Raw genomic sequence first — 142,832 nt, 5'->3', positions numbered from 1 at the left:
CATCTTATTTGGATTTCCAGCCTCCATGGCTGTGACAAAATAAATCCCTTGGCTTCGTCTCTCCAGTCTGTGTGTTTTGTCATGGCAGCCCAAGCAGACTCCGACACAGCCGTCCAGGCCACTCTGCGACTGCTTTGCTATGCCCTCAGCAGCTCTGAGCATTTCTCTGCTTCCTGACACCAGGCATCACGTGACATTTAATTCTCTCTTGGCCATGGTAGGCCGACCAGTGGATCGTCTTTGAAAAGGTAAAGCTCCAAGGCCGAGAATGCGTTGACAGTATTTAGTCCGTATAGCACTGCCTTCCATGAGTAGCAAGATGAAAGTTTTTGAAAAGACACTTTTGTATTCTTGCCCATTGAAAGAGGCATTGAAAAGACTCATAATTGAAATTCATAGAAATGGGGATTTGTTTCTTGGGTGAGCATGGCTTGCTTCTCTCTGTCTCTGCACAGTGGAGATAAGTGGGAATGGTCCGGCGTTGCCATGGGTGGGTTTAGAATGGATAGGAGAGGGATCCCTGGATGTCTGCAGTGAGGCACATGCTGGTAGACAAGGGAACAAGGATGCTCACGTGTTCTCTGATCTCAAAGGGTCTGTCACAGGAGTAGCTTCTCACCAATAAGGAGGGTGGAAGACATTACTTAGAATGTGCAATGGCTTTTATTTATTTATTTATTTTGTGGTGTTGGCAAGTAAATCAGAGGACTGGTTTATTGACTCAACTGTTGGTTAGATTTGTGTTTTAATTAATTTTTACATGGATACATAAAATGGAGTTCTTTACAAATGTGTAGGTGCCATCCTAGGGAAGGCTATGCTGACGATCTCTTTATTATTCCAGGTTAATATATATGTGTGCCACCGAAGGAATATAATGGTTAGATTTAAACGGAGAAAATCAAAATGACTCAGAAAGGATAAATCTGACTTAACAAGGTCATCGGGGGAAAATAATTAAGTGGAATAAATGAGGTCTAACAGGAAAAAAAGGCAGCAGGGAAGTTGGAAGTCTTGAGAAACACACTAAGTGGTCCAAGGCCATCACATCTGTGTTCGCTGACCTTCCATAACACACGTAAACAATGACAGCGGAAGCCTACAGTTGAAGAGCTTGGACACACTGGTGTCGGGCCTGAAGCTGTCTGTCTAGACACTGCTGAGAAGACAGCAAAGAAGGTGACTGGGAGAGCTGAAAAGCATCACCCAAGGGATCCTCCTGCAGGCTGCTTGCTCTCCAACTTGCTTCATGTGTGCCATGGTCTTGATCGTCAAGTAAGGCTTAGATTTAGAGATGTCTGGAGTGGTTGACTTGAGTGTGGGGAATGACAACATGATGGAATGAGAGTGTCCCTCATAGGCTCATCTATTTGGATACATGGTCCCCAGTTGGTGAAGCTGTTTAGGAAGGTTTAAAAGGCATGACCTTGTTGGATCTCACGAGGGGCTGACTTTGAAGTTTATGCTATTCCTTCTCTCTGTCTCTGTCTCTGTGTTTGTCTCCGTCTCTTTCTCCATCTGTCTCTCTGTCTGTCTGTCTCTGTCTCTGTCTCTGTCTCTGTCTCTCTCTCTCTCTGTCTCTCTCTCCACCCCTCCCAACCCCGTGGATCAAAATGTAAGTGCCCTACCTGTCTGCTGTCTTGCCCCCTGACATAGGACTCTAACCCTCTGAAACTATAGGTTCTAGATAACTCATACTTCTGTAAGGTGCCTTGGTCATGGGGTCTTATTACAGGAATAGAAAAGGAACTAGGATAACAAGTAAGACTGAGCATGGGAGAAACCCAACCTGATATCATTGGAGAGTGATATCATGCAATGAGCTGGAGAAAGAAAAAGAAAGGGTTAAGCAAATGTACACGCCCCCTTTCCTCCTGGGCACACCTACAACAGCTCCATCTCCTTTGGGCTTTCACCAAGGATTCAGTGCTGGGACCTCACCAGGGAGTCTCCAAGGGTTTCAGCACTGGGTTAGAACTGCTGATGCTGATGGCTTCATAAATGAGCATCTGCAGTGATCTCTGTATCTCCAGCATATGCCACTGTTGGTCTATCAATCATCCTGTCAGGTAAACAAATCCAACAAATCCCCTTTCATAGAATACATATGTATTTTTATTCATCTGATTTTCTAAAGAACCCTGTCTAATGCAACATGAGATCCCCCAAGGCCCTCCAAGCTTAGCTTTGTGCTTAACTCACAAGCTCCACATGCCTTTTGCTCTTTTCGAATGCATTTGTTTGTGATCGAGGTTTCTCAGACCCTTCGAGAATCCATGAGAAAAGTGCTTTGTGTAGTGATTAACAGCTAGGGGAGTTTTCTAGTTATCTAGCTACAAGACTTTGGAACTTTCAAGCTACGTGCACTGAGTTAAACTATGACCTAGCTATTATCTAGGTCTCAGTGGGACAAACAACATACCCTTGTGGTAAGTGGGGCTCAGGGATAATGTACACTGTATCTGCATGATCCCAGGTCTGGATCTCACTGAATCAAGGTCCTGATCACTGATCCCTTTTGGGAATGGGGAAGACTGATGTGCCTATGGTTTTGGATTAAGTAGTTATAAGGAAACCAGCCCTCCTTTCTTGGAGTCAGACAGATTGCAGGAGTTAATGAATAATAGAAGGCCATAACCTGCCTACAGAAATGTGAACAGATGCATATGACATAATCTGAGTCTTTGAGAACAGGATAGAAATATCTGGGGAACACTGGATGTCCTGAGAAATGGCTGGGGATATAGTCCCTCTGTGACTATTTAATTTGATGGAACACACATCCAAGGATCACTATGGGAAGGCTAAGTAAGAGCCCATTCAAAATGGTGTAGCTGACTCTGGTCTGAAGGCAAGTCCCTTTGCTGATGACCTGGACAATCTCCACAGTCTTTTTATAAAGTCCTTACATAGATGATGGTTGTCCATCATTTTCCCAGCCACTATGGATTCCCTTCTATCGAATGTGATAAAACTATTTTTGCCACCAACCTTTCTGAATTTTGAGTCTTGCATCTGAGGATTAGTCAAGGCACCAGAGAGAATCATTTTGAAAGAGTTACTGTGCCAGGAATTAACTCTTTAGAGTCCAGATCCTGGGGAAGTATAGATGCCCAAGGGAGATTAAGGGCCGGTGAGAGGAAGGAAGGCTTATGTCATGGTAAATATAAATATCTACCAACCAGTATGGGAATATGCCAATGACTCCCCAAGCAGAGTACCTGGGCGCGGGTGCATACTGGTCCTCCCTGTGTAGGGAGGTGGTTCCGAAGCTTTGATCAGAAATTTGTGTTTGCTGATGCTGAAGGTCCTCAGCCCCAAATGGTGTTTGTTCTATCAATAAAGATGCCAGTGGCCATTGGCTGGGTGGAAAGAAAGAGGCAGCATTTCAGGGTCCCACAGGCTAGGAAAGAAGAAGAGAATCAAGATACTTGGGAGAAAGACATGAACAGACAGAGCTACAGAGGAGATCTTCCAAAATGTAAGCAGAAAGGGAAAGCAGCCTGAAAGTGTCTTGGGCAGCAAGACCAATGGGCTTCACAGAAGATAACTGGGCAACTAAGTTGAGGGCAGATTTAGAGGTGTTGAGCTAGGAGTGAAGTTAAGGGCACGCTAACCATGGAAGGCTAGAAGAGCCCAGCCACGGAGCCAATAAACCAGTTTTTAAAAAGAGCTAATGTGGGGGTGGGAAGAAAAAAAGAGCTAATGTGTGCGTGTCTTTTATCCGTGGGATCTGAGATAGCTCCTGGGCGGGTGTGTGTATGCCATCAGCTGGGAACACAAAGTGGCGTAGACAAAACTGCACGCTACCTCCCTGCACACACCATACCTGCAGTCTGCACAAGTGGCCTCCCCTTGTCACTCCTGACACTATTTAGAAAGTATGCTGTAGCTCTGGAACCCCAGAACTTTAGCTGGGATGAGGACAGAAGAGTAACAGGCTTTAACTGAGATATCTCCATTTCTCATGCTGAGACAGCTTAGCCCACATGCATCCTGCATGAACAGAGGAGCTAAGAGAAGAGAACCCATGCAGTCTGCCCTTCTACACACAGCCATATATGAGGCAAATCTACAGACCCTGCCTCCTGTTTTAAGGCCAAGATCTGCCTTTGCCAAAACTACAAGTTAACTAATTTTAACTACAGCCCTCCTGCTTCTGGGCCAGTCCGAATGTGAGCTGACTTATAGTGGGCAAAATGAGACTATTTTCATAACCACTGCCCCCCATTCACAGTTTCCATAAACTCTTGCTCATTTGCCTGACAGGACTTATAGTCTTCTCATAGTCTTTAATTTTAATGAGGTCTGTAGGACCCAGAAACAGGGCCATGGATGACAAAGTCTGTGACTGCTCCTGAGGCAAGAGCTGGGATGCTTTGGCACACATCTGCTTGTAACCAAACCAGAAACACAAAAACCAAGAGACCACACAAAGGAACCATCTTCACTCCAGAAAGATGAAGCTGGGTTCTCCCAAAGAGCTGCTAAGTTATGATGATATGCATTCAGTTGGCTGGTCCATGGTGCTCAAATGCTTGGCTAATCATAACTCTGAATGATGCTGAGAAAGAAGGGAGTGTGGGAGGGAGACAGAGGCAGGAGAGAGGGAGATGAGGCTGTGGGGGGATAGATAGATAGATAGATAGATAGATAGATAGATAGATAGATAGATAGATAGATAGATAGATAGAAAGAAAGATAGATAGATAGATAGATAGATAGATAGATAGATAGATAGATAGATAGATAGATAGATGATAGAATGCCTAAGGGAGCAAGAGAAATATGGAGCCATTCCACATTTTGAATGCTTATGTCTCAAAGATCATGCAAGTCACTGCTTATAAATTATACCTCAAAAATTCTGAAGAGTAGGACATCTCTTGTAAACATGATCCAAACAGGAAGATTGGCAGATGTTGGGCTGACCTCACTGGTATGAAGATGACCTCAAGTTCAAATCCTTTCCAGGCAAGTTATTCAAATGGAATTCAGTATTATATCCTGTTGGCCCTTAAAATTCAGTCTTGCAGAATTTGAGATCAGACTTCCACCGAGGAAGCATTCTTTCTTGGCTGAGCAAAACCTTTTTATTCACTGGTGGTGTGACTATCTGGCTGAGTCCCTAACCAGTGCCCAAGGCCATCAGCTGCACTCACTTTTCAGAGGTATCTGGAGGAGATAACACAAGTCTGGGGTCAAGAGCTGGGGAGATGGTTCAGTCACTAAGGTACTTATAATGTAACCGTGGGGATCTAAGTTTGATTCCCAGGGCTCACATAAAAAAATACCATCGTGCTGTAGATCCTGCTTTGGGGAAGCAAAAGCAGAAGCCTGGGACTTTGGCTAGTTAGCCTAACTAACCAGTGAGCCCTGGGTTCCAGGGAGAGTCCCAGTCTCAAACAAACAAGTGAGTAGCATCCTAGATGATACCAAAGGTTAGCCACTGGCCCTCATATTTAATCACATAGGTATACCCCTACATTCATGAATGAACACACACATATATTAACACATGGTATCTTAGTTACCTTTCTATTGTTGTGATGAAACATCATGACCAAGGTAAGTTCTAGAGGGAAGGGTTTATTTGGGGTTTACAGTTCCAGGGGAGTCAGAGTCTATCCCTATAATGGCAGGGAGCATGTCAGTAGGCAAACATCTTCCCACAAGGCAACACTTTGCCTTCTAATTCTTCCCAAACAGCCACCACCTGGGAATCAATTATTCAAATGCCAGAGACTTATTGGTGCCATCTCATTCCAACAAAGAGTCTGTGAGCTCCTCCTGACCTTGGGTAACCAACCTGACATTTCCTACATAGCATCTAAGTGCTCCAACCCACATTGTTCCCACACATTTAAAAAAGGAAAGAAAAAAAAAAGCCACCACTGGATGGTAATCAAATTAACCAACATAATGAGAGAAATTTATAATTAAGTGAGCTAATGTGTGTAAGGAAAGAAAGTGCTTAGCACACAGCCATAACCAATTGTGAGACTTTCAGTACCTTTTCTTTTTTTCAAAGATAATTTATTTTGTAAATCAGTCTGGTGAAAAGAGTTCTCAAGCTGTGGTGTAGAGCATGACTGCAAGTGCCCACTTCCTGTACCCGGAGGCCAGAGAGAACAGCAGGAGTCCTGCTCTGTCACTTTCCGTGTTATTCCCTTGAGACGAGGTCTCTCACTGACCGCCGAGTTAGGCTAGCAGCATCCTCTGCAGTTCCATAATTCTGAACAAATGAGAAGAAGCCCAGTGCTGGGATAATTGTGTACAGCCCTGCCCAGAATTTTGGGTGTTTGGGACTCCAAACTGAGATCCACACGCTTAGACAGCAAGCTCTGTTATCCACTGCGCCATCCCCAACCTACAAAGTGAATTTCCATATAGATGTATGTTTCTTCTTTTAGGGCTAGAAAGGCAAACTCATGCTAATTTCAGCAAAAGGAGAGGTTTCATTGGTCAGCATAACTGAAAAGTCTAGGATCTACTATTTAAATAGCCCTGCACCCTCTACCATTTCTGACAACCCTAAGTCAAATGTCCTGGAAATTGTTTGTATCACTGAGGAGGGAATCTGGCTTTGTGTCAAAGGCTCATGTCTTTGACCAGGAGACAGGAGAGCCACAGGGACCACATAGACATAGAGGAATGGCAATATCCCTCAAAGAAAGATGCAGAGTTTTCTCAGCTCTGTCTTCTGTGTGACTGACAGGTGGCTTCTGACACTGCAGACTGTGGCCTTTATGCATCCAACATGGAATCCCATGTTGGATTGTGAGCCTGCAGATGGATGTCCAGGGGGAATTCACTCCCGAGAGTTCGTTGAATTCATTGGGGCATAAAGGATTTGCCAGGCCTTGTCTTACTGTGATGCACTGTGATTCATTTATCTGTGGCTCTGACAATCACATGATCCTGTCCACCATTTTTATATCTGTTCTCAGCAAGGGACCAACTCTGAAGGTAAGGAGGCCATTCGTGACGATAGTCCATGACTTAGTCTTGTTACTTTGCCATTGGAGTCTCTTTCTTACCAGTTGTTAAGAGGTTGGGGTTCCCTCAGCACACCTCTCAGGCACACTGAAGACGGTTTCGAGGGCTCGCAGGCATGGAGGGATGATTTGTTAATCTATTTCATTTTTTCACACGGGCTGTTGAGTCACTTGAAACACTTTAATTGCTTCCTGTTATGAGACCAGTGGAAAAGGATGAATGAATTCAACCATTCATTTGGAAACTTAAATGCTAGCTGGCTAGAGGAAAGAAAAAGAAGAAGGAAAAAAACAAGCCTTGTTTTTCACAAACAGCAGCCAGAAAGTGTCCCCGGCTTCCACTCTTGCCATCACCATCACCACCACCTCCACCACCAACATCATCGTTATGTTTGGGGACATTTTTTTATTTTGGAAATTACTTGTATAACATGGGCGATGCAGACTCCAACACTTCCTCCTTTCTTTCCTAATGTTTTGCTTAGGCTCTGAATTTTAGCACTGGACGGAGTAGAGAGAGTCCCCACAGAAAGTTCCTGATGAATCTAGTTCAACTGGCACAAGGCAGTCCCCTAGGATGGCTGAGTACAGAGTTGGAAGCAAGGAGGAACTTGGAGTCCAGAAGTTTCTGCATATCTTTTTTTTAACCCTCTGGTCTTTCTACTCCATGATTTGATTTAATAACTTGATTCCAGCCTGGGTTTGAGACCCAAAAGAACACAATTTTTCTTACCCTAGGAGGAACTGGCCTTTATAGAGATATTGTTCAATAAAGGATTTTCCTTTCCCCACTCTGGGCACCAGATCCCAGACTACGGTTTACAATCGAATCAACTCAGAACGTCTGCCAGAAATGCTTTTGGCTGGAAATAATGGAAAATATGACAAGAAGTTTCTGAGACACTTGGTCAGTTGTCACTGAAAAAACAAAGTCTGGAGCCAGTAGGTGGGCCCTGTTGTACCAGCAGGACTCACAGTGGCAGTGAGGAGACTTTTAGCTTCTCTCATGTGACCCTGTAACTGCGGGGTGACTATCTTTTACACTTCCCTATGTGGCACCCTATTTCTGGGAGGATAAAGGAAGGGAAATATCCTATTTCCCAGATGTTTTGATGTCTCATGGCCAGAAATTGATCACAGGGCATCAATACAAATAATTAGTCTGGCAGAGCAAGCCTTCTTTTGCTCTCAGAACAAAATGGAGTTTCCTTTGCTAAGAATGAAGGAGGAAGGATGTTAGGTAAGCAGCGAGCACTGTCTGCCACACTGGTGCTGGTGTTTACCTTTAGGTCTTTAATGTATTCTGGAAGTTCTCTAATTTGAGAACACATAAAGACAGCAAGATTAGTTGGGATGGAGAAGTTTATCCTGCAGAATTAAAGTGCTCATAATTACCCAAGAACAGAAAGGTCCCAAACTCCAGCCTGTGCCTCCAGTGACAGTGAAGTCAGATTGTGCATGTTCCTGATTGAGAGGCATTGAGAAAAGTCTTAGCAAGGTGCAGCTCCAGGGAATGCTTCTGCCTGGACCCTCCCTTGTCATCCATCCTGCTTTTTCAGCCATTTACAGACTTCCCCTTGTTCTTAGTCATATACAAAACACACTGGCATACTGTATTCTCTCTGTCCACCCCAGTCATCCACCTAACCATTCACCTACCCCATCCCCATTTTTATTCATTCAATTTAAGAATTCAATCAACAGTCTTGCAATATTTTTTTAAAAAAGACTTATTTATTTATTTATTATAAGTATACTGTAGCTATCTTCAGACACACCAGAAGAAGGTATCAGATCTCATTACAGATGGTTGTGAGCCACCATGTGGTTGCTGGGATTTGAACTCAGGACCTCTGGAAGAACAGTCATTGTTCTTAACCACTGAGCCATCTCTCCAGCCCCCAACAAGGATACTTTTTTTGTCTTTGCTAGATTAGTACTAAGGCTATTGCATAGGTCCGTGTAAATATCCTCAGGGTACTTGCAAAAGGACATTTTTCTTTCCCCCATTCAGGATATGTGGCAAGTTTCTCTGCTCCAAACAAGCTGCAGTCCTCAGCTTGAGTGGAAGCATTCTGTATCTGCTGTGGTTTGGGCATGAACACAATGCTTTTTGACTGAGGGATACTGGGAAATTCTCTTTAGAGCCAGCTCTAACTTTATAGAAGAGTGAGATGTTCAGAGATGGACTATGACTCACTTTCCTTTGACCAGCTCTGAAGCACAGAGTTTTGCTGCTGAATCCCATGAGGGTAGGTGGTGTCTCTATTTTCTTGCAAAGAGAAAACAAGAACAAGAAAAAAAATATTAAAACAGCATTGCATTCCTCTCCTAGTCCAGACACAGAAGTCTGCACTGAGGTGATGACTTAGCTCAACCCATTCTAGGACAAGACCACAGACCACATGGTGGTGTAAGCAGTACATGCTCGTTTCTCAAAATTCTAAAAACCCGAGCCCAAGATCAAGGTGTCACCACAGGCCCTTCCGGCTCACAGGTGCCATTTTCTGAGTAATTGAGTGACAGACACAAGACATTCTGATCCATCGTCTTCTTTTCCCAAGGACACATATTCCGTCATGGTATTGAGGAGGGCGGGTAACTTCCTATGGCTTTCATTACCATATCCCTTCATTTGGAGCTTAGGAGCTGAGGAAACGGCCATGAGTGAGTGAAGAGCAAAGAGGAAGAAGAGGGCGACTAGCCAGAGAAGAGGTGGCTTGGTTAACCTTGTTCTACAACAGTCACCCCAAGCTCAGCGGCTTCTAAATAGTCATTCTTTCCCCTTTCTTCAAGATTCTAGCAGGGACTTCCTTGATCTTATCTAACTTTGGTCTTGTAGGTATAGGCTGGAGGCTTTGGCCTCAGAAAACAGAAGCCATGGCCCTCTCCCATGGGCCCTCTCAGCCTCTGAGGCCTCTCCTGGGGTCTGGTCTGCCCAACAGGAAATAAGACTCCTCTACTGACTCAAAGTTCTCCAAGGGTTTCAGGCCATCTGATACCCAAGTTCAGAAACCCAGAAGCAGCGACCCATTTCCTTACAATCCTCTTGATTAGAGGCTAAACTCAGACCAGGAGGAAGGCAATGGAAAAACAGAAGTCATGGGATCTAGCGCCACCCAGGAAAGACAAGGGTGCAGGGGACAAAACTGCCTCTTTCCAGCTTCCATTATGGCTAGCACCAAACCTCCAGCAGAAAGAACCACTGGAGAAGCAACTCTGCCTTCAGGCGTGTCCAACTTCTGTGGTTCTCCACAGAGACTTCAGGACAATGCTCGTTTCCTCCCCATACCTCCACATTCATTTTAAACAGTCCTCTCCTAGGACTGAAGACAAAGCCCTCTGGGAGCATTTGAAGTAAATTCAGGGGAATGTTCTCGATCTGCTATGGCCAAGGAGGACTTCCAGGCCACCTGTAGCAGAGCCTTATTTAAACAAAATGTGTTGATTATTTTTAGCATAACTTAAGCCCCGGGAGACTAATGAGGTGTTAACAGTGCGTGTTAATTATGTGATTTCTGTTGTCTTCATTAAAGCTAAAATTCTCAATTCTGTTTGCCACCTGAAATCCCAGGAGAGCCCCGTCACTTTTCTGACCCGGCACACTTTAGTTCCCTGTGGTTCATGCAATCACAGAGACAGAGTTCCATTCCCCTGAGGAGAATCAGTTGAGTGGCTCACACATTCGGGAGACCTTGGGTTTCCCCTTTCTCAGCCCTTTCCATTTTTAATCTCCGTTACTAGTCGTTAGATCTGACAGAGAGATCACTGCGCAGGAAGCTGGCGACACGAGCTCATGCTGGATCATTCAGGACTGACTGTCCTTCACGGAAAACTGCCAGAGAGGTTGAAAACCAGGAGGCAGCTGAAATCAACCTCCACTGCTTTCCCTAAGCATTTTAACGAACCAGAGAAGTGTGCTGCAGACACACATGGCTCTGATTATTTTAAACTTCTGCAATCTGTGCTATAGCCCTGTCCCAAGTGACAAGACGTCCCATCCAGAATATCTTTCCCTTCAAGAGATAATCACCTGTCGTAGCACTCATTTGAAGGTGCAGTGAACAGCCTGCTCCTGGCTCTGTCTGCATTGCCAGTGCCTGAAACTTGGCTTGGTGCTGGTGTTAGAGGTCTTTACTGCCTGTCCAAGAGGTAATGGGGTTGTTAATGATGACCTCATCGGGGCATATGAAGTCGTAATGAAAATAGCAGGTGAGCATGATTGGCAAACAGAACATTATGAACCTCCTTAGTAATTAGAGTCATCTAAAAGTGGAATGGGCTGTCACAGGAGGTGGTGGGTTTTCTGTCAGAGAAAATGGACACAGAAGTGGGGGATCCTTTTCAGGTGAGGTTTGAGGCAATCTTTTGCATGTGCATGTGCTCCTTCCAGCCGTCATCTGGGTCTTCTGAGTGTTCTAAGTCCATAGAAACCAGCAGTCTCGACTTCGGTGATTTATAAAATAGAGTGTGGTATAGCAGAAAATTTGGCAGAACTGGGTTCAAATCCCTGCTCTGGCACTTGCCAGCCATCCCCCAAACCCTGAGCAGCTGACATCAACTCTCTGAGCCCCTACAAATGAGCACTGGAATATATTGCTTCCGGAGTTGGTGTAAGAGTTGGAAATAATGACTTTAAAATACGAGGCCCACGGTAAGCACTCAATAAATCACTGCTTTAGTGGCCCTTAGGAGTCTAATTCTTTTCCTTTTTCATTCTCTCTCAATGATACAATCAGGATTTGTAAAACTAGGGGGGAAATGGGGGGAATTGTAAGATACAGCTGCAGTATGTTTGTTAGCACTGGGCCAGACAAACAAAGCAGGCCAAACAAGCCTACCTGTGTTGTCAGGTAAAGCCTCACACTCTGGCAGAGTCTTCCAGCGCCCCCCATCCAGGAAAGGATCTTCATATTGAGGAGTAGCTGCCAAGTGATGGACATGTGCATCTGCGATCCCCTCCACTGCTATCCCAGTTTGAGAAGTGGATCTGGCCATCTCCATCTTACAGAGGAAAAAGGTGTCAAAAGAGAAGTCCCAGACCTACCCAAGGACATCTGGATGTCTCCTGGATCAAACCTGCTAGATCTTCTATCAACTCATCCTTGAAATTTTGTGCCATCCACTACTCATGGTGTGGTGTGGTGTCAATCCGGCCACCCAGAGATGCTCCCACCTTACTGGTTAAGCAATGGAGAGCCTATGGAGTAGAGCTTCAGCTTACAGACTCTAAAGGACTTGTGAGTGGCCATTAACTTATTTGTGTGTGTGTGTGTGTGTGTGTGTGTGTGTGTGTGTGTGTGTGTGTGTATACAGATGCACTTACCCATGTGTGTTCATGTGGAGGCCATGTTGATGTTGGATGTCTTCCTTGACCACTTCTCCACACTGTATTTTGAGACAGAGATTCTCACTAACCCTGGATCTCATCTGCAAAGCTGGGCAGGCTAAGCACAGTGCCCTAGCGTCTGCCGTCTCCAGCCCCCAACACTGGCGTTACAGGTGTATGCTTCTATGCCCAGCTTCTTATATGACTGACAGGATCCAGTGACCCATCTTACCAGCCCAACTAACTTATTCTTTACCCATTTACCATGACCTTTATAGAAGGGCTATGTGGTCTTACTAAACCTTCATGTCAGCTTTTGTATATATGGCTAAAGATTTGAATATATACAAAATTGGATTAAAAAAAATAAAGTTGCCCTCGCCTCGTGTTTCAGGTCCCTACTGCTTCCCAGAGTCGCTCTCTCTCTATCTATAGCCTGCCTGAGGTTTGGGGGTTTGTCTTCTTAGATAAACTTCTGAGATAAAGTTCATGCAACATGTAATTCCCCATTCTAAAGTGTGCAACTCAGGGCCTCTGGTGCTTGCATAACACTGCCCCACCCCCCTCTCTCCAGTATCAAAACATTTTTATCACCCTGGAAATGAAACCACGGAAGCCAGAATTACCCGTTTGAGTAATGACTCCCTGTTTCTTCCTCCTCCCCACTTCTGTTCGCCCTGCCTGCTCTCCCTGTGGATCTGCCTATTATGGGCTCATTGAATGGGATGGGGAACTACAACAAGTGGCCCTTAAGATCTAAATGCTTTCATTCCACTATTTCCTGAGAGTGAAGGCTTCTTGGTTAACTTGCTATTGTTGTCGGTGGAGGTGGTGGTGGTTGTGTGTGTGTGTGTGTGTGTGTGTGTGTGTGTGTGTGTGTTGCTGATGATGGGTTTTGTTTTATTTTAGTTTGTTTAAAATTCACTCTCACTGAGCATGTTGGTCAGCATTGGGGAGTCAGAGGCAAGTGGCTCTCTTCAAGGAAAGCTTGCTTTACACAGTGAGGTTCAAGCCAGACCAAACCCTGTATCAAAAGAAAAGAAAAAAAGACTTACAACACAAACCACCAAGCAAACCACCAAGATACAATCTTACCGTGTGGTCCAGGCAGACTTTGAATTCACAATTTGTTTGTATTGCCTCAGCCTGGGACTCAAAATAGGCAAATACCACACCTAGTTCTTAACATGTTTTTTGAGGGTCATTCAAATTGGAGCATTCATCAAGACCTCACTCATTTTTATTAATGTATTCTAATTAACATGTAGTAATTATGCATTTTATGCAGTACGGTGTGACATTTCAAGACATGGCTACAATGTATAACAATCAGAGGAGGGCAATTAGCATAGGTATCACCTCAGACACATGTCATCGTTTTGTGTTGAGAACATTCAAAATTCTTTGTCTTAGCTCTTCTGCAATATTTAATTGACTGTTGTCAAGTGTATCCGTCCTCTTGTGCAATCCAACATTATTCCTGTATCCAGCTGGGCCCACCTGTTGCCATCCCTGCCTCCCTCTTACCCTTCCCAGACTCTGGTAAACACTGCTCTAGCCTCTGTGTCTCTGAGATAAACACTGGCTTCTACATGTAAGTGAGAACATGCAGTATTTGTCTTTTAGGGTCAAACTCTTTTCATGCGACACTTCATTCCTTTATAGGGGCGATTGATATTCTTCTAGGCATTGGTACCACAATCTGTTTACTCCTCCATCCACTGGTGGACATTTTCACCCTGGTGCTGGTAATGATAATGCTCGCCCGTATAAGCACTTGTGTCCAATTTTCTGTGTGACAGCATGTTTGTGATTCTCATGATTATAGATCTGTGAGTGGAATTTCTAGGTTATGTGCTAATTTATGTTTGAATACTGAGAAATCAAAATTAGGTATGTTTTTGTAGGGCGAGGATCCAAACCCAGGCCTCTCAAATACTAAGAGAACGCTCCACGCCAAGCTACACCACCAGGCTTCACGTACGCGTTTCTCACGGTGCACACAATTCCTCCACCTTACCCATCTGTAAGCTGCACACACACTGTGGTGAGCTTTGCCTTATTCGCCTGGCAATGGGGTGTAGAGTCCTTTGCAGTGGTGTGCAGTAAATGTTTAACTTTTTTAATGCTTTTGTGAGGTGCAAATTCCTCAGGGATAACTCACAGTGTGGCTGGCCTCAAGCCATGCAAGACCACCGATGGCAACACTAGAAAGAGACACTAGCAAAATATCCTCATGAATGGATCCAAGCTGGCTGTGGTGAACTGCTGGATCTTTCCATGTCTGAGCAGAAGGAACGGCCTCATTCATTTTTATGAGGGCATAGCACACCACTTTAGGACATTCTATAATTCTTTAACCTGTCCCTGATGGTGCACACTTAGCTGGCTTCCACTCTCTCCCTTCCACAGACTAGGCTTTAATGGATAATCTCATGTGTGTATCATTTCGCTCATGTGCAAATATAGCGGTAGACCAGACTTTCGTGACAACCTAAGAATCACCACGGGAAGACTTCTTCTTAAAAGCCAATTCATTCCTTCCTTGGACTATCCTGGCTCACAGAACGAATGCTGCACAGAGAAGCTACTCTTCCCGTCCCACTTTCCTTACGGGTAAAGCTGATGTAAGTTAACTAGCCACTTGCCAACATCATAGGAATGCCATCACACTTTGAAACGAAGTAGAAAAGTGTGCTTTTCTTCTGGAAGATGGGAATTAGTGTCAATATAAAGTGCCATCAATCACATGGGGTGAACTAGAGAGCTTTCCTAGTACAGCAGTGGGTAGAACCAGTTAATTAAGAACTAGGATAATGTGTTTTAGCCCAGTTCTTACGCAGATTTAAAAATTCTAAACAATGTTTCTTGATCTTGTACTTGAGAATGGTCTAGGAAAGTCTTTAAACCTTAATTCCCTAGCCCACAGTCACAATTTATCCAACCAGGAAACCTACAAGCTAGCCAGGCATCTGGGTGTTTCAGAGAACCTGCAGAGAGTTTGGGCAAGGTGGAGAAGAGATTCTAAGGAAGCCTCAGACTTGGTTACACATCCGTTGGGGCTATCTGGGGCAGGAGAACCAACAGAATGTGTGGCTATAAACCAAAGAGTTCGATTTTAGGAGTTAGATACAGTCAAACCCAAATTTTGCAGAGCAGGGCCGCCGCAGGCTGCATCCAGGTCTGGTGAGAATCAGTGCTGCAGTTCAAATAAAAAAGCCACCTGCCTGGGCTAGGGAGAGATGGCTCAGTGGGTTAGAGCACTTGCCAGACACATGTGAGGACCAGAGTTCAGATCCCTGGCACCCACATAAAAAGCCAGACCTGGGGAGGGGAGGAAAGCAAACGGGATTGCTGGGACTGTGAGCTTTGGGTTCAGTGAGAAACTGTCACGAAGAATAAGGCAGAGAAGGCAAATGTTGCCTTTCCAGGCTCGCTCTCTCTCTCTCTCTCTCTCTCTCTCTCTCTCTCTCTCTCTCTCTCTCTCTCCTCTCCTCTCCTCTCCTCTCCTCTCCTCTCCTCTCCTCTCCTCTCCTCCCTCCCTCCTGCCCTCTCTCCCTTTTTCTCTCCTTCCACCAAAGCAGCTATTACTCTGGTTTCACCAGCAATTAGCCAAGTTGCCTATTCTAGAACTTCATACAAGGGAAAGGGGAGCTAAGCACTCTTAACTGCAGAGCCAGTCCCCTATTAATAATAATTAATGAATAATAGCCCTATTAATGCCCTTTTAATAGCTTTAGGATGTGAGATAACAGGTTTTATTTCTTGTCTCATAACAGCCATTTTGATTTCTCTCCCTTCTTTTGATTAGCTTTGCTTAACTTTTAACAGCCTTTCTAAATAAGCTACTGTGGGTTTTAAACAATATATCTACCACGTTTTCCTGCTTCCTGGCTTATGGATTTATGTTTTGGATTGCCTCTCTTCCTTTACATCCATGTGATGTTTGCTTCTATGTATTTATTTGTTTTCATACTTTTTAAATATAGGTATAAGCACTAAAGCGGTGTATCTTCCTCTAAGAACCATTTTGGTTTCTTTGTGTTTCATGTGTTTCTTTTATCAGCTTTCATTCACAAATATTTTCTCCTCTTCCTGTGGCTCCTTCTGTTAGAAATACAGTGCTTGACTTCCCTGTATTTGGAGGATTTTCTAGACAGTGCATGGATTTCTGTCTTAGCCTCTGTGCAGGCAGGTGACACCTCTTAGGCTTTAGTGAGCCTGTTTTGGCCTCGTGTATGATCTGGTGTGATGGGTGCACCATAGCTTTGAGAACCGTGTATCTTGCAGTTTATTGGGAACTTACCAACTGAGCTGCGTGGACTGATGGCACATTTGATTCATCTATGTTTGGGTTGTTTTGCTTAAGAACAACTAAAAGGCGTATTTTCTTCCAATGTTCAATTCTTTGGATTTTGTTCTGCCTTTAGTTGTATAGGTTTTTTTTAAAATATATTCTCAGCTTCATCCCTGCATACTTAAAGTTTTGAGTGTTATGATGTCTTTGTATCATTGCACTACATTTGGTTGTGGTTATAGCAGTGTCTTGGCATTTATTTGACTGATATTATTTTGTTAATACACACAGCCATTTTGCACAGTAAAACTTTACTGCCAACCCACCTGCATCTTTATAGTTGATATTTCTCTCTAAGAAGCAGAAAAGTGTTGGGTCTTGCTTTGTTCTCCAAGCTGAGAATGGATCACCCGACCATGGCCAGTTAGAAGGGTTTCTGGGAAGCAAGTCTCTGCTTTCCAGTTTGAGAGAAGGGGGCAGCAAGAAGATGCATAAAAATATCTGCTGGGGGGTTGGGGATTTAGCTCAGTGGTAGAGCTAGCAAGCACAAGGCCCTGGGTTCGGTCTCCACCTCCGAAAAAAAAAAAAAAAGAAAAGGAAAAAAAAATAGCTGCTGGGTCTAAGAAATGTTTATTAAATAAATACGAAACTTTACGTTGAAGACTGTTTCTCTTTTCCCAAGTAGGGTGTTCCATGCAATTATTTTGGTGAAATAAGCATGGAATTAGAATTAGATATGCCCATACTTTCCCAGAGTGCACTGCCCTGTTGTTTACAATTGGCCAATCACAAAGAGATTAGCGCTCCCTCACAGGCCTGCTGGGGCCACAGAACCAAGGGAAGCTCAGAATCCTGTGAGGGATGTAACTTGGAGAGATTTTGATTTGGTGTTTCTGGTGGAACCATCTGTATCCATTGTCCTTCTGGTCAGAAAAGGCCTTTCACTTCTGTTCATCTATGTGTGAATGTTTCTCCTCACACCGGCACAGTTGGAGAGGTACGGGACACGCTCACAGCAGACAGGGCCACTTGGCCACTTGGAAAAGGCCTTCTGGGAAAGCAAGTCTTGGCAGGATACAAGCCACTCTTCACCCAGAAGCAGCGCCATTAAGATGAATGCCAGGTATTGCTTAGGCAGCGCCTGGCAGACGAAGGGTGCCTACCAAGTGTTAGTTGTTACTGTTTCACTTCTATTCAGGAGAGCCGAGCTTGTTTCCCTCCTGCCCATCTCGTCCTGGAGGAGCCTCTTTCCCCTCAATTATCCAAATGTGGCTAGACCAAACGACAAATTCCAGGACTGATGCTCCGAGTCTCATTCAGCTTCTACTCCACAATGGGGGTTCTGGGCAAACGCCAGGCAGGCAAGAATCACTTGATGTTTTCTCTGAGTGTGTCTAAAGTGCTTTGGTTGGGTAAATTGTCACTTGGGACAACCTGGCCTTGGAGGGATGTGATCTGCGCTCCCTGGCTTTTGAGGCTACTGAAAAACCACTTGTTGATGAAACTTAGCTCCTAGAGTTTTCCTGAGCAGAATGAAGAGGATGCCATTCACAGCTGGTGTTAAAGTACAAAGGTCCTGAGAAGCACTTCAGAGGCTTCTGATTCTGTGCCTAACAACTCAGCCAGTCCTATTGCACATTAACAGCCTGAAGGGTAAAATGGTTCAGGGTCACCAGGGAGAAGCTCCCTGCTGTTAGAGATAACTAACAAATTTACAGCACTTGTCTTTGTCTTTTGTCTCAGCTCTGCATGAGGATGGCGGTAATAAAAAGCCATGATTAAGAGGCCAGGCTTAGGAAACTGATCTTGGATTAGGTTTGGGGGACTTGAACCCAGAGCTCTGGGCATGCTAGGTATGCACGCTCCTTCTGTTCCACCTCCCCACCCTTGAGAAAATTGCTTTTGAGAGCTATATAACCCAGATTAGCCCACGGTTGCAGTCCATCTGCCTCAGACTCCCGAGTAGAAGGGAGCACAGTTGTGTATGTCACTAGGCCTATATTATGAATTGATATCCTGACTTGGCCATCCTAGTTTTGCATCTTGGTCTTATAGGTTTTCCTTTTCTGAACCTTATGTCCTTATCTATAGAGTAAATGGATCAATATCTACGCTACATAATTATTGCTACCATTCACCGTGATGCCCATGATACTTTGTTATACTATGAGAAAGTTCACAGAGAGCAGAACTTTAGGTGTGAGGCCTCACCAGGCCCTGGGTCACTGTACTTTCCCTGCATCTCCCATTGCATGGGGCTTGTCCTCACACAGGCTCTCCTTTGGTGGACACAGTGACCATGGCATCTCTCCAGTTTCAGGAAAGAGAAGATCTCTCTCTTCTAAGAGTCCCAGTGAAAGCCAGGTGTGGTGGCACACACCTTAACACCAGCATTCTGAAGGCAAAGGCAACTGGATCTCTGTGAGTTCAAGGCCAGCCTAGTCAACAAAAACCTGGGGGGAGCCCCAACCAATTATCTTGGAGTCTCATTTTCCCAGAATGCATCATGACTAGACCATGACAAATGGTGCCCAAGCCACCAGGTACTAGCTTTGCACCTACGAGTAAAGTTGGCTTCAAAGAAGAGAATGAGATCACAACACCCAAGGAAGGGGACTGAATGTTACAGGGATGGAGTGGGGGGGGGCAATTTTCTCCTAGAGGGCATAAAAAATGCAAGTGAATTGGGGCACAACACTAATCCTAGAATCCCAGAATGAAGGAATGCTTTCCTGAGTCTTGAAAGAAATAAAACCAGGCTCATGGAAGATAGCACCCTTTAAAATAGTATGTAGGGGCTTGTGTAAGAATTACTTCAAGGACTGGATGAAAATAAGGACTTAACAAAATGAAAAGCCACGAAGAGAAGCCAGGGTCTGGTAGGGTAGCTATGGGTGGTGGGTGGTTATGGCTGGCTGTAGGTGATAGGTTGCTGGCAGCTTTGGGTGGTGGGTAGCATCTGGCACTCCGTAAGCTCATTTGTTGAGCACAGCTATACCCAAGTGCAGATGAAGAGTTCAGGACTGAGTGGGTGTTCTCAGAGCTGTCTGCGCTCAAAAGCAGATGCAGGACAAGTGGGCCAGAGCCCTTGAGTCCCGAGAAGCCTGCTTCTCCTCTTTAGGACTAGCTGCCTCTGGACAAAGCTCTTTCCTGTGGGTCTTTCAGCCAAGCAGTGATCTGTAAACCCAGTTGTCTGGCAGAACCATCAGTATTTAAACAGTGTTTCTAGAAGCTTCCACCTGAAGGAAGCTTCATTAGGTTCATTGAGCTCCAGGTGGAGTGCAGAGAACAGTTTACTGAATAAAATCCCCACCTACCAGGCCTAGCGACTGGAGGTGTCAGGGGGCATCCTGTCCCTCTGTCTCGAGCTGTACCATTGATGCTCTGTTTTCTTCCTAAGAGTGTAAACTACATGGGACAGAAACTTAGGCAGCTTTGAATCTCTGATGTGTGGACTGATGCCTGGTAGGGAGCAGATACCCAACAACCATTTGTCAAAGGAATTCAGGGGGTCAGACAGGCAGCAGCAAGCTGACTTTTCCCATGGCTGGGGTGGGGGTGCTTCTCTGGGAAAGAGAACCTTCTGTTTCTGGAAAGAGCTTCTGTGACTGGCAGGAGTTCATGACAACAAAAGAAATAAGGACCCTGGGGTTGAAGGTTCACGGCACCACCAGTCTATGTAGATTTCAATTGGTCTTCCTGGGCTGACCTCAGTTGGCAGACTACTTGCCTAACATGCATGTGTTTGCCCCAGTGACACAGAAACATGGTGTTACATGCCTGTAATCCCAGCATTTGGGAGCTGATGACGGGAAGACTAAAGGTCATCCTCGGTTACCGATCAAATTGAGGCTAGCCTGGGTTAGCCTGGACCTTGTTTCAAGAACAAACAACCTCCTTTGTCATTTTAATACAACAGTGACAACGGTCATAACGTTACTGCTGTGGTCATTATCTGACTCACTAATGCCGTTATGAAAGCCAGACACTGGGTTTACTCTTTTGATTCTCATGGGGATGGAAGTTATTCATACCCTGTGCCTATATCACAGATGCTGAGAGGGAGGTAAAGGGAGGGCTTTCAGGAGCACATGGCAGAAAATGGCAAGACTGTGAAGATATACTACCATGCCTGCACCACACCACAGTCCTGGAGAGAGTGTCACGCTCAGCTGCCAAGTGCCCATGTCTGTCTTAAACACATACCAACATTCAGCAAAAGAAGTCAATAGCAGAGGGAGTCAGGGGAACAGAAAAAGCCCTTCAATAAAGAGACCATTGTGCCTCTTCAAACAAGATTATTTTCTTTCTCATTTCTGCTCCCCTGCTGTGTTCTGAAGGTCACTGACTGCGTCTGCACAAGCCGGGGAAGTCACGAAAGGCATACTTGGCAAGGGGAACTAGCAGTGGGAAAGGATCCTGGAGGTGGGGACAATAAGAAGAAGCGGGGGAGGGGGGAAAGGAGGAAGAGGAGAAGGGAAGGAAGAGGAGGAGGAAGAACGAGGAGGAGGAAGGAATAAGAGGAGGAAAAGGAGACAGAGAAGGAAGAGAAATATGAGGAGGGGCAGGGAAAGGAGAAAAGGAGAAGGAGGAAAAGGAAGAGGAGAAGGAGGAGGAAGAGGAGGAAGAGGAGGAAAAAGCAGACAAGGAGGAAGAGGAGGAGGAGGAAGAGGAGGAGGAAGAAGAAGAGGAGGAAGAAGAAGAGGAGGAGAAGGTGGAAGAGGAGGAGAAGGAGGAAGGAGGAGGAGGGGGGAGGAGGGGGAGGAGGCGGCAGCGGCAATTTTACCACATGGGACAGCCAGGCTGATTTTTCTTCTCCTGGCCAGCCCAATGACCTTCTTCCCTTTTGCTGACCACTCCCCGGGGCTGGCCTCTCTGCTGCTCACAAGCAGCTGGCCAGTTCTGGGGAGGCAGCTCAGAGGCTCTTTCTCAGGCCTCTAGCTGGGTCTGTCCTGTACTTCACCAGAGGAAAAACGTTCTTGGGAGAGCTTGTCAGGTGCGTGCCAAGCTAAGGCTCGTTTCATTCTTTTACAAGTGTGCTTTTTAAGTTTTAGAAACTGGGTTGGGCATCCGGCACTTGTTGGAAAAGGTTCAATCATGTTCGTGGGAGAGAAACCCAATTAGTGACAGGCCTGGCTTTTCTAGAGTGGGGAGTAGAATCATGAGGGGTGGGACAAAGCTTTCTGCATTGGGCCTGCAGTGGCTGGTCCAAGAGGTCTTTCATGCTATAAATGTCATGTATGGAAGGCTGTCATTGGACGCTGTGTGGCTTGGGTGTGGGGGGCTATGGAGGACGCACAGGTACTCTGAAGAGTCTGCTTTGTAAAGCCGTTTGTCCAAGGGTCCTGTCTGGCTTACAGCAGAGGCGCCTTGTAAGGAGCAGCTGGTGATGAAAACGCCTGAGGAAAGGAGACATCTGAACAAGGGGTCTAAGTTTCCTGGGGGTGAGGAAAGATGCTCATTTTTTTTGTTTTCTAAGAGAATTGTCTTTTTAAAACGTTCATTCCTAGAAAAGCCCTAAAACACACTCCAGTTGGAGTTTGCCCTAGGCCTTACAGGAAGAATTCCTGGAGCGCAGCATGAGCACAAGACATTCCTGAAGGGCAGGCAGGGTCAGGGTCCCTGTCCAGTGAGAGCCTGGGGCTGGGACGCATAGGCTGCTCCTGTACTCCACTCTCTCCCCAAAGCTTTAACTTCAGTGCCACACTAGGCCACATCACAAGTGAAGGGGTCTGTAGATTTTACTTTCTCAATGTCCCCTAAGACCTAAGGCTTGTTCTTCTCAAGCCTTTTCTGGCTATCTCCTCCTTCCTTGGTCTCTACAGAATCTCTCAGTTGATGATCCTTACCGCTCTGTCACCAGCTTCTCTCTGACGCAAGCTGCTACCTTTTGCTGAAAACTTGCTCTGCGTGAGAGCTCTAGATGAAAACTGTGCAGTGTGGTTCTGAAGTTGGGCCTGAGAGACACCACTCACTTCCAAATCCTGCCCTTAGCTCTTCAGTGACTATGTAACCTTTCGAGAGACTCTCACTCCTGTGCCTCTGCTTTCTACCCACTAGTGTCCAGATCTCAACATAGGGTGCTTACCAGGATTCAAATCTTGGGGCTGGGGAGATGGCTTAGTCAGTACAGTGTTTGCTGTGCAAGCGTGGGACTGAGTTTGATCTCTAGAATCCAGGTAAAAGCCACACACAGTTATGGAGACTGGAGGGCTTGCTGGCCTATCAATCTAGCTGAATGGGTGATACACACACACACACACACACACACACACACACACACACACAAATGAACCCACATATAGATAGATGTACACACACAAACATACACACCTGCATATGCATAAAATTTGCATATGCCAAAGACATTTTAGCAGTGCATGACCCAAAAATTCAACAGGTGTTGGCAATTCAGTGTTCTCTTTGAAGCCTGGTGGCATGATCCCCAGAGCTAGGTATGCCTGCGCCTACTTGCAAATGAGAACTGGGCTCAGAGAGGAAGCAGGCCCTTCCATAGCTTGCAGCTTAGCACAAATGCTACTGAGCCTGGAAACAGCAATGGCAGATAACCTCAGAGCGTAAGTGGTAGTCAAGTTTTAGATTCATGGGGTGAGTTCCTGAATCCATTCTTATAATCACCATACTAAATTGTCTTTCTCTAACAGCTTTGGAAAGAACTCACACTCCATTCATTTTAAATGACACCTATTCAGGGGTTGTAGAAGGGCTCTGAAAGCACAGATGACCTTCAGCTAGCCCCTTGGAGGCATCATTAATCCCTAAGGGCAGCTTTAAAATGTGAAAGTATCCCATCTATAAATATCTGCCTTGACCCTCATCATGGCCCTCGATAGCAGAACTGGTCTTATTTTACAGGGAAGGAGCCAAGGCTATGGACTGCAGCCCCGTGAAGTCATAGTAGAGTCACCCTCCATGTCCTTGGGTTATGTACCACAGACAACCTCAGACAGAAACTACAAAACTCAAACAAACAGAAACCCCACCCGACATCTGCCCAGAACACACACACACAGACCTTTATTCTTGCAATGACTATTTACGAAGCATTTACCCGGGTAGCTGCAGTCAGCCATCCAGGCAAGTTTTAAAGAATACGGGACCATCTGAGCTGTTTCTGTGCACACATCTTGCTGTCTTATGTAAGGGACTTGGGCATCCATGGGTTTTGGAACCCGTGAGGCATCCTGGAATCAATCACCCACATATCAAATGAGTCAGCTGTGTCGCAACTGAGGTTGGATTCTGTACCTTTCCCTTGCCTTTGATTGGGCACCAGGGTATTTAAACTTCTAAAAAAAAAAAAAAAGCAAAATTCAGTTAAGCTCTTCTGATTAGAATCTCTTGGTTGGTAGCTGGCTATGCATCTTGGTTTTAAAAACTAGAATCCAGGCTGAAAAGATGGCCTTGTGGGTAAAGCAAAAATGAAGGTGTGTGTGTGTGTAGGGGGCATGGATCTCCAGAAACCATTCAAAAAGCTGGATGGGCATGGTGGTCCACCTGTAATCTCAGTACCCCAGAGGAAGAAATAGGAAACTACATCTGGCTAGTTAGACTAGTAGCTAGACATTAACATGCCTCAGGCTTAGTGAGGGATTCTGTCTCAATACATAAGGTGGAGAGCAATTGAGGAAGATGTTCGATGTTAACCTTGGGCTCCTACACAGACTCTCTCTCTCTCTCTCTCTCTCTCTCTCTCTCTCTCTCACACACACACACACACACACACACACACACACACACACACACACACACATACACACACTGATGCGCACTCCACACTAAGCCTATCTCCTGGCCCCTCCCAATGCCAGACCTGAGCTTCCAGATGTCCCCATCACTGCACAATCCTAGCCCACTTCCTCTTGGGCCTGGTACCCACAAGCACCCACACATTCTTCTCTTTGGGGCACCTTGGCATTTGGCAATTGTATCTCTCTCCTTCCTGCCACCACACCCTTGCCTTCTCTGCCAACTCCACTGAGTAATAGTTTTCATGGTTTCTGCTTTGGCTCCCTGGAATGCCCCCCTAACTAGTCCTAAGGCTGTCTCTCTGGGTCTGTCTCTGTCCCTAGATTGTACCCACTGCCTTTCTCCTTGGTTTCTAAACCCAGTCCTTGTCCTTTCTTATGTTAAGTCAGAACTTAAATTTTATGACATTGATATGTAATTTTACACATTTATGGAATGGATATAGTGTTTTAAATCTCTTCACTACCCCCCTTCTTCCCTGTGTCTCCAGCACAAGGCTCAAACGTCAACCTGAGAATTGTGTTGAGACAGCTTGAGTGTTTGTCTTCACTGTTGTCCTCATTCAATAACTGTGCACCCTGTTGCCTGGTGTGGACCTAGGAGCTGGACAGGATCGGAAAATTAACGGGTACAGACTAAGGACAGACAGAAACACAGAGGCTCACATTCAGACACAGGCTGAGGACCAGATAGAAAACTATCGCAGGTACTCAAGGGAGAAACCATGAAGAAAGCTGAGTTGCTACCACCACAAGCTCCAAGTAGGCTGAGTGGTGGGAAACACGGTGCTGACGCTTCAGAAAGAGGACTCAGTCCAGGCAAAATCCAAGTCTCATGTGTGTCTGCCAGAGTTAAGAATCTAAAAGGGCACTGAGATTTCCCCATGGTGTTCTCTTGATCTCTCTCTCTCTCTCTCTCTCTCTCTCTCTCTCTCTCTCTCTCCCTCCCTCCCTCCCTCCCTCCCTCCCTCCCCCTTCCCCACTCTCCTCCCCACAAGGCTCCTCTCTGTGACTTTCCTAATGCAGGGTTTTGGCACTTGTGTAGACACAGGCCCCAACTTGTGTCCGGAGACACTTTTGCCCCACCCCCACCTCCCTACCCCCAACACACACACAAGTGATAGGACCCAGGCAATCCCTTGGGGACTGTGGGTTTGGGTAGTGAGAATGAAGTCTCCGAGATTGGAAATTTCAAACTGCTAAGACTTGCTTTCTTCCCCCGGATATGGGGGCATTCCACAGGTGTGGAACCTCAGCCATGGTGGCCTTCTTGTTCTGCAACCTGCTACTGGTGGCCTGTGGCTCTGTCACCTGGACCATGTCAGATACCGGAGAGTCCGGTGTCGACTTAGCAGACCGGCTTGACCTGGTTGAGAAGATAGGCGACACGCACTCCAAAGACCTGGAGATCTGGATGGAGCTAGGAAAACAACGGGAGGCGGATGCCAGGGAGATGCACGCAGTCTGCAGGGTACAGCCCTCAGCCATGCTGCCTCCCGATCAGCCACAGATCACAGGCTTGGTCCTCTTCCGGCAGCTGGGGCCCAGCTCCAGACTTGAGGCCTCCTTCAATCTGGAGGGCTTCCCAGCCGAGCAGAACACCTCCAACCACGCCATCCACGTGCATGAGTTCGGGGACCTGAGCCAGGGCTGCGAGTCCACCGGACCACACTACAACCCGCTGGGTGTGCCGCACCCACAGCACCCGGGGGACTTCGGCAACTTCGTGGTGCGCGATGGCCGCCTTTGGAAGCATCGAATGGGCCTGGCCACGTCACTGGCCGGACCGCACTCGATCTTGGGCCGCGCTGTGGTGGTCCACGCTGGCGAGGACGACCTGGGTAAAGGTGGCAACCAGGCCAGCGTGCAGAACGGCAACGCAGGTCGCCGGCTCGCCTGCTGCGTGGTAGGCACCAGCAACTCGGAGGCCTGGGAGAGCCAGACAAAGGAGCGCAAGAAGCGGCGGCGGGAGAGCGAGTGCAAGACCACTTAAGCATCACCCAGGGCCGCCTAGCCTAGCTGCTGCGCGCATAGATGCCTCCACACGCGCCTCTAGACGCCTCCAGTCATCCTAGAGGTCTCTGGGTGTCCTAGACTGACGCTTCCCAGACACCTCAATCGCCTCTGTGCGCCCCACACTCTTCCACATACCCCAGACACCTCTGTATGGCTCAGATGCCTTCAAGAACCTCCTCGGCCACGTCCACGAGCCCCAGATGTTCCCACGTGCCCTGGGCACTGTTCTCGGAGACCAGGACACTTTTTGTAACCTAGGAATCCTTTCACACCCTATGCACTTCCACAGACCCAAACTCCTTCGTGCTCTAGGTCCACCTCGAACTACTTTATGCCCCAAGACAATCCCATAAGCCCCTAGCATCCCCTTTGAAACAGTCTTTGAGTTTGCTCCCAGAGAATTCCCCGCTTACCCCCAGAGGTCGAATGTGCGCAGATAACTCTCCTTTTACTCTGAGGACATCCCAGTGGACCTTCTAGAGAACTCCCTTGGGGTGTTCTGAAATATCACCACCCCACTTCCTTCTGCCCCCTTTTGTTTTCTTTCTGTCCCCTAGCACCCGAGACTTCTCTCTTCCCTAGAGACCTCGTTTGTCTTCCCCTTGTTCCTCCTAGGGCTCTGGGACCACCCTGACACACACACACACACACACACACACACACACACACACACACACACACACACACATCCCTAAGATTCCATGTTCCTGATCACCTCCTGCCGGGCCCCTGGTTCTGTTTTCATCTGTTTCCCATATGGTGCCTGCACCCCAAGGAGAGCAGCTCCTCCGAGAGTATTTGACAACCTTTATGCTGCTCATTAAAACCACAGCAATTCAGTCCTGCACTGGCCTTGTGTACTTTTTTGAAATTTTGCAGCTTAGTATTTTTTTTTCCTCCCCCAAAATATCCCTGAGAATATTGCAGGTCTCCTCCTCTAAAGATAGAAGTTTCTATCATGAATCGTTCTGCCTTTTGGAGGACTTAGGATTAGCAAGGACACTTAAATGTGCATGTGTGTGGTTCCTTTACAAAAAGATACCAATGCAACTGGGAGCCAAAGAACTCAAAGATGGTGGAATAAAACCCACCTGACGTGAAGTGCATTCCAGGCTGGAGTCCCTAGCCTGGAAAGGCTGAGGTAAGTGTTGAGGTAGCTGGGCATGCAGCTCCCCGGATGTCCCCAGAACAGTCTCTGCATGTCTTATACCTTTACACACCCAATCTGAGGACCTGTGATAGCGCCTGCCTCCCAGCACAGACTTCCCAAGCTGGTCCTTCCAGGCAGCCTCTGCGTCTCCCTGATCGCACCTGTCAGTCAAACTGAATCACAGCCAGAAATTCGTCCTCTGCGCTGCTGAGTGTACTCTGCCTCCATAGTTCAAGGAGATGTGCTAAGGAGATGCCAATGACATGGGGACCCATGATGGAGAGGAATGGCGTCCATCCACAGCCAGATCTGCCCCTTGGTTGCCATGTGATGGCCAACTCAGAACCACAGGGAAGCCAGGTTTGGGATCAGCAGATGCTTCTCATCACTTACCTTTTGTTCTTCTTGGGTGGGCCCCTGAACATTCTAGCAGACCCAATCCATATTTATTCTGTTCATTCATGGGGTTAGCCACTATCTCTACAGCCCAGAGATAAGAAACACCGGGACAATAACAAGAGGGTATGGTCACTGTAAGAGCAAAGGAATGACTGTATGACCTGAACAAATAGCAAAACCTATGTAAAATATAGTCATCTCCCAGGCTTGTTTTAAGGCCTAAATCCGGTGTTGTTCATGAGAGATACTCAGCAGAACAGGCATATTTGATACAAATCTAGTCTAAGAACAGCTACAGCTATCCCTAACAATGCGTCTAGATACCTTGTAAATTAGTGTCATGCTACTAGAAGGAATTCAACAAAGAAAAGCTTGCCACAGAGAGATGGGATTTCTCTGTGTGTCCCTGGCTGTCCTGGAATGAGCTCTGTAGACCAAAGTGGCATCGAACTCAAAGATCTGCCTGCCTGTGCCTCTTGAGTGCTGCTGGGATTAAAGGTATGAGCCACTACCACCTGGCTTTCAACCGAAGGTTTCTCAGAAGCATTTCTACAGCGAACCAACCAGAGCCTATAGGAGACAACTCTGCCTTTTCAGCTTGGGTGGTGGGGAGAGGCAGAAGGAGAAGTTTGGGAGCTCTAAGGCGGACATCTGGTTCTTGGCACAGAATCTTGTGTGCCACCAAGACCGCCCCCTGGACTCCACTTGATCCCTGGCTTCTATTTTTACTTCCCTCATCTCACAGATCTCCCTTCTGGATCTCTTTCCATTTGCTGTTTTGACTTCCTGGCCTGCTTGCTAATCAGTTTGCCTGTTTGACTCACAGGGTTTGCGTTCATTGCTGGGACTTAAACCCACACTTGTTTTGATTTCTTTCTGTAAAATTAGAATCATTTGATGTAATGGCTGCACCTACCCACAGCTGGTAAGGCAAGAATAATGCTCGATCCCGCGTAGCTTACACACAATGTAGACAATAATTAGGGATGCTATCTTTAGATGTTAGGATAAGCTGTTTCTCAGAATGGCAGGGATGTTTTTAATTTTTTTTTTTCTGAGTGGGGCTTATTAGCGCACATACACAAAAATACTAAAAATCTTAAGAAAATAGAGCAAATCAGTGAGTGCTTTGGCCAACTTAAAAGCCTGCAGGAAATAAACCGAGTTTAGATCTGCTGTTTGAACAAAATGCATAAAATCCTTACATTCTCCACAGTTTTCATTACTGCCATATGAGCAAAGAATTTCAGGGGACACAAGCAAGAGACGAGCTGCTACCGTAGTCTGGAAGTAACACCCAACCCCGGGCTTGGCTTTGGCGAAGGTTGGGGGAAGGGCGACACGGATAATGCAGACTGTTATTCCCCCAGTCAGGAAAGTTAATACTTAAAGAAATTTCATTTTGTGTATGTGAATGATGGCGGTGGATTTCCATGGTACACATGTGGAGGTCAGAGAAGAATTTGTGAAATCCATTACACAGGTTCTGGGCATTGAACTCAAGTTGCAAGGTATGTACAGCAAACACCTTTATCCCCTGATATCCCCTGAGCCATAGAGCCTGCCCCATTTTCCTCCGTCTCCACCTCCTCCTCCTTCTCTCCCTCTATCTCCTACTGTGTGTGTGTGTGTGTGTGTGTGTGTGTCTGTGTGTGTGTGTGTGTGTTGTGTATACACGGGCACATACCTTCATGATTTCATACTTGTTTCAAATAAGTGTGTGCATGCATGTGCACATGAATATGCCTGTACATGTGTGGGACCCAAATTTGTTGGCAGTTGTCTTGTTTGACCCCTCTCCTTTTTACATATAGAAGCAAGGTCTTTTACTAACTTTGGGGTTAATTGTTTTGGCTAGTCTAGATCTCTATCTCCCAAGGCTTGTATTATAGGAAGGCTGCCCCAAGGACCAAGATTTTACCCGGATGCTGGGATCTGGACTCTAATTCTCAGCCTGCATAGCTGGCTCCTTGCTCACTAAACCATCTCCCCAGCCCCCAGCCCTCTCACTTGAGGTAACAATGGCATAAGATCAGTTATGTACGATGCACGATGATGGAGAAACCGGTACACTGTGTGCAAAGGAGTAGAAGTTATCATCATCCTCATCATCGTCGTCGTCATTTTTAGAAACAGTATGATGTACTTAAGGGAATTTAATGTTGTGTGTGTGTAGTGTCTGTGTATGAGTGTGTGGATGTCAGAGGGCAATTGAAGGTGTTACTCCTCAGGCCAGGCAATTACTTTTGTTGTTTTGAGATAGGGTCTCTCATTGGCCTGAACCTTACCAAATAACTAACCTGCTTGTCCAGTGGGTGCCAGGGACCCACCCGTCCATTTTGTCTCCACACACTGGGATTACAAGTGAGTGCCACCGCACCTAGATTTTTGTCCCCCCCCAACCCCTGCCAGATCCCCACTTCCATTCTGGAGTTCAAACCCAACTCCTGTTTAATAGGCAACCCCGTATCAAAGGAGCGCTCCTGCTCCTGTGTGGCATTCCTTCCCCACACAATCCTGGACTCATACAGATTCCCCAAGTGAAACTTTTCAGTGCTGTGCGGGCTTGCCCTACACAGCCAAAAGAAAACATTGTCATTTAGTGAAAGGTGTAAATTGCCCCCATGCTGAGTCACGGCGTTTTGTTTTTGTGTGCTGTATTCTGGAGAGACCAAGCTTTCTTACTTTTCTTGCTCTTCCTTCTAATTAGAGCTTCTCCTGCACTCCTGTTTTCTGCTCTGATCTTACACGGCTCTCTGTTCAGTCACCTCAGTCGCCTAGGGGAAAGAACTGCATTGAAGTGTGATCTCATGGCCACCCTTTGGCTTTTGGACAGCCTACCTGCTACCTCCTGAGGGAGTACTCAGAATCAGGAAGGATGCTTCCAAACACATCTTCCAGAATATTCCAGCAGAGATTTTCAAAGAGGAAGGTGGAAGCCAGGCAGTCACAGGGCTACACAATGATAGCAAAAAAGCCCCTGGATTTGAGTGTGTGTGTGTGTGTGTGTGTGTGTGTGTGTGTGTGTGTGTGTGTGTGTGTGTGTTGGGGGTGGGGTATAGAAAATCAAGGACAAACAAATTGTCATTGTAAAGTGACAGATAGGGAAGAATCATATTAATGAGCAAATGAAATGACCTTGTCAGATAGTGACGCGGGTGCAGGCTCTCTCAGGGCAGGAGTGTAGCAAAAATCCACTGTGTGGAATGCCACACAGGGCCCTTTCTAGAACTTGGCATCGTGATGGATGATGGGAGTGTGTTAGGAAGCCATGCAGGAACATAAACTAATTCAGTTGATACTAGTTAGCTGTAGGGAGGAAGCTCTTTCAGAGACCTTCTGGCTAGTAGGGCTCAGAGGAATGATCAAGAGGGTGACAGAGGATGACAACAGGGCTTGGGAAGGGAGAGAGCAAGGATGAGAAGGGCTGGCTTCTCAAGCACCAATCCATTTCCTCAAACACCCTGTGGACTGTTCATACCAGCAGAGAGAATGCAAAATGCAGACTTCAAACAAGCTCTCTTTAAGGACGATCAACTTAGTCTTCTTTCTCTAGATTGTTCTCTGCATACTGCTGATCAACTAACTACCTAACTAACAAATCAACTAACTAACTAAGGTAGAAAGCTAACAGGACAGACACACCTATGGGGGAAGCAAGGGGAGGAGGAAAGAAAGCTGGGAAACAGGGCAGGCTATATCAGGAAAGAGGGGAGAGGACATGGTCTTCCCTTAACTAATAACAGTTGCTTTCCAGCTCAGACCCGTTGGCAACATAATATTCTACATTACCAAGCAAGATCAGAAAAGATATGTAGGGGTCATGTCTACACAACTGCTCATTCAGCTGCCTAAGACATGATTCTGTTTTATCCAGATCTCTTTTAGTGTCTTATGTCCAGAGAATATACCTTGATGAACCCACACCCATCATAGAAACATTACTTCCTAGCTAGGCATTTAGGCATAGGTGTGTAATGAATTGTGATTAACACAGTATGGCAGAGACCCTTTTGTCCTTCTCCTTTGGCTCTTAAAAGATGTTTATACATATGTGTGGAGAGATACCCTCCTGCCTTCAAATATATGTGATATATGTCTGGAGCTGTTACTGCCAGGAACTCAACTGACCCCAGACAAGCAAAGATGGGAGATGGATTTCAGAATCCCTGGGAAATTCCTGAAGTAGCGCCAAGATGCTCCACTTCAGACATTCTGGTCACACAACAGAATTTATTACCCTGCTGTTTAAGTTTCTCTGCGTGTGAGCTGTGGCTGGGAATACAGGAGAGATGGAGGTAATGTGGCAGAGTTGAGGAGAGAATGCCGCAGCCAACTGTTTAAAAAAGACCAAGGGGAACGACAAGTAGTGACTGGACTCTCTTTAATGTCTGCAGAATAGAAGAATCATGTTGGGTAGACACAGCAGAACTAGGGATGTTGTTGTCATAGTTACATATTTATAACAATGTCAACTTACTGGCTCACCCCATCTAATAACACAGGTGCCTCCTGTGCTGGCTGCATCTATTGAGCTCAAGCTATGGACCCCTATTATCCTGGCTCCCTAGAGCACAAACCCTGAGACTCACTGCAGTTTCTTGCCTTTCTAGACTCTGCTAGAGTTTACTATAAACCCCTGTTACCTGAAAGTGAAGACTGGCCACAAAGAAGTATACCTGTTTCGTCCAAACCAGAGCTTCTGGGGGGTGAGAGTGTTTATTTTCTTTTTACTGAGTCACATCTGGCTGGGTTTCCCTTGGCCATTCCGTTGTCCTCTGTAGTAATACTGACCATGTGCAGCTGAAAGCCAGCTATGGCCCCCATATAGCACAAAAGGCACCTTCAGGACTATTGGTACGTGTAAACTTACAGCCTCAGGGCCTCCTTCCCTAGAGGACTGGCCTTCAGGGGCAGGGGACAGACTGAAATACGAGGGATAAACAGGGCATTGGGGCTCCCACCAGAAGGTGTGTCCTTGTCCCCAAGAGTCCCAGGTTTTAGGATGAATGGGAACACATTTCTCCTCTGAGCTTCTCCTTCTACCTGGAGTTTCTGAGATCAATTCTGGATGCTGGGGGCCTATATGGAAAATTCTGCTGATGGAGAGAATGCTTTCAGATTCTTCGGTGGTGTAAGAAACTGGGATAACAGTAAGCTTTTCCCAAACCCCAGATAACCACACCATCCGATGAAGACAGCCTAGTATTTCTAATATTATCTAAATAACAATAACACAAAAATCAGATTACCACTAAAAGGTCCCCTACTTCTGGCAGCTACTTGTTACCCATCCCTCCTGACCAGTGAAACCTCCAGACCTAGGCTAGAACACTCAGATCTGCACTCAGTCAACAAACAGCCTCTCCTACCTGCAGCCTAACGTTCTCAGCCTGCTCTTGTCCCTCCCACCCGCCACTGTGAAACACTGGGTGCCAAGACTCCCCATTGCTGGGGGACCCTCCGAGACCACTACATGACAAAGTGTAGCCCTAGCCTCATGAACACATTTCATTCAATTACATCTTTCCTTCCAGCCACCTAGCTATTCCCAAGACGGAGACCCAGGGGCGGAGAAAAAAACCCTTGCTTTCCTAGCTTGTCCCATCATCTTGATGGACAACATTAAATGCTAATAGAAAAACATCTTCTCTCTAATAAAACAAATGCTGACAGGAAGAGGGATGTGGGAAGGCAGCCATATGGCAACCACGATTCCTTTGCCCAGCCATGTTCACAGCAGCACGTCTTCAGCAGACAGAGGTGACACCGAGAAGCTCACAGGCCAGCTTTAATAAATCAGACAGGGCTGGCACCATTGGGTGTTCCCAGCTCGTAGCAGGCTCAGAGTGTTTTCTCATTTGCAGACAGGAAGGTGTTTAGCAGAAAGTGCCTTGGATGATTGTTCTGAGGCCGTAGCCTTTCCTCGCTGTCCCCAGTGCCTTCAGTGTGTCACCCTGTCAGTCTCTCTCCCCCTCATGTTTGCACAGTGCTTCTTGTGTCTCCACCCTCTGAGATGCCTCTGTCACCTCCCGTGCTGGTTGCTTTGACCTCTGGCTGCATGGAAGGCAAGTGGTCCTGGAGAGTTACGATGCATTCCTCCTGGGAGAGGCTAGATGGGGACGGCTGTGGCTCACACCTCTGTTCCTCCGTGGGAGCCTCCCTTGGGACCTCCTCCAGGTCTGTAGCTTCCTGTCCATCAGTCAGTTGAGTGATCTCCCTTCCTCCCACCGTGTTTACTTCTTCTGATAGTGGCTGGGGTACTGGAGGATGATGAAAGTCCGAGTGCTGGTTCGCGTTGCTCGGTGGGGCTGGGGAGCTGACAGCAGGCCTCCCAGCATCCTCAGGCACTGTCAGCGCCTCAGCAGCTGCACGGCTTTCATCTCGTTCCTGCGTCTGAATCTCCCCTGAAAACAGGCAAGGAACAGCATTAAACCTGGGGCAGCAGGCTGGTCTCACCTTCCTCGCCTGGTAACTCCCACCTAGCCACCTGCCTTTAAGAACCAATGGCTCATTACTCTTCCCTCTTCCAGGCAGGGGTCTGGAGCCCAGGGTATTCATGGACCCATGTTGAGAAGCCAGACCTGTACCTTCTCCAATGAGGACTAAGTCACCAGTTCCTGGAAACCCATGCCTTAATTACTAATAGGCCTCCTATGGCTATGGACGACTGAATATGAGGACAAAGGTTGTCCTTTGGAAGCTGAGGACCTTTATGGATGAGGAGAGATTCCGGCTGCCCTCAGAGGAGGAGGATAGCTTGGGGAGGTTTAGTGTCATCCTATTCCTCATTCTCCATCAGCACCTTACTGTCTGAGAGGAATCCCCAATGTTTTCCCAGCTTCAGATATAAGGCTATGTGCAAACAGCTTCAAGCTCCCTCCCGAGGCACCAGACTCTTGGCCTTAAACCCCTCTATCAATCAGAAATTCTAGAGATACAAGAAGCAGGAGTCAGGAGACAATGGATGATGGGTCCTGAGAGCTGGCCCCTTATGCCCATTTCTCTACTCATTTGTTCTATGACGACAGCTCATCTGGCCTCAGTCTCTCAGGTAAGTAAAAGGGAGGGCTCTGATGTCCCTCTCTGACCTAGTAAGTAATAGTGGCATTGTGTGACCAGGGAAGAATAAATGGCTCTTAATACCAGGACATGTGCATTTAATACTAGGCTGTGAATTTCCCACAAGGTAGTGTTCTGAGACCTCAGGAACAATCATGATGAACGGTATGGACGATGCGCAGCTGGGTGAGTTTAGCATAAGCAAAGGTCTTGGTGCAAACATTGAAGGCCCCAGGAATACTTCCTGGTACTCCTGACTAGAACCACAATAGAACAACACTACAGTCAGGCCTGCTGTTGGACAAGTACAAGGAGGTTCTCTGGCTGACAGCTTGCTGGTGGGGCTGGACTGTGGAAAATTGGCAGGAGGTGGGACACATGTTCCTGTCATTTTCCCACATGACACCTTGGGAAGAAGCCTTGCTGATTCAGGATTAGTTTTGACACTGTTCACTTTCTTTGCAAGATCCCACTGGTCCACTCCTGATCACCTGCAGCCTCAGTTTCCAAGGTTGTATGTACCCATGGATACAAAGATAAGCTAGTACATGAACACATGCATACATGAATACATACACATATCCTTCCAGCCAACCAAAATACCTGTGATGGGTTTGCAGTCAGCTTGTCTGGCTGAAGAGATAGCCAGGACTTATGAAAACACTTGTGTGTTTCTGGGGCCTTTTCAGAGAGCACTGGTATGTGGGAGAGTGACCGGTATGTAAGGAAAGACCTGGCCAGAATGTAGGCAGCACTGCCCAGCTGGCGGCCCAAATTAAAAACAGAGACAGAGGAAGGCAGTGTAGTGGAAGGGCTGCTGAAATCAGCTGATATCAAACACCAGCTTCTTTGGCTTCCATGAGTAGAATCAATACCAACAACTCTCCAGAAACTGAGGCATTTCAGCTCTAGCTGGGAACTGCTGAAGCATCCTGCTTTCTGCACCAGGTCCTTGGCCTGTCTTCTGTTGGACCACCAGCTCCTATAGTGAAGCCATATATCATCTATATAGGGACTTTTGCTTGGTTCAGCTCCTCTAGAAAGCAAGGCCTGACATAAGACCCCTTAGGTCTCTACATGAACCAGTTTCCTGCAGCTCTAAAGAACTTCAGACCAACTGGAAGAGCTTGAAGGGGCTCGAGACCCCATATGTACAACAATGCCAAGCAACCAGAGCTTCCAGGGACTAAGCCACTACCTAAAGACTATACATGAACTGACCCTGGACTCTGACCTCATAGGTAGCAATGAATATCCTAGTAAGAGCACCAGTGGAAGGGGAAGCCCTGGGTCCTGCTAAGACTGAACCCCCAGTGAACTAGATTGTTGGGGGGAGGGCGGCAAGGGGGGGAGGATGGGGAGGGGAACACCCATAAGGAAGGGGAGGGGAGAGGGGGGAGGGGGGAGGGGGATGTTTGTCCGGAAATCGGGAAAGGGAATAACACTCGAAATGTATATAAGAAATACTCAAGTTAATAAAAAAAAAAGAAAAGAAAAAAGAATATTTTTACAAATCATTTATTGTATTTTACTTTGTATTATATGACCAAGTCTGATACATGATAAAATATAAGTTTCATGTAGCCTAAAATAAAAAAATCAATAAAACTAAAATAAAATTTTATATGCAGTATCCTCCTACCCAATGTGATCTGAGATCCTCTAAAGGAGTAAGAAAATGGTCCTCTATGTTCAAAGTATCTTTATAAAAACATGTAGCTTATAGAGATAATATAATAAAATTTGTAAGCATATCAGATTATAGAGTAAATATAATATGATAATATACAAAAAAAAAAAAGAACTTCAGACCAGCTAGGCCTCACTGCATGGCCCTCCCTGCTAGGAGCTGCTCTACACACACGCCATGGTTTATCTAATCATCCAACTTAGTTCCATGAGGCGAGGAGCCTCAACTGATGTGTCTGACACCAGCTGATATTTAAGACCACTTTAAAAATGGGATTTTACTTTTCTTTTTTGAGTAGAAATATAGGTGGGGAGAACTGGAGGGACCTGCCATTATGGTAACAAACATGGAGATAGGCAACATAGAAAAAGAAAAGGTATTGTGTGTGTGTGGGGGGGGTATTAGTAAGGAATTGAACCTAGGGCCTTGCACGAGCTAGGCAGTCTCTACCACTGAGCTACATCCCTAGCTCTTAGATTTTGACTTACAGCTTAGGGGTGCTAGCCCATAATAAGCTCTCATGTTTGGTCTATTGCTAAGGATTGTGAGGTCTAAGCTTATGTTTATGAGCTTTGGTTGTGTAAACCTTGCTCCTTGATTTCAAACTATTGGCTGAATAAAATTGGCTATAGCCAATTACTGGAGGGATTAGAGGTAAGTGGGTTTGAAGTGACCTGGTTAGAGGAGGAGAGATAAGGGCAGAAGGAGGAAGAACTAGAGAGATAGGAGGAGGGGAGGAAAGGGAGAGGGGAGAAGAGGAGAGGGGGAGGGGGGGAGGAGAGGAAGAAAGGAAGGGAGAGGAAGAGGGAGCACATGGCCAGGAGAAACAGCAAGTATCTGGGGTACACCACTGGGGAGGTAGCCAGGCCAGCAGTTAGATTGGGGTGACCCCCCCCCCAGTAATTGTTAAAGCCAAATAAGATAACTGTGGTCCGAGTCTCATTTATTTATAACCTAGTCAGGGATAAGCTTAAATTGGTTCTACTGCATTCCCTGTTGCTTTGTGCCTGAAGCACAAGGTAAACTGAACAAGTCCACCCGGGACAGAAAAGGAAAAGAAACAGAGATGCGGATGGGGTCCCACCAGCCTCTTGAGTATGCCCAAGCACTAGATGACATTGCTCTAGGCCCCACTTTGTAATTGTTCCTCCACTTTTCCTTCTTAATTTCGATTAATGACTTGGATCTGTCTCCAGCCCCTCTCTTGTGAGGTCTGTAGCATCAGATCAGCTCAGTCTGTCTGTCTCCTCTGTGCCTCCACCAACCATGCCTCTTCCCTCACTGGTTCTGTCGGTGGTTTCTGCAACAGCACAGTTTTCTTGTTTCCAGTCGACTTCTGGGTGCACACGGATTGATGTTTTGTGGCTTGTACGACCAACTTAGCACACACATACACCTATTTTCTTGTAGTTCTGGAGCCCAGAAGTCCTAAGTAGGTCTCTATGGTCAGAACAAGAGCACAGTCCCCAGGTCACTCATGATCCCTTCCTCACTTCTCCCAGGTTTTGGTGGCTTCCTGACTTGTTGCAGGATTCGTCCAGTTCCCATCACCATAGGCATATCAGCCTGACTTGTATAAGGAGGCCACACCCTCCTTTGCTTCCATCTCGTAAGACCATTCTTTTAGGACTGAACTGTATAATCTAGGATCATCTTCTCACCTCAAGACCCACAGATGAATCCCATCTGCAAGTGCTCTCATCATGGGAGACAGGATTCATCGGTTCCATTGGAGAACACCGTTTAGATTTCTAGTACCCATGTCCCTTCTCACTTTCTCTGCTGAGCTGGTGCCTGCTCCCCGTGGGTAACACGCTGCGGGCACAGTGGGTGGTAAACAGACTGGAGCCACTGGAAGGAGTCACTGACAAAGGCAAGTCTTGCCTTCTGTCTGCACACCTCTTCCGTCTAGTTTTCCTGATACAAATTTGATTTTTTTCAAATGTAAAAGGAGCCGTTTCATTTTCCTCAGCCTTTTGGACAACCACAGAAGAACCCCAGGGACAGATTCTTGACCAATTTTTTTCCTTCTCATTTTTTCAAGTCTGTATTTGGTTATGGATACCGTGTGTCACGGTTCCCCACAAGCCACATTCCAGAAAATGACCCTAGCACTTGTCCTTACAATGAAATACACAAACACATATATGATACAAGTAATCATTGAACTGAAAGATAGATAGATAGATGATAGATAGATAGATAGATAGATGATAGATAGATAGATAGATAGATGATAGATAGATAGATGATAGATAGATGGATAGATGGATAGATAGATAGATAGATGATAGATAGATAGATAGATAGATAGATAGATAGATAGATAGATAGATAGATAGATAGATAGATGGGTGGGTGGGTGGGTGGATGGATGGATAGATAGATAGATAGATAGATAGATAGATAGATAGATGGGTGGGTGGGTGGGTGGGTGGATGGATGGATGGATAGATAGATAGATAGATAGATAGATAGATAGATAGATAGATAGATGAATGGATGGGTGGATAGATGGATGGATAGATAGATAGATAGATAGATAGATAGATAGATAGATAGATAGATAGATGGGTGGATGGATAGATAGATAGATAGATAGATAGATAGATAGATAGATAGATAGATAGATAGATACCAAAACCTGTTGTGATTTGCTCAGACAAGAGAGCAGTGTGTGTAGTTACCAGTAGGGTCAGGGGCCTCCCTATAGCTTTGCCATTCTGATCGTGTCTGTGGACTTGCTTAGAGTGGCAGAGTCTCAGGCCCCACCCCTCATTTACTGTCTCAGAGTGTACACCCTCACAAAGTCCCAGGTGATGGGGGTTCCCTGTGACCTTAAAGCACACATCTCACCATGTCTTCCTCCATGTAGAAAACCTTCCAAGGCTGCAGATTCTGGGGAACAGAGCTTAAACTTTTAACCTAGCATTCATGGTTTATGCTTCAACACCCTTTTCTCCCTGTATCCGCCATCCCAGATCCTCTACTTGCATCCCTCCATCCACCTACCTTAGCCAGTCCCTCGTGGTGTTGCACCTCTCCCCCTCTCCCAGGGACCTTTGTTGAATTCCCTTCTCCATTCCAAAGTGAGCTTTGAAGGGCAGCCCAGCCACCACCTCCTCCATGAAGATTAAATCTATCCAAAAGCCCTATTCTTAGTGGAATTCCTATTCCCACAGGGGAAGTCTGAACCTCCTGGAACTTTCTCTCTCTCTCTCTCTCTCTCTCTCTCTCTCTCTCTCTCTCTCTCTCTCTCTCAAATTGTTACTTATAACTAACTACCTTAAACTACCTTAAGTACAAAGTCTTTTTTTAACTTCGACAGTGTTCTATGGCATAGACTCAATAAATATCTTACTAAGTGCTTGAATATATGGACTTATACATGTATTCATGAAAAAGTGAATCTATTAGCATACATCCTAAATACCATGCATCACTTTATGAAAGCAACTTAAATTTATAGTATTCTTTTTAAGGTATATTCAGTAACTACCCTAAAACTTCTCAAAATGGTACTTTCCGAAAGGAGATGGAGATGTCTAATGCCTACAAATATTTAGCTACATCAAGGCAGCTCAGGGAAGCCAATGCATCAGTTCCACACTAACATGGAAATTCTCACAGCGATTATAGAGGAGACTGAGCAACACCGAGTCAGAACGATGTGCTCTCAGCAGAGGGGGGAGCATTATTCCAAAGGAGCGAATCCTGGGGTTTCCTGAGGCTGCACTTCTCACCCGTGTGAGATGAATAAACTCCTTCTGGAAATTACTCTCATGAAATTACTTCTCCCAAGACAGTTAATAGTATATTCTGGCGCCCCTGAAAAATTAATTAACCTTCCTCCGTACAGTTTCACCCCGAAACCATTGGCAGTGTGTTTTTACTGTGGCTCAGGTGAGACCTTTGCCGCCCTCATTTACATCTAAGGGAAGCTGGGATGAATTATGCCAGGGCCCTTTGGTTGCTGCTGCTTTGCCCTGTGCTACTTCCTTCTCTGATATTCCAATTCTGTCTAGATGTGTGAATCTTGTCACCACTATCCCCCCCCCCTTCTCCTCTTCTCCCTTCCCCTCCTTCTCTTCCCATCCTTTGGAGTTACCTGGGAAACATTTTTATTTTAAACTTTTGTTCAGGGGGTGAGGAAGATGATCCCACTGTTACCAACATAGATGAAATGCAACCACAGGAAGGGGATGATGGGTATCTAAGGATGATGGATGCCCTGAGAGATAGCAGACTCCTGAAGGGATGGTGGACACTGCCTGTGGTTCTGTTGTCTGTTCCCATTTACTTTGCATTTCCTGAGAGAGGCTGGATAGCAGGTCTTGGGACTAGAACAACGCAAGCTTGGAAATTGGAATTATGGGTACAGCAATGTTTACCACACCCCCTTTTCCCTTGCGTTTATCTGGAAGACACCAAAACCAGCATAGTTTAGTCAATTATTAATACACACAAAAATTCTTAAACACGTGATATTCCTCATGCCTTCACTAAGACCTCTGGTCCTTTGCTATGGGAACCAACTCTCTTTGAATGCTAAGATTCTGGGGTGTTAACTCGTAAGCCAGCCGTGGGAAGCCTTACGTTTGCTTTAATTACAGGCTCATAACACTGACATTTCCATAAAAGACTTGTGAATTAGCAGAACATTAGAAAATATTACTGCAAATAATAGTAATTATTCTGGGCTGCTGTCACAAACAGAATTAACATCATTAATACTTATTAGTCACAAAACACACATCAATAAGGATGAGGCAAATGCCTCACGACAGAGTAGAAAGAAAAATACTGCTTTTTCTCTAAAAGATGACGAAGGAATAGTGATGAGATTATTAGTCCCTAAATGTGTGTCCCCCTGCTCATGGGCCCAAAGAGGACATTTGTCATGTTTTGTTGGCTGTCTGTCCGGGCTTTGTTTGTCCTCCTGATGTGGCAGCTTTCAGTTGGAATTAATCAGGCCACAACAGTGAGGAAGCCATTGGGACACTGAGAGCTTCTCAGAGAACGCATCCTCATTCCCACCAAGAGCTGGCTCAGGACAGACAAGGACAATGCACATTGATGATGGAACCCTGGAAGCTATCATTTTGAATTACTCATGCTATCCTTGGGAAGACTGAGACAGCCAAAGTCCATTTCCATAGGCCTAGGCTTCCCAGAGGCTCAGAAAACTCAGAGCAGAGAGAGGCTTTGTGCTCTATGAGGACATAGGCTGCCAGCATGCCATGGCCACCAGCCACAATACAAGGCCACACATAGTGCACCGGAGGCCAGTATTTCAAGCGGTACAAGCTATGACTGTAAAGACCCAGTTCTACCTTCTGGCCAGTGTTGATTGACCAGGGTAAGGAGCTGTGTCCAGGGCTTCTTCCATGGGTACCTGTGAATGTTTCTGTTGAAAACCTAGAAATATCTTCTACGTTTACCATTCTGGGACTGTGCTGAGTGATTTGAACAGTTAGAAGAGACGGGGTGAACCCTGCTGGCCCCAGCTCTGGTGGGCAGAACGACTACATCCAGATGAGTCCTGCATCCTCCCGCTGATGCTCCAAGCTCTAAGCTGTGTGAGAGTTGGCTCCTTTCACAGTGTGAGCTAAATGATAGAGCTGATCAGTCCACCTTGCTAAAATGTCATCCAATCATCAGGGAAGGACGGTAGACTAGATCAGTCTAAGGAGCTGAGATTTTCAGTCATGACGGCTAAGTGTAACTTGGAAACTGAGCAGGATAAAGTGGGATGGTGAGGTATTTCCATGGGTTGAGCATACAGCTGAATGATGAAAATGAGAACAGAGCAAGGATGGGTTGGAAGTGGGGAATCCAGGAGAGAAGGACTCAACCAGACCGCATCACAAATGGAATGTCTGAGAAATCCCATAGAAAGACTTTGGTTACAGGCCAGATATGGATGGCCTGACAGGAGTTAATGAGTACACGGTTTCAAGTCTCAGTAATGAAGAAGGTGGAGAAAAAAAGGAAGCAGGAATAGTTGGAGAGCTGCTGCTGCTGCTGCTGCTGTCAAGGTGAAAAACCCCACAGACTGCTGGAGAAGTTCAGGTCCTGAAAATTAGATCGCAGCAGTAGCAGCAGATAGAAAAGTGTGTGTGTGTGTGTGTGTGTGTGTGTGTGTGTGTGTGTGTGTGTGTGTGTGTAAGTGTTTAGATATGGAGTGAGGATGTTGTCATGGAGTCCTCCAACTGTGCAACTATGCAGTAGGATGAGATCCTGCTGGCACTGACATGTGCTCTGTACAGATCACAGATGAGAAAAAGGCAGCAACCTGAAATACTCTTACCATCCCTGGCACTCTCCTTGCTCTCAGTGGGCTGTTCCACAAACTTCAGCAGTGGGGACTTTGACTTCTGTATGGTAGGGAGAGTCTGGTCACTGAGCAATATGGTGTCCTTGCCCCCTAGGAGGAAGAAAAGAAGGTTGGCTTGTTGTGTCACTGGTTTATCTGTAACAGTTTGAATTGTCAACTTGACACATTATAGAATCACCTGGGAAGAGGGACTGACTAGATCAGGGTGAACTCTCAGGTATTATTTAACAACATTGACTGATGGGTTCGGTCCCCAGCTCCAAAAAAAGAAAAAAAAAAAAGAAAAGAAAAAAAAAACAACATTGACTGAGGTGGAAAGACAAGCCCACTGTGGGTGGCACCATTCCCTAGGCAAGTGATTTGGACTGTATAAGGGTAAAGAAAATTAGCTGATCACAAGCATGCACACAGTCTCTCTCTGCCCTTAACTGGGAATGTGACTAGATGCTTCAAGTTCCTGCCATGTTGGGTTCCTCACATCTAGAATTGTAAGTTGAACAGATCCTTTCTCTCTTAAGTTGTTTTAAATGAAACTAAGACACTCCCATACAATGAGCTAGCTATTTGGTGGGGAAATCCCTTCAGCTGTGGGCAGTACAAGTAATGTAGTCAACAGGTCCTTCCCTAGTGTGAGGATGGAGCAGGGCTATATCTGTGCTAATTCTGCTTGACTCATTTCTCCCACTCAAGAACAGCTGCCCACGGGTGCCTCCAGTAAAAGGAAACTTGTCTGGCTGAGAACTGCGAAACTGCGTACGCCAACAGCAGTGGTGGCAGCAGGGAGTTTGGGAGGGACATTAGCCATGGTCTGGCCAGAATCACCTGCTAACTGGATGACAGCAAGAATGTCACTTTCCCTCTCTAAGCCTCAGTTTTCTCACTATGGGTAGTTGTGAAGACAAAATAAACCGGTCAGGAGAAGATCTTGGGTGTTAAGCAAGCATTCTGCAAATGACACCCGCTGACATCATCAGTAAGGACTCCCACACACCTGATACTGTCCTGATTACATCTGGTCATGTCAACTATGCAACTCTGTCACAAGGCAGGTGGGATCAAGTCCTCCTCCTTATCCCAGCTGTATTCCCACTTGGAACGTACACTCAGTATAACCTTGCTGCCTGTCAGTGTGAACTCCCCGAAGAGGGTGGAGAAGGTGTCGAGGGACACCTTCCATTGCAGAGGGCAGAGCAGGCCACACAGATGAGTAGGAGGGAAGAACAGTTTCAAAGACTGGAATGACAAACAGACGCATTGGCACCAAATGCATGGACAAACAGCAATGCCACCTCCAAGATCAGGAGAGCCCACAATTGGTATATTACCAGTTCTTGGCTTGAAAGGCTTTAGGATCTTCTGGGTGGAAACCACTGGGCCCAAAATAAAAGCCCCAGCTCTCATGAGTCCAGCTTGGGCTCCAGTCTGGCTTAGAGTAAAGTTTTCTCAGAGGCTCTACAATTTTGTTTTCCCATTCATCAGAGCCCAGAAGGCCACTAGGGTTAAAACAGATGCCTACACCTCCTTTGGAGAATCAGAAGAAACCAAGCACGTTCCCTCACGGTGTTCCTTGGTTCTTCCTGCTTTTTAGAAAACAGTCCTACTAAGTTGACTAACCTGTGTTAGAGTTCTCCACACAGTAGGCACTTACTTAATGTCTGTATCGCTGACTGAAGTGTCTAATGGGGCCTGGCATCTGCTATGCTTGGTGCTTGCTGCTGTCTTGGGCAATGGCAAGTGGTTCAATAGATGTTGGGTTCTGTCTTCTGAGTGTCAGGCCAGCTGAGGAGAAGCTACCTGGAGCTCACCCTGAGGTTCTGGCAGGCACTTCCACTGTCTTCGATGGAATAAATCTAGAAACGTCAGTGCTACCCTCTGGAAAGTGTTCCCAAAGAGCACTGTGGATTTATGGTTCAAGTGACATGGAAAGGCCCCAGGATAACATACACTTTTAGAGCACAAAGAATCTAGAAATTCCTTCATGGGTTTTTGGTGATTTGCTACAGGGGCCATAATCGGTGACAGGTGCCTCTCGGTAGATTTCTTTCCCTTATCTCCATCGCAGCAGCACAGTATGTCCACAAGTCAGGTCTGACTGTGGCAGGTGGACTGACAGTTTACCAGCCTCCTGGGGAAACTCATCCCCTCTGTATCAAAACCCCAGTGGCCAAAGAATCAGAAGCAGAGGCAGGAGTGGGAACTGGCAGAGGTCGAGGGAGGCTGGGGGTTCCTCTCGTGGGAATTCTTTAGGATAGAACATCCCCTTGACCCCATGAATCCCAGCATCTTCCATTGTAGGAAGTGAGTTTGTGAGTGGCCCCTCACAAGCAAAGAGGCTCCGGCAAAAACTTGAGCAGAGAGCATGTGGGTTTGGCAAACGAACCAGCCTTTGTCTATGCCAGTCACAGTGGGATGAGAAGACAAGCCTCCCCAGACTGTGCCTGGAGATGGTACCCCTCTATCAGCAACACGCCATGATCTGCTCACTCTTGCCACGTTTGAAAAATTCAAAGCCTCTCTGAGAAGGCTCTCGGTTCCACTGCCTCTCTGAGGGTCTGGAGACATCTGCGCCCACTGAACTGAGCTCTAATCGGAGAATCTGGCCATGTAAGTTCTCATCTGGTTTTTACGCTTAAGGGAGAGGGTGCACGGGCTTCTCATTGAGCTGGAGTTTGAGTGGCTGTGAGCTCTGCTGACTCCATCTGGCGCCAAAGCTCTCATTCCTGCCTCTAAAAACAAACCAAGTACTCTCAACCCCCACACTTTTTCCTCAGGCCGATGCCTGGCGAGGAAGAGAGAATGAGAATGAAAATCTCAAAAAGCCAGACTACTGCCTCTAGCCAGACTGCGGATTGTTTCTGTGTCCCTCACCCCATGTGTGTGTCTCTCTCTCTCTCTCTCTCTCTCTCTCTCTCTCTCTCTCTCTCTCTGTGTGTGTGTGTGTGTGTGTGTGTGTGTGTGTGTGTGTGTGTGTAGGGGGATGTCAAAGTGAGGGGGAAGGAGAGAGAGAGAGAGAGAGAGAGAGAGAGAGAGAGAGAGAGAGAGATCGAGACTGTGTCCTAGCTCTTACATGGGAGTTAGAAGACAACCTTGGATGTTGGTCCTCGCCTCCCTCCCACCTGTTTTGAGACTTTGGCATGTGCCAGGCTGTCTGGTTCATGAGCTTCCAGGGGTTCTTCTGACTCCCCATCTCATCTGGCCATAGGAGCACTGTGATTACAGATGTGTGCTAACATGCCTGGCTTTATATGGATTCTGGAGATTCAAACTCAAGTCCTCACGCATGCTTATGCAGCAAACAGTTCACCCAAGAGTAGTCTCCCAGTTCCCAGTGTTGTACAGTGTGGACACACCTAGGACAACACTCCTCAGAGCTACCAATTTAGACTTGAGAATAGCTCAGGGAAGGATCCCAGGAGGTGGGAGTAAAGGGATCAATCCTGGTTAGGGAACATGGCCCACAACTCCTAACAGCTGTCTTTCATATAGAAGACCCCTAGCTTTGCCACTATGAAGGCAAAACAGTTTGGAGCAGTCTAAACTATCAAGATGACCTCTTGCTCCAGCTGGTACCATTTGTCAAATATGTCTACTCTACGGCAAGATCACAAAGTGACCCAAAGCCTAGCAAACACCATTAAGAACTCTGATGAGGCTGGGAAATATAACTCTTTGGTAGCATGCCTGTTTAGCAAGCATGTGTCCCTGGGTTCAATCCATAGCACTGGAGAACAAAGAGTGACTGAATATCTATGAGGCTAACACTTCAGAGGTAGACAAATGAGGATCAGAAGTTCAAGATCATCCTCAGCTAACATAGCAAGTTCGAAGCTAGACTGGGATCCATGAGGCTGCCTCATAAAACAAAATAAAACTCGATGGTGTTGGTCAGAAGTGAAGAGAGGTAAAACGGAGACACAGGAAGCCTCCGGCCTTGTGGACACTTAGACAGCCCAAGGAAGTCTAGGAAGAGGTTTTTCTGCCTTCTGGACCCCTCCTCTCTGGTCTAGCAACCAGAATCCACTTACATCATTTGCCTATGTATCTCAGCTCAGAACTTCAGTCATCCAGCACCCATAGAAGATAGCTTGGGAAACTTAAAACATATGACCTTATGTGTCATCTAAGTCCCTCCCTGTTTCCTGTGCTAAAATGAGCATATTGATTAGATTAGGAAAGACGAAAGTGTTCTTCCACGTGTCCACTGCTGCTACATCTGCGAGAAAAAATGCTGTGATGGATTATTGTAGTGGTTTGCATATGCTTGGCCCAGGAAGTGGCACTATTTGGAGATGCGGCCTTGTTGGGGTGGGTATGGCCTTGTTGGAAAAAGTGTGTCACTATGGGTATGGGCTTTAAGACCCTCATCCTAAATGCCTGGAAGCCAGTCTCCTCCTGCTTGACTTGGGTACAAGATGTTGGGCTCCTCCCATGCCATGCCTGCCTGGATGCTGCCATGCCTTGATGATAATGGACTGAACCTGTAAGCTAGCCCCAATTAAATGTTGTCCTTTATAAGATTTGCCTTGGTAATCCTGTCTGTTCACAGCAGTAAAACCCTCATTAAGACAATTAGCAGTGTCTGTCATGGGTATGAGAACGGGTGTACCTAACACACGCCAAGCATTTGTCATCCCGAATCTTCTTGTTCTTAACTGTTCTTCACAGAGGGGCGTCATGACTGACTCTCCACATTCTCACTAGTACTTCTGTCTTGGGCACCTATTCAACACTAACCCTGGAATGCTTTCTGTTTTCCTCATCACTGCTTGATGGAGACTCATCTTGCTTCTTTAGATAGACTAGAGATTTAAGGGGAACAGGGCCAGGTTGCCTGGCATGGCTGTATTCACAGAGCTGAAGCTCGAGCTAAGTACCAGCCCATGGATAGACCGACTCTTCTGGAGAGGACACTGCTCCCTTTGAGATGCTCGTAAATAAGACAGGTCTCCAAAACTGCTGGGACCCAGAAACTTCTACTGTGATTCAGCTGCTGCTTGGGGAGTCGATGAGAAAGAAGTGACGGGGGAGGCAGAGGAGGTGTGGGGAGGAGAGAACACATTGCTTTTTGCTGTGCCCTGCAATGTGCAGACACATAGAAGCAGGAGTCAGGCAGCCGATGTGATTCACACAGGAAGCAACACCCCACTCCCCATCCTTACGCGCCAGGACTGCTAAGTCCCTGACACAAGGCTACCTCCACACATCCTTCACGTGTGCTCCAAAGTGAGGCTGTATCCAAAGGAAAAAGTCAGTCTCTCTCTGTCGCTGTCTGTCTGTCTGTCTCTGTCTCTCTCTTCCTCTCTCTCTCTCTCTCTCTCTCTCTCTCTCTCTCTCTCTCTCTCTCTCCTGTGCTCCATTTGTACTGTACTCACTAATGCTTGCTTTGCACTAATTGAATCCCCTATTTCGGTAAGTTATTCTATCTAGAATATTCACAGAAAGGTACATAACAAATTTCTACCATTCATATACATGGAGGAAAGAATGTGCCCCCGATATTAGCTACAAGAAACCCCAAATATTTCAAAATAAACATACTCCCAAATCCGACTGAAACATTGTAGCTCAGGCCTTCGGCAGCAAAAAGAAGGGAAAAATAGTCATTATTGTAGAACATCCATTGAAGTCCCACCTGACCAAACAAACACCAGACACAGGAAATTCCCAGCATTGATTCACCCATTCAACGTTCATCTTTTTACATAAATCACACAAATGAAGCAGTGAGAAAATTCACCAAGTCATTTTGAGAAGGGGGGAAAATCAAAGCTTCGGTACATGCACAAAAACAGCAATTTGACTGCACAAATAAATGACAAATTTGTCTGTCTGTGTTGGAATTCAATGCAGTAAAAGAAAGGCCTTCACAGAAGAAGCGGTTTGAACATCATCAAAAGCGGCTGGTGCAAAATGGACCATTCAAATCCCCAGGACAGCACTCGCCACTAATTAGTTCTGTGAGGTCTTTTGACATCCAGTTCAAGGAATCGCTGCGAAAAATTCCAATTTATGAAACACACTTGCAGGCAACCTAAGGCAGCTATTCAGATTTCCACTGAGGAAAACGTGATGTTGTCCACCTCCTCTCCTGTGGCAATTTTCATTTCTCATCCGTACAGGAACGCAGCCCACGGGAGCCGAGCAAAGAGGAGACCGCTTTGCGCTGAAAGGGTAAGACACTAAAAATACCCGGACAATGTTCCTTCCAGGGAACCAGGAGGCGGCAGAAAATGATAAATATAAGTTTCCAAACAGCATAAAGAGGAAGGTGAAGAACTGACGGGGTCTCCCGAGAGGGGTATTTTACTGGGATAAACGGAATAAGTATGGCTCATTAGAGAGAAACACCACAGCTCCTCACACATTGGACAAATGTGGGGAGAAAAATCTCCTCAAGAATTTTTGTTATCAAGGTACATAAAACTGTTGGGAGGGGGGAGGCAGGGGAAGGAGGCTGTGAAGTACATCTGGATTGGAGAAATGGTTGGCGCTTCGTTTTTAGTACTGGTGATTAAACCGAACAAATCTTTGTGTGGTTTTACATTCCACTTTAGGACTGATGATTAAATTGCACAAATCTTTGTAAGATCTTACATTCGTTTTTAGGACCAGTGATTAAATTGAACAAATCTCAGTATATTCTCCCATTCATTTTAGGAGGGAAGGTTATATGGAACAAATCTTTATAAGATGACTAGTGATAAGAAATGGAACAACTCTCGGGCAGTCACAAAGGTTAACACACACACACACACACACACACACACACACACACACACTGACAATTTGAGAACTTAGGCTATCTAAACTTCTATGCCCCACTGATAAGAATTTGAAAATGCATTGTGTATTTCCGACGTTGTCCCATCCACGGACTTGCCATGGAATGGGTTTCTCAATTTGAAACCCTTGTGAGCTGTTCCTCCACAGTCTCCAATTCAAGGGGCCTCCAACAGGCAGAATCTTCTTGGCAAGTTATGTGAGACAGTTCTTTAAAAAGTTGAACAAATTCCCAAATGAGAAGAAAGACACCATTCATGAGTTTCTGCTTACCTGGAAGACTCCACAAACCAGAAACTTCCAGAGTCCTTAGTTTCTTCTCCAGCTCTGCCACTCGATTCCCAAGGATTCTAGAAAAGACAAGAAAAGAATATGAGGAGATGAAGTCACCTGTCAGTGCTTGCGCCGATGTGGTAGATGGTGCGAAGTCAATAGATTTAGGATCTAAAAATAGAGCATGTGGGTCCACATGTGCACATGCTACACACTCTATTGGAAGTTCACGTGGAGATAGAAAATACGATAAAACACACACACACACTCACACACAGACACAGACACAGACACAGACACACACACACACACACACACACACACACACACTCACTCACACACATTATTCAGTTGAGTTCTATTCTACAAGGCAATCCCATGGAGGTTAGACCATCATTCCACCACTGCCCAAAACATCATAAGGAACTTCCTCAAGTTCTCGTTTGAGAATTGCTCATTAAGATGGCAATTGATTCTGAATGCCCTTAGTAGCATCAGACCCGCTTTGAGAGTATGTTTGAGTTTTGGAACCAGTAGGTAAGATAGATGGACACACTTGGAAATGTTTCTTCACAGTTCCACAGCAGGTCTTACCGATGCATGTTCCTGGATATCAAGAACAATGTTTGGCACAGTGTAGGTGGCCAATAAATATGTGTAATTAAGCACATGCTTTTTTTTCATAATCTGCAATCATCTGTGGGAAAGGTAAATAACAAGAATTTCACAAGAGTTTTTGAAACATGACGTTTTCATTAATTGCTGGGGAATTCTGTGCAGCACACCCCGTCACACGGCTTTCCACCTCTCCCAGTTGGGGCTGTGTTACGGGGATGGCAAACTCGGCGATCTGAGTTCAAGTCTCAGGACCCACATGGTGGGAGGCGAGAACTGACTCTGGCAAGTTTTCCTCTGACCTCCATACACCAGACATGATACCCTCTGCCCACCAACGCACACAAGCCAATACATCTTAAAAAGAATTCTTAAAAGAATCCTTAGTTGTTTGAGAATCAGTAGGATAATGAGGCTCTTTTCCAAGCAACCATTCTTACTTGATGCGATATCTAAGTCTGAAATGCACACTGGAAAAGATCAGACGGTATGCTTGGAAGACAGGCTTTGTATACACGCATAGGTAAACATCTGCCCCTGTGCTCCAGACATTAAACATAGCTGAGGAATGATTGACAGTCATCTAAAACCTTACTTTCCAGTGGGCTGGAATTAGAAACCAGTCTTTATTTTTATTTGGGCAATTTTCTTGGCACTGCTGTGCTGAAACGACATGAAAATCTCCTTAATAGCAAATTCTCCATTCCTTTCAGTGGGATAAATTAGAGCAGCAGAATTATTCTCCTACGTCTCTTTCTATTCCAGAGATAGCTGCACACACCCACATACGTTCAGGGCCATGAATATGCATATATAGCCGCACATATATACAGCTCAGTTCATCCTGATTTTACCTGAATCGACCTGCAGTATCTGAAGCTTCCCTTGGAGTTCACAGGGAAACTCTGCCATGGCTCTACATGGGTCCGTTCATCTAGTTACTAGAGCTCATCCTTCCCTCATTTCCTTATGTCTCACAGTCTGCCTGGTGTTCACCGACTACCTCAGCTCTGTTCCATCTGTTGGGTCTGTTTTACTTTCACACCCTTGACCCTTCCATAGACACCATTATTAATCAGCCTCTCCGTGTTTTGCCTTTGTATTCTGATCCCAGCTCCCTTCCTCGCAACTGATGGGTCCGACATACAATCACCATAGTGCTTAACTCACGCTTACTTCTGAATGAGGTTGGATCACATGTCTGCCACTGTCTCTTAGGAACAAAGGCTAAGGCTCCACTCTTCAGTGATGCTGAGGGATGCCCCAAGCTGGATTTACAGGTAGAGCACAGAAGCTTTGCTCATGCTGTTTCTGGAGAACCCAGCCATTTCTCCCAGAAATGGAATGAGTGGAGTTGCTGGGACTCTCCCAACCCACATCCTACTTCCAGGGATCCTGCTTGAGTTTATCAGTGGTAGCTCTGTTCATTGGTCTGATATCAGCACCTGGTGCAGGCTGGAGGTAATGGAAGGATCCAGAAGTTGCAGGTGTGGCAACAGCAGTGATGGAACCATTAATAATAGTGACTATACTGCCATGGACACAAAAGACAACTGATTTTCCCAGAGTTCTCAGTATGAGGCACCGATGTGCTAAACATTTACTCAGTACAGAAGTTAGTCAGCTTACCCTAAACTACATACCAGACCCAGTGATAAGTCACCTGTCTCAGCCTCTGAACTCCATGTTCTTAACATATACCCCACCCCCAGTGCCACTTTAAACCTTTTTACATTCTTTCTCATGTGTACAAGTACTCCTTAAAAATTATGCTAATCGAAATATAGATATAGTCATAGGTGATGTCAGAAATACAACCCTAGTTGCTTTGCATGACTGGAAGGGATCTCCTTGCCTGGTCTCACACAGAGACTTGGGCAGGAGTTATGGGAGCTGGTATAAGAGGCTGTGAGAGACACAGTGGCTGGCAGCTCTCAGGATGGAGAGAGAGAAGGAGGAAGAGAGAGAGACAGAAGGAGGAGGAGGAGGAGGAGGAGGAGGAGGAGGAGGAGGAGGAGAAGAAGAAGAAGAAGAAGAAGAAGAAGAAGAAGAAGAAGAAGAAGAAGAAGAAGAAGAAGAAGAAGAAGAAGAAGAAGAAGAAGAAATCTAACTCAGAATGTTTAAGCCATTCGCACCCAGCTCCTGGGATCCACCTCTGCGCTACAGGTTGGAGGGGAAATTGGAAGGAGAAGCCTTTTTCCTATTCCTAGAAAACAATAGTCTGCTAGTGGCCACACAGCACCATGTGATAGGAAACCTAAGGACAGCTGATATATGTCCAGCATTTGTCACAAGTCAGGTGTTATGCCCCTGAACAACACATCCACCGCCCTGAGTTTTGTTTTGTTCTGGGTTTTTCTTTTCCACATCTGGCTAGGCAGTTCTTGATTTGTAGATGAGGAATTTGAAGCTCACAGAGGGCAATGACTCAGTCAGGGTCACACAGCTGGTAATCAGGCAAAAACTAAGCCTAAGAACACCTAAGTCTAATAAAAGCTGGGAGCAAAATTGACAAGTGACAAGAAAAGCAGAACCAGAGTGGCTGACGGGGCCTCTGATGAGGCTAAGCTGAGAACACTCTGGCTTTTGATCACAGGTTCTGGGGAGCTCTCGAGGTGTTCTAGGCAGCAGAGAGAAGCTTAGGAAGTGGTCCTCGTGTGGAGTTGAGGATAGACAAGAACTGGGCGTAAAGGCAGAAAGACCACTTCATCCAGGAAGATGAAGATGTGACCAACCGTCCCGTGGGGATGCAGGGAAGTCAAAGAAACAGGACCAATGGAGGAAACGAAGAATCTGAGGCTGCATGAAAGACGTGAGGCCACATGGTAACTCCCGGAAGAGATGAGCATCTGAGCATGGTGTCAGGGAGATCTGCTTGTCAACAGAGTGAGGCAAGAAAGGGCAGGGACAAGATAGAGCCTGAAAGCTACTGGGAGGAAAGTGCTGGTGAGAAGTGATCACGGGAAGTGCAGGGAGGTGTGACCTACCCCGGGTGGGGGTGTCCGAGGATGAAGAGAACCCCAGTTCCCAAGTGAGAAGCCAAGACAGACTAGCATGCAGGAAGGGAAATGGGTCTGCAGGGAAGGCAGCCAGCAGCACACAGATGTACGCAGGGCAGCAGCAGGAGGCACGCCAAAGCTTGGGAGAGGAAGCCTTTTGGGTTGGGTAGGATGGGGATTTTTGTTTTGTTTTGTTTTGTTTTGTTTGTTTTGTATTTAAGGTAATTGACCATAGTATCAATTTTGGTATATGTCCTCCCCTGTGTGTCCCTTTGTCTAAGAAAATTCTCCAGATATCCGGCCTCCATACTGACTTTGCATCATGGCTTCTAATGACATTACTAGGCATTCAAACAGAGCCAGAAGGGCCGTGAGCCTCTGCACTCCCTGTCACGCCCCATCTGGAGCCCTTTGACACTCTGCTGTGAAACTCATGGTTCTGTGAGACTTAGACGACTTCCCAGCTCATCCACCGCCAGCTAGGGAAGCATGGAAGGCATGTGACTGAATCAGCCACCACCTCACTGCTGGCAAGGACACATCTCCTGCTTGTGGCCTTAGTTTCTCAGCTAAGGGAGCCGGCTCCCTTTAGTGATCACCAGGTAATGGCTAACGTGTCAGCAAGAGGCACAGCAAATGAATGGCCACTGAACAGCACTCGAACATAAATCCCATGGTACTGGGCAGTTATCACGATGGTTCCCACAGGATCCCCTGCCTGAGGGAGGCCATTGCCAAACAGTAGAAAGCTAGTAGGCAGAGCACGAGCTTCCAGAAGGGAAGGTCTGTCCTGAGGCACTACCTCACCCTAATACACTTGATCTTAGCCAAAAGGCCGAGAAGCGATACCTCACCCTAATAAAATGTCTTTTTCCTCCCTTGGTTATAAGGCTAAATCATGAGGGCTACTGGGCGAGCTAACCAAACTCTCATTCTGTTGTCAGCCCTTCATTTATAGTACAGTTAACTTCTTTATACATCCCCAGGAAGTACGAAACAGACGGCCTTCAAAGCACCAACGATGGGACACACACTTGACACTTGTTGGCGTACCTCCACAATCGATTGCTACAGGGGCGAAAAGCAAGCAAAAGAACAAAAGAACGAAGGGCACCCCTCCCTTTTCTGTGATAATGAGGAGCTGCCTTTCGGTTCTTTAAAATATCCATGTGTATGAATAGGTATGTTTCTATGCACTGTGCCTTTATTTGCCTGACGTGAAGAACCCACGAGCACAAGAAATGGTGACTCCTCTCATGAAGGGGTTGTGGACAGCTGAGATGTGTGGAAACCCACAGTTCTTCAACCATGGCTCGGAGAATATGCAAAGGTATGTGCAAATAAAAATAACAAGATGAATGGACGTGCCAGCCTTCGTACAGGGAGACAGTGGTTTGCGTCTGGGGCCCGGTCCTGTTGCAGTAGCTATGGTAAGGTTCAAAGGAGCCCAGAGACACTGGCCAGGTGTTGCTGAGGAGTAAGAAGCACACTCCTGCCTGCTTCCCGGGATCCTCGGGGACAGCCCCTCCCCCACCAGATTCCCAACCCTGCCTCCTCAGAGTAGCTGCAGTTGGGCATGGCTGTTTCATTTTGCAAACTTCTCCTGTCAATAAATTACCCTGTCATCCAGGGAGATTGCTGGCCTCCCTTTGATGCTTTCGCTCTCTCCCACATACATCTTCATCTCTGGTACGGTCCTCTCCACACTCCATCATTTCCTTCTTCTCTTTTGTTTTTATAACACTTTCAATCATCTTCCAGTGGCCCCTTCCGTGGGTGTCCCTGCCTTTGGCAGCCCCAATTCTCAGGTCCCTCCCCTCTAAGCCTAACATCTGTTCTTGTTCAAATCTTCAGCAGTGTCATTGGGGCTCTGAATGTAAGTCTGGGGAGGTTTCTGTACAAGATAAAAATATGAGCCCCATCCACTCCCACACCACCACCCCCGACACCATCCCCAACGAAAAGTCAGTGGTAGCAGTGTCTGAGCAAATGCCAAATCCTTCTAGGTGGAGATGGCGTGCCACAAAGCTTATCCTGCTATGAGTCAAATGCACGCCTCTGTTAGCAGCTACATTTTCAAGCTCATAGTTTAGTGCTGATCACGGTTAGGGGGTGGTTAGAGTGAGAGCCTGTTGGGAAGGTGAGGCCCCCAGCCTGGCATCTCTGGGATCCAGGGTGGGCACTCTTGCTGTGTTTGACCACATGGAAACTGGGTCACGTTCAGATGTGGCATGAAGACCATCATCAGACACACTGACATGCTTTTGAATTCAGCCCCCCCTAAAGTGTGAGAAGTGAACTTCTTGCTTTTAAAAAAAATCTTCATAAATTACCTAGACTTGGTTATAGGACAGAATACAGACATTGCTTTAATTATTGCTGTTTTTATTCTCAGGACACTTTCAACTCCCTCTGTTGCTTCTGACCACTGTTTCAACCTACGTTAACTTGCTCTGTTTGATACAATGTAACCAACGCTCATACAGGATACTTAGTTACTTTGCCTTTTCTGAAAGCATGCCACCAGGCTCTCTCACACACAGCAGCAGTCTGTAGGACGTTTATGATTGTCTTCCTGTTAGTCAGAGAGGACCCTCATAGTCAAGTTATGGGACGGAGGGACAAAGAAGATCAAAGAAAGAGGCAAGAGCACAAGTACCATCCTGTGGGCGCCAACATGAAACACAGGATGGGCTCTCTAAGAAATCAGGTTTCCTGCTTCATTGCCTCTGATGGACAAACAGGATGCCAAAGCAAGGCAGAAGTGTGGTTCTGGTTTCATGCTTGTTGTCTCCCTTTACCCACACCCCTCCAGATAGCAGGGATCCGACCTTCTTCCCAGAAGGCTTGTAGTTGATTTCTGGAAGCCCATTCATTCTCTTACCACCCAGACTAAGAACCTACTACCCACCTGTTGGTTTGCCTCTGGTGCTGAATGACCATGTTTTTCTCATGGATGGTCTCCAGCAGGGCAGTGGCCAGAGACTTCAGGTCAGCGATGGACTGAGGAGTAGCTGGGAGGCTGCACCCGTGGTCTTCAGAGAGCAGATCCTGAACTAGGGAAGACAAAGTCAACAGCTTAGTTTTGGATTCTGAAACAAGAGACTGCAAACACAGGTTGGTTACTCCTGGATAATGGGAGCCCCAGGCTTTGACATGACACTTGTTTTTTTCTGAGAGCCTTCCTCAACTACCACAAGGGATACAGCAGAAAACTCAGTGTGAGGGTTAAGTGGGGAAGACTTAAAGTTTGACCCTCCCTCCCCCTTTTTATTTTCTTCTTTTTGTCAAACTGGGATAGAACCAAGGTCTCACACATGCTAAGAAAGTATGCTCACGTCCATCCACTTGCGAGCTGTTCAGAGACCAATAACATTTTCACTTGCCAGTGAATGCAGACTTATTTATGCTAACTCACTGAGATTTTGAACTGAAATAAATAAATAAATAAATAAATAAGCCAGCCTTGCAAGCACTATTTATTTCCATTTTGTAAAAAATAAAGCAAGTCTCAGGTGGGTTAAAAACACTCATTCAAGGTCATCTTGCCCTGAAGATGACAATGATTCTGTGATCTTTAGACTCTCTGATTGTTGCAAAAGTAATATAGCACTTTAAAGGGGTAAATCGGTGGAGAGAAAAACACAAGTGACAGCTACCCCGGTACTCCTTCTGACTATGACAAAACACTGTGACTCTTTCGACTATCACTTCCTATGTGACTGTGTGTGTGCAGACTCATTCAATATTCTTCTAAGATGGGGGAAATACTATTTTTTTTCACTTAACTACATTCCAATCCCATTTATATCCTAAGTTATAAAAGTGAACACACATGTCAATGGCCCATCTAGGTCTCTAAAGATTAATTTAGCTAGATATTTATGCCATTTCCAGTCGAAATACAGAATGTATGAAGGCATTCTCTTAGTTAAAAGTTCACGTATGTCTAACTTATTTCTTGCTCGTTCCTGCTAAGGATCTGTTTATGTTTGCTCATATATTTTTATTACCTATCCAGTAGTTCATGGTAATAAGGCTCTCTCATAGGTTTTCTAGATGACTTGGGTCAGGGCATAACTCTGTGTGGCCTGTGAGTGTGGCTGGCTCTTGTGACATATCAGTCAGTTCAGGAGTCCATACTCTAAACTGGTAGCTAGGTATTATATCCAGGGCTAACCATGTTTGTGCATGTGTACATGTTCATGTGTGTGCATGCATGTGTGGGTATATGTAGAGGAAACAGGTTGACATCAGCCCTTTCCATACTCTCTCTTCACTTTTTAGTTTTGGGTGAAGCTCTTGCTTTGCAGCCCTGGTAACCTAGAGCTTGACAGGTAGACCAGTATGGCCTCAAACTCCACTACGACAAATTTTTTCCATGGCTGCTGGGGATGTGAACCCAGGGCCTCATGCTTACATGGCAGACACTTTACTGCTGAACCACATAGCTGGGGTTTTCCACACTTGTATAGAGTGTTATAGCTACCCATGCAAGAACAACTCTAGGATGTTCTCTTCTAGGTAAAGGGGGGAAAGAAAATGCTTGAAAAAGAACCTTGATGGTTAGGTCCACTGAAGATGCTATGCTTTTTAAAGCCGGTTCTGATTAAGACTGGACCGTGATAGCTGCTGGTCCGACAGTCAGCAGCTGAGGCGCAGGCTGGGGCATCCTAAGCTTAAGTGGAAAACTGACTGCAGAATATGAAGTACCAGACTTGAGCTTTCTGCTGTTTATTCCCCCTGGACTGCTCCCGGAAGATCATTATTTTTCATTGGAATCGACAGGAAGGAAGAACAAAGCTACAATCAATAAAAGCTTCTTGGAAACCGGCATGCATTCCCATGATCCATAGGGCAATGACCTTTGCAGTAGGGGCTTCTCCACTCAGCATGCAGAGGCCAGGAGAAATACACTCAAGGAAGGTGAGCACCTAGAGGCTCTCAGGTGGTAATGGGAAAGGAAAAACATCCTCAGGAGGACAGAGATCTGATCACTGGTGAAGCCTAAAGACGGTGATTCTTAAAGTGGGGTTTTCCACTGCAACACCATGGTCTGGCAACCCTGCAGACATGTAAATTCTCGGGTCTTACCTTCAAGACCTGTCAAGCCAGGAGCCTAGGTAGGGGTTTATCTGGGTTGGAAGGACTCGGGCAATCCAGCTACAAGTGGCAGTTAGGAGCCACAGTTTTCTTTCCTGGGGGCTTGGGTGGGCCATAGACTACAGCTCTGTGCTCAGAAGTTGGTCCCATTTGAATATTGAGGCCTACCTTGTTTCGCAGACAAGACCCCAGTCAGAGCACTACTGTTGGATTTGCCTTGGGTCTTGGAATTTTTCCGTCTCTCGAGAGCATTCTGAAGCAGCAATGGAAAGACCAAAAACCTTTGTCAGAAAAGGCAGCGACAGAAAAATTCCTTGTTAAGGATACACCGTGTGTACTCATAAGAACCCTGGCAGACTCCAAATGTAGCCTAAAACACAGGACCCTTGGTCCTTGGAGTTTTAAACGGCTCCACATAGAGGGTTTGTTTCACTTTTAAGTTACTGCAAAGGAGAAAGGCAGTAATTATAGTCCCTTATATTCACAGGTATTTAATTGATGTTCTTAAAATCAAATCTGAGACAAGAACCCAGTCTAACATGTGGAGAGACTTGCTATCAAAATCATTTTAGAATAGACATGAGACGAACACTACATTTGTGTTCATGTATCAGAGGTAGTATCTAGAAAGGTATGATGGTTGGATTGGAAAAAGACCATGGTCAATTGGTGAGGTCTACCTGGGGCACAGGATTGAGTGAGTGAACGTGCTGCTATGGCCATTCTTAGAATGGACTCTTGCATTCACACCAGTACGCCAGGGTTTGAAACATGAACAAGATACATGATGCATGAAAGGTATGGCTGTAAATTTACATACTACAAAGCTCATACTTCCTTGGCTCCTGCTTATCTATACATTGATGTAAATGGACGTGTGGCTCCCACCAAATGGAAGGCCATGATGATCTCTGAGAACAAGAGCTAGCGTCAACAACCAGGACAAAGTGCCAGCTCTCCCTAGCATTCAGTCGGCTGTGAAACTTCACCCTCAGGAAGAGACGTCAATCTGTTTTCAAAGCAGAGAGACCCAGGAGAGTCTTCCAATTATAACACTTAGAACTAACATCTGCAGAAGGAGATAGTACCAAACCGATGCAGCTGGGACTAGACTAAATAACAGAGTAGCAAATTCTACCACTCTGTCCTTTCAGGGCGCCTCCAATATTAGCGCTTGGGTGGTGGTGTCCGTCTTTGTTTCTTCTCCCACAGAAACCATTTCCTTGGGGGATAATTATGAGATAACCAGCATCTGACAACTGCAACATTTCATAGAGGAAGTGAAGAGGACCCCTGAGTTCGCGGGGCTGAGGCTCCAAGGTGGAAGCACACAGGTTTTGGAGGTCTCAGAGTTCCTGGTCCAGACTGCAGACACAGATGCAGATGCCAGGGAAAAATGACGTTGGGAGTTCATTGGTTTGTGGCTGGTTTTCCTGGCTACTCCAATTAGGGGTCTTATTGGGCTCCATTTGGGAGGCCAGGAGAGTGATGGGATGTCTTTGAAACATTAAAGAATCATAATAGGATGGCTCCCAGGTGACTTGGGATGACTTGGTTAGGTTACCTTGTACTTGGCTATGTTGGATTTCAGAAGGCTGACCTCCTCATGCAGTTGTTTCAGTCTCTCCTGGAGATATCTAGAAAAAAATAAAACAAACACATACACCGGAATGGGCATGAGGGCAAAATGAAGCCCACTGACCGGTACAAGTGGAACATGAAGTCCCACTGTCATTGGGATGTAACAACTTCTTCCTCATCCTGGAGGGGGGGAGGGAGCAGGAAAATGTGACCTTTTATTAAATAGATGTGATCAAGGTCAGACGTGCCCAAATCACAGACACCCCACTTTAAAACAGCCCTCTTGGAGATCCCCTAAGGGGCAACAGCATCGTTTTCACATAATTCTCATTAAGACGATTCCACTGGGGAGCAAACCAGGAAGAGACGACGCCAGCCGCAACCTGAGTCAGACACAGCCACACGCTGAAATGTGCCCGGGGGCAAAGATACAGCTAAGGGAATTTCTCAATTTATTTTCTTATTCTTTCCCCTCTCCTTGATGGCAATCACAAACAACTCTCCCTGACTCTTCACCCCTGTGGCCCAATCAGAGAGTGAGCGAGGGAGGCTAGATATGTGGGTATCTCTCCCTTCTTTTCTTACTTTTATAACCAGTACATGCCAGTGCCGATATTTTGGGGCAGGGTTTCAGGGACACCCCCTCCCACACATGCACGCAGTCTGCCTCCCTGGGAGGCTTGGCACTTACCTGTTCTCCATGCACAGAGCATCCACATCGATGATTCGGTTCTCGTGACCACCCAGGATGTGGTTGAGCTCCTGGTTCAGCCTGTCCACTTTGTCCTGGTAGGAAGCCCGTTCTTCCTTAACATCCTGAAGTTCATCCACTGAAGCCTGTAGGTCATGCTCTAATGACTCTATCTGAAATCCAAGGAATGTCACAGAGGTTCTCAAACGTAGGCTTTTGGGCCAAGGATGCAACTTCCACATGATTGGCTGACTAGGAGAGCTTATGGGTACTACTCAAACGCTAGAGCATATTGCATGCTATATACCACATTGTACTGCAGCCTGGGTAAGGGCTGGGGCTAGGAGACACTTTCCAGACACTTATCATGGATGGCATGGGTGAGCCTGGTCTTGAACCTTTGCACATTGTCCTAATTCACAGGCACCAAAACAGCAGGCTTCTCCCAGAGTTTTACAGATGCATGTGGTTCCAAGCCATTCGAACCTGGGCATCCAGTGGCCAGTTAGTAAGAGAAGAGAAAGGAAGTCTCCATTCTCGTAGCTGCTCTCCAGGCAGGAGTCTGTACTCTCTGAAATCCTGCCTAAAATCATCATTCAGCATCTTAGCAGCAACTCATAAATTAAAGGCCATTTTGTCATATTTCCTCCCTGCTGTCTATGTGGTCGAATGGTAGCAAGTCTCTTGGTGTGCTCAGAATAACAATAGTTAGTACCAACACCACCCATCTGGGGGTCAATCAGTCATCATGGACCTAGGAAGAACTGAGCAAGTTGAGCCCTCTCTTAACATCTCCTGGCCTCCTCTTGGACCTGGACACGGTAGCACGTGTGTCCTATCTCCTGCCAGGAAGGGCTGAAGGAGCATGTGTTCCCTGCTTCCTGTTGTGAGACCACACGCAGGCGTCCCCACCCAAAACCGAGCTCAGCTGTCACCTGTTCCTTAGCCCGCTCCAGCTGCTCAACCAAATCTTCCCGCTCATGGGCTGCAAAGTGCCTCACGCCAATTTCTTCATCTCCGAGCCTTTGTTTAGCAATTGTCATCCTCAACAGCTGCGTTTTCCGTTATCGGGAAAAGGCAAAGGAAGAGAGAAAGAATATGAATGAGTGTATCTCCCCCCCCCCAAATCTCAAGGTCCTGTATAGAAATTTCTAGAAGAACTCTTAGAAGAAAGTACAAGACAAGCTGCCTGCCACTATAATTAAGTTTTTTGGTTTTTTTTCCGGAGCTGGGGACCGAACCCAGGGCCTTGCGCTTGCTAGGCAAGCGCTCTACCACTGAGCTAAATCCCCAAACCCATAACTAAGTTTTAAGAAAGAGGAACCTTTGTTATAATTGGTGCATGTTGACACAAATGTGCACACATTCAGTGAAAGGCTGGGGGTACCCAGGCTTGATCCTGGAAGCTGGATATGCTATAGGGCACTGCCTCAGTGAGGAAGAAAATACTGAGTCTCATTTGGACTTAGCAAAGATCCATAATGACCCCGTACTACTGATAAGGATCTGCTAAAGTGGGCACAGCCCACATTAAGCAACTAGGCAACGCTATCAGGAACCTTAAAACTGCTATTCAATGTCCAGTAAGTATTCCCGTCAGTCTGCGAATGACCCCCAATGTGGACCAGCTTCTTAAGGAAGAGATAAGTAGGCTGCACTGGCTAGCACAAGTCTTGTATGCACTGTGATAAAGTATGTACTAAAAACTTATGCCTGGGACAGTAAGTGACCAAATACATGACGTACTCAAATATGTGTGGGGATGACAACACCAGGGAAGGCCACAGCAGGAATTATAGGAGAGATCCCAGGATGAACCCATGGTCTCCAGACGGCCATGCTTACCCACCACGATATATGTATCCTAAAAAGGTTCCTCCTCTTCTTCTGATGGATACAAGTGGATGGGCTCCTATATACACAAAGCCCTGGAGACAGGTTGTTCCTACCATGTGGGACAGTTCACCCACACGCTCTTAGGAGAACAGTAGCCAATAGAGACAAGGGGTATAAACTTCAGTATTTCTGGAGGATTTGAGTCAGGTGAGAGACAGAAACTTCATTTAAGCCAGGGCAGAATTACCTCAGTGAAATTATGATGGCAATGACCTGAAAAGAAATGACAACTGCAGAAAAGCAGAGAGGATGCAAGGACCCTTCGCTGCTCTGTTGAATCCCACGATGCTGACTGAGTGTTCCGGGTCAAGACCTCCCAGAGAATGGAGGATCCTCATATGCAGAACTGACTCTTAATGGAATCTGCTAAGTTCGTCCTCAGGGTTCACAGCGTGTGTATTTGTGGATTTTCCTACTCAGTACAACTTATCTTCACCCCCAAATCCATCTTCAAGGTCTTCCAGTGTCACTGCTAAACATTCACAGTATGGGGAAACTGAGGGCCAGGGGTACAGCTCAGATGAGGTCAACAATGCCACCTTCGGCCTCTCTGCGTCTGCCTCGCACAGGGGCTGATCTGCCCAGGGCCTACTTAGTGTTGAGTGCTCACATTGTTATTATTCTTTGACAGTTTTGATAGTTTTATAGAATCCATACATGTGTGGGGCTTGATGCGGTGCCTCCGTGCGTGTATATACACTGTATGGTGGTCGCAGTATGGTAATTAATACACACTTCACCCTCCACATTGATCATTTATCATGAAAATCTTGGAAATCTAATTGGTCTGCAATGCATGGCGCTGCTAACCATAGTCACCTACTCTGCAGTAAAGCGTGAAGCTTAATCCTCCCCTCCGACTGAAACTCTGTGCAGGATGATGGCTCCTGTCTTCTGACGCCCGCCCCAGTCCCAGACAAACACTGTTCCACTTCCTATTTCTGTCCTAGTTTGCTTTTCTGTTTCTCTGATAAAACTCTGACCAAAAGCACCTTGGGGAGGGAAGGATTTGTTTTGGTTTCCACTCCCAGGTCACAGCCCATCATTGAGGGACATCAGGACAGAAACTCAAACAAGAACTGAAGAAAGCAGAACCCTAGCTGCTGACTGCTCACTCCTGGCCCATGCTGAGCTAGCCATTTTCGCAGTGCAGACCCACGCGCCCAGAGATGGTGTTCTCTCCACCCCTACCACAGTGGGCTGAGCCTTCCTACGTCAGTCAAGACGATCTCTCACAGACATAGCCACTGGCCAATCTGATTGAGGCAATTCTTCAGGTGAGACTCCCTCTTTCCAGGTGATTAAAGGTTGTGTCAAGTGGACAATAAAAATTAGCCAGTGTAACATATCTAGGAAAACTCTGTTTAAGATTCTGGATATAAATCGGATTAAGATGAAGTGATTGTCTTTATGTGCTTTTTGTCTTGTTTTGCTAACATGATGTCTTCTGGATTTCATCCGTTAAGGTAGAGTGATATCCCACTGGGTACATGTGCCATATCTTCCTTACTCTGTCCACTGACGGACACTTAGATCGTCGCTGGACTGGGGCCAGCCTGAATAGCATATCAATGATCATGGGTGTGCAGGTATCTTTTTGATATTCTGATTTCCTTCCTGTGGCTATATACCCAGTAGTGCAACTGCAATAGTTTGGTGCACATATATTTCATTTTATTTATTTACAATTTGATGCACTGCGACATTTCCTCCTGTGACTCTATTAATCTATACCCCCACTGGCAGTGTGGAAAAGGTCTCCTGATGATGTTGGCCTCACACATGCTGCTTGGTTGATATCTAGTGTTCCTGAGTCCAAGAAGGAAATACAGTGTGCCTTGCAGTGAAAATCTGTGAATTCATCCATCTTCCTCTGACTCTAAGCTAAAGAATGAGTGAACCTGTTAGGACACTGCTGATGAATTTACCACCTCTGTTAAATAGGTTTATATTAAAAGATGCGACAGAAGACACAGTCGGGATGAGCCTTGGCACGGCAGCTATAGCAGAGGCGAGCAGGCCTCCTCACCTCCCCAGTGAGCCAGTGAGCTCCCAGTCAGCATCTCAGTGGCCCATGGAACACGAAGACAGCAGAAGTGGTTGATTCAAGCAAACGCTTGCATGTGAAACATCTTTCATGTCACCTGGTCCTTGGCTTGGGACAACAGGACTTTGAAAAGCACATCCCAAAGCCACAGCAAAGCCAAGGAGCAGCATTTGTCAAACCCCAGAGGCTGTGTCACAAGCACACAAGCTTTTGGCAGGAGGCCACAGGAGACTCAGGCTGCGCCTTGAAAACTAGAGCCTTTCCCTGACACATAACATGTGAGATAGACAGCCTGAACTTGATGTAAAGAAACCTCCCTTTCCAGTCGCAACCAGCTTCACTGCACTCTTCATTTAGAGTCATACGATTATGTTTGTTAATGCCAATTAATTATTACACGTGCCTAGTGAGGCACGACTCCATAGGAAAAAAAGAAAGCCATTTTCACACTGGATGCTGGTTAAATGTCAATCAACACGTTAGCTATCATTTGGTGTTTAATGTGCAGATAATATTGCTCCCACGTTACAGGGCTGTCCTGGTTGAAATACTTTTAAATTGAGACTCAAGTTGGATTGTTGGGTCTGAAATTTAAATGCAGTCAGCAGAAGGGGCTTGATGGGGTTGTTGCTGTGGCAACATAGAGCCCAGGAACATCAAGCCTGCCTTCTACAAAGACGGCTTATAGACTCTGGGGTCTCCGGCTTAGGGCTTCCCACTCTCTCTCCTCAAGAATGAGCTTGAACCTCCCTAGGCCTCTGTCCCTTCCTGCTGAGAGCACTGCATGGCAGGGGAGAGTGGAGGCATAGTCAAGAGACTCTAGGTTAGGGGCCACTAGGCAAACAGGATGAGGGATGCAAAGAAGTCATTCTAAAATTTGAGTGAGTTCCCTCACCCCTATGTGAAGAGTGACTGCATTTATGTATTAAATATATATGCATCGTTTTCCTAGCTATCGATGCAAAGTTGTAATGGTTGCAGTCATCAATAATGCTACAGTTCAGAAGCACGCGTGCAACTGTTTGCCCAGGACTGCCTGTGCAATTTAAAGACCATCCAGGTAATCCGAGCTTGCCCCATGCTAATAAAAGCTGTGCCCCTGAAGAACAGAGCATGGTCCGTCTCTATGGCATTAACTCAGTCCAGGAGCAGAGAAAGTGTGTGTTTAGCTAACATCATCTGCTTGCATGATGTTACCATCCTCACCATCACTGCTGTCATTGACATTATGATCGCTGTCATCGCCGCCACCACCACTGCTACTGCATCATCATCATCATCATCATCGTCATCACCTTCATCCATTCCAAAGGTCCTAACAACCCCCCAGGAAAAGATGCCATCTTCAGAGCTGGCTGAAGCTGAGCTCCAGACCCAAGCATCCAAGAGAGCATGAAGGTGTGGCTCCCTACCACGAGAAGCGACAAGCAATGCTCCCCACATTTGCTATTCCCAAACATGGCACTGCAGATAATCTCCCAGTGCCAAGAGGACTTGTGCTCTGTGAACACCCACTGTCAGCGATGGACGCCACCATTTGCTGATTTAGAGAGGAATAAATGTTTATGAATGAATCACAGACATGAGTCCTTGGCTGGTGCATGAGGTCCAGCTGCAGCTTAGATGTCGCTGAGGGACAGGGAACAAAACAGTGTAGCAGGAAGGGTCCAGGTTCTTTTCCAGCTGCCCAGGCTCTACCAGGCTTAGCCTTTGAGTCAGAGAGGTTCAGCCCTTCTTTGAGCTCTCCCCAGGTTGCCCCTGTCATGGCCTTCTATGTTCTCTAACTCATATTGTTTTATTTACTGGGACTATTGTAGCCACAGGGTGCTGGGAGGCAGCCAGGGTAGGAGCCGCTATGCTCTGAGTATTACCTGTACTCAGATTCTGATGCTAATCCTAGCTGTGTGGCTTGCCAAGCCACATGTGACTTGTGAATTTAAAACACAAGAAGATAAACATGATCTTACAGATACAGCAGTGCCCACGCAAAAGGGTTTGTCAGTTAAGTGCACTGATGCAGGTCTTTAATCCCAGCACTCAGGAGGCAGAGGCAGGTGGATCTCTGAGTTCGAGGCCAGCCTGATCTACAATACAGAGTGAGTTCCAGGACATCCAGAGCTATACAGAGAAACCCTGTCTCAAAAAGCAAAATATGATGCCACCACTCTCCCATCTTAGAAACAAATGATGGGACTGTGCACCACTCTTGGATCTCAAGAGACTGTCGTCCACACACACGAGTGTGCCTATTAGCTAATGAGCTCCTACCCGGGCCAAGAAAGAAATGTGCTCAGCTTCCTGACCGCAATAGGCACTTGAAGTTGTTCTCTCCTGCACTGAGTTGAATGCAGAGCCCTTGCTGAGGCTGAGAGGCCCATGTGACCCTCCTTATCTGCCCCAATGCCAATGCTGCTACCCTGAGTTTGTGTTTCCCCTATCCTGCTTGCCCCCTGGTATCCATCCCAGCTCCCAGGCATTTACACTATCTCTGCCCCTAGCACAGTGAGTCATAGAACTGCCCACAGTCACTCCTGTCATCCTATTCAAGGCTCAGATTAAAGACTTCCTTAGACATCTCATCTCAGCTGATGCTATTCCTCCCCAGGCCTCCTGCCTACTAACGCCTGCCTCTCTACACACATCCACTTATGACACCTGATGTCAGCTCTTCAATAGCTCAGTGTCCACAGCCCAGGGTTGGGCACACCATGGGGATCTCAAAATGCTTGTCAGATCAGGGATGTCCCTCTGCCATGCTCCTCATAGCCCAGAGGCAGATCCTGATGTCCCCAAGATCAATCTGGGGCCAGGTCTACCTGCTCTGGTGCTTGTCCAGGGTTCTGAAAATGCTCAACCTGGGGAAGAGTTTCTTTGTGTCCAGCTGGTCATGATGGTGCCCAGTTGGGTGAGGACACAAACCACAAGAGACAAAGTCACTAGCTTAAGTCACAAATCCTAGAAATGACTGAGGTAGGGTTGGTTCTGGCTGTCAAAGGTTTGTCCTCTGTTGTAATACTGTTCTATGCAACCCTTGCTCAGACAAAACGCATGCCCTCTGCAAAGCCTTCTCTGAGCTGGTTTGTGTTGTAACTTCCCAATATAATCCTCAAAAATACCCTATACTTAGGTCTGCCTTGGGACAATTGTTCTATATCCCTTAGGTGTCTGCCTGCCTTCCTCCAGGTCTCTGTGCCCTAGGCATGTGAGTTCAGGACTTCCCCAAGCCCCATAGCAACACCAAGCTAGCCTTATGCTCTAGCCTTGCTGCCTAGCATCACTGACATATCTAGACTGTGCTCTGGCCAATACACTTCCAACTCTCTTGTACAGAGCACAGAGCACAGAACACAGGCATTCTCTCCTCCTGATACGGCACAAGTGCAATGATGAAACTCCACTTCCCAGATCCCAGAAAAGGAACTTATTCATTTGTTCACTGGCTGGCTGGCTCTGCCACAGTTGAAGTCCCATGAGAGTAGGGACTCAATGCTTCCTGTGCTGTCCCCAGAGCATATGTGTGGAATGAACCAAACCCATGGGCTACACAAGACCCTGCCTCAAACCAAAGCAAAGAATCCGCTATGCTTATGGGAAGAACTGTCCACCTGTGGCACCTGACATCAGCTCTACGGTAGCTCTGTCTACAGCCAAGTGTCGGGCTCTCCATGGGGATCTCCAAATGCTTGTCAGATCAGGAATGTCCCCCTGCCATGCTCATGAGGGTGTCCCCTTCTGGAGGTCACTCAAACAGGACTCTGCTGTGAAGCATCTAGAAACAGCCTGTTTGTACGGGGCTTCCCCTGCCCTCACCCAGGGCCAGGATGAACAGCCACAGCTGAACACGTTTTCTTTCTTTTTTTTCTTCTTCTTTCTTTTTCTAAACAAACAACGTATACTTTAATTGGTCACCTGCTTGCTCATTGGCCTGCCTTTATTGGTTGATGGCTTGGACCCCACTGCTTCACAGGATCCATCCAACCACACCCCACAACTGGCAGTCACACAAGGGCTCTGTGGCTTTATGGGGCCAGTGCCAGAACAAACAGAGGCACTCAGGGCTGCCAGTTGGTGAAATTTAAGCTTATTACTAAAGCAGAGCCCACGTTCCTCATAGAAAGCTAACAATGGAAATGTTCTCCTCTCGGCTCGTGCCATGCTGTATTCGGGTCTGCTACCATCCAAGGACTGTGATCTCTAACGTAAAGCAAAATGAAAAGTACGTGAGAGCCTGTTCTGCCGTCACTGTCCCAGAAGTGGAAGGGCCTGGGAGGGGGGTGACTGCTGCGGGTGCATCTTACAGATGCTTCTTTTACAGGTGCATGGCTCCTTTTATAGGAAACCAGCGTAAAAATGATGCTTGCAGCTAGCCACGCCCGGGTGGTGATGAGAGGGCTGGGCTCCGAGGTCTAGGTGTCATGTGACAGACTTCTCACTTGAATCATGGGCTCCTCTGGGGCACATACTAAGGTCCTGGGAAACAGTGAGTCTGTTAGAGGGAAGTCTGTGACTGCTGGTGGCGTGCACTGGCTCCTGACATGTTGGGTTAAAGAAGCAGCTCCATCCAGAGGACTCGCTGTGCAGCGAGGACTGAGCACACACACAGTCATTAAATCTCATCACCCTGCTTTCCCGTCTTCACCCTCCAGACACTGTCTGATGACTTTATGTCTTTTATTCTCTGTCTGTCTCTCCAATCAGTAGTTAAGCTCCCTAGTGGGGAAACTTGTTGTGCTTCTCTAATACAACTTTAGCTGCTAGAGTTCAGGGAGTCGACAGGTATGTGCTGGTAAACACAGAAGGAAGCCTGGCCACCCCTGATTGTCATCTTGCTGATGAGAACATTGAGACCCCAGAAAATGACCACATTTCCTAAGATCACTCACACATTGGCAGGCAGAGCAGGAATACACACTTGGGTCTGGAGATGCCTGAAGAACAGGACCTCCTGAGTTGCCTCCATTGCTGCTCTTAAGCCAGATCTTCTAGAAGGCAGTGCACTAGCTTTATGTCAACTTGACACAAGCTATAGTCATATAAAAGAAAGGAATTTTGAGAAACAGATTCCATAAGATCAGGCTGTCAGCAAGCCTGTAGAAGGTTCTCTTAATGATTGATGGAGAAGAGCCCAGCCCACTGTGAGTTTTATCACCCTTAGGCTGGTGGTCCTGGATTCTATAAGAAAGCAGGCTTTGCAAGCTGTGAGGAGCAAACCAGTAAGCAGCACCCCTCCATGGCCTCTGCACCAACTCCTGCCTCTAAGTTCCTGTCCTGCTTGACTTCCTGTCCTGGCTTTCTTTGATGATGCACTGCGATATGGAAGTGTAAACCAAACAAACTCTTCCTCACCAAATTGCACTGATCACGGCGCTTCATCACAGCAATAATAACCCTAAGACAGGGGTTTGAGGTTTGTTGTGACATCAGTCCTTATGTCACGAAAGCTGGCCAAGTTCCACTGTAAGCGTTCTCTATCAGAGAGGTGGTACCAGCTCCCATCTTAAGCCTCAGGCAGCTTCTTCCAAGTTTACTGGTGAACTTTTAGACACGCAAAGATCCCCTTCTGCTGCCCTTACCCTTCTCTCTACTAGAAAAGAACTCAGGCCAAGACCAGGTGTGCTGAGACTACTCAAAGCAAGCTCAGTACAGATGGGGGTCTCCCCACATAACTGGTTCTTAGTCATCCTCACAGATGACAGCAAGGGTATCCATCACCAGCAAGGATTTCCCAAGGTGGGGTGGTGCCTGGGCCCTTTCTTCCCCAGAATCCTCATTGACCTTTAAACACTAAATTTTAATCCCAATCTGAGGAAGTAGAGTCAGGCAATCCCTGGGGCTTGCTAGCTAGCCAGTCAGTCAGCAAGTTCCAAATTCAGTAAGAGACCCTGTCTCAAAGAAATGAAAGGAAAGTGACTGAGGAAACACATGACATGGATCCCTTGCACAAACAAGTATAAGCATACACATGCATCTGCAAATGCACACACACACACACACACACACACACACACACACACGCCCTGAAATTTTGAGGAAGGGGCATCTTCTGGTGGGTGTGGGTTGTCATGCCTCCAATCTAGTTTGGGTTGGGAGTTGGTACTTATCTGGGTGCATTCTTGGTCCCTTGGCCACCAGTCAGAGGGATGTCAGGTGGTGATAGAATCCAAGCATCCCCCCTAAACACACACGTTACAAGACCCCTGCCCCCTAACTCATGCAAATACCAAGCTGTCAGAGCTGCTGTAGTTGCAGACCCTCTGGAAGCTTTATGGAAGAGCTTTATGAAGCACAGGGGGGCCAAGACTCTAGCTAAACAAATAGAAAAATGAGTCTCTCTGAAAATATCCAAGGCATGTCGTTTCCTGTCACCCACAAGTGCTTAATACCCACAGTCTACCTTTCTAGGGGGTAGGGGAAGGTCACTGTTGAAATGGTGACTTGGAGATAAAGGCTCAGGGGTTCATTCAGCAAGCCCTGCCCTCGGCCCCTACTTGGTCTCTCAGCAGCAAACGCCCACTCGGTAAGTATGCTGATCAGGCCATGAGCAGGGCTGCCATAGACATCCTCTGGCCACTGGAGTGTTCCTCTGTCCTTGGACTATCAGACCTTCCCAAGGGCTCCCTGGTGGAGTTGCTGTTTGTCCCTTATTGGGACATTTTGCTTTTCTGGAACTTTTGTTCCAATTTCTGAGTTCCTCACAGCACATGCTGGTGATGTGAAAGGGGAGTTCTGTACTCTGATCTCTTCTTCCTCTCTTACTTGAACTCTTTTGTCCCACCCTCATTTTGGCTAGGATCCCAAGTTCCTCCACTTCTGACTCCCACGTGCTGGAGTTATGAGTCACCACACCAGCCCCTTGGCCATTCCTTTGATCCCTTTTATCCCTCCACAGCATCATTCATTCCCTCAGTCACAACATTCCATGCCTTTATGGATGGCTCTGTGTAGGGAACTAAATTAAACATGGAAGGCTGAAGCATGGGCCAAGCACTCATCTTCTGAGCACTGCCCCCTGGAGTTACAGGGTCACACAAGTGCCAAGGCAAGGAACACAGCCAAATCCAGTGAGGACACCTGAGAGCAAAGACAACACCTAATGCCTGATCTGGTGACACATGAGATGCCTAGAATGGGAACGAGTGGAAAGGGCAGTGAAGGAGAGGGCCCCATCCTGCCCCGCAGATGCAAAGATCCCATGGCACAGGCAGCATGGGGGACAGGCTGAAACCAGAATGAGAAGACCATATTAGCCAGATGATAGCTGGAAAGTTCTGCAGGGGATAGACCTCGGACACTTGGCACATGATGACAAGAATGTGGCCTGCATGTGGAAGCCACACATGGTATGGTGATTCAAAACAAGGAAAATAAATAACAACTATCAAAAACACAACACACACACACACACACACACACACACACGCGCGCGCGCGCGCGCGCACACACACACACCTGAGTCAAAGGCTTAACCCATTCTTGATCATACAACCACAGCCACCTTTGAACAGGGCCTTCAGTTTCAAGAAATCTAGTGCTGTATGAGATGAACAGTCTTATCGAGGCCTGGAGGTGGGCTGAGGGGAGGGTGATCATAGGCCTGAAAATAATTTGAGGGACCAGGCAACCTCAAACTTTCAGATGCAAAGAACAGGGTAGTGATTCTGGGGCTTGCTGGCTTGTTTGGTTTTGTTGTTTTGTAAGAAGAGCCAGATACTGAGCAGGGACCTGGTCTACCTTTCAGCAGACGACTATTCTGCAGGCCATGAGTGAGTCATTCAAAAACCCTGGATACACGCTGACACACATGCAAATCACAACACTTAGTAATTAATAGAGCAAAGGAGCCCAGGACAGAGCATGCACATGCATCACACACACACACACACACACACACACACACACACACACACACCACAGCCACCTTTGCTTTCCTTGAATTATCAGTTGCCATCATTTCCTGAAATTTCTAATGCTTAAAAAGCAAAAGGCGGCTCAGGGTTAAAGTTCTGCGCAAACAGGAGGACTGGAATTTGGATTCTCCAAATCCACGCAAATGCCAGGCGAGAGTGATGGCTTGCCTTTGAGTCTGACTTCAGAAGGTGGAGACAGGCCATCCCTAGAGCAAGCTAGCTAGTGGGGTTGGACACATCAGCATTCTCAGGGTTTGACTGAGAGACCCTGCCTCAAAGGAAAGGTCAAGAGTGATGGAGGAGGATTCCTGAGAACAACCTCGGGGCATGTGCCCACACTCACATATACATGTACAGAGAGAGAGAGAGAGAGAGAGAGAGAGAGAGAGAGGGAAGGGGAGCGGAGGGGAGGGGAGGGGAGAGGAGAGGAGAGGAGAGGAGAGGAGAGGAGAGGAGAGGAGAGGAGAAAAGAGAAAAGGCAAAAGATCAAGAGGTAACCAACCAACAAAGCAGAAAGGTAGTCATAAAAGTTAAAATCTGGTATAGCTCAGAATAACAAAAGGAAACAGGGCAATAATATAATAATAATAAAAAAAGAAGCATGAGTAAAAAATAATCACATTTCAGACTGTTTCCCTGGGCTTATGGGGTCTCCCAAATCCACCTTGTATTTTTATGAACTTAAAGAAAACAACTGCACATTTTATTAGAAAAAACATGCTCTGTTACTGCTGGAGGAAGGGACTGCTAGAGCTGACCTTTAACCTCTAACCTACTACTTCAGTCACATGGGACCCTGCTGGGCTTCTGTGGTGCTAATGCTCTCCAGGCATTCTTTATTTCACAACCACAAATAACCAAGCTGAGCTGTTCAAACTTACATTATATACCCAGATCGTTTACTTATTTTGTAGTAAGCAGAAAGGAAAAGAATGGTAGTTAGTGTGGGCCTTTAATCTCAGCAGAGGCAAGCAGATCTCTGTGAGGGCAAGGGTAATATAATCTACGGCCAAATTCGTGGATAGCCAGAACTACTTGGTGAAACCCTGTCTCACAAATGAAGGAAGGCTTAGCCTGTTTAAAAGTATTTTTATTTATCTAGTTAATTATTTATGTGACCGAATGCATGTATGTGCTTTATGCCCTGGAACTGCTAGCTAAAATAAACATCTATGTGCGCTCTTAGAGAACAGACGAGGACACTGGGTATTCCCCTCTGTCATACCCCATCTCTTTCATCGATACAGGGTCTCCCCATGAGCCTAGAGCTCTAGTTTTCTTTACTAAGCTGGAAGCCAAATGGAGTTCCTGCCTCTGCCGCCAACTCTGAGCTGGCGCTACAGACATAATTCAGGACACCAGTCTTGGTGAGTGGATGCCAGAATCTAAACTCCCGCTCTCAAGTGTGGGCAACAAGTACCCTCAACGGCTGAGCAACTTCTCCAACCCTGACTTCCACTGCAATAGCAAAATACCTGTGGCCAGGCACTTTATAAAGTAAAGAGCTTTTCTTGACTCACATCTTCAGAAGATTTCTACTGAGGGCCTCTACTGTCTGGTTCTGTCAACATAACACAAGTCAGAGTCAGCAGAGAGGAAGGAGCCTCCGTTGAGGAAATGCCTCTATGAGATCCAGCTGTAAGGCATTTTCTCACTCAGTGATCAACAAGGGAGGGCCTAGCCCATGGTGGGTGGGTCCATCCCTGGGCTGGTGGTCCTGGCTTCTCTAAGAAAGCAGGTTGAGGAAGCAAGCCAGTAAGCAGCAGTCTCCATGATCTCTATATCAGCTCCTGCCTCCAGGTCCCAGCCCTGCCTGAGTTCTTGTCCTGACTTTCCCCAATGACAGGTTGTGATCTGAAATCGTAAGCCAAATAAAACCTTCCCTCCCCAACTTGTTTTTTTGGTCATGATGCTTCATTGCAGCAATGAAGCCCTGACTAAGACAGGGCCTCATGGCTGCAGTACAGGTGGGGAGAGAGGAAGTGAGACAGCAGAATGGGGTCACTGCTCCTGTGATCTGACTCTCGTGAACAACGAGAAGCCCGATTTACTCCAGTAAACAGGTAGGTAGTCCCTTGGTAAGGGCACTCATGACCCAACCTGCTAGAGCTCATTTCCTGTCTTTTTAAAACATGCTTCTTTTTTATTTATTTTTCTCTTGGATATTATATTCCATCCACAGTTTCCCCTTCCTCCTCCCCTCCCAACCTCCTACCCCCTTCTCCTCCAGATCCACTCCTCCTGTTTCCTTTCAGAAAAGAGCAGGCCTCCCAGGGTATAAACAGAACACAACATAACAAGTTACAGTAAGACTAGCCACAACCCTCATATCAAGGCTGGACAAGGCAACCCAGTGGGAGGAAAAGGACTGACTGAGAGACACCCCCCTCCTGCTATTAGGAGTCCCACAAGAGCACTAAGCTACTCAATTGTAACATATACGCAAAGAACCTAGGTCAACCCATTCGGGCTACAAGCCCTACTTAGTGGATTCTGTGAGCTCTTTTCCTGTGGCGTCCCTACTCCTCTGGCTTCTACAATCCTTGCTCCCCATCTCCTGTGCAGATCCCTGAGCCCTGCCTAACGTCTGACAGCGTAGACCCCACTTCTTAAGTGTCCTCGCTCTTTCCAGAGCTGTCACTGGGACTGCGCTGGGCAATCTTGATGGTCATTTTGGCATTTCACAATCGAAACAAATGACTGAGCAAGGCTGTGAGGAATTTTAGGTTTGATTTTGAGAACTGTGAAGACCTACCCTAAACACAGTCAATGGGCGGGAGCCGGGACCCAATAACAGGAGAGAACAGTGCAGTATCAACTTTTCCAGCTTCTGCCTTCTGTTCCTGCCACCCTACCTTTCTCACCATGACACTTCCTCAAATTGCTTTTTGTCAAGAGATTAACATAGTAACCAAATTTTGAGCCACCCTCAAACCCTTTGGGCTTCCCATCTACCAGTCAGCCAAGCCTCTCTGATCTCTTAGAAGTGTTCCTTCTATGCAGTTGTCTCCCAGAATGTCCTAAACATGTTTTAGTTTTGGTTTTATTTGTTGTTTGTTTGTTTGTTTGTTTGTTTGTTTTAAATGAAGATCTTCAGCAACAGGGTCACTAAGGAACAACTCCCTACAGGCGTAAAAACCACCTTCACTTGTCAAGGAATATGATTCTATCCAGAAAACATCTCCCTAAGAAAACACCCCTGAACATGCAGAGACTACATACAGCTTCTCCGAGTCAAAACCTAATGCCCTTTCTGTTGCAAACACTGCCTCTGGGCTGGAAATTAATCTACCTGGGCCAGGCAAAACAGAAAATTATTTGGGGGCAGAGTGGGAGGGGCAGATTTTAACTTCAATACTTTTTCTTCTGTTTTCCCATCGGACTTTCGTTTGTGGCTTCAGCTGGGAGAGAGCGAGTGTGCACACATTTAGTTTGGAGTTTATGAGTTCATATTTTATAATTAACGTTGCCAACAGGGGAGTTTGATTAATGCCGAGCCGTGGATTTTGAGCAATGTTCCATACAAATTGCCAAATTTAGCAATAAAGTAAATTGGTGATGTGAACATCATTAGTAGAATGACTACTTAAAATTCAAATCATCTGAGCCACAAATCCATTATTTGTGTAGAAGGGAGGAAGTATCGCATTTGGTTTTATTTCGCCCTCAACCACATGTTGTCTATCACCACGCTGGATATAACGAAAGTTCTACAATGGGTTGGGACAATATTTCAGAGAAGCCCAGAAATACACACATATGCACGCACGTGCACACACAAAGGGGCCATGATCAAGACAAATGCTAAACGGTGGGGTTTCATTATGACAAATATAAAAAACAGTCTATAGAAAACTCTTTCAGCCGATGCCGCAGTGCATTTCCTAATGTGCTGTGCACACAGACACACTCCCAGTGTGAAGGCATGCAGTGAGCTCTCTCCTGTCAACAGTCACAGTACCTTATTGTCACCCTGGACCTCGCCAAGCCTCTGCCGAAGTTCTTTAATCTCTTCTCCCAGATGTTTATTCCTGTCCTGTGACTCTCTCAGCAGCTGCGCAAGATTAGCCTGGAAATATCAACGTAGCACAACAGCAATCAGTATGGAGGTAGAAACCCATGTAGGCTCTCCTGACATGGATGCTGGCAGCCACCAGCTCAACTGCATCCCACAGAGCCCAGGGCAAGTTAACCTGTGTGAAAGAAACAAGCATACAAGGTGCACAGTGACAGCTTAAGGGGAGGGGAGTGACATGGGAACACACCCCCATTATTTAGGGAGATTCTTTGTTTCCAGAATGGCTTTAAAAAAAAACAGACAGGTTACAAAGGAATCAGCTGTTTTTGACTATTTCAAAATTTTCCTAAGAGCTTGTCACTAAGATGTCTATCCTAGGGGGTTGCTGTGCAAGCATGAGGACATGAGTTCAAATCCCTGACACCCACATAAAAAGCCAGGCATGTCTGCATACACAGATATCACATTGGTGCTGTGGGGGAGGAGACAGGAAAGTCTCTGGGGCTTGCTGGCTGTTAGCCTAGCTCTAAGCTCAGTGAGAGACCCTGCTTCGAGGAAATAAAGTTGAGTGATAGAGCAGGTCACCTGATGTCCATCTCTGCCTTTGCACCCTCACAAGCATACACTTGTGCATATATACTCCCCACACACATACACACAGGTAATAGAATGTCCACTTTCAAATTGGATTGTGTTCAGTTCTCCAGTTGGGGCCAGCAATGTATTTTCTCACTTCAGTCATTTCTTCTGTTCCTTCAAATGTGACTTGCTAAATGAGCCCTTCTTTGTTATTTCAGTGCCCAGAATTTGTGTGTATGCTTGTGTGTACATATGTATATGCGTGTTTGTTTGCACACACAGCAGGCAGAGGTTGCTGTTCAATGTTTTCCTCAATTGCTTTCCACCTTATTGTTTTGAGAGTCTCTCTCACTAAACCTAGAGCACACCAATTCCACTAGGCCAGTGGTTCTCAGCTTGTGGGTCATGACCCCTTTTGGGGGTCACATATCAGATATGCTGCATATCCAATATTTAAATTGCAATTTATAACACTAGCAAGATCACAGTTCACAAGATAATTTTATGGTTGGAGGTCACCACAGTATGAGGAACTGTATTAAAGGGCCACAGCATTAGGAAGACTGAGAACTACTGCTCTAGGCTCTCTCGCCAGTGAGCCCCCAGGATCCATCTCTGCCTCCTCGACAATGCTTGGTCTCAAACTGCCATGCCTGCCTTTTACATGTGTGCTGGTGATCATACTCGGGTTTGTTGCAGCAAACTTGTTACCCAGAGCCATGGGCATCCTAAATGCTCAGAATTTTGAATTTAGAAAGGCAGCCATTTCCAATATTAGGATCCAGTTGTGATCCTTTAGTCTCCAGGGCTGTCTCCCATCTCATTGTTTCCTTTGGGTGGTGGTGGTCCATGTAGTGCCAAAAGAGCCCGGGTTGGTGCTTTCTACTCAAGTCTTCAGAATAGGACACCAACCCACTACCACCACAGGCTTCTCCACTCACAAGCATCGCCTATCTCTTTGGGGTCCAGACTGTGTATGTGTGTGTGTGTGTGTGTGTGTGTGTGTGTGTGTGTATGTGTGTATGTGTGTGTATGTGTGTGTATGTGTGTGTATGTGTGTGTATGTGTGTGTATGTGTGTGTATGTGTGTATGTGTGTGTATGTGTGTATGTGTGTGTATGTGTGTGTATGTGTGTATGTGTGTATGTGTGTGTATGTGTGTATGTGTGTGTATGTGTGTATGTGTGTGTATATGTGTATGTATGTGTGTGTATGTGTGTATGTGTGTGTATGTGTGTGTATGTGTGTATGTGTGTATGTGTGTGTATGTGTGTGTATGTGTGTATGTGTGTGTATGTGTGTATGTGTGTGTATGTGTGTATGTGTGTGTATGTGTGTATGTGTGTGTATGTGTGTATGTGTGTGTATGTGTATGTATGTGTGTGTATGTGTGTATGTCTATATATGTGTGTGTATGTGTGTGTATATGTGTGTGTATGTTTGTGTATATGTGTGTGTATGTGTGTGTGTGTGTGTGTGTGTGTGTGTGTGTTGGGAGGAGGGCTTACCTAGCCAGCCAGCCCCATTCCCATTCCTTTCCCCGGAGCAGCAGAGCTGGCACATTCTGATACATATTCAACTCCTCTTGGGGTTCTCCTGAACTTCTTCTGTCAGCCCTTACACAGCTTCATGCTTCTCTCCACTCAGTCTTCAACTGGCCCTCATCCTCTGTTCTGCAGAAAACTACCCTGATGACAAACCATAACTTGTTCTGACTCCCACTCCACTGGTTATGGTCTTGTCTTTCTTTAGCAAAGACAAGCACTGAGCAAGACAGCCATTCACTCGGAACCTGCGCATGGGCGTGTGTCTCAGAGCCTCAGGGTGAGGATGAAGGAAGGGGAAAGTTAGTCCCTCACAGAAATCACTTGAAGAGGCACACAGGGACACAGGAAGTCCCAGATTCCTTCATGCTGAAGTCGAAACCCAAATGCAGGGTTAAACGGACAACCCACCTCTAGTGGCGCCCTTGCCAAGCCTTCAATGCTACCCTCCAGGGAACGACTGTGTTGGGTTGAAAGAGGCAGCAAAGGAAAGAACAGGAAGGTAAAATTGTCACCCATGCTTGATTTCCCCTCCACCGGGCCTCCTCAGCCCATGGGTTAGGATGCCCTTCTGCCTCTTCCTCCAGGGTACCCAGCATCCACGCTTGCTTCTTTGCTCCTACACGCTGGGCCTGATTCCATCTTGGTGCCCGCACCCTCCGTCAAGTCCTTCAGGCTTTTGCACAGAGGTCACGAGTCCCCATAGGACCCCCCTGGACCACTGATTTAACATGGCCCCCCTCCCTTTGTCCTGTGCCTTTTGTCTGAGGTGCACGCCATCTCCTAACACACCATATAATTTACTTCATGGTTTACTGCTCGCTGTTTATTTCCTGACTCCCTCTCCCTGCTAAACCATAAGTTCCATGAAGGGCGAGGAACTTGGTTCTCTCTCCTCCCCTCTCCCAAAATGCTCCACAGCACAGCTAAAAGACGAAATGAGAAGCCAAGCTGGATGTTCCAGCCTCAGCACTGGGAGTGAAAAGCAGCTTCTAATAACACGGAGCCTCGCCTGGGACAAACCCCACCCCCTTGAGTTCCAGGTTCCCTTTTTCCAGCCCACGGTGCATCCTAAATTTTAAACCCCATAGCTGCATGGCTCAGAGCTTACAGTACATTGATTCCCATTTCTCCAGAATTCTGCTCTCATGAAATACACCGTAGATGGTGAGTGAGGAAGGCCAGACTCCCCTTTGTAGACAGAGAAACAAGGAACCATTGCTGCCAACTGACAGTGGAAAGTTCTCCACGGGGAGTGGAAGTTACTTCCCAGTTTTGCCCCTAGCTGCATGGGGAATTTCTCTATCTGCAGAGGGGAACCAACCCTGCACTTTCCATGTGCTGACCTGAAATGTCCACAGCAAACACAGAACGTTGAAGCCCAAGCTGACATCCAATGGTTCTGCTTAAAGCCCTCCTCCATGACTCCAACTCAAGCACCCAGAAGACAAGAGTTGTGGGACATGAAAGGTTCCTCCTTGGCCACATCCGGCTCTTTATGATTCTGTCCCTGCACTGTTCATTCTTCGTCCCTTTATTTACACAAATCTTCATTGGGCATCTGCTTTGTGCTACGCACCATCTTAGCACCAAAAGAGACAAAACTTTGTGCTTAGCAACAAAAGAGACAAAACTGTGATCTTGAAAACTCACATGTAACTGATCACATGTTACATTATGTGGCACAGAATGAGAGTGGCTCCCTAGGTGGGGTATTAAGCTTCTAGAGAAACAGAAAGCAAGTACAGGAAGCAGAGTGTGCAGAGGAGAACATGTTGAAAAGGAGATTGTGGGCCTTGTGGCCATCCTCGGGGAAGGATCCAGGCAGGGAAGGGGTATTCCTCACCTTGCATCTCAAGTTCTTTGAGGGAAAACAGTTCAAAGACACAAGGCAGGCTGGGTATAGGAACCCAAGGTGAAAGTAAGAGGTGTTCTTGGTTGACATTTTCTGGTTCTTTCCCTTTGCTCCACTGAACCCCAGAAAGTTCCCAGGCCTTAGCTTATGGATCCTCTCAGTGAGTTGGCAACAGATGCAAGGGCAGGCACAAGGTGGAAGGATGGTCTCCAGGGAGAAGCTACTGCCACCTGTACTGCCACCTGTGCTTCCACCTGTGCTTCCACCTGTACTGCCACCTGTACTGTCACCTGTGTTGCCACCTGTGCTGCCACCTGTACTGCTACTTGTACCTTTCCATGAACAAAACTCAAAAGCAAACCAAAGCACAAAACCTGTCACCCTAGAGTTCCCCATTTCAATCACTAATGGCTTGATCCCTTTGGAGCAGGGAAACCCTGACATTCAGGGACCACTGCCACTGAATTAGCAAACCCAGGGTAACTTAATCTCATGCAGCAAAAGAACAGCACTCCAGTCCATCCATGTTCAATGCTTTTGTGTAATGCAGCCATCATGAATTATTAGAAAATAAATTTAAGGAAACCCCAAGTGTTTTAAAACGGTGCCCGAAAGATGGTTCTGAAAGCTCATTCCCAATTTCCTTACCTATCTTGTCATAAGCCAGAAACAATTGGGTTGCATCAAGACTCTGGACCTAGGGCCTTGCTCTGAGAAGTGATGACCCTGGTTATTCTGGACATTTGGGCATAGAAGCCAGGATAAATATCCAAGATCCCAGAAGATGCTAGGCTAGAGGCCTGGGCTGCAACAGGGAGGACATTCAGAGAAGCAGAGCCATGTTATCAAGCCTTATTTAGTCTGCATTCCAACTGCATGAAACTGTAAGACAGTCAGGCACAGCCATCACCCACAACACAGTGGAGATGGTCAGTTGGGATCACAACACCTTTGGGGCTGTGAGTTCATGGTAAATCTACCCCGGCCTTAAACTTGATCTCAGAGAAGCAGTGCGGGGAGGAGCACCCTTCCCTTAAAGCTAGTGACTGTAATTTTCTTTTATACTTGTCAGGTAAAGTTGTCAACACACTCTTTCTCTAATCAAGCCCTCCACCTTCTCAACTCTGAACCAGTAACTGAAAACCAGAAAATGACTATTCTGCTAAAGTACCCAATTGCTTGAGATACACAAAGGCGATGGGGGGAGGGTGGGTTGTACATTTCAAAGAAGACTGGGATAGAGGAGGAAAGTTCACACAGTTCTTCGACCAAAAATAACGCCCATGACTCACACGCTTGCTCTAACAATCCATCAAGCGAGCAGGTGGTGGCTGCTTATAATTTATCAGCGATGCAGAGCGCACTGTTCTGCCTGTTATGGAGAAGGACTCTGTGACCATCAGTTTGGAATAGCACTTCGTGAAGGAAATGTCAGGGAGAATGTGACAAGACCCTCCGGTTTCAGAGGGAAGGGAGACAGGCCCTGGAGAATTCTTCCTTTCCATCCCCAGGGCAGGTGGTGGCCCAGTAGAAAAGCTCCAAAAGGCACACAAAGGAGCCTTTTAAATAGTCAGGTCAAGCTAGGAAAGGTTGACAGGATCTCCTTGATAGCAGGCATGAGTACGGAATGCAGTGTGCACACTATAGACTCCTCACCCTCAAGCCCCTCTGTCTGGGAGTTAGCCTACTGAAGTTGTGACAGGGGACCAATGAGGGGGCTTAGCCACTGTCTGCTGAGCCTGACAACTGAGTTCAATCCCTGGAACCCAGGTGGGGGAAGGAGATAACTAATTCCCCACAACTTGTCCTCTGACCTCCACACATGTGCACACACTCAAATAAATAAACAAAATATAATAAGACATTTTCATTGTGATGGAGGAGGGAAGAGAGATCTGATAGAATAAGATGGGGAAGAGGGGGTAGCCAGAAGGTTTGGTGCTCTTCCAGAGGACCAGAACTTTCAACTGCCTATGACACCAGGACCAGAGGCTCACACAAACCCTCACACACATGTATATTCATGTTGCCCAAGAACACCCTCACACACATGCACATACACAGGTAGGCACGAACATACCCATAATATCTAACCTTAGTGGCAAGTATCGAGAGGTGAGGCTTAGAAGCTATGGGCACTCTCAACTCTGGAGAGTCTTTCCTTTAAGAAGGAAAAGTTCAGGTCCCAGGAGAGGGGGGATGGATAATGTATACTGCGCTGGCTAATTTTTCATGTCAACTTGACACAAGGTGGGTCATCTGGGAAGAAGAAAACTTAATTGAGAAAATGCCTCTGTGGGCAAGCCTGTGATGCCTTTTATTGACTGATGAATGACGTGGTAGGATCTAACTCACTGTAGGCAGTGTCAGCCCTGGGCTGGTAACCTTGGGTGCTATAAGAAGGCAGGCTAAGCCAGCTAGTAAGTAGCATTCCTCTATGGCCTCTGCATCGGTCACTACCTCCAGGTTCCTGCCCTGGCTTCCCTGGATGATGAACTCAGAAGCTGTAAAGTGAAATAACCCCTTCCCCCCAAAGTTGCTTTTGGTCATGATGGGCTTTTTGGTTTGTTTGTTTTTTTTTTTTGTTTTTTGTTTTTTTATCACAACAATAAAAACTCAAAGACAGACGTATGTCTGCTTAGGTACATCTCCACAAGCCAGCTCCTACGGTGAGAAGAGTGTGCCCTGGAAATGTTCTGCACAAGGCAATTGTCTCAACCTCTTGATGGCTCAGATGAATACGCCAGAGAACCAGCACCTCTCAACCAAACCTCTTAGCCACCTTCCGGTAGGAATTCTTACCAGGGAGGCATAGTCTTCCTTAGGTAAGTCCCCTGGAATCTGTTAGATACACATGATCTGAATCATTGAGCCATGGGAAGGTTAGTCTACATCATAATATAAAGTGTTAGGACTTGAGCTGGAGAGATGGCTCAGCCTCAACAGTTAGGCGTGTGTTCTGTCCATCCAGAGGATCCAACTTCAATTCCTGGTACCCATAACCATAACTGCCTGCAACTACAGCTCCAGGAGGAAAAAAATACCTCAGACCCCCACAGGGGCCCACACTCACACACTCACATGCGCATAACACACACACACACACACACACACACACACCACTCACATATACATACACTCAACAAATAATAATTTTGTAAAAATGTATTCCCTCAAACAATATATCCTGAACATATCCTCCCCTCCCTCCAGACCTTCCCTTTCCTCCCCTTCTCCCAGCCTCCCCTCACCTCCCCTCTCCCCCAGATCTACTGCTCTTCTGTTTCCCTTCAGAAACAAATAAATATATATAATACATTTTTAAATGACAGAGCTGAGAGGATAAGTCAGTGGGCAAAGGCTGCGCAAGCGTGGAACTTCAATTCCAGCTCCCATGAAAAAAGCCAGTATGGTAAGGCGTGTTTGTAATCCCAGCGTAGGGGAAGCGGAAGTAGACAAATCCCTGTAGCTCTCTGGCCAGTCAATCAAGATGATGAGAGAGTGCCAGGTCCCAGGAGAGATCCAGTCCCTAACAACAAGAATGGCTCCCAAGGAACACACCCAAGATTGACTAATGAGCCCCACATGCACATGCACATACGAACACACACACACACACACACACACACACACACACACTATATGAGTAAATAAATGATGTATACTAGGAAGCCCTATAACATACCTCTCAATTTGCAGACCCATCAGAATAAGAAGTCAAAAGTAGAACGAAAATAAAATTAGACAGAAAGAAAAGCAAATCCCTGACTTCCTCAGGAAAGAGGATGAACTGCAGAGCACCTTCAGAAAGCACTGCCGAGTCCCATCACACTAGGAAGTTTAAACCCTGGGCCCCATGGATCCATAGCTTCTATAGGGCAAAGTACTACAGAAAGCAAAACTACATTAAAAAAAAAATTCCCACCCCACACTTGATGAGACATCAGTGTTCTTAAGGCCTATGATTGATGGCAAATTTAATTGCAGTTTTCACCATGCTGCCTTGGTCCAGTGGCAACTCCTATGTTCACAGTAATTGAGTAAAACTTGATTAGCGAGGGCCCCTGTCCAGAGAGACTGCCAAAGCTATAGCCCCCATGGGCAGGTTTCTTATTTCCAAACACCAACCACTGAGAGCATGTTCCGTGCATAGTCTGGGGCAGCACAAGAACTCAGCAGCCTCCTCCTGCCTCAGTCTCCCCCGCCCTCACAGAGGAGGAATGTCTTTCCAGGCAAATCTATTGAGTGGCTTTTGGGAAGATGCAGTTCAAACAAAGATTTGCCTGGTTTAGGACATTATGGTTTTGTTTCTGCTTGCTAGTTGTTCCTGAGTGTCTCCCAAGTGTTTTAGACTGGGGGATCAAGATAGCTAGCTGAGGAGACTGCCCACAGCAAAGAGACTAACAGACTTATACTATAAAGAGCTCTCCATGTCTTTATTATTAACCCCAAGCAGGACCCCCAAAAGCTCCTGAAACTTTGTTGAGTCTGTGAGTCAGGGGCACTCCCAGACTGGTTACCAAATTGTTTCAAGGATCTGTATGATCATGATAGGGAAGATGGAGCCACAGTCATGAGGGGGGAGGGCTAGAAACAGCTGGACCTGGGTTGCCGCCTAGCTTCCCTGGTGCGACACTTAAGTCACTCTCTTCAAAGTGTTATAAAAGAACACCTCAAAGCACTTGGAGTCTTTGAAAGAAGTTTTAGGCTCTCCGCATCAAACCAGGAGTAATGTACAAAGTCATTCTGATTTGTGGGCCCTGGGGACTGAAATAAGCTTGACCAAGACGACTTTGCTACTGAAATAAAAGGCCCCCCCTTTCCTGAACAGGGCCACTCTACACTCCATTTTCCCCAGAGTTGCCATCTCACGCATGTCACTGTATAAATAAGCCATTCCTTTTTAGAGGCAAGAAAGCAAAGACTCCCTAGTGAGCCAAGAGAGATGCCTCCCAGGGTACTTGTGCTTGAAATCAAACAACCAAAGACAAAGATATTAAAGATGTGTTTGACTGTCTGTTCAAGAAGGAGTTTTGTGGGAGGAGGGGTATGCTGATGTGACCCACAAGAATTTCATCACCTAAAAAGATTAACCCAAGAGCATCTTGATTCCCTTGTCTCCTTCACGGAAAGTGCTTGTTTAGCAAAAGAAAAATATTTAAAGGGTCGTTTGAGATCTTCCCATGATCTCTCCGCACAGTGCAAAGGGGCGCACTGTGTACAGTTCTGCCTGGAGTAATGGGAAGACGTTTTCATTTCAATATCCCACGAGAAGCTATTAGTGCAATCGCTGTTGTCTGGGTTTTTTTCACAGCTTCTTTAACGGGTGATTTGCCACTGGAAATTGAGTTGTTTGAAAAAGAATTCTGAGGTCCAAAAGGGAGGCATGACAGCTATATTCCTAGAACTTACAAGCGTGAAGTTCAAGTCTGTCTTTTAAGGAGATTAAGAAGGAAGGGGGAGGGGAAAGGCCAGACAAAATTATGGTCAGAGGCTAGTGGGCACGAGAAACAAGGCTAACTTATGTAACGGGCACCCAGATCTTGGCACAATTGGCACCATGCTGGAAGTGCCATTTAGGCCATAAAACTCAGCATGTAGACAGCACAACCTGGCAAAACAAAAACAAAGATCTAATCCATCAAAGTCCATGGTTCTGGAAGTCTCCAAATGCACTAACCTTGTTTTTCTGTTTCTGAAGTCTTATTCCTAATACCTGAAGCTCCTCGAGCCAGGTTCAACTCCTATGATTGAAAATCCACTCTGAAGAAGGTTCAGAGATCTCAAATATCCAGTGTTGTTGCAACCAGCTACTAAAGACTTTCTATGGGCTTAAACTAGTATCAGAGTAGTCTTCTCTGGTGAATACTTCCCAACAGCACAGTATAAAAACCTTACTTCCATTTCTGTTTCTCTACCACTGCTTAGTTCTAAACAGGGCTTTCAAAATGGGCTAAGACTAATGGTGGTGACCATGGTTTGTCCCTGTTCAAGTAGTCTAAAAATCAAAAACAGAACCAAAACCCTGAACCAAACCATCACATCATAAACAGTCTTCTTGAGTCCAGTGTTGCCCTCTGAACCTGCTGTGTGTCCTGGGAACATCCCAAGAAAACTATAAAAGACCCAGCACTCACCCAACACTCACTGACTACCAGGGATGGCTATTCTTGGTTGTCAGCTTGACTACATCTGGAATTAACTAAAACTCAAGTGACTGGGGAGACTGATAAGGGATTTTTCTTAATTAAATCATTTCAAGTGAGAAGACCCACCTTTAATTAGGCTCCTTTGAGGGGAAAAGGTCTACCTTTAATCTGGGCCACACTTTCTGCACTCATTAAACAGCCTTTGTTGGATTAACTGGACCATAACCTGTAAACCACTCTAATAAATTGCTTATATTTGACTAGCCTTGGACATTATAATTTTGCTACTGCTTGGTAGTGGCTCCCAGAATAACCCCCAAGTGTTTTGATTATAAATTATTGACATATAGAATCATTCTATGAGTTCTGTTCCTCTGGAGAACCCTAACTAATACAGCACACTAGAGGCCTTCCTGCAGAAGTTGCTCAAGAACTTCATGAATATGTCTCATTGTTATCTTCATTTTGATGAGGAAGCAATGGAGGCTTAGAAGGGTTACTCAGCTTGCCAGCTAGCCAGGAAGCAGACTATTAGCCAGCCTGGAAGGCATCATCAAAGCTCATGCTTACTAACTTTATGAAAGATGCATCTCAGGTGAAAGCAGGACTTACACACCTAGGCATGGACACTTGTATGCCCTCTTAGAAAGTATACAGCAGTCCAAGGGCTAAGAATGTGTTGTTTTCTATATAAATATGTGAAGAACCCTCAATCCATGTACAGATCCCAATATGCAGCCTGTGGATGCCAAGGACATACAGGTAGGCCAGAGAGGAACTAAGACTCTATTAAATGGTAAGCAAGGTTTTGTGACAAGCCCATGGGCTTCCTCTAGAGTGAGGGCCTGTGGCTTTGGGCATGTTTACAGAGACATCTCTGATTCCCAATAGGGTGAGATAAAGGAGAAGGTATGGTCACAGCATCTCTCTTCCAAGAAATGATCAGGGAAGGTCCTAGTGAGGTCCTTCCAAGTCAGAGATGGCTACTGCAGGCTCAAGGACGACGAGGCAGCAAGAAGCAAAGTGGGCATCTCCTTTTGCAGTGCACACACCTTGGAATCTCCATGCTGCCTCTGTTAACTTGGCAGTCCAGGCTAGTTCAGTGCCATCAGCTGGTGTCAAGTGCATTCATTCTGCAGCAGTGGGGGGGGGGGGGGGGGCTAAACACTTCTCCTTCTGCCTCATATCTGGGATCAGTACACAACATGGGCTCGGAGGCACTGGGTCAGGAGTGTGCCTCACCCACTTCCTGCTCATGTAGGAAACAGTTCAGGAAATGAGCATGACTCCCTCCCATTACAAACACTCGCACTGCCTGGTTTTGGCTCCATGGGAAGGGAAGGTTCTAAGGGAAGTCACCTTGGAATCAGTGTGAAAAGAAAAAAAAAGTAGCTGAATGCTCTTCACCATTCTGAACAGCCTGACATAAAGTGACTTTAACACTACCAGTCAAAACCATTAACCTGCCCATTAACTAACATGAAACAAAATTTTAAAATATTTTAAAGGAGAAAAGGCCTCTTTTTCCTGATATCAAGACTATTCCCCCAGTACTCTGGCAGAACATACTTTCATGTGCCCCCCAAACACACACAGTTTTCTCTCCTTGCACAATCACTGTCTACCATCCTATACCTAATGACATCATTTCCTGGCCTAGTCACAGTATCCCCATTAGACTTATTTATACCAAGATACCTTGGGAAGTGAGGGGGCTGACACCAGGACAAGAGGTAAGATCAAGGGGTGGTGACGTTGACAGTACAAGTTCACAAGGTAAAGGGCTTTTCTCTGCCTTTTTTTTTATATACCCCAGGTCTTTCCTGTCAAAATAAGCACTGGACACATGTAAGGTGCCCACTAAGATCTTCCCGAGACCCAGCAGTCACCACTAGCAACTGGGGTGCAGCTGGGCGGAGTTCACGTTCACATGACTTCTACTTCCTGTATATGTGTAACTTCTTTGTTCTCCTGTGATGGTTTGCATATGCTTGGCTCAGAGAGTGGCAATATTAGAAGATATGGCCCTATTGGAGGAAGTGTGCCACTGTGGGGGTGGGCTTGGAGACCTTCCTCCCAGCTACCTGAGGATGTAGTCTGATTCTGGCTCCCTGTGGCTGAAGCTGTAGAACTCTCAACTCCTCCGGCACCATGCCTGCCTGGATGCTGCCATGTTCCTGCCTTGATGATAATGGACTGAACCTCTGAATCTCTAAGCCAGCTGCAATTAAATGTTGTCCTTTATAAAACTTGCATTGGTCATGGTGTCTGTTCACAGCAGTAAAACCCTAACTAAGACACCACCATAAATGTCCCATTCCACCCTGGTCAGATAGCAATGACCATAACCATAACTTGCCTCACTTGACTGGGCAGGAATTAAACGAGGTCACCCACAGCAGCTGTAACATACTGAGAATGATTGAACGATAAGGTTGCCTATGCTTAATGTATGTTACTCAAAGATCACTTCAAAAGGAACATAAAGTGGGTGACCATGACACTATCTACCAGGGCCCATGGCATGGGCACAGTGGGACCCATCTCAGCTCTGTGGAAAGTCTATCTAACCCTAAAATGAGCCCTGGTTTAATTCTGCCTATACTATCCCATGAGACCCAGAGAACTGTCTCTTTCTCAAGGCAAAGGATGTAAGGCCCATACATAGTTCCAATGTGGTTAGTGGTTGCATTGTCTACTCTGGGGAGAAAACAGGCCACAAAGAGAAATGATGATAAACAAGAGAGCTGACATGGAGGACAGACCTAGGGCCACTCACACTGTCTTCCTACTTCCAAGGCCAACTATATTTTTGCCTCTTGTGAGTACCAGGCAATTCTAGGGAGGATCCTATGATCTAGGAACCATTGCTTTGGCCCAACTTACACCAAATGCAACCATAAGGCTTCCAAGAAGGACAGCGTGCCCTCTAGAGGGCTAGGGGCCATGGTGGACAGTTAATATCCTAGAATAGAGACGGGGAAAGAGGAGAGAAAGAGAGAGAGAGAGAGAGAGAGAGAGAGAGAGAGAGAGAGAGAGAGAGAGAGAGAGACAGAGAGACAGAGAGACAGAGAGAAGAAGAAGAAGAAGAAGAAGAAGAAGAAGAAGAAGAAGAAGAAGAAGAAGAAGAAGAAGAAGAAGAAGAGGAGGGAGGAGGAAGGGGGGAAGAGGAGGAGGAAGGAGAAGGAGAAGGAGAAGGAGAAGGAGAAGGAGAAGAAGAAGAAGAAGAAGAAGAAGAAGAAGAAGAAGAAGAAGAAGAAGAAGAAGAAGAAGAGGAGGAGGAGGAGGAGGAGGAGGAGGAGGAGGAGAGTAGGATAGAGAGGGGAAGGAAGAAGAGGATGGAGAGGGGAAGGAAGAAGAGGATGGAGAGGGGAAGGAAGAAGAGGAGGAAGGGAAGGAAAAGAAGCCTTCACTAAAGCTCACCTGTGCCAGTCACTGAGGTGAACATTCTCCTTACATTATATCATCTGTCTCTCATGGACACTCTGTATAGTAGGCATCATATTTATCCCGTTTTATGAAGAGGAATGCTGAGGTACCCAGAGGTGCCTTCTTGAGGCTACACAGTCTGGATCACGTCATTGTGACCTAACAGCCCTTCCGTCCCCGATGACTAATCTAAGCCAATGATCATAATAATGCCCTGGGGTTGGACAAAGAAACGGAGTATGACCTCGATGGACCAACCTAGAGAGAAGGTCTTGAATGTTGGGCATTTTGCCACTCCTGCTCATGGGATACAGAAACAGAAGAAAGCAAATGCTGACCACAAGAGGAAGCCATCCAGACAGTTGCTGCAAGGACATACTTCTTGGGTGAGGTGAGTTTGAACTTCGGATAAATGATGACTTACATTTTAGTATGTGTGTCCCCATCATTGCCTGGAATATACTTTTATCCTAAAAGAGTATTCATTGGCTATCTGATTTCAAGTCGACCTGAGCACCCTACTTTTTTCTTATTTGCTAACCATGCCCCAGAAGAGAGACAGGGACTAACAACCCCAAGAGACTTTGACCACACAGCCCTTGGCTTGCACCATCTCAGAGCATCTGGTTCCACCAGCCCACTGCATCCTTGACCAGCTGCACAGTTCAGAATCCTGTTACTTGCCTGCCCCTCCATATCTCATGGGGCTAGCAAGTGATTTCTGAGGTTGGCAGGAAGGACGCCCAGCTTAAGCTCCAGCACCAAATTAATTCCCAAAGAGAAGGGAGCTGAGCACCATATTAAAAGCCACAGTGCTCGCGTTTGGCACCTTGAACTTGTATTTTTAGAACCGTAAGGATGCGGCTTGACAGACTTACTGGAATTCATCAGATTCTCCTCAGTAAATGTAAATGTGTCATTATAAAGTCACAGAATGTGAACGCACTTAAAACTGGAAAACTCCTTCATGAATACTAACAAACTCTGAAATCACAGGGAAGATGACTGCCTCCAGCTATCGAAAACACCCAGCAAGCCAAGATTAAGGATTTCAGTTTTTTAAACGGTAATGATAAACTCCCATGTAATTTTGTTTAGAAAAAAACATCAATTAGCCACACAGAAAACCACACAGAAAAATTAGACTTCAGATCAAACACGGAGCATTACAAACTAGTCACATAAAGCAGGGAGGAGTTTAGGAGAGGGAGTAGCATTGGACAGGTGGACATGGACTGCACTGCCTTATGGATAAGAGGTGTGTGTGTGTGTGTGTGTGTGTGTGAGAGAGAGAGAGAGAGAGAGAACGAGAGAGAGATTATCTACCAGCATCAGAAATCTCAAGATAATGAACCTACAAATTTTATATGCAATACCTTGTACATTAACAATCAACTGTGTTTGCTGAAACCCATCAGTTACAAACACAGGATGTTGGGGTAACCATCACAGCTGGTTTCTGTGTTCTGGGTTACATATTCCCGTTCTGAAGTCCTGCTCAAGTGAAAAGGCCTGCCATCCCAGAATGCACCACCATGAACATTACCACCACGAGCATATGAAAACCTCTAATACACAGTACAAGGCAAAAAAAAAAAAAAAAAAAAAAAAAAAAAAAGCTGCAAAGTTAAGGGAAGGTCTAAGAAAGCTGTCTTGGGGGAAAGATCACTCTTTCACACACATAGGAGTGAGTTCAAATTCATCCATAAATTAACATATTCAATACATTTACTATTAGCCAGCACTTAAAAAAGAATTTTAAAAGGAATTAAATTGAGTTAGCCTTTTTAGCATCTATCAAATTTAGATGTTCATTTTTATCAATTTAACGCAACAATTTTCCCAAAGTTTCAATAGTATCTGTGTGGAAGAAACAAAGGAAGGTGTGATAAACATTGCTCAGCTTTATCTGAACAATGGATTCACGGGTTTATCTGAACAAACACGAAACATTTGAACAAACAGAAATAAGGCAAACGGGCTGACCCAAGAAGCCCTGAAAATCAAGGCAAAGCCAAATACTTAGAGTCATGGAGGATGGCCGAGGGCCCAGTGGAGTAATCCCGAACTCAGGAACAGGACGTGTACACATGTGGAAGTGAGAAAAGGGGTTGATTGACGAACAGGATTGGCTACTATGCAGAGAAAAGTAAGAAGCAGCAGGAGAGTTTTTATAGAAGATGTGTTAAAAGTCTGAAGTGGGAAGGACTTAACAGCAGGCCTCCTGCTGCATTAAGGAGCTGCCACTGAACCCTCATCTCCCAGCCTTCCAAAGGAATTCCCCACAATCTGGGGATCCAGTCAGCTGCTGTCTCCCCACACCTTGTTGAGCTGTGCTCAGAATCCCTTCTGCCTCACCTGATCCCTCAGACAACCACATCCTCCATAGTATAAAATATTCCAGGAAAACTTAAAAAGGAAGTTTGCTCCATACATTTGAGGATTCCCAATTCTTCAAACAGTGTCAAGGTAACAGTCATGTCGGATCTAAAATCTGCCAGATATCGGGAAGAAACCTTACCTGTTTCCTCTTTTCAGGGGGAAGTGATGGATCTCCATCCTACAAGGAAACAAAGACTGTGTCTCACTTTCTAAGAATGAAACTGTGCACCCAAACTCACCACAGAATCCCAACCCTCAGTTGGACCAACTGTGAGTCTAAATTCAGACTTAGCCCCGTCAGCCATGCAGCCAGTAAGGTGAGGAAGGAAGCTCGACGACTCTTTAAAAATAACTACCACTCGAGAGGGGACCCAAGAGAATCAACTCCAATCAAGACCAAACATGTATTTTCCAAAATGCTGTTTCTAAAAGAGAAACCTAGATGGGTCAAAATTACTTTGAGGCAGAGCATAAATTGAAATAGTATTTCATTTGGTTAAAGTTTTTTTAAATAGAATAAAAGAAATCATGACTCACATGCACGTAGACATAAATACACACACATGCATATATACACATGCACATGTACACACGTAAACATCCATTTTGCCTATACATACACACATACATATCTACATTTACACAGGCACACACCTGCACATGTGCACACACACACACACACATAAACATGTTGTATGTACACAAATGCGTGTATACACACATATCTACAAACACACATGTAAAAACATACAAGCACACATGTACACATATATGCACACACATGTATACACACATGCATAGGAACACACAAGCAGATACATGAAAACATACACATGTGCATACACACAAGCACACATTAAAAACGCGTATGCCCTAAAGCTGTAGCTTTACTGTGTTATCTGTTCCCAAATAGGGCTGCCTTGTCTGGCTTCAGCGAGAGAGGATACACCTACCCTGGCAAAGACTTGATGCACCAGGGTGGGAAAATATCCAGTGGGGCCCCACCCTCTCAGAGAAGGGGAGGGAGACAGGGGAGTGTCTCTGTGAGGGGAGGACTGGGAGGAAGGGTAGCATTTGATATAAATAAATTAATTAATTTTTAAAAACACACATGCATACACATAAAAACACATGAGCACATATGCATCACATGCATATGTGCACACAACTGTATATTATTTGTGGGCAGAATAATCAAGGGAAGGAAACCTAATTTGCTCAGATAAATAAGAGAATTTCCAGTTCTATTAGGCATTTTAACTTATAAAAGTTGAATCTTCCTCCCATTTGTGCCTTTGGGAACATAAATATCTCAGGAGAACAAATATCCATAAATTGAGAACCTTATTGTTGTTGTTATTGGTGTTGTTGTTGTTAGTATTATTATTATTATTATTATTATTATTATAGTTTTATAAGACAGGGTTTCTTTATGTAGCCCAAGTTGGCCACAAACTCCCCAATCCTGTTCTAGCCTGTCAGATACTGGGATTTCAGAAATGTCTCACCACACCACACTAAATAAATATTCTGACATAGACTCCAGTTACATATGCATCTAAGTTACTTCAATTCAAGGAGTATTTTTATTTCTACTCTAGGACAGCTCAGTGATCCCAGGAAAATGATAAACTATTAACAATAGTGCCTGCACTTAATAGAAACTGGGCATACACCTACTCCCAAGACTTGTGAAGTGAACCCAGAAGGAACACAAGTTGAAGACCAGTATGAACTACATTATGAGTTCTAGACCAGTCTGGACACACAGCAACAGCATGTTGACAGAGGAGAGGGCTCACATCAGCAGGGGAAAGGGAAGCATCACTGATTCCTTGACTTCTGCCTAACTTACATCCTTGACTGTGACAGATGTATCCCAACCATGGGGACTACGCAAAAAGCCCCAGAAGTGATGTGGTGGCTATTCTTGGTTGTCAACTTGACTACATCTGGAATTAACTAAAACCCAAATGGCTAAGCACACCTGTGAGGGATATTTTTTTAGTTAAATTATTTGAAGTAGAAAGGTCCACTTCTAATCTGGATTCTTGAGGTGAGAGGATCCATCTCTAATTCAGATTTGTTTGTTTGTTTGTTTGTTTGTTTGTTTGGTTGGTTGGTTGGTTGGTTGGTTGGTTTGGTTTGGTTTCTTGAGAGAGTGTTCCTCTGTACAGCCCTGGCTGTCCTGAAACTCCCTCTGTAAACCAGTCTGGCCTCATACACAGAGACCCACCTACCTCTGGCTCCCAAGTGCTGGGATTAAAGGCATGTACCACCAGCAGCCAGCTTAATACAGATCTTTTGAGGTGGGAAGATCCACCTTTAATGTGGGCCGCACCTTCTGCTGGCTGCCTATACTAAAGACATGAAAGCTCACTCTCACCAGCAAGTCCATTCCTTCAATGGCGTTAGACCATCTCCCTGGGATTCTAGCATACACCGAAGGTCAGCTGAGACTTCCAGCCTCGTGGACTGAACAACTATTGGATTCTTGGATCTTCCCTCGGTAGACAGCCATTGTTGGACTAGCTAGACCACAGCCTGTGAGCCATTCTAATAAATCCCCTGTGTGTGTGTGTGTGTGTGTGTGTGTGTGTGTGTGTGTGTGTGTGTGTGTGTGTATTCAGTCCCTCTAGAGCACCCTGACTAATATAGGTGACTTCGGTCTGTGTACAAGGCCTAGGAAGCCATCATGGAATAAAGAAATGTTTTAGACAGCTTGTTCACACGCTATCCAGCAGAACTCTGTAGCAAAACAGAACAGCAGCCACCATGGGAGCTCTCAACCCTTATCACCCAGCAGCTATCCACTACCTGTGGGGTCTGAGCTCATGGAACTCGACAGAACAATGAAGAACTGAGTTTTATTTTCTTTATTGCCAATTAGCTTGGTTAAGTTGGGCCACCATGCACACCTGGCAGCCTCGGTATTAGCAGATTTAAGGTATGAATATTCTTTAAAATGAAAGGCAAAAGTCCATATCAATAAACCAATAGTAAAACAACCACAGTAAACATATGTGGTCATGAGCACCTCCACAGGTACCAGATCTAGCATCCTGGAAGTACATACATGTAGAGCAAACAGGTGGCAAATACATCTCTACCTTTAACTTTTGTTTTCTTTCATATTTTTTTTGGCTCGTTCACTAGTCTGAGACAGGTTCTTAAGCCTCTTACCCACTACGTAGCCAAGGAAGGCCTTAAAGTCCTGATTCCCCTGCCTCCACGTCCTAAATGCTAGCTAGGGTTACAGGCATAGACTTGGCTACTGCAAACAGTTGGAAGGGGTTACTTTCTAAGAGAGTATGTCCAAATGCCACCACGGTGTCACTTACAATCAGCTCTCGATACTTCTTCTTCAGGGACTGATGTCGTTCTCGCAGCTGATTGGCCATGAGCTTGTACTGGTCCCTCTCCTGCTGGCAGGTGTCCAGCTCCTTGGAGAGGATCAGTAGAGCCTCCTTCTTGCTCTCCAGCTTCCGTTTACACACCAGGTACTGCAGGACAAACAGCCACTGGTTAGAAATGGCAGGTGGCCTTCTACACTCCCCAAGTGCACCGTGCTCCACACACTCGCCTTATTTATGGTTGGGGATCACACGCTACACTTCCGAGGAACTCTAGGCTTGCCTGACACATGGTTCTCAAAAGACAAAACCAAACCTTACCTGTCTTTGAGCTTTCACAAACTGGGACAGATACAACAATTCATTTGCAAGTGAGTTCAAAAGCAGAACTGTAAACCAGCAAGGTGGCTCAGTAGGTTAAAGCACTAGCTATAAAACCCTGATGACCTGAGTCACCTAGGCCCATAATGCAACAAGAGAACCAATTCCCAGCTTCATCCTCTGACTTCTACACATATGCTGTGGCAGACACACACCATACACATGATGTTTTTTTTTAATTACATATGTGGATAAATACATTTGGATCCCAAACTTATCTAATATGACAGATAGATAGATAGATAGATAGATAGATAGATAGATAGATAGATAGATAGATAGGATCACATAAAATTTTATTAAAATTTTACAAAGTGATACACATAAATATATTTAATAAAAAATTATAAATATTGATAGGTATGAGCTCTCCTTAGTAATTTCTTTTCCTCAAGTTTTAAAACTTTTTCTATGCTCTTCTGCTTCTTACTAAATTCTCAAGGATAAGTCCATACACTATTGATCACAAAAATACCCCCCAAATATTATGAAAATCATTTAATTGAGCCATAAATCACTTCACTCGATCATTCCCGCCCATGAAACTCAGCAGCCTTTTTCCCCTGGAGAATTTCTTCACCGGCTATACTGTAAAACCTCTGATCCGTACTGATCTGTAAAACCTCTTTTTGGGTCAAACACAGACACCCATCCATCACCAGAGACCGATTTTAGAAGCTAAGTATTTTTGCCATACTCTGAATTCTCCCCATAACAGCCAGGTCTGTGGCTGGGACCCCTGCCTTCAAGCAATAGTATTTCTGAATCTCTACTTCTCCCTCCTGCCCTGTACCAGAACTGAAGCTCAGCCAAGAGTCCCACCGTAGTAGCCCATGTGAGCCCCAAGAAGATTCTACTTTTGCTGGATATATCACACTGCTTGGCATTCTTCACATATGTGAAATGTGGCACTAAATACCTTTTGAATTTTCCCCATAAAAGACCAAATTCAGAGCATTCATGAAAACAATTTATAGTTTCATTATACACACTGACACGAGCGCTTTGTCATTGTGGACATTCACACAAAGCAGAGAGAGAACGGCTCTCCTGTACCGTTTGAGCCAATGCTCTTTATAGACAAAAGGCATTACTCATAGATAGTGCTTGCTGAGAACCGACTTTGTTAAGTTCAATTTCAAATAAATGAAAGGGGGTAAAAAGAGAGTCTTGTGCATTAGCACATTTTTTTCCTTAAAAAAAAAAAAAGAAAAAGTAATTGCTTAGTTTCAAAAACAAAGGGGGAAGAAAAGCCGCTCTGAGGCAGATTTGCGTTCTGAGAGAAGACACTTCACCTTGGTAGAATTCTATTCCCCACAGTAACAAGATTGGAATCATGCCTAAAAACGCTCTGGATTTTGAGACTGACTTTGTCTGCAGGATGGCAAAATGGTTCTGTCGACACAGTGATTTCTCGAGAGTCAAGTCCTCAACAAGTAAATATCGGAGGTGAGCGGCTTGAAACCCTGAACTGCAGTCTCCTGAGGGAGGCATTGAGATTTCACAGGGGAAAGCATCATTACACACCACTTAACCCATCTGCCCTTCTCTCAGCTTTCCCCACAGTCAGCAGCCCCTGTCACGGGGGCTTTGGGTGTGGATGGCAATAAGATTGCATTTATGGGATTCATACCTGAGGCCCCAAAGACATCCAGTGGGGAAGAAAGTCTCAATTGTATCAAAATACTCACTGAGTAAGCTTGTACAGAACACCCATCTCATGAAGGGGACCGTAAAGGCTACCTCCAACTGGAAAAGCAGGAATTCGGGTACCCTGCCCTTGAATGATCCAAAAGAAAAGGCATTTCTCTCCAAGGCATGCTCCAGGTTATAACCAATGAAAGGCAGTAGAAAACTCTGGCTTCAGGCTCTATGGAACCTGGGAGAAGCCAGACACGGAAGCCTTGATCAGCCACAGTGGCTCTGAGTTTAAGAAGCAGAGTTCTACAGTTTGCTCCTAAGCACATGGGAGAGGTGACAGTTATAAACTCTATCACAAAGAGCTAGGCTAGGAGAACATCACAGAAGGGGGGGGGGGGGGGGAGCCGAACAGTGAGGAGGAGCAATGTAAAGTGCTGAGGTGGCCACCACACTCATGAACTCCCCTCTGCTAAGGTTACCTGCATAAGCTCTGGCCAACAAAAAGTCATCAACATTCTAGCAGACAGCACTAACTGGACTCAACGGTTTACAAAAAAAGAGGACATGTTGGGGAGGGTTTGGGGGAGGGGACAGGTGACAGAGGATTTGAGGTAGATGGAATTACATTACAAAATATATAGTATATATACACATATGTATAATATACATGGTATATATTTCTATATTATAATATATTGTGTATTTTATAATCTATTGTATTAATCATAATTATTTATAATTAATATATTAATTATAATATGGAAAATTATATGCAATATATATGTATTTAAAGAAAACAGAGACATTCTTACAGAAACTGAAGCCACACAGAGAAAAGGGCAGGCCTAGAAAGTGACCACTCAGCCGTCTGTCCTTTCTTATTCTCGCTCTAGTCTGGAGAACTGGTTGTCAAGAACTTTAGCTCATGTCATTGTTTTTATCAGCAGGATAAACCTTAGGCTGAAGTCTCACTTATAAAACAGCCCAAAGTGAATCTGAGCACAGGGCTAGCAGAGTGAAGACTTGTCTTAGCATTTGCATCCACAGGTAACACTGAGGATCCAGAAACAGAATGTTGGTGGTTCTAAGATGTGCAGGTTTAATTGATATGGGAAGACCCAGGGGATCCTGGTGGGTGTACATGGAGAGTGAAGACTGAATAGAAGTGTGCAAGCATTCATTGTTCTCTTTTCCTGACTGTAGATACAAAGTGAGCTGCTTCAAGCTCCTGCTGCCTTGATTTCCCCGCTATGATGACCTACAAGCTAAAATTGACCCTTTCTCCTCTAAGTTGCTTTTTTCAGAGTACTTTATCACAGCAACAGAAGAGAAACTAAGCCAGTCATCTTGTCTGATTTTCCTGTCCTTTCTGAACTGTGACTTGGTCTTGAGCTATACTTGGTCTTAAAGAATGGTGACTTTTTAGCATCTCCCCTGTCACAGGGAGTGGGGGGGTTTGGGGTGTGAATAGAAACTTCCCACGGAGGGACAATGCAGGATGTAGTCATGGTGGAAATCCTGGCAGAGGAGCCAGCATGCCAGAGCTCCAGTCTTAGCTTTGCTATTCCTAGCTATGTGATCAGCCAGCTAACCACTCAAGCCTCCCTGTCTACCAAATGGAGATGGAGACTGTGCCTTCACAGGGTTGGCATGAGGGTGTAAAAAGCTAGCATTTGTAAGCCAGCTAATGCATTAGTTGTAATTGCCATGACTTCCACTCAGATCCCTCCGGCTGAGACAAGTAGAGAGAGCTTGGAAGTGAAGGTGCTCCCTGGAGGAGGAGTGACACACCACATGGAGCCTGCAGGTCTGGGAGAGGGGCTTCTGAGGTAAGGGGTTGGGGGGCAGAGTGGAGGAGTCTATGATAGGCACTAGGAAGAGCACAGAGCTCACAGTAGGGAAGTAAAGGTATGGGGGCTTCCTAACCGGGGTTGAACAATGAGTGCCGAGCATCAGGCTGGCAAGGGGTAGTGCTTGGGGTGAAACTGGAGAGACAGCTGAGGCCTAGGGAATGCACAGAGGCTAAGCAGTTCAGCCTCTCTTCTCCCAGGAGTGAGGATCCCAGGGTCTCTAACCAGGGTACGCTCATTCAGAGTCTTCTCATCGGGAAAAATATTATCCTGCCACCAGAGGGGGTAAGTCACATCAACATGGGCACAATTTGCCATGCAGCCCACAGTGGGAAGAAAAGGCAATGGGGCTTGGGACACAACGTCATTGCTCTCTGCAATGTGAACTCCCCCAGAAGGCTTCCAGAAAAAACTCTGACTGCTGTTTCTTAATGTGGTATGTCCTCACCTTGTCTAAGACAATATGGTTAGACAGGGCACTCCCGAGACCATCAGACACAAGACACACATCAATTTAGCATCAGCCACAGAGTCTGAGATGGGGATCATATCAGTGGGTCCATGAGTCATGTGACCTCCCCACCACACTGCAAAGGCTGTGAGCAGGACAAACCCAGGAAAACACTCCACTCTCTGGCCGCTTGGGTAGAGCCAAGGAATCCACCTTCAATCTCTTATTCCCTCACTGTTGATCTTCAGTCAAGTAATAACTCTGTTGGCCAAGTTCACAGTTGGAATAGGGACAGTGGATTTTTCCCTTTCTTTCCAATTTCAGGAAAGGAGGTATTCAATTTATTTTTAAGAAAAAAAAAAGAGGAGCAAATGCATTGTTTGATTGTTTGGTTGTGTTTTGTTTGTTTGCTTTTTAATGTTTGCCATGTGTCCAGCATTGCTAGAAGTAAGAAGGACTTTATTTGATTGTAATAGCAACAGCACCCACCACTGGTGAGCTCACTGTCTTCCATTCCTTGCTGAGTGCCGTATTGGAAGCACCCTATTTGTTCCCTGTGGTGGGTCTCTGCAATAGACAGTGGGGTTAGCCCCTTATTCAGAGATTCGGACTTTGAGCCCAATGAGGTCAGTTATCTAGCAATCTCAAAGGCAGGAGGTGGCAGAGTTGCACTGTTATCTGTACAAAGAAATCAGGATGCTTTGGTGGGAAGTAACAGTAAGCGCTCTGACATAGGAATATACCAGAAGACTATTGGCAATATAGACTTGGCTACTGGAGAGACTTGGACTAGAGGGAGGGTAAGAGGGAGGGATCTGCAGACACTGAGGGCAAGGCCCAGAATACCTACCACCAAGTACCACTGCAGCAGAATTTGAGTTGGAAACTGCCCAAGAGGTGAGCTGAGTTCCAGTGTTTCAATCTTTGTGGTTGAGTGGTATCTTCAGGGCCCTTGTCCACAGTCTTGGGGTAGACAGATGGGTCAGTGACAATAGTCTCTAAGTAAAGGAGCTATGAGAAATAGAAAGGAATGCTGGGATTGAAAAAATAGCCAACTCGAGGAGGATTCATCTTAGTTCTTCTTTCCGAACCTTGCAACCTTCGGGTGTGTCTCATGAATAGCGTTTGAAAAATAAATGGTTGGGGTTGGGGATTTAGCTCAGTGGTAGAGCGCTTGCCTAGGAAGCACAAGGCCCTTGGTTCGGTCCCCAGCTCCGAAAAAAATGAACCAAAAAAAAAAAAAAAGAAAGAAAGAAAGAAAAATAAATGGTGGTTATTTGCTAACAATCCCTTTTATTGTCATTGCCTCTGAGCTGCTGTCCATCAGGTACAGAAACACGTGTCCCCGGATGACAGTTGTGAGCTGTCAGGACTCCCGAAGCTGCAGGTAGTTACATCCCTACCGGCTAGAGAAAGGAAAGTGCCACACACCAAGGAGTCTAGGCAACCCAGGAAATGCGCATAGAATGAACTCCATAAAATACGCCCCGTTTCTGGCATGTATACTAGATATCGTGAAATATTTTTATTATCCACTCAAAAATAGATTTCTTTTGAATTGCATTTCAATTACTTTTTTGAAGCTGAGCCTGTAACTCATGGGTGATGTTAATTCACACCCACAAGTGAAGCTAGTTGGGTCCTCATCACCTCAAGAACCCCATCCCACAGTGCGGCTGTTGCGCGCCTTTTATCTGCCCATTTTCTGTTATCTGCAATAAAGCAAATCATAATTGCTACAAGGAAGACCATAATAATTAAACGACTATCTGACATACTACATTAGGATTTGGACAGCTTTATGACTGGCTAACTGCCGCCGAGAGAGGAGGTAGCTCCGTGTCAGGGGAGTATGTCTGCCAAGTGACCCTTTCTACCGAATAGTGACTCCTGGTCCTTAGTGACTTTTAGTGAAGAAATCAAGCTGGCTTTCCTCGATGTGTGAGGGCATACCTGCTACCCCACTAAGGCATCAAAGAGAGAGGATGGCACACACAGCCCAGGGTCATGAGCAGGAAGAGCCCAGGAGTTTGTTCTCTGCAGACTCATCCTGCTAGAGGCACCTCCTCACCTAGACCTGGAGTTTGGATATTAAATGTCCCTCAAGGGCCCACGTACCAAAGGCTTTCTTCTTGGCATGGTAATTTTAGAAGGCTGTGGATCCTTTAAGAGGCAGGGCCTTGTGAGCCATCTTGGGTCATGGGAGCATGCTGTTTGAAGGGGGATGGTGGGGAACAAGACTCTCTCCTCTCTCTTTTGAGTCCTGCCCATGAGGTGAGTAGCTTTGTTCCAATGCACACTCCTCACCATCATGGGCTGCCTCCTCCTAAAGCTCAGAAGCCATGGTGCCGACGGCCCACAGATGCCAGTCAGGAAAACTTTCTCTTCATAATTCCCTCGGGTGTTGCTACAGTGATGGAGAGCTGGCAACACTGGGTTATCCTCTGCCTTCCGTTCTGTCCTTAGTGCTCTCTCTCTCTCTCTCTCTCTCTCTCTCTCTCTCTCTCTCTCCTGCCCCCTCCCCTCCAGCAACCCCTCCTTCCTACCCAACTAGAAGCACCGAGTAAACAGCACTCAATAATCAGCCCACCCCCTTCAACTCCGATGGGCCACCTCTTCGTTCCAAACAGCTGCTTGGCTCTGCCTGTGATGTCTGGCAGCCTCTTACCATAGCCTCTTCTGCATTCCCTACCTGCCGACTTCAATCCTGGAGCCTTTTCCTTCCACCACGTGGGACCCAGGGATGTGGATCAGATCCTCAAGCTTCATGGCACCGTTACCCACAGAGCATCTTGATGGCTCTCCTACCATTCTCAAAAACCCCTCTGAACGTTAAAGCGCCTGTCACACCACAGCCCCTCAGTATTTGGCCATAGCCTGCTTCTGACTTGACTGCCTTCCTTGTTCCCATTAAAGCCTCCTGTTATTACTCACCCACACCAACACACAGACACAGACAGACAGACAGACAGACAGACAGACACACACACACACACACACACACACACACACACACACATCTGAGTTTATCCAGTGGTAGGGAAAGCATCCTGCCCTGAAAGCCTCTTAAGCCCCAAGAAGAGGAGGAGTGGCTCCTGGTGGCTGTAGAACAGTCTGAATGCACCTCAGTAGGAGAGAAAGTATGTGTACACGTGTGTGTGTGTGTGTGTGTGTGTGTGTGTGTGTGTGTGTGTATGCCCGTGCCACACATATGCATTCTGTGACACAACACCTGCCCCCTTATCTACTCTATGCCTTTGGCCTCTCTGCAGCCAGGCCTTTCACATAAACTATTGCATCCATCCCCAAAGGCAAGTACAGGCTCTCGCCCACAGTGAGAGTTGAGAACATATAACCTGTCGAGATGTAACTCTAGTCCCCAGTGAGTGAGTGAATGTACACACACATTGATATATAGATCTATGCATTTAGTGTTAGTTTACATATTTTAGCAAGACAGTCGTCGATTTGATGTTCTGCCTAAATCTCTACCAGGTATGTCCAACCCATGGATCACAGACCACATGCAGCCAAACATGACTATGAATGTTGCCCAATACAAAATCATAAACATTATTTTATGGGAATTATTTTATGGGAATGTTTTGTGATTTTTGTTTGTACCGTGATTGTTCAGTTCAGAAAGGTAAAACTCGTAGATGACAACATCATATTTGCAAAGTCAAAGGGCCAGGGGGAAATATAGAGTTCCACAAGCAACAGCTTACATGTGGAGAAAGTGTGAGAGAGTCCCTACAGTCATCAAAATGGGATTTGTGCTCTGAACTTTGAGCACATAACACAGTGTTTCCCTTAATTCGGGGCATACTGTCCCTTCCCCATTCTAATCCTGCAGATTTGCCAAATGGGCTCTCAATCCCTTAGAGAGACACAAATGTGTCCTTAACTTCTTTTTTTTTTTTTTTTTTTTTTAAAGATTTATTTATTTATTATATATAAGTACACTGTAGCTGTCTTCAGACACACCAGAAGAGGGCATCGGATTCCATTACAGATGGTTGTGAGCCACCATGTGGTTGCTGGGATTTGAACTCAGGACCTCTGGAAGAGCAGTCAGTGCTCTTAACCGCTGAGCCATCTCTCCAGCCCGTGTCCTTAACTTCTTAATGATATGATTGGGTGTTTAGCGTAAAAAGCCATGTTGTCAGCCAGTGTCCCGCATTTAGTTCAAATCTCTCCCTGTTCCTCCCTCAAGCTTTAAGTGCAAGTTTTTCCTTCCCACTCTGCCCATCTTCCATGGGCATACCTCCCAGAGCACAGACCCTCTACTATGATGGTGCTCTCCTCTGAAAGTTTTAGCTAACAACAATCCAGCATTCCTAAGTCACTGGCTTAGTGGTTCTAATGGAATCCTGGAAGATGACTTTTTTTATGATCCATCTTCTTCAGGCTCACCCTCCCATTTCTCCCTCCTTGGGATTACTTTCGACAGGCAAACTTTGATTATTTGAATCCCGCAGGGGATGTGCTGGAATTTAAGTTAAGTGAGATTTCAGGTAATTGGAAGAGTTTATAACGTGAACGGCAGTAGCTGGGGGGTATGTGAAATTCCCCGACAGTCTTGCTTAACTGGAGTGGTAACTAACGAGATGTACCTGCATATCTGTTTCAATCCATTTCTTACCGCTTCTCTCCCCTCCCACCATCTAAGACACCACGCTTCCTCTCATGCTCCCTACTCCCTGCCTCCTTTGGGCCTGTAAAAGCTGAGTAGGAACGCCAGGGAAGAAGGCTGCTCTTTCTGCTGCTGGCCACAGAGAGCCAGGGCATCCCTCTTCCTTTGATGAATAGAGCACGTTTTGTCAAACTAACCGCTTCCCTAGACCGGTGCTACTGCCACCACTGTAAGGATAATCCAACCTTGCCTGAGGCCAAGATGTTGCCTGCCAGTGGGGTGTGCAGCTCCAGTTTATTACAGAGATCAAATGCTCCAGAGACAGCGCTGCGATCACTCGGGCAGCCAGCAGAGGCTCTCCCATCCCCAGCCAGGTTGCTGGGTGGGGACCTAGAGCCATCTGGACTTGAGGACAGCCTGTGCGTAGGCCCTCACATGTCTATTTACCTACTATATTACACATCAGTCATGCACAGGCTAAAGGAGGGCATGTTCTGGCTATCATCTCCACATAGGAGAAAGGTTCAGCTCAGCTCTTCAGGGCCGAGCAGCATCAAAAAGGCAGCAGAAAGCTGGGGCACGTGTTAGTCAGGCTGACTTCAAAAGCTGGGGAACTACAGCGGCTCAGCTTTCCCCGGAATGAGAAAGATCATAAAATGGCCCCAGGCCACTGGTGGTGGTGTGTGCCTGTAATGCCAGCGTGTGAAAAGCTGAGTAGGACACCTTTTAAGTAAGAACTTGAGCCATATAGAAGACTATTTTTTCAGACAGCATTGGAGGGCTAGAATCAAGCTCATTGGTAGAGTATATGCCTAGCAAATAAATAAATAACCATAGACAGACAGATAGATAGATAGATAGATAGATACATACATACATACATACATACATACATACATATATACATACATAGAAATAGATAGGTGTAAAAGGTCTTAACCTTCTGCTGGCAGGGCTAAAATGCCCCTTTGAAGAATCTAACAGCTCCTAACTTCTCAGACATACTCCCAACAGGACAAGCCAGAGGGGACCCAGGGCTATGTTTTCTACTTCAGAGAGGAAGTCTCTACTTCCTGAGAGAGTTGAGATATGGTCCCTTCAGGACTCCATCTGCCTCCCAGGCAGCTGTTGACAAAGGGAAGTCAGGATGAACTAATGTGAAGGCATCATTTTTGCTGCCAAGTTGGATTCTGGGGTTTGGAGAACACCATGTGGGTTTCATGGCTATCCGCTACCCAAAAAAACACAAGGAGCTACTCTCCAATCCAATCCAGTGCTTGAGTTTCTTTCCCTCCTGTACATAATATATATGGCCTTTATCAATCTGGAGTCTGGTACCCACCTATAACATAGCTCCTTAAACATCGTTGATCAACATCTATCCCCTCTACAGAAGAAAGGGGAGGGGATATAAAGGGTTTGTTTTTAAGGAACCCAGAATACCAGCAAACTATTTCAGCTTGCCAGGGCAAAAGTAAGATGATAATGCAGACTTAGCCCCTGGCTCCTGGGCTACACCATCCTGCCTCTCTCACAGAAAGGTTGCAAGGATTCCATTAAACAGCTCACCTAGAATAAAGCATTGAAACTCTAATGCCACCAACCATTTTCCTTTGATAGTACTGGGGATCCAGCTGCCAATTTTCACGTGCTAAACAGGCAAAAGGTGCGTTAGCACCTGAGTCACATCCACGACTCCCGATAGTACACATTCTCTCACCACAGTAATCAAGAGAATTGCATCTGAACCACCAAAAGAAAAGAAACAGTCTCCCTCCTTAGGTTTGACAGCAAACCCCACCTTTCTGTATCTCCTGCTGGGCTGAACAGTCCCGTGAGTGGGCCAGAGCACTGGAGACAAAGCCTGGGTGGAAGCCCCACCCCCAATCCCACTCTCATCCACTCATACTGGTGCCAGGTGCAAATCCTCTAAAGCAAGGAGGTGCTCCGTCGCAGTTTGCCCTACATGTGGGCACCCGCAGCCTCGAGATCCTTCAAATCAACCATGCAAATCCTTACCGCTTTAATTACCCAAGTAAGTAGAGCTCTCGCCACCATCTGCCAGGATTCCAACCAATCGTGATCATTACAGTCGTTTTCTCTGGATGAGAACCTCATAGACATCCCTAAAGGGCCACTTGGGCCCTGAATTTCCGCCTGCAGGATGAAGGTGTCCCCAGCCGCAGCCCGAGGCGGGGAGCTGTTTGCTCCCTCGCTCTGTGCTCTATTCAGCTCTTCCAGAGCATTGCTAATTTGCTCTCCCGCCTCATCTTCACTGTGCTTATTTTCTTTCCACCATCTCCAGGCATGACTGATTAGGGAGAAATTTTCCTCAACAAGAGCTGTCAGTTCAGAACCAGCCCACAGCAAAAATTCAGGTGGAGACTCATTCTGGGATGCGGGGTGGGGATTCAAACCACTGGAGTTTTCAGAGGACAAGCTGAAGTGTAAAGAGTTGTTACAGGGGAGTCCATTTCTGTGGCTGCGTGTGAACCATGCACACGGATTGCTTATGTTAACAAAGGGTCCCCATGGGTGGCCAGAGACTATGGCTTTTCAGGAAGATGGAAAATGCTCACTGGCTCCAAATCACCAGTGGAACTCACACCAGCACTAGGCACAGTTTTGTTTCCCACCACAGTCTGTTTGTCCCCCACCATCACCACCTCAGTCATTGCCATTCATCAAGATAGCATTTGGACAGCAGTGCAGCACGTATAGATAGTCTGAAGACCTGACAGTTACCAAAAGCATTCCTGACACAGCATTCGGATGTCACTGAGGCAGGTAACATCCAGATTTACACATTTCTCTATCAGTAAAGAAATCCAACATTATCAGGATCAGCACAGGTAGAAATATCAAAATAAACTGCAGATTCAATAACCAGCTGGCCTTATCTAAAGGAGATGAAAGGCAGAGGTAGAGGGACCCCAGTGGGCATAGCTGTGGTAAATAACAAGTTAGGCCCTGGACTTGAGGGTCACATGCCCATGGATACCAATCCCCCATTCTTCAACCTTAGCCGAATGATCTTGGCAAAGAAATGGTGTCTCTTGCTGATCCTAAGGTCTTCCATCTATAAAATGGAGACCATGATTGCATATGGCTGTAAGAGATTAATTGAGATTATAAAAACTGCTGCTTAGCCTGGAATCTGGCCATTTACTAAGAGGTGGTCCTCTCTTGTCATTCTTCTGCCAACCCCTCCTTCCCCTTCTCTTCCCCCTCCTCCTCACATATTTCACTTTCATTTGTGTTTATATGTATGTGTCTGTGTGTTTCTATGTGCTTGTGTGTGCAGGTGCCCTCAGAGGCCAGAAGAGGGTGGGTCCCCAGGAGTTGGAGTTACAGACTGTTGTAAGCCACCAGTGTGGTTGTGGGAACTGAAATCTGGTCCTCAGAAAGAGCATTAAGTGCTCTGGACAGCTGAGCCAGCTCTGCAGTCCCTCCTATCAGGACCAGTGACTAACCATCAGAACTGGTTGCTGTCCACACTGTAGCAAGGCACAAAGACGATTTTAAACGAGTGCTTGACCTAGAACTATTACAGCCATGACAGACAGGGTTCTCGGTGCTGTACTCCTGGGCACTCATGTGGCCTTCACAGTGAGGACCTATGAACTAGACATGGTGCTTGGCCCATAAGTAGGAAGCAACAAGACAGAAGCAGAATTGTTCTCTGGAATTTCCTGGACACTTTTCTCTTTGTGTTCTCCTCCTTCCTGCAGCATACTGGCCCATCAAATGGACAGCCTGCAAGCCACCTCACCGATGCTAACTGAACTTGAGGAGAAAGGCAGTAACACCTTCCTGAGGTATGCAGTGCAGAGATCAGGAGGCTGGGGTGGGAATGACAAGTGAGGAACTGAGTCTCCCCTAAAACTCTGTGTCACTGCTGACAGCTGACATTGGCTATCCATGACACAAAAGTGTGTGAATATTCCAGTGAGTTTAAGTGGAAGATTTCTGTCTGGTACCTAATGCAAAAGGGGAAGAGATGGCTCAGCATTTAAAAGTGCTTGCAGCTCCTCCAGAAGAGCCATGTTTAGTTCCCTGCACCCACACTGGGCAACTCAAAACCATCTGCTACTCCAACTCCGGGGGATCTGACGCTCTATTCTGGCATCTCTGCAAATACAAGAGGCATACATAGAGAGAGACAGTCAAACGTACACATAAATAAAAGTGAAATAAATTAAAAGCATATTTTCTGAACTTAAAAACTCAGTATAGTAGGCTACCTGGCTCACCCCCTCATTTTTTTTATTAATTTATTTACTTATGCAGTTTACATCCTGACCACAGACACTCTTCTTCCTGCCCCCCACAGCCCCTTCTTAACCCCGCCCCCTCCACCGTCAGCCTTCCCTGGCACATCAAGTCACTGCAGGACTAGGTATGCCCAGTTAGGGAACGGGACACCTCAATTTCACTGGTATATTTATTCACACATTTCCTGAGGCTCAGGCAGAGTTGGAAAAGCCTGGGGTTCAAATCCCAGCTCCTGCGTTACACACACATTCCCGTCTGCCCACTCAACCTTCAGTTACTGACAGCTGTGGATGAGTCACAGGCTGACGGCGACTGCAGCTATCTCTCAAGACTACATGAGTGACAGAACATGGGAGGGGCATGGGCTACCATGGATGCCTCTTCTCTCTCAGAGATTTCTCTTTTATGTTTTAAAAGAAATTTTTGTTTGTTCATTTTTAAATTACTTTATGTGTTTACCTTACTCACATTTCTGTGTACCCCTTGCTGGTCTGGTGCTCAAGGAGGCTAGAAGAGGGCATTGACTCCCTTAGAACTGGAGTTATAGATGGTTGTGAGCCACCATGCATGTACTAGAAATTGAACCCAGATCCTCTGGAAGAGCAGCAAGTCCCCTTAACCTCTAGCCACTATTCTAGCTCCCTCTTCTAGAATTTCCTAAGAAAAAAGGTAAGAATTGGGAAGTGCAAGCATTCTAGAACTTGCTCCCCTATAAACACCGGCATGTGTCTATTGTGCTATCAGTGAGGTTACTTCAGCTGTGGTTAGTCATGCGCCTCTGTGGGAAAACGTGTTTGCCACATGCAGCTTATCCTTGTGATTGCACACTTTACTCAGGTGACTCTTCTTAACCCTCAGCATATGTGACTGATGCTCTGGATAAAGTCGCATATTGCATGAGGCTTTAGTCTGCCTCACATTTTTAGGCCTCCCTCTCCTAGGTTCACATTGCCAAATAGAGTGGTTAACACTCGGCTACGTGGTTGCATACGTGTGTAAACAATGCATTCTTCTTTCCACCTCAAATGTGTGCTTACACTGCCTGCAGGGTAGTCTTCGCATAGATACAAAATTAAAACGGCATCTACTACAGACTCATTTTGTAGAAATGATAACATAAGAAATGAGAGATCACACATATATTAACGGCAGTCAAGTCTGGGTAAACTAAAGATTTTTTCCCACTTCTTAAACATATCCATATTTGCTAAATTTGAAACGTACAGAAAATTTGTATTACTCAATATTAAAGTTAAAAACCCATTGTTACCTACGCTATTTATCATATCTATATAATAACTTTAGCCACTTACTTTTCTTTTCAATTTCTTCCTCTTTCAAAAATCTAGGCCATCATGGCCAAGCCTTCCATGCTGCCTGAGGATACTCTGCCTGGCCAGGAAGAGACAAGCCTAAGTTGGGGAAGTAAACCTTTGAGTATTACTGGGTCATCTGGTATACCTGCTTCCAGCCCATACCAACAGAGAAGGTGTTTTGATGCCCCCTTTAGGATAGAGTCACAACTACAGGGCTTCTAACTCCATTGCTACTTTTTCTAGTCTATGTGGAGTTTAGGCAGGAATCTTGAGCCAAAACAAAATCCTGCTTTTTAGCCCAAGTTTTGGAGTTTAGGCCTAAGTGAGATTGGAGCCAATATGAGGTACAGTTCAGAAAGTGAGGATAGAGGGGCTTGGGCACAAGGCTTCTAGCACAAACTAGATGGGAAACCATGTGATTTGAAGTGGACATCTCTGCTCCCAGTTCTTGCTGAGTAACCACAAAACAGGTACTGAATAAACACTCAGAATTCATTTCTTTCTCTGTAAAGTGACACCTGCTCAGTCTAACCACCAAGGTGGTTATGGGAAGAATGCGCTTTGCGATTGTGCACCCTGACTTTTGGGAAAGTACCTAGAATATAGTCAGTGCTTTTTAATAATAGTTGAAGAAAATAGGTGTAAGGAATTATTCTGTTACTATTGTGCATGATGAGATGATGACCACACTGATAGAACACATTGTGTGACTGAGGCTACAGAGGCATCGCAGCAGTTAGGAGCACTTGCCGCTTTTGTAGAGGACCCAAGTTCAATCTCCAGTATTTATATCGGGTGGCTCATGTATAACACTAGTTCCAGGGGCTCTGAAATCTTCTTCTATCCTCCACAGGTGTGTGTGTGTGTGTGTGTGTGTGTGTGTGTGTGTGTGCCCCCAACCCCAACCCCCACACATAAACAGAAAAGAGAAAATAAAATAAGTATTTTTCAAAAACAGAAATTGTGGAACTTCACTGCAGACGAGTCAAGCCTAAGTGGTAGATGATCTTTGGGGAAAGTTAATTCTAGTCAAGAGCAGAAGAAAGCCTAGTGACCACTCAGGGGCAGGTTAGATATAACTTTTTATAACCAAATGATTTTCCACCCACAGCCTCTGCCTGCCTTTTTTCCTGCAGTATCTCTACATAGTAAAATTCCAGTATGGAAAGAATGAAGGGAAAGAAATGGGAGGAAGGAAGTGAGGTCTAGTAAACTCATAAATCCGAGAGCTTATTAAAAGGCGATTTGACTTACTGCCTCTGGGAGATCACAATCTAGAGTTTGAAAGTCAGAAGCTCTGTGGGATAAAAATGGATAGAAGAAAAAGACTTAGAGAAAAAAAAACTCTGACAATCATGTTGTTCTCATAAAAAATATGATGTCCTTATTTTGATTCAGTAGTTTTTCAATTCAAGTGTTAACGACAAACCATTCAGATTGTCATCTCTTCTGAATTTGCTCATGGTAGAGCAGGCACTAAGAGGGACCCAGTGGAGAATGAGCAATGAATCAGCCTTGTCCTCACCTGAAAAGCTCCAGGCTGAAGTCAAGGCGAGAACAGCCCAACTTAAGCCTCTGAGGGGAAAGTTGCCCCAGGGACAGTTAGTTAAGGGTGAATTTGCCTAAATGGATGGTTTGGGATGGCAGGCAGGAAGATAATTTTAGCAGTGGCACAAGACACTGATGGCTGAGCCTTGAATTCAAATAGTGATAAAGAAGTATACAAGAGTTCTGGGCAGAATTCTGGGCCTGTGGAAAGGTTGTGTGGGGGGGGACCAATCTTTACAAAGAACCAGAAGTGGTTCTGTTCGCCAAAAGTACTAGATGTGTGAAAAGAGAAACACAATATAAAGTTGGTCCATTTGGTTTAGATGAAAGTAACAACTGTCTTAAATGGCAGCAAAGTTTAGGCCAAAGTGAGAGCCAATCAAGAGTTGTGGAGACTCTCTGAGCAAGGAAAAGTCACAGTCAGAATTCTTATGAGTACTTGAGCTGGCAGTCATGGCTGAAATAGAAAAAGTGGAAGAAATTTGGGTGCAGGAGGTCTGATGTTACATCTAAAACAGTCCTGTTAGGAGGTTATTGCTAATTCTCTGTGAAAAAGCACCATGCCTTTTTCCTAAGCACTAAACTTGACTTCACTCAGCAAAACGGGAAATCAGAGTGGTTGACAGATGTATTCAAGACCAGAAGGGGGTTAAAGTGGAGTGGGGCAGAATGGTGTGGGCCTATGATGAGATCCTTCTCAGGAACAATGAAGGAGGTGTGAGGATGGAGGTTAAGAGGCTCTTAGAAGAACTAGAAGTTGCCTGGACTAGACAGAGCAGTCAGCAAGCACACTGCAAGGTCTTGAAACGCTGTAAAGGAAGAAAAAAAAAGGTTACAGGCTGACCCCAGCATACATATCAAGCTGGAGCCAATTATAAAGCAAATTGGAGTGGCTAGAAAAGTGGAGTCCCCCACCCTACCCAACCACCTTCAATATTGCCTTCATCGTGGATTTACAGATGGCAGAGCAAGCAGGCACGTCAATCTGTGCCCCATCAGCATGAATTTTCAATGGCATCGTGTTGACAGCTGCAGCTGACACATCACCTCCGTTTGCAGAGGCATCCCTGATGCCCTGAGGAAGGATTTTCCTACAGCCTGACAATGCTAAGCCCTCTATAAGGGAGTGGGGCTTGAAAACACACTTTCATACGAATTTTCACTTGGTCTTCTTTTCTGAGAGGTACCAGGCAGATAGGGTCCTCCTCTTTACAAAAGTCCAGAAAAAATAATGCATCCAAGACACAAGGAGATTTACCCAAGTCCAGGGAGCAACCAAGCAGCAGACTTCGAGGACTTAGATGAGCATGGCAGTGTCAAGTAGGAAACCAGCCAGGACGGTGGGGATGCACCAGAGTCATTTGGACAGAGAATGGGTGGAAGGTAAACTCAGATGGATGGAAAGTACACTTAAGCAAGGCTCAGGCACAGGGACAGATGGGCTCCTGCGTCTGTCTAGCCCTTGTCCCTGTCAGCCTTTGTCTCCATCAACCATGCCTGGCAGACAAGTCATCTCCAAAGGCAGTTTCTTCTGCTCAGTTGCCAGATCACTCCACTCCATCATTCACCTCCAGAGTGAAGGCTACACTCACCACCCTGGTACCTTCTCTACTACCAGCAGGATACTTGAAGTCTGAGTGTCCCCACCTAAAGACAGATGAGCTGAGATCTCACCGGCAAAGCCTTTGGTCTGCTAGCTCAGCACTTTCTCTGTCCCTGCTTCCTCTACCTAGAACACCCTTCCTCCGTATTCCCACAGGACAGGTTAATACTATGAACTTGACAGGATCTAGAATCATCTGGATAACAACAGTCAGGGCTGCTTAGCATAGGTTAGCCTCTGGGCATGCCTTTGAGGAATAACCTAGAGTATGTTAACTAAGGTAGAAAGACCCACCCAAAAGGAGGCCAGCCCCAAAATGCATAAGAAGGGGGAGCTAGCTGAACAGGGGGGTTCATGTTTCCTAACTGCAGGTACAATGTAACCAAGTGCTTCCAGCTCCAGCCTCTTTGACTTCCCCATGTGATAGGCTCTACCCTGGAACTGTGAGTGGAAAGATCCATCCTCCCTTCCTCCCTTTTCTTTTTAAGTTCCTTTTGTCAGCGTATTTTATATAGAATCAGGAAAACAACCGAACTACCTCACATGCTGAAATTCTGCCCATCCTTCCTGCCTTAGTGGTCACCCCCACCTAGAACCTTCTTCCTTCCTCTGCTAAATTGTCCTCTCCCCCTGCCTCCCAACAAGACACTTGTCACAATGCATATCATGATAAGAAGCTCATCCTTGGACCTCACCCGTGGACACCCCAAGGGCATCTTTGCCACAGAAGAGGCTTTGCACCAGAGCATGCCCAGTAGTGCACTGAAGGATGACCTTTACCTGTGACCCAGCCTGGCCCACTAACACTGTGGGTGGACCTCCATTGCACCAACCATTCCCACAAAGTTTAACGGGGGGAGGGGGGGAGGCCAGCCAACACTGCTGAGCTCTATGTACAACTAATCAAAGTGTGGGTCAGTAGGTGGACAGGGCCATCCACTTTTATTTTTCGTAAATGAGGATAAAATCAAACAGGTCTAAAATGGGTCAATCCTGTCAGCTTGTGTTCCTAGGTAGTGTCAGCATTCTAAAACTGTCTACTGGCTCTCTGTAAGCTCACCTGCCCTATCTCTCACGAATCTTGCAGGAGCTTGCACAGATACACAGGAATGTTCCACTCTCTCTCAGGCTGCAGGCCAGAGCTGGTGGAATAGCACTTCCAGGTGAGATGCATGAGGAAGGAAGAGAAGTGCTGGCTTCAAGCTCAACAATCACGATGATTTTTAAAGGGCATCGTAGTCACTGTATTATTGCTGTCAGAGACACCATGACCAAGGAAACTCTTATAAAAGAAAGCATTTAATTGGGGGCTTGCTTACAGTTTCAGAGGGTTAGTCCATCATCATCATGGCAGCATGCAGGCAGGTACTGGAACAGTAGCTGAGAACTATATCCTGACCCATAGACAGAGAAAGCAAGAGAGAGAGAGAGCAAGACACACACACACACACACACACACACACACACACACACACACACACACACACATACACATACACACACACATACACACACACATACACACACACACACATACACACACATACACACACACAGGGTGGGGAGAAGAGGGAGGAGAAAGGGAGAGAGGGGGGAGGGGAGGGGGAGAAGGAGAAAGGGGAAGGGGAAGTGAGCTTTTGAAACTTCAAAGCTCTGATGACACAGTCCTCCAATAAGGCCACTCCTCTTAATCCTTTTCAAATAGTGCCTACCCCTGGTGACTAGGCATTCAAATAAATGAACCTATGGCAATTCTTATTCAAACCACCACAGGAAAGATCGCCTTTTCAGCCCAGTGAGGAAAAATTGAGAAGGGCTCTGACCAAGGATAAGAGCCTTATCCCAGTGAGGTCAGGGTGTAAGGAGGGAGCCAGGATGTATGCAGGATCTATTTGGTTGAAGCAGCCAATTTATGAAGCTAGCACCAGAAAATGGGGAGCCACTGAAGGTTTCCAAGTAAGAACATTAATAAAACCTGCTTCTTGTTTTGTTTTTAAAGTAGCTTAACTGGTAATTTGTATAGAATATAGATTGAAGAAGATCTAATATCCAAGCAAAATTAGAATGTCTATTGCAGTAAAATAGATAATAGAAACAGTAGATTAAATGGGTGAGATGAAAAGGGGAAATCAACCAAAGGTATGTCGATCAGCCATTCATTACCATAACAAAATGCCTGACAGGAACAACTTAAAAGAAAGAAAGGTTCTTGGTTTCAATGTAAGGTTGACTGGGCCCGTTACTTTCAAGCATGTGTCAAGGTAGAAGCATCATGCAAGAGGAATATGGTACAGAACAGTGCCTCACCTCATAGCAGCCAGAAGCAGAGGAGAAAGAAGAAAACTCTGGGGCCAGACACTCCCTTCCAGTGCATTCCTCAAGCGGCTTACTTCCTCCAAGTGAGCCCCTCTTCCTAGTTTTCATCACTTGTCAATTAACACATGAAATTATAAACCTATCCATGCACTAATTCATTCATTGATTAGGTCAGAACCTTCATGATCCAATCTCCTCCCAATGATGTCATCCACCAGCTGTGGAATCAAACTTTTGTCACCTGAATCTTGGGTAAGGGATAATTCTTATCCAAACCATTATAGTTTGTGTTCTCTGGGAATCATCTAGACCCAACATGTTGTACCATTTTGTCTGAGGTCCCCCAAAATAGGAACAGACCCTCTACTAGGCCAAACACTCGCCATGAGACACCCAAAGTGGCAATTTCTTCCAAATTGAAACATTCCTTCCTGGAGAGAAGTAAGAAGCTGAGGAAAATTCACAAGGCTTGGAGAACCTCAGAAAGTCTAGAAGATCTGAGAAAGGCTCAAGATCTAAAATGCCAAGCCTTAGAGGTTCCTCTCTGCAGTTTATAAGCAGTGAGCAATTGCTAAGGAAGAGGAAAGACTTGAGTGGAGTGGCCAGCAAGATGGACAGGGAACTCAGTGGATATGGAGGTTTATAAGCTGTCATCAGGCTGGGTGGGTTTTTGGGTAAAACAGCTGATTTGAAGTCACCCACACTCCCATAAATAGCCCCGGTAACCCCATGATATGACCAAGCTAAAGTGGAATCTTTTCTCTGGTCTATCAGCAGTGCCCTAGGTAGATAACCAGATAATTGTTCAAGTCTCCCCAGAACATGGTCATGCAACAGGCATGTGTGATTGATGTGACTGATGAGAAAGAGGCTGTGTGTATGAAACATCATTTACTCTGGTCATTTTCATTCAGAGACTAGCCACCATCCTCTTCCAATCTTCAGCCAATGTGTTTTATTCAGTGTGAAACTCAGTTAATTTCTTAACATAATAGAAGTAAGAAATTGTCAAATTTAGAAGTACATATGTGAATTTCTCCACATAGGAGAGAACATGAATCCTATTAGTTAAAAATAGCAGTTGCACTCAATCCCCCCTTCATGTGCTAATTTTAATAAACTTACTCTGAAATTAGCCTGCCACTACAAAGATAGCTGCTCATCAGAAGCATTCCCAGTGAGCACTCTGCTCTCCTCACAAGAGTTCAAGCACTCCCAGCAAGCTGAACAATGCAGAGATCAAAATAGAACACGCACTCTCTCCTTACCAAGCCCTTTTGCCCCCACCTCCTGTCGTTCCCATTCCCATGATGCCCAAGCTACCCATCAAGGCCATCATTCCACTCCATCTGCCCCATCCAGCTGCTGTGACTCCTGCAGGGGTCTCCCTTTGAAATGTTTCTCAGCGCCGTTGTCTTCAATGCCCACTAATTCTACATTTCCTTAGCTCTTCACTCTTTTGAGCACTGACTCGGTCATATAATCTATACTTACCACTATACTTCTCCACAATGGACAAGTCTGGTCCTCAGTGTAAGGTTACAAATTAAAAATTTAGAGTTACTTATGCCCAAGAGGTAAAGGTTTGGGCATCCAGTAGAGAGATAAAGAACTACAGAATAATTGGGACTCACTGTTGTAATATACAAATTACATTGGTAAACTGCTGTGTTCTGTTCAAGCGCACCGAGAAGCTGAGTCTAGAAAAGGGTATACACAGAGAGACACAGACACAAGCATGGGCACATGCGCATGCACACTCACAAGCATGCTTATATCAAGGGTCTTCTGAAACCCTCTGTCCTAGGTCTGACTTGCTTGCACCTCTGTATTGGAGAGAAGGGAAATCAGCAAGAAGCTAAACTATCATGTGCTTGTGAACGGATAGAAAGTAAAGCTATCTCCAAGTGTGGTTACCAGTGTTTACCCCATAGAATGAGGCAGCCTGCTATTCAGCTGTGGAAAGTTCATCTCTGAGGAGGATGAAGAGAACCTACCCCCTGAGACTCTTGATTGGGAATCCCAGCCAGCCGACTGGACAGCTTCCCCAGTCTACCCTCATAGCTGTTTACTGATGTCACCTCCATCTGCTGCTATTTCATCTTTTACTTGGAGGCCTAGCTGATGGGACACTCTGCTTGGCCTGGGACCCTGGAGGGCAAACTGCAACTGAGAGCCTCAGTGAGATTTGCCTGTTTTATTTTCTGCTGACTATTTGTAAGGTCCCGATGTGATGGTGTCCCCTTCGTTCTCTCAGCTGTCTTATTCCAGTTGAGTCTGCTAAGTGTTGCAAACTCCTGACTTAATATTTTACTGTCTACCTGTAACTTCCCTCTACCTGCTAATTGCTATTTGTTCTTTTACTTACTGTATGCGTAATGAAGTCACCCATTCAAAACCAGAGCTCTCTGGCTATCGTAGACCTTTCTCTAGACCACATAAAACAACTGAGAATAGTACTGTTGGCAGACAAGGTCAGATCAGTGGTGGCTCACCCTTCCCTGTCTCTCCCTGATTCCTGGGAGTCACTACATAGTTTATACATCCCCACTGCCTGGCACCGTGACCTGCAGACGACTGAAGCTCTGTGACAAGTTCAATGGAAACAAACCTCTCCCAAGTACTTTTCATCACTTGGACTTTAGCTGAACAAACATTTGGTGCCCCTGTGCTCTGACTACATCAGTGCATACCCTGCTGTCTGGCCTCTGAATCCATTTGTTCTACCCGATCTACCACTGACCTACCCTGTCTACTAACTACAGTGCATGCTATCCCCACACCAAGTAGCTTCTGCCCCTCCTTGGAATATTTCCTCTCAGAGGAACCAGCTCAGGCCCATCTCTGCTCATGATAGCCTTTGCCCTCTTTAACTAAAAACAGTAGTTCTCAACCTGTAGGTCATGATCCCTTTGGGAATCTTATGACCTTTTCATAGGGGTCACCTAAGACCATTAAAAAACATGGATATTTATATTACATTCACAGCAGAGGCAAAATTACAATTATGAAGTAGCAATGAAAATAATTTTATGGTTGGGGTCACCACAACATGAAGAACTGTATTAAAGTGTCACAACATTAGGAAGGCTGAGCTAGAGGGAAGGGACCCAGTTCACATCCCACTTCCTCTAAGTCTGCTCCTGTGCCTAGATAATATACTATTGTGTATATTTATTTCATAATATACTTTTATGAAATAAAAAGCAGCTAATGGGAGAAAAATGCTTCAAGAGATTAGTAGGATAGGCTGTCTTCCCTTGTCACCTCCATTTCCTGTAGTCACTGCCCTGGTTCTCCCTGCACGTGTCTGTCTCATTTTAAGAGGCCAGACATTCTGCCTTTCTGTCCCAGAGAAGGGAAGTCCAGCAAAACCCAGGCAACAAAGCGATGGTGGTTTCCATTTTGAATGCCTTAGCCTCATGATATCATAGCATAAATGGCTCCCCAGTAACTCCCTCTACCAAGACCTCCCAGAGATAAGAAAGTATATCCTGCATCAAGGGTAGGGCAGAATCTGACTGCAAAGGAGGACTTGGTCCTTAGTCTCCTAGAAGGGATGCTGAGCCCAGTTTGATGAGTGTTGGGGGAGAGGGAGTGATGCCTGGGGAAGGAACATGAATGGTTCCTTTAGATACAAACCTCTTGAGTTGAAGAACTACAAAGATACAGAGTAAGGCTGTCAATAGCAATGGCTGTCCTGAATATCCACTGCCTCCTCTTTAAAAGAAATATATTTACTGTAGTATTTTCATATAATTTGCCTAGGGAAACCCGCCTTTCTAAAGTCTGAAGTTCTATAAACTTTAATAAACTTACAGTCACCCCCAATATGACTACTCTATAATCAAGATAAAGGATACATCCATCAAACCAGAAAGTTCCCCAAAGTTCCTCTTTCACATCACTACAAAGCTCTGGTAAACCATAAGGGTTTTCTATCTCTTTACTTTTGGCTTTTCAAAGACTTCTTTATTCTTTGGTCTAATATCCATCACTGGGTGGATATTGATGCCCCAACAATCAACTGTATACACTAAACAAGTATGGGGATTTATATATCAAAGAAACCTTAATAAAAGTGTGTTTAGAGAACATACGAAGGGCTAGAAAGCTGGATAAGGAAGTGGATAAGAGCACTTGCTGCCCACACATGAGGTCCTGATTTCAGACCCTCAGTATTCACATAGATAGGCAGCTGTTGGTGTGGTACATGCTTGTAGCCCAGCACTAATCCCAGCAAAAGTGGGGAGAAGCCAGGAAGATCTCTGCGGCTTGTTGGCTACCAGGCTAGTTCTAGGGAGAGTAAGAGCCCCTGTCTCAGGAGAATGAGGCAGATAGTAATAGAGCAGGACATTGGATATCCACTGCTGGGCTCTGTGCATGCGCAGGCGTGCATGCACACACTCACATCACACACACACACACACACACACACACACTGACATAGACAAACAAACAAACACTCATATCATACACATACACTAACAGAGACACTGACATAGACAGATACACACACAGACATCACACATATACATACACATCATACATGCATACACTTACACATAGACATTGACATAAAGACACTGACATAGACAGACAGACTCACACACACACTCACATCACACACAGACACTGATATAGACAGACAGACAGACACTGACATAGACAGACACAGTCAGTCTCTCTCTCTCTCTCTCTCTCTCTCTCTCTCTCTCTCTCTCTCTCTCTCTCTCTCCAGAAGTGACTGCCAAGGTCTATTCCTTCTGGAGACTTCTGCTGGCTCTGCATCCTGCTAGTTCTTTATTAGTTTGTTTGCCGTTTTCCATTCTAACAGAGTGTTGTCATTTCTCCCTGTGGCTCCAATTTCCATTTCCCCAGTGACTGATGGTGCTGAACACCTGTGCAGGTGCTTGCCATCCCTATCTCTTCCTCAGAGCAGCATCTACTTAACTTTGCCCATTTGGAAAATTAGATGGCTTATTTTCTTATTGAGTTATAAGAATTGTTTATATATTCTAGATATGAGATATGTATTCTGCACATACTATTTCCCAATCCATGGCGTGTTTTGCATTTATCAAGCAAGTCTTTCATAGGCAAATAACTCCTAATTTTGATAAAATTCAATTTATCTACCTCTTTTCTTTGATGATTTTTCTTTCCATATACATGGAGACTCTCATCTTTTAGTAGATCCTTCAAATACAGGTTGGGTTTATCTAGCTAATGGTTATATTTTCTTTCTATCCTTTCAGTCATATTGGTCATATGACAACACTCAAAGGAGTGGCTTGTGACCCAAAGTGAAACAAGAAACTCTCCATCCATCCCTCAGGCAAGTAAAGCCCCTGCTCTGGATACCTCCCTCTTTCCCCTTCCTATGGGCTAGGATATAAAAGTAGCAGCATCCAGGTCCAACCACCCAGTTGATGGCATGCCCTAAATTATAGTAGAGCACTAAGATGCAGGGAGCCGGGTTCTGATCGGATTCACAGAGCAGAGCATAGGCCCTGGGCCACAGCACAGTAACATGGGTGCCTATCCTATTTAAAATGTTACATTTAGAGAGTAGGTAACTTGAATTTTTAACAGACACACCCTGGCTAGATGGCTCGGTGGTTAAGTGCACTGACTCTTCTTCCAGAAGAACAGGGTTCAATTCCCAGCACCCACATGACAGCTCACAACTGTCTGTAACTCCAAGATCTGACACCCTCACACAGAATACATGCAGGCAAAACACCAATGTACATATGATAAAAACAAGTATATTTGTAAAAAAAAAAAAAAAAAGATACACCCAAGATACACCCATTTTCCTTAGAAAGTGAAGTTCCTTAGATCCGAGTTTTGCATTCATCGAAGCTAAGGTCCTAGAGTTTATGCTCATTTGTCTAAATTTGCCTTCCAAGCACAAGGTTCAGTACAAGCAGGCATTAGTGTGTTTTTATCCTCACAGAACCTAGGGTACCCAAGCATGGTAGTGCAATTTTTAATCCCAACCCTCAGAAAGCAGATCAGCCTGGTTTATATACAGAGTTCCAGAATAAACTCAAAAAAAAAAAAAGTGAGCATTTTTATTGTTCTCTTAAGGGTGAGGGAAAGAAAACAAGGAGGCTCATGGGAGCTTCATGGCAGCTCTTCCTGTCTTTGCTTAGTTCCCAGTTTTATTTGGGAATTATGTTTATCCCTGTTCTCAGTCTAGGAGCCCTAGCAGGTCGATGTGCACAAATCTAGGTCTAAAACCATCAGATTACAACGTTGCTAAGCAATCCCTATTGGAAAAGAGGGTGACCTCCCAAGGGGTTTGACAGCCAGGCATAATGGCTCATGTCTATAATCCCAATGCTGACGGGAAGCAGGAGGATCACCATGAGCCCAAGGGAGGAAGAAAAGAAGACAGGAAGACATACCGAAGACAGAGAGAGAGTGAGAGAGAGAGAGGCAGACAGAGAAAAGGGAGGAAGAGAGGGAGGGAGGAAGAGAGGGGGGGACACAGGGAAGGAGAAGAGAGACAGAGACAGAGACAATCAGAGACAGAGACAGAGAGAAGAAATTAAAGGTGTTCATAGTGTCCTAGGCTTTTATGGGACACTAGACAAGTGTCTTCACTTCCTCTCTGGACTTGAACTTGAGAATATAGAAGGCTAACTGAATCTAGAAAAAAGCAGGCTCCAATATGGGGAGGCGGGTAATCCTTGGTGTGCCAAATCCAACAGTGCAAAAAAGCACGCCCAATCAGAGTGACTGGGCATGTTAGGTAGGGCTTACCATAACACTGCCATACACCAAGTGTGCAAACCAACTCTCTCATAGTCCTGGAGGATAGAAAGCCAAACCAAGGTGTCAACAGATCTGTTCATTGGAAGCGAAGCTCCATTTTTGCCTTGACTAGATTCCAGGGGCAGCTGACAAGCCTTGGTGTTCCTTCACTTGATGCTAACTCCAAATTCTGCCTCAGTCACTAGTTGGCCATCTTTCTCCTGTGTCTTCAAGAGTCCAAGCAGTCAGAACACATCTTGACTTTCCTATGTTTCTAAGGACCCTACTTTAGAATAAAGTCACACTAAAGTCACACTGATATAGAGGGATAGAGGAAACATACACTCTGGGCACACAGTTTAATTCATAGCATCAGTTGATAAAATTACTTCTGAGTCTTAGCCATTTTAACACTCAAGGTTTTGATCATTTGCACCAAGCAAGAGGTAGAGCCGTGGCTTGTGTTTAAGCATCTTAATATCTTCAGAGTCTAAGTCAACACTAAAACTAAACACTGGGTCTTCAGATCAGCTAACCACGTGCCTGAACTCTACACTGGCCATGAGTTTTTCAAAACCAAAGCACTGTGGCTTGGAGCTGAGACAGAGGGTTAAGTGCCTGCCTCACAGCCACTGTATATAACATGCCCAAATGAACCAACCAAATTTCAGTCAGTGATTAGGCTAAGAGATGACTGTCAACTTGACTGCATTGAGAATTACTGAGAGGGTTTGCAGGAATTCTGCTGTGGGCATATCTGTTTAGGCATTTCCAGGGAAGAATAACGGAAGAGAGAAAACTCACCCTGAATCTGAGCAGAACCATGCTACACCAGGGGCTTGGACTAATGAATGGGAAAAGGAGGAGAAAGCCAGCAAGAGAGCTGAATTCACCACTCTGTTTCACCATGTCTTCCTCGACCCAATAGTCTGAACCATCTGAAAGCATGAGCCAAAATAAACCCTTCCTCCTTTAAGTTATCTTTGTCTAACTAGCCACAGAGACAGAAAAGTAATTAACACAAGTCACGGATTGTGTGTGTGGCTGATTTCATGGTTTCTCTACGACTGAACACTCACCTCGTGTGGCAACGAGAGGCCATTTGCACCTCCCCAGGCATTGAATGTCCAGCTTTGAGCATCGGCCATGAATCTTTCACATGTAGAGTGTCTATAGCAGGGCTGTCACCCCTGATTACCCTAGATATGGGGAAATGGCCTGATCTCTATAGGCTCACTTTAAATGAAAACCATGTCCGAACCAGTGGAGAAAACCAACTGAAAGACAGCCAGGGCTCCAGGCAGGAAGGGAAATGGTGGCCTAGGTGGGACTGAAATCCAAACTTCTGCAGAAAGAGATGGTATTCCTTTACAAAGCTCATTTGGCCCTGGTCCAAGTTGCTTCCTCTAGATCCTCAAAAAACTTGGCAATGCCACTAGCCATGGTTCACGGCGTTTAAGCTGACTAACTACCAGGCCCAGTGCACACACAGAGAACCCTACTACCTAAAAACATGGATAGGTACTTCTGAGCAGCTGAAATTTCAAGAAAGGCAGACTAGAGGTTGAATCTCTCAGCACACACTTCTCAGCACTTTCCAGCAGTAGGTGGATTTGTTCCCCGTGGCTGATGTGACAAATGGACACCAGCTAAGGCTTAAAAACAGAACCAAAAATGCATTCTCCTGGTCAGGGAAAGCAGAATCTGTGCCAGCGGGCACACGACAGCTTGTGCTGCACTACTCTAGTCTCTGGTGGTTTTCATAAGTTTTTTTCTCTGTGTGTCTGTCTCCCTATAACCTTCTCCCTGTGTCTCTGTCTCAAGCCTTTCTCTCCTCTCTGTGAAGAGACACTAGACATTAGATTAAGTGCCCACCCTAAATGTAAGATGGTCTCATTGCAAGATTCTCGACCTCACAATATATACAAAGACCCTACCTCCAAATAAAAACACATGAACAGTTATGAAGAGCTAAAACGCAGTCATATCTGTGGGCGTTTGAGGAGCAGAATTCCATTCGTTGCAGTACATTGAAGACCCAGAAACTTGCCCTTTTATGAGCATCCAGAATAACTCCACTCTTCAGGCCTCGTTTTGAGAAAGCTGAGCCATTTGCCTCTGATACAAAAGTGGACTAAACATGGCCCCCTGCCTAGGAAGGCATGCCGTTTATGAGAGCTGCAGATAGATCACACAAAGCACTGCCCAGACAGACCAGAACTCAAGTCCTGTTTCCTCCACTTTCAAGCTGTGAGGCTTAGAAGTACTTCCTTGCCCTGTCTGAGCCCCGACTCCCATCCTGCTTGAGAAGTGATTCCTATATAAATGAATGAGGCTCAACAGCTGAGGAAACCATGGTTTTCTGTACTGTAACTGACATGAAGGGCGCAGTCAAGAGACAGGCATGAGTACCAAAGGCAGAAAGCAAATTCTGCTCATGCTCACACGGTAGGGGTCTTTAATAAACATCTACGAAACAACAAATTCCATTCTTTTATAGCATGTAGACTGTGATAGCTAGGAACGTATACAAAATTATAAACTTAAGACATAAAAATTTTAATGTATTTTTATAGTACGATTGCATGGCTCTTGTACGTTATAATATCAACAAGACTTTGGGTGGATGGGACAACTTTTAAAAGACCCATTTCAGGATCTGTGGGCTTATTTAGCAAACATTTATTAATTACTTCTGTGTAGGGAGTTCAAAGTATAGGCTTTGGAGAGCCAATTAAAAAACCCAGGCTAGCTAGGATACCGCTCCCATGCAACGTGGGCAGTCCGAGTAAACACCTGCCGCTGGGAGACACCCTGGAGGGACACCTGGTACAATTCAGCTTTGATTACAGTCCTTTCCTCAAGACGTTTCTTATTGTTTATTGAGTGACTTCCTTCCCAGACTACACCAGTAAACTTCCTGTGTGTTTTGAAGGCAGGAGGTGTGAAGTGTCTTCTGAATCGGTGACCACTGAATTCTAAGCACAGAACAGTGTAAGTAACTTCTTGTTTACTGTCTATTCGTTTAGAGGGAGACAGGGTCTTATGCAGAGCTTAGAACTCACTGTGTAGCAGAAGATGGCCTTGGACTCCTGATCCTCCTGCCTCTACCTCTACCAAGTGCTGGGATCACAGGTGTGCATCCCCGTGGTGAGCTAATGTGCTTGATTGGTAATAACCAATCCCAACACAGATCTACTGGAACAAGAATATTGTACCTTCCATGTCAGAACCCAGTACTGGACTTCCATGGAGACACTGCCCCCATCATCTTTTCCTACTGTGGATGATTCTGGATGGGCCCAGACATGAGATTCCCAGTGGATCTATTCCTTGACATAAAGCTGTATTACAGATAAGACAGCCTGACAGAGAAGGTGGAGCTGGTCATGGGCAGAGATACAGGGATCATCCTTTCCAATGCTAGACCAATGCTTAAAGGAACTAAACTAAGTGGCCCTAAGTGGTGGAGTTCATTGCTCTACACACACTGGTGTTAAATGGCTAGATAACTGGAGGAACCATCCACACAGCTGAGGGAGGTGAATGGGAGCTTGCTAGGGGAAGAAAGACATCACCATCCCTCTCACCTGGAAAAGCTAATGGCCGCACCTGAGCCAACAAACTCTGGGTGAATTCAAGGGGTGGGGGGTGACCTAAGAGTCTGAAAGCTCCCTTCTGGTCCATTCGCTGGGGAGGGCGTGGTGTTGTCACTATCCACAGGTCAAATCACCTCTGTACCTATGTCACTTTCCTTGGAGAAATAAATGGCTTCACTACCACACACACACACACACACACACACACACACACACACACACACACACACACACACACACACACACACTGTAGGTGCAGGAAAGGAGCTGAGTGAATGGAGTAAGTGAACTCATGAACCAGTTACTGCCAAGGACGCCAAACTCTTTCACCCAAACCGCTACTCCAAGTCGTATCACCTGCCCAGTTGTTACCCAAGGGCCCGGATGGTCCCTCAGGCGTCACCTTTTCAGCACCAGGAATCGTCCAATCGCCTGCTTCAAAAACAGTGGTGACTAGGCAGGCAGGTGGGGCTTGGCTCTTTCCCCTCCCGGATCCCAGGGCTTCTCAGTCTCTCCAATCCTAGGCCAAACACTGGCGAGCGAAAGGCCCCTCCCCAAAGCCTGGCACCAGATGGTGCGGGAGATCGCGGCGCCCCCGCAGGCCTGAAAGTGCGGGATGGACCGTGCACCTGCAGGTCCTGCTGCGGCCACCTGCTACCCGCCCTCGCGGGGCTTGGGAACCCGCTGCAGCCGCTCCAGAGGCCGACCCGGAGCCCCGGCCTCACCTCGCTCACCAGCCCCTGCCAGTCGCTCTCGGTCCGATCGCCGTCCATGTCCCCTCCGGCTTGCGCGAACAGGCTGCACGGACGCCTCCCTTCTCCTCCTCCGGCTCTTGTCGCCGCCGCCGCCACCCCGACCCCGCGCAGCCCAGAGAGGGCCCGGCACCTCCGAGCCTCCGCGCCGCCGCCTCCCGCGACCGCCCGCGCCGCTGCCTCCACGTCAGCCTCCGCGGAGGAAAGGGAGGAGGAGCCGGCCCCAACCACTGCCCTACAGTGACTCGGGGCAGGCGCCAGCCGGGACACCCCGGGGACCCCAGGCCACCAGCTGTGTCTCCTAGAGAAGGGAGCCTGCTTGTGAGTCTTCACACAACCCCAGACTCTAGCATTCCCAGGCCTACGGTGAGGGAGGGAGGCTGGCGAACAGGTGGGTGTCACCCCCACACTGAGAAGCCAAACTCCCCTAACCAGCCATCTCCTGTCAGGTCAGGACTCTACCACTGGAATTGAAGCTCCACCAAGGAAGGGCCTCTCTTTTCCCTGAGTAAGCTTTGGAACAACCTTGGCAGGCAGTAGATATTCTGCACATTTTGGTTGAGCATATGAATGAAACCCTCCACGTTGTACACTTACTCTGATTTTTAAAGTGACCAACATTTCTTTTTAAGTATCTGACGTCGTAATAGAACGCAAGTACAAAACTAGGAAATAAAACTTTAGATTCTGAATAGGGCCAAAAAGCTTGATGGTGGGACTGAAGATTGTGCTATTCAGGGTTCTAGGTGGAAGAGGAGGTGGAAAGACTGTAAGAGAGAGATAGTGGATGACTTCAAGGAAACATTTTGCAAGCACAACAGGGCTCCTATGGACTCTCAAAACCCATACAAGCCCAAGTCAGACACAAAACTCCTAGCACTGAGTAGAGACATGGCCACAATGTCCTACCCTCACCAAGAAGTTATTTGCAGTCAATAGCTCCTGGGAGAGGGAAAATCAGTTTTCTTAAACATTTCAAACACCCTGTAAGGCAGGCCCCATGTTCGGTCATAGTCAGCCAAGAGGATAGAACGCCATGATTTTTTTTAATGCTTTTGTTTGTTGATTGGTTTTTAAGAGAGAGAAAGAATAAGAAGTTGGGGGTGGAGAGAAAGGGGCCTAGGAGGATTTGAAGAAGAGGAAAGAATATAAGAATATTCAAAATCTATTGTATGAAATTTTCAAAAAAAAATAAATAAAAACATCTTTACAAAGATAATTCCATTAAACTTTCACAGGAGGGAAGACTAGCGAATTCCAGAGGGACCCTCACGTGAGTGCTATGTGACCCCTCCCCTCCATAGTTGCCAACAAAACCTTTCCATACTTGGGGAGGACACAGCTTGTACAAGTGAGTAGGCAGCCTGAGAAGTTGATAAATCCATCTGACAGTGGTAGAAGCCTCATGGCCAACATGGACCTACATTTTTAGTTCCTACTGACCGTGGATCAGTTCTGTGACATAGATGTTCTCTTTCTTATCAGCTATGGCAACTGAGTGCTGAAATGTGGAGGAATGGCCTCAGCCCCAGCATGCCATATGGTGAAATATCACACCTGAGAATAGGAGAGAGGCCGAGCTCTGCTCTTGGCTTTTCTTCCTTGTTTCCAAGATGGCAGCCTTTCCATTCTCTCTCATCCTGGGCTTGGTCATTTGATCTGCTTTGCCCAAGCAATATTTGTTGTTGTAAAAATATAAAAAATAAAAAAAGTATGGTTGTCTTTTATCCCCACTAGGTCCGGCAACATGGTGCCCCAAGATATCTGTTAGATATCTTAAGTCTCAGTCAGCAAAGTGTCTCACCTGCTCTGCTCCATCCCGTATCACACTGCCAAAAGCCTCTCTCTGAGCCGTCAGCAATCTCTCTACCTAGCTAGTTCCCAAGGCAGGTTTCTATGCCAGAAACACACATCCCAATTCCACAGCGGCCCAGTGTCTCCAGCCACTCCACTGCACACTTTCCTACACTCAAACCGTCACATAAAGAAACACACAACACAATAACCTTTGACCCAATTGATAAGATATAATTGCCCACCTAAACATACAAAGCCCATACACACCATCCCTTAAGAACATTAATAACAACCTGTAAAGGTACAATGTGGAATCTTAACGTCACCTGCCATATTGTCCTGCCACAGCTTCTCTCCCTGTCCTTCCTGTTTCTTCCCCTTTTCATTCCAGTTTCCTCCTCTTCCTTCAAACTTCTCTCCCACCCATCCTTCCATCTCATCTAATGACAGGCCTCCTTCTATCATGTACCTGCCCCTCACCTGTGTTTTACAAATTCAATGGGGCGAAGGTTCTGGTGAAGTCACCTGAGTCCTGAGTAGTGACTAGGCAGCTGTCCTTGGGGCAGTGGAATTAGCATCAAAATACAGATAACTCCAGGGCAAACCACAACAAATATTTACAAATGTTTTGTAATAATCAAGTTATTAAGCACCTTTGGGGGTTAGGGCTTAGTTTTGCATAGTACTCCTGGGAACACTTCCATGAAAGCAGTCCCAGAATGGCTTACTGAATGTCATTGGACTCCCTAGACAGACGGCCACCAACCAACCACCACATGTGTGAAGTCCCCTCTGACACAAGTGTCTGAGTAAGTCCAGCTAAGACAACAGAAGAACTGCACAGCTAGCCTTACCCAATTTGACGACCCACAACTCAGGCAGTAAATAAGCAGTGCCTAAGCCCCTGTGTTCAGGGCTGGCCTGCTGTATATCAGCAGGTAACCGGGATAGTAGGTAGTGGCACTGTCAGTGAATAAAGGTCCTGGGTGTTGAGCTCTCCCTGTCAGCCCTTAGAGGAGCATCTGTGCCTGACATCACAGCCTGGTTCTTATGGTGGTTTGAATAGGAATGGCCCCCATGCACTCATTGGTTTTGAATACTTGGTGACCAGGGAATGACACTACTAAGAGGTGTGGTTGGAGGAGGTGTGTTGTGGCCTCTTCTCTCAGCTCCTTCTCCAGCACCAGGTCTGCCTGCACACTGCCATGAAGGTATTGACCTAAACCTCAGAGCTGTGAACCAGCCCCAATTAAATGTTTTTATAAGAGTCTCCATGGTCGTAGTGTCTCTTCACAGTAACAGAAACCCTACGATGGATCCCATCCACAAAAGTTTCTACAATAGACTGACGGACTGGGAAGGGACTATGGCCAAGAAGCCAGCCTATCTGTGGGTTTTTTGGGGGGTTTGTACCTGAACTCACCCTAGAAAAGGTGAAGAACACTGTAGTCCATGATCCCTGTCCTGATGGTGTTCAGACTAATGCTCTAGAGAATTGGGGAAGGGGCGGAAGAATAAAGTAATATGCTACTGAATCCTCTGGTCTTCTCATCATTCTAGCCCACCTAGCTCACTGTCTTTGCAATCCAAGAGGCTGGAAGGAGGTCATCCTACAGCAGAACCTCTAGGGTTAATTAACTCAATGCCAAGCACTTACTCCTAACAGCCTGTCTCTTACCTAAAAAGCAAGGTACTGTCTGCCAATATATTGCCCTCTGGCAAACCATCTGCTTCCATTCTGACCTGTCGATGAAATAGACTGTAGGGAGAGTGGGCAGATCTGGGCCATCTGCCTTGCTCTCTCCTGGCCTTCAGGTGGGAAAGCCCTTTTCTGGATACCTGGGTTAGCAGAGTCTGTAAGCTCAGCTGCTGCATGAAGCCATCACTGATATTTTAGGCAGCAGGATGGGCAATCAATGGAGTGCTAAGAGCCGAGAAGCCTTCATTTGGAAGCCATGGACCTTTAAGACAACTCTCTGTGATTTGCTTTCTTTCCCTGAAAATAACAGACAACGATCGAAGTATTTCAAAGGAAAAAAAAATTGTGCAGGAAATCAAAGTGCATCAGGCCTCTGCCCCACCCCCTCCCTTCCCAGCAGGCTGAGAAACCTTCCAGGGAAGTTGAAACACCTTCCTGAGCTGCTGGGGTTTACTGGAGATTTCATGTGCCAGCTCCCACCGGCTCTGCCGGTGACATGTGATGCAATCACAGAGCGAGGCAGTGGAGCTGCAAGCCATTCTTTTTTATCTCTTTTCATTTATGTAGCCTGACATTGAGTAATAATAATAATTAAATCCAGTTTAAGCTTTTAGGCACCTATACCAGAAGGCCTCTAGACACCTCATCAACAGCAGCCCTGGCTGGTGCAAACAAAGCTAATTATATTGTGGTTAACAGTTTTCAAAGGAAAAAAATAAAATAAAATAAAACCACTTATCAACTGTCTTCACCTCATACAAAAAGCAATCCATTAAATGTCCTACCCAGTGCCCGTTCACATAGGGCCAGTTTAAAGACAGTGACTTTCTGTTCAACTTGCCACCCTGTCACGAAACACAGAAAAACTGGCTTTAGCTTCTGGTTTTACATCCCCTTAGCTTTCTAAAAAAATCATCTCTTGGGACTCAATTTCTTCATATGTATTCATAGCCCCAAGACCAATTTTATTGATTTATTTCTACACACCTAAGGTGGCTAGAGTACCCAGATGCCTTTGAGTGACGCTTCTCACTTTTCACAGTCTAAGAGGGATTTTTAGATAGGAAACTCCAGAATAGTTCAACCTAAGAAATTAAATCAGTATTTACTAATGAAAATAAAACCAAACCAAAAAAAGATCCTGGGAGATTGGGAAAGGAAGAATTCTCTGCTGCACGAGATCATCTGGCCCGGTCCCAAGAGCTTCCGACGCGCAGGGAACCCTCCAGAGCTTTTGGACTTCCACAGTATTGTCTGTTTGGATTTTGGTTGCCCATGTGAAAAATGTCAGAGTTCTCATTAAATGAAAGGAAGTAGTTTTTCTGGAGAGATTTGTGGGCCCTCCCCTTTTGAGCTGTTGAGGCAATAGTCAGGGCTAGTTCTTCCCCTAATCACTGCCTTTCTCCTGCCTGAATTAAGAATCCCAACTTGGAAAAGTAATGATTCTTAATGGTTGTGATTTGCTGGGAGTGGGATGCGCACACGTGTTTCATTGGTGTTACCGAATTTAAACAGTGTGGATAGCTCTTGTTCTAAAGAAAGGCTCATTTTGACCCACCTTACTGGAAGCTTCCATGGGCTTGCTGCTCCGCGTTTTAGCTGAAGACTAATAGGTCTGTAGGTTCCTTGCAAGAGCTTCCTGAACAGCCTTGAGACCTGAGGTCTCCTGGACCATGGGCCTCAATTCTTTGGAAAAACAAGGGTTCATCGCTTCTACTGCTAAGGGACACTCTGGGAGGGAACCTCATTCTTCATTTCCCTGCACAGGGCCAGGCAGCAGAGGAGTAGATAAGGGATTCAGGCCACTTCCTCATTCTCAGCGTGCTGTGTGTGTTAGCTGAAGGAGTTTCTGGGGCCTCCCTGCCATTGCCACTAAGCCCTCCCTGTCCAGCAGCAATCATGCACGCTCACGATCCGCCTCCAGCTCGGCTGGCTGCCAATCAGCGGGGCAACAGGGGGTGGAAGGAAGTTCCACTTCCCGCTGAACCATGCAGAGGTGCTCAGAGCCAGAGTGGGACTGATGACCGCCTGGCAGGCTCCAGGAGCAATTGTCACCCCGAGCGGGAGCACGTCTAGGCGTGATTGGCTTGGGCATTGCGGGAGGCAATAGCGGGGGGAGAGGCGGAGGCAGAAGACAGAGGTTGAGAGAAGGGGGCTGAGATGCCAGGATGCCAGGAGAAAAAGGAAAAGCCCGGGAAATGAGCTGGAGGGGGCGAGGGACTCAGGAAAAGGCTGGGCCTGCGTGCCTTGATGAAGAAGCCAGAAAGAAAAGAACCTCAGGAGGAGACCTGAAAACCCCAGGCGCCAGGGAAAATCTAACCCCAAGCCCTGTGGGAAATGGAGAATCCTGGCCACAGAAAAAGTTAAGGGGAAAAGTCAGATAAAGTCACTCGGCTCTCAGATCACTCAAATTTGTTATACTTATTGATAATGTGTTTCATCTCTTCTGCGAGGGCTGGGGGCCATGATTCAGCACAAAATTGATGTAAATTTATGGAAATGAAAATGCAGAGAAGCTGCAAGCTCCAAGCTGCTGGAGGGCTGGCTGTATGGCCCTCAGCGAGGGGAGGTGACTGCTCTCTGTACTAGGGGAGCTGAAAATAGAAACGTCTGACTCGGGGGCCACTGGCCTCTCCTGCCGACCAGGAACAGGACTGACCCTGTCGCTCTGGAAAACTTAAGGGGAAGAAAAAGTTTAAAAGCTGATGACTGTCGAAAATAAGATCACCTCCCTTGGCGTCCTGTCTCACCTTTGCCTGAGGGTGGGGGACTGATTTTTTACTCAGTGGTTATGGACAGACTTATGTGAGTAGGAAGGGGACCGGGGCGGACCGGGAGGGAGAAGAGAATTATTCTCTAGAACCTACTGTGTGCAGAGACGTAGCTTGTAAAGTGACAGGCATATTTTTTTCCTTCTGCACTGTGAGAGAATCTTTTGACAGAAAGGGTGAAAGGTGGTATTCCAAAGAATTGTCCGGAGCTGGTAAAAGATTTACTTTCCATTAGGCCGTCCTTCAGAACTGCAGATGGGAGATTTCTGTCCCCTACCCTTCATACCAGGTCATGACATTTGTCTATTAATTTGGTTTAATAGACATTTGTCTATTAATGTGGTTCTCCCAAGTCAATAGCAGTCTTTCTGGCCTGGCAGTGCGGGAAGGGGGTGGGGGGCAGCTTTCATCTAGGAATTGCCTCTCTGGGCCAGACCTTGCTTTGCAGTTTGCAATTGAATTGAAATAGGAGAGTCAACACGCCAAGGGCAGGAGAATGTCTCAGTAACAGAATGCTCACCCAGCATATATGAGCCTCGGGTGTCATCCCCAGCACTGCCAAAAATAAAAAAAAAATTTAAAAATTTTAAAAACACCACCAAGATGCAGTCCCAGGCCAAAGAGTATCACTTTCCCTTCATCCCTGTTGTTTAAAATACTTCAGAAGACCAAGGGATCAAGATGTAGACCTCTCAGCTCTTCCAGGTCCGTGACTGCCTGCACACTACCATGCTTTGTGCCATGATAATGGATTAAGTCTCTGAACCTGTAAGCCAGCCCCAATTGAATGTTGTCCTTTCTAAGAGTTGTCTTGGTCATGGTGTCTCGTCACAGCAATGAAACCTTAACTAGGATGAGGAAGTTATCTGAAACCCAAGGTCATGGCATGTAGGGATGGTGAGGCAGATGTCTCATAGGCTGGGTCTGATCTCATCACATCGAGAGCTTATGTGAGGCAAAAACTGTCATTCCTCGGTGACATTCATACAGTGGCTTCAAACTCACTGAGTCAAATTTCTTTTTTGCTCTCCAACAGAAAAGATGGCAAGCATGATTTCTAGGTGGCGCGTGCCAGCAAGGATGACCGCCAGCTCATAATTTTCTTATTAAATTTCTTTCTAATTAAATTAATTAAAATTTAATTTTAATAAAAGAAATTTAATTATAAATTTCTTAGTACAACTAAGACCTAAATGTCTTCTTTTTGAGGGAGAAAGCACATGTATTAACTATCTGTGTTTTCACCCAGCACAGCTGTTACCACTTCTTAGGACCTTTCTTCCCATGAAATAGAAAAGGCTACGGTAAGATGCTATGCTGGCTAGTGTTTATGTCAAGCTGACACAGGATATAGTCATTTGGGGAAAAGGAACCTCAATTGAGAAAATCCCTTTGGCACATTGCCTATGGATCATTTTCTTGATTAATGATTGAATAGAGTAGGCCCATTGCACAGATGACAGTGCAGCTACTAGATGGTTGGTCCTGGCTGGTATAAGAAAGCAGACTAAGCAAACACGACAGTAAGGTACCCTCCTCCATGGCCTCTGCCTCAGTTCCTGCCTTGACTTCCTGCCCTGACTTCCCTGAATGATAGACCATAATCTCTAAGACTAAATGAACCCTTTCCTCCCTGTAACCTTTCTTTTCTATGTTCACTCCGGTTCTCAAATAATGACACAGAGGATTATTTATTTATGAGTTAATGCCTAGGCCTTAATCTAGGCTTGTTCCCCAATGAAAAGGCACAACACCCACTTGTACCAGTCTACATCTTTCACATGGCTGGTTACCTCTCATTTTCATACCACACCTGACTCCTTCCCAGAGTCCCCATCTCTCTGCCAGATGTCCCAGCCTTTCTCTCCTGCCTTGCTTTGGCCAACCAGCCCTTTAGTAACAAGCAATGCCTTTACACAGTGCACAAGAGATTATCCCTTCACCTCCCCACGTTATTTTTGGTCATGGTATTTGTCACAGCAGTAGAAACCTAACGAAGACAGGTGATATTAGAGCCTTGGTGGTTTCTCCTTTGACAAACAGCATTTAATTCGTTCAACTAGGATTTCTTGAGCACGTCTTAGGTGCTGAGCTAGGCTGTAAGCTAGGACCAGTGCTGCAACCTCAACTTCTTGGGGCGTAACAGGCAGATCCCCAGCAGCACTGGAGAACTGGGACCACCTGAGGATTGGATGCCCAGGCTACTATGTGACATCCAATCTGCCTGTCCAGCAAGTGATTTGATATACTTAAAAATGAAAGTGATGTAGGAAGACCCCTCAGCAAATAAAGTGCTTGTCCTGTAAACATGTGAACCTGAGTTCAATCGCCAGAACCTGTGCTTTAAAAAAAATACCTAATATTCAAATTCTAGACAGATGGCTCAGTAGCTATGAGCACTCCCCTTTCTTCCAAAGGACCTGAGTTCAGTTCTCAGCACCCCATCAAACAACTTAAAACTATTTGGACTACAGGTCCAACAGATCCAACTCCATCTTCTGGACTCTGTATACACACACACAGACACACACACACAGACACACAGACACACACACACAGACACACACACACAGACACACACAGGGCAGGGAGGTGGTGAGGGGATATGAGATCTTTAAAACAAACAAAACATAGCCTGTGTGCTGGTGCAGACTTGTAATCCCAGTACTGGGGATGAGATCCCTGGGGCTTGCTGACAAGCCAGCCTAGCTTTCTTGACAAACATCAAACCAGTGGGAAACTGTCTTAGAAAAACAAAATGGATGGCATCAGAGGAACAACAGCTGAATCGTCATCCTCTGGCCTCCATGTATGTGAACTCACTCCTGCATTTGCACATGTATGAACTCACACACATTTGTAAGTGGGTAAATTTCATGCTTGTCATAGGTACATATTTTTAACACTCTTTGGAGAAAAATGTTTAAAAACAGAAAACTAGGTCCACTCAAGAATGACAGGAAGGTGAGCTGGAGGACTGAAGACACAGCAAGCAGGACTGAAGAGAATCTACTCAGCAGATCCTGGGATGTCTGTAAAGGAGGGAGCATTGCCCCTATGGAAGATGGGAAGTAGAAATGGGACAAAACTCAGGGGAAAACAAACAAACAAAAACCAGTGGGTCGGGCAGTGAGAGGAAGGGCCTAGGCAGCATGGCCTAGTGTTTAGTCTCCTCATCTCTACAATGAGTAAGTTGGGCCACATGATCTGGATGTCCTGAAGGTCACAGAGATTAAGTTTACATTTGACTTAGACTCTACATAGAGCTTAGTGATGGTGCTGTAACTGTCCTCCAAAGAAGGCCATAGAATATCCACTGCCTTAGCTACTTTTCTGTTACTGTGCTAAGAAGCCATGACCAAAGTGTCTTGGTCACTCTTCTATTGCTATGAAGAGGCATCATGACCACTGAGACTCTTATAAAGGAATGCATTTAATTGGAGGCTCGAGTATAGTTTTAGAAGGTTGATTTAGTATCTTCATGGCAGGAAGCAGACAAGCATGGCACTGGAGCAGTAGCTGAAAGCTTTACATCCTGATCCACAGGCATCAGGCAGAGAAAAAGGAGACTGGGCCTGGTGTAAGTGTCTGAAGTCTCAAAACTCCAATGACAAACCTCCTCCAACAAGACCACACCTCTTAATCCTTCCCAACCGGTCCACTAACTGGGAACCAAGCATTTAAACCTATGAGCTTGTGGAAGGGGATGGAATGGCATTCTCCTTCAAGCTACCATAGCAATTCATAGAATGAAGAATTAATTTGGCCTTATGGTTCCAGAAAGATCAGAGGCCACCACCACCGTGGTTGAAAAGCAGTGGAGAAGCCTACAGGCATGGTAGATATAGGTCAGCAGCTGAGAGCTCACATCTGATACCATAACATGAAGCAGAGAGACTGAACAGGGCTGGAACACGGCCTTGAGACTGCAAAGCCTACCCCCATGAACTTTAACAAACACTCTGCACCTCAGTGAACCTTCATCAACTATGTCATTATTGACAGAGAATGTTCCCAGGCCTCATATTGATCAGGGTCATTAGTTGACATCCTCCTTGCTGTGATTAAATATCAGAAACTATGCAAAGAAATAAAGACCTACTTTGGCTCAGAGTTTGAGAGGTTCCAGCCATGGTCAGCTAGCTCCACTGTTTCTAGACTGTGGTGAGTCAGAACATCCTGGCAGAAGGGTAGGGTTCTCTATTGCAAAGTTGCTTTCTCATCGGGGTCAGGGAGCAAAGAGAGCCAGAGGGAGAAAGAATGAAATTTAGGTCACAAAAATAATTGCTCCCAAAAGGCCTACTACCTCCAACTAGGCCCCACCTCTAGCTGTTTCTACCACTTCCTAATAATGTAACCAAGCTATGAATCTACCCATGGATAAATCCATTGATGAGGATGTAGACAGCATGATCCAGTTACCTGTTAATGATTGGAACCAGCTGGAACCTAAGCTTCAGGATATGAACCTATGGCTTCCTATCCAAATTACAAAGGTAGGTCTCCTGGATAGTTCTATGTCAACTTTGACACAAGCCAGAGTCATCAGAGAGGAAGGAACCTCTAGTGAGAAAATGTTTCCATAAGACTGGGCTTTAGTGAAGCCTATAGGGCATTTTCTTAATTAGTTATTGATGTAGATAGGCTCAGCTCGTTGTGGGTGGGGCCACCCTTGGACAGGTGGTCCTGAGTTCTATAAAAAAAAAAAAAGAAAGAAAGAAAAGCAGGCCAAACAAACCTAGGGGAGCAAGCCAGTAAGCAGCATTAACTTCATGGACTCTGCATCAGTTCCAGCTTCCAGGGTCATGTCCTGTTTGAGTTCCTGCCCCCCTGACTTCCTTCAACGATAGACAGTGAAATGAAAGCATAAGCCAAACAAACATTTCTTTCCCCCACCTCTCGATCCCGCCAAGTTGTTTCATGGTGTTTTGTCAGCAATAGTGATCCCAAGTAAGACAGTAGAGTAAAGCCAGAAAGGCTCGCTTGGCCAAGCAGTATCAAAGCACATCCATTAATATTAGTAACAGCTGACCCACTATCCTTCAAGAAGCCTTTCCCCTCACTCCTGTCTCCAATGAGCACCTAGTCCAGGAAAGCCCAACATGGGCACTACCCAGGGCCTCTTTTCCTAAGAGCTCTCCATGGCTGCTCCTCAGTGCCTCCCTCCCCATGATCTCCATAGCCCAAGTTACCCAAGCTCTGAAGACGGAGAGAGGGCCCTGGCACAACTGGTGTTAGAACTTCAGCAAGTCAATGCTTGATGCTGGTCTCACCATGCAGGACAGGTGCTGGCCCTTAGCAGTTACTGTGTCTATTGTGACTAGTGTGTGGCACTATGGGAATAGCGTCTCTGCTGGGCACCTGTGGGCTGTTGAAAATCGGGTGTCCTGCTTGCATTCAGAAAAGGAAAGTAAGGATTCTAAAGAGTTTTAAGTGACTGCAAGAACACTACCTAACCATTGAGAAGAGGATTTGTGCACCTCACCATTGCGCCAGGCAAATGTGTTGATTTACTAGGGGTGCTGCTACCCTAAGCTGGGTGATTTTAAAAGACAATTTGATTGTCCTGCAATTCTAGATACATGAATTCCAAAGTTCAAAATGTTGGCAGGGTCAGAGATCTCTTTTCACAGCTGTTGTCTATCTCTGCTCTTGGTCCCTTTCCATCATCCTGTGTCTACATTTCCTCTCTTTGTAGAGACCCCAGCAACATTGCATTGGTGTCCACCTACTCTAGTGTGACCTCATTTTAACTAATTACATCAGCAATGACCTTATTGCCAAAGGTCACATCTGGAGTATTAAGGATCAGAACAATTCAACATATGAGTTGGAAAGGGAGACACAACCTAAAGACTGCACTTTCAATGTGATGTCTCCCTACCTCTCTGTATAACATATCCACTGGGTCCTGACGAATGCTTCGCCATTCCCAAGGCTCCCCCTGGCCTCATCCAGAAGTTCCAGTGGGTAACCACACAGTATTTATTTGCCTTCACCCCATGTAACTCGCTTGTGTTGGTTCTAACAACCCATTCTGATATCTGGCTGAAGGCTGTGAAATGGGCATTTTTACCTCTTTTTTTTTTCTATGTTTCTTTGATGTCCTCAAGCTCACTGCTGGGCCTACGATCAGCAAGTGCCCGGTGAGTTGGCCTTTGTTCCTGTAGCAATTCACTGAACTGCAGCTTGCAAGATTCTGAGTTGCCACTCACATCTGATGAGTCCCTTCCGAGCACCAAGGAGCCACTTCATAGGCTCTCTCTGCCAAGTGCTGTGGGAAGATTCTACCTGCAGAACTTGTCTCTCACCAGGGCTCCCTTCTGTGACTGTGAGATGACTGTCTGGCTCCCCCCCACACCTGTGAAATACAGTCACCTTGGTCTCAGACACAGCGTCCTCAGACTTGGAAACTCATTGGACCAAAAATGTCTACAACTTATTTTTTCCCCTTATATTTTCTTTTTTGTATTGATTTTCCATTTTTAGCACAAGATTGATCACCAGCAAAATACCAATTTACATACAGATTCTGCTAAACTCAGCATCCTACATTACTTGGAACTTTTTCGTCCATAAACCAATTTTTTAAAGAGAGAGCTTCTATTATCAGAAGCATCTCTGGTGACACTCAGGTCGCTTGGGAACAGACCCAGGAGAAACACAGCCAGGTCCGGGAAAGACCAGTTGACTTGTATGCATGAAAAGTCAAGGAGCCAGGGATGCATGTGGACAGGTAACATGTTGCCTAATTCAATGGATGCTATCATGAAACTGACAAGCCTTGGGCAGCTATCTAAGAAGGTCATTCGATAGCACTCAACAAGCACATTCTATGAGAATGAGATAGGGCATTGTTTAGGTACTGGGGATAGGGAAGAGCCCAGAGATCAGGATGTCTGGGTGATTGCTATAGGACAGTGGGGAAGTACATTTCAAACAACTGTGCAAATAATGGTTTAAAATTCCAAGTAGGCTTAAATTTTAAAAATCACATAGGGTTGTTAGGACAGTGTATAATATAGGAAATTTGAGTCACTGTAAGTAAGACCTGAGGATATGTAAAAATTAGCTAGCAGTGGCAGAGCTAAACGAGGCTCTGGCAGGATGAGGAAGAGTAGGAGTAGACTGGGTGAAAACATATGGGCCAGAGAACAGTAGGGAAGGCCATGGTAACAGACTGGGTGAGAGGGGCACCCTGAGCCTAAGCCAAAATAAGGACATTGGGATCTACCATACAAACCCCAGGAGCCCCTGCACAGTACATTGAAACCAGACTGTAGTACAGAGACCCAAATATACAGTGACTTGACCAAGAGAATTCTATTCATATGCAAGATTGCTGTGTTTGAGGAGACCCATGTGAATAGGGCATAGGTAGAGCTCAGTTTAACAGATTTAGTCTTTGTGTGCTCAAAGACCATGGGAAAGAAAGAGCCTCCCAGTGATACCAGCCCCAATTACCAAATCTCCCCACCTGTGTCCCCAAGGATCATGGAGATAAGCATGCCCAGTCTACTGTGCTCTTGGTGGATTCTTGATTATAGTCTCTTTCACTACAATGAGGTGTCCCCACACCATGGGGGCTGAGATGACCTATGCAACAACAGAAACTGGAGCCGTGCATCTGATTTTGACTTAATATCTGTCCGAAAGAGAGTCTGATCTAACAGGCTTCTAAGAGTCTTCATAACTACAAAGTCTTGGAAATCTGATCTTATCACCATGGGGCTCAAAACCCTTTGGGTCAGCACAAGGCCCTCCTAGAGGCCATATTTCCCATGTTCCTTTGTGGTGGCTTCAAGTTCATGAAGTGCCATGAAAGCTCAAGAGTGACAATACCAGTAAAAACTGTAGAAACTGCATTACCTCATGTGCTGGCTCTATCCCTGAAAGTCATGTAGTACCATTTCCACCACATTGGAAAACTATATGGAAATCAAAACTGGATCTCAGCCCCAGCTTTTGGAGGGAAGAGTGTTAAGATGATGTCTTGGGGGATCTTGGGAATGGGAGAGTTACTGCAGCCATCTTAGCAAAACACATTCTGCCCAAGAGCCACACACACTGGCCACAATACCTACCACACATGCAAGCAAAATAGTCCTTTCTCTCCAAAGGCACACAACATCTCATCCTGTAACTGTACCAGGTGCAAGTCCAGACCCCCATCCTTTAAATCTTGTCCAAGCATAGATGAGACTCCTCGAGGACAGCTTTTTAAAGTTAACATCCTTACGTATCCTTCATCCTGCTCCTTACATCTGAAGTTGGAAGACATACATTATTTGTCCTCTGCTCTCTTTGCAGCATTTGGCCCTGCCCTTTGAGCTATCATTCTTTTCCCATAAATCCAGGCCAATGCATGCATTGGACTACACTTGCCAGTCCAAGTTTCTTGCCCTTCCAAGTGTGGGGGTCAAAAGGCTTCTTTGAATGTTAGTTTTCATTTTTTCCCACTAAGTCAGAGTTGACATATTCCTTATGAAAATATTATTGCTTGTTGTTACTGTTGCTGTTGTAGCTATGTATCAGTATGGAGTCAGCTCTTCCAACCACATCTGCCCATCATTTTAGGAGAGTCCCCACCTCTGTCCTGGATCAATGAGGGACAGGCCCACAAGACTCTCTGAAGCGTCATTGCATAATGAAGAAAATCAACAAGACACACTACAGATATGCAGAATGAAGATAAAGAGTGTCCCACTAGAAGGTAGAGAGCCCTGGATCTTTTGGAGAACCAAATGGGAATCTTACAGATTTTACTGAGTATTGTCCAGAGCCCACTTCTAAGCTTTGGGGTCTTTCTGCGTTATGCACTGTAGTGGAATTACTTGCTCTAGCCCCCCCCCCCAACGCCACCTGGAACCCTAAGAAGCCATGCTTTATCCCACTCCTCTCATACTGTTTCAGGCAGCTGCAAGTTGGGCAATACCCTGAACCTTCTGTCTCGATGTCAGATTTGATGGACACACTCTCTCTATGCGTTCTCTCAGAAGCAGTTTTGCTGAGTTCCTTCCCACTGTGTAAGACTGATGCCCCTTCCATCAGCTTCTGGTCTTGTTTCCAGTAAACCTTCAACAATCTCCTTGAGGCATGCGCATCTCACCTGCCCTGCCCTCGAAATGGTCTCCCAGATCGTGTCTGCTGCTGCACTCATGCCCAATGCATCCTACTTCATTTA

The 142,832-nt window shown here is 45.9% G+C and overlaps 2 protein-coding genes and 1 long non-coding RNA gene across 6 annotated transcripts; 2 read left to right on the top strand and 1 right to left on the bottom strand.

Moving 5' to 3' along the window:
• The first annotated feature begins 21,504 nt into the window (after positions 1–21,504).
• Sod3 (superoxide dismutase 3) lies at positions 21,505–27,248 on the top strand. Its single transcript, NM_012880.2, is given in 2 exon segments — positions 21,505–21,620; positions 25,636–27,248. A coding segment is annotated over 1 exon segment (735 nt). The 5' UTR covers positions 21,505–21,620; positions 25,636–25,651; the 3' UTR covers positions 26,387–27,248.
• Positions 27,249–32,326: 5,078 nt separating this feature from the next.
• On the bottom strand, positions 32,327–127,547 carry Ccdc149 (coiled-coil domain containing 149). Of its 4 annotated transcripts, NM_001432958.1 has the most exons (13): positions 127,355–127,547; positions 96,237–96,398; positions 93,035–93,073; positions 76,901–77,008; positions 62,025–62,141; positions 61,090–61,262; positions 60,382–60,454; positions 58,986–59,070; positions 56,626–56,770; positions 50,101–50,177; positions 48,586–48,618; positions 43,021–43,137; positions 32,327–34,365 (listed from the first exon to the last, which is right to left on the bottom strand). In NM_001432958.1, exons 1-13 carry the CDS (start codon positions 127,400–127,402, stop codon positions 33,935–33,937), a joined length of 1,608 nt encoding a protein of 535 aa, NP_001419887.1. In that variant the 5' UTR covers positions 127,403–127,547; the 3' UTR covers positions 32,327–33,934. The 4 variants fall into 4 exon arrangements, with proteins under 4 accessions (NP_001419887.1, NP_001419888.1, NP_001419889.1 ...); NM_001432959.1 differs by lacking the exon at positions 48,586–48,618; NM_001432960.1 differs by lacking the exon at positions 76,901–77,008.
• On the top strand, positions 127,137–130,713 carry LOC134481755 (uncharacterized). The gene is made up of 2 exons (XR_015637051.1): positions 127,137–127,702; positions 128,867–130,713. It is a non-coding gene; the product is annotated as an uncharacterized LOC134481755 (long non-coding RNA).
• The last annotated feature ends 12,119 nt before the right edge of the window (positions 130,714–142,832 follow it).

Source organism: Rattus norvegicus, chromosome 14 (assembly GCF_021556685.1).
Source record: "Rattus norvegicus strain SHRSP/BbbUtx chromosome 14, alternate assembly SHRSP_T2T, whole genome shotgun sequence".
In the NCBI taxonomy this organism is placed as follows: Eukaryota; Metazoa; Chordata; class Mammalia; order Rodentia; family Muridae; genus Rattus; species Rattus norvegicus.
The sequence above is the reverse complement of the archived record's forward strand: the minus strand, read 5'-3'. Positions and strand labels throughout refer to the sequence as shown.

What these genes read in the sequence shown, in the direction of transcription:
- Ccdc149 (NM_001432958.1), bottom strand. Translation starts at nt 127,402, where the DNA reads ATGGACGGCGATCGGACCGAGAGCGACTGGCAGGGGCTGGTGAGCGAG. An exon ending in CCCCTGAAAAGAGGAAACAG is followed by an intron (nt 77,009 to 93,034) that starts GTAAGGTTTCTT and finishes TGATATTTCCAG; the next exon opens with GCTAATCTTGCGCAGCTGCT. An exon ending in CAAGGAGAGTGCCAGGGATG is followed by an intron (nt 34,366 to 43,020) that starts GTAAGAGTATTT and finishes GCCTGTTTTCAG; the next exon opens with GGGAGATTCAGACGCAGGAA.